Source organism: Cucurbita pepo, chromosome 3, assembly GCF_057944985.1.
Source record: "Cucurbita pepo subsp. pepo isolate OVF chromosome 3, ASM5794498v1, whole genome shotgun sequence".
In the NCBI taxonomy this organism is placed as follows: domain Eukaryota; kingdom Viridiplantae; phylum Streptophyta; class Magnoliopsida; order Cucurbitales; family Cucurbitaceae; genus Cucurbita; species Cucurbita pepo.
Genome location: NC_141800.1, coordinates 13,418,319 through 13,538,349, shown reverse-complemented (window position 1 = coordinate 13,538,349; position 120,031 = coordinate 13,418,319). Strand labels below are relative to the sequence as shown.

Here is a 120,031-nt window from a genome sequence, read left to right as displayed (position 1 = left end):
TATAAGGTTTTATCCTAAAATTAATATATAATGGGAGTAATTATTAGGAGGTAGTAGGGGCTGTATCGACAATGTACATGTAGTGAGTTGAGTTGTTAACCGCCCGCCTTCTGGAAGATGTATGGATAAGGACAAATTTGGGAATTATTTGTTTAATTAAATAGCTAATTTAAGATTCAGTTGGGAATTATTTCATTAATTAAAATACATTTGTGTAAGCTGAAAATAACACGTGGCCGGCATACAGAAATTACAAGGTCTTCACAGGCCACCACAAGGGTCGCCACGCGCCGCACGTGCGGCCCATTGGGTGAGTCGTGTTTGTTGTACACAGTCACGAGCCCCTTCGACCTCGTTGTTCTTTAGTTTTATTTGGTGGAATTTCTTATCTGTAATATTTATCAACATTTGTTTTTATATTACGTGAAGTATTTGTATGATCATATTACTAATATTTGATAATAAATTATAGTTATCATATTATATTTGATATTTTATTATAGGGCAAATATCCGCTTATAGGTATGTATTGTTGTTTCCATTTATTACTCTTTTCATGTTCGTGTAATTTATTTGATTACAAATAAAGAACTTTCACACACCATTTAGGTATGGTGGATTAAACAAACATTCTCATGGTATAGAGTCCTTTCAGTTTAACAACCTCATCTCTTATTTTCAATGGCTTATGAATCCTCTACTTATCTTCTTTTCCATCACCCCTGCTAGCTTTGACGTCGTAGGGGCAGTCTCCATGACTGCCACATGCGGAGCCGATTGATTACTCTTCGGCTCCACCCTTTTGACCTCCAAATCATCCTTCGTCATACTTTGTACATAGAACCTCATCTTTTCCAACACAATCGATTTTCCCTTAACCAACATAATCTCTTTCATTTTCTTCCCAATCTTCCTTCATCCTTCACAGAAACCCTAACTTAAACCTATCAACCTTCTGCATAGATTTACTTTCGGAATCTGGGCGCCGCACTGGCCTCTTTGCCAACCAAGTCGCCGCCGCCCTTCTCGCCAAAAATGGCCCCTTCGCCCACTGTGGCGACTCTTCCGACTTCAACATTGTCTTTGTCCCTTGCTCTAGGTTTCTTTTTCTACTTCTTGGGTTGACATATTCTCACCAGAGCCAAGGTAGCATCGTCAGTAAGCGACGATCCCTCTTCATGGGTTAGACATATTCTCACCAAAGCCAAGGCAGCATCGCCCGCTGAGCAACGATCCCTCTGCAGTTTTTGATGGCCAAGAAAGTGTTTCTCTACGCCTCCTCCAAACTAAGTTGTTGACATCTTCACGAAAAGTGTTTCTCAACCTGTCTTGGAATTTTTCAAGTCCAAGCTTCACGTCCGTTCAAATCCGACGCTCAGCTTGCGGTGGGGTATTAAAGATATTTAGTAATAAATTATAGTTTATCATATATATCATATTTGATATTTTATTATAAGGCAAATATCTATATTTGTCTTATTACTATAAGTATCTCTCCCTTTATTGTTATTTCTATTTGTTACTCTTTCCAAATTCTTGTAATTTATTTTATTACAATAGAAAACTTTCGCACACCATTTTAATGTGGTGGATAGCAAACATTCTCAACTGATTAATATTTTTGTAAACTCTAATTTTAAAATATGTAATAATATTTGCATGTCATAATAAAAATGAAAGAAAGTATATCACGAGTCTGAATGAGACTTTATTATAGATTGTCCCGATCAATTCTTTTTTGTTGCATTTCACCCCTAATCACGACTCATCCGCTGATTCTTCAACATCAGTCGGTTCAAACCTCCACTCACTCAGGTTTAGGTCCATAAACAGTGACAATTACCTCATGAAGTCTCGCTTTCACTACGGCTCCAATGGGTTCCCTTAACCAAGCCACTGCCTATGAGTTATCGACTCATTCTTCAACACGCACGCGGTCAGAGTCTTGGACTCCTCCCACTATTTGAAAACTCACCCAGATGTATTTAGCCTTGCAAGGTGGTCCTTGCTGATGGAGTCTCTTCTCCATGTCATAACCTGTTGAATTCTAAAATATAAACAGAGATAATTAACTAACATTGAAACACAATTGACTACATCAATTTCAATAGCTACCATCAATCTTAAAAATTCGATATTGCAAAACGTTGTTCTTATCCTTACAAAAGTCAATTAAATATAAGATTCTAATACCATTTTGGTCCTATATTTTAGGTTTCATTCCATTTTCGTCCATATGAAAGTCAAAATGGTATTTTAAACCAAATGAAATCATCAAATTTCCTCTAGCCATGAAGATTAATTACAACGTTGGTTTTCTATGTTTCTTCACATCACGGCGGACGGCAGGTAAAAGAACGGTAAAAAAATAAGCCAAAAAGTACCCGAGGTTGTTCCAAAGATTGTCAAACTCATATATTGTAAAGATTACTTAGCCTGTACAGTACAAACAATTACAAAATGGCAATCTGTTGGGTAATTCCACAGTGATTCACACGAGAATAAACAGTTCCTTCAAGAAATGGAGACTCCCAACAAAAATTGCTTCAAAACCACTCTAACAGTACTGCAGAAGATTATAACTGCACAGTATAACAAATATCTAGCCAAGCCAAGCCATAAAATTTCACACAGGATAATAAATTACAACTAATTACTATCTCTTTGTAAAGCATCAAAGATTAGATGATGACACTTTCGTAGTGTTATGTAAAAACAATATCAACTCTCCGAAGCACTAGAGGATACCTGGAACTGTATCATAAGGGTGTGTTGTTCCATGGATATCTCCTTTGCTGAGCAAAAATTGATTTCAGTACTGACGGAAGGTAAGATTCAAGCGACCCGGACGGAGATTTGTTGCTTCTAAAAGTGCCTTCGGAGCAGTGTTTTGATGAATTGCAGTCACCCCGTGGAAAACATGTCTTGATTTCCCACCAAATATCAAGATATCTCCCGATTCCAAAGTAACTTTCTCTGCTTGATCAATGTCACTCCCATCGCCAAATAGGAATTCTGCCGAGTCACCAATGGAGAAGGAGACAACAGGCAACCCTTTCTCAAGACTTTCGTGACTTTCATCTCGATCCTAATGGGAGGAAAAATAGACAAAGATTATGATGGAAAAAGTATGCAAACATTAGAGAAAGTTACTTATTGCAGACCTGATGAAGACCCAATCGCCCATTTTGCGAGTAAAAGTTTACAATACAAATGTTTGGTTTCATCCATGGAAGAAAACGTTCAGGATTTTTGGTATTGGAATCTTTCCCCATAATCGCATAAGCATCTTTGATTGCCTTTTCAACCAGTTTGTAAAACTCAACAGGCATGTTTGGTGGTGTTGTATTATCAAATGGACGGACATCCCCATATGTACTACTGTCAGGATCCCAATTTTTACCAAGGCACATCATTTTCAAGTGTAGTTTTCCTCCTTCACGGTAACCAGGTTGGTAAAAACCTCCAGCTCCAATGCCAAGAGCCCGACATCTTTTTACTATCTTCACCTGCGTCGACCACGAGAGAGAGAGAGAGAGAGAGAGAGAGAGAAGAATCAGTAAGGAAAGCAATGAAGATTCAGAGTTATGAAAACACTCCCGACAAACCCAGAAATAATAGTGTGGCTCCAATCAAACTACACAAAGAAAACTATCCAAAACCTATATGGTGAACCTAGAATGAAAGGAAAACACAGACCATAGAGGAAGCTACAACCTATCCTACAAAGATCCTTTTTTTTTTTTTTGGTTGATAACAAATAATCTTTCTTCAGGATTTTTGTAATTATCAGCTAAATGTTGTTCTTTTGGATTGGAGTTTCCATTTGAGCTAAGTCTTTGGACTCCTTTTGTGAGAACTTTTTTTTTTTTTTTTTTGAATTTGTCCTTGTATATTCTTTCAATGAAAGCTTGGATAGTGAACTTTCCCTCCTGGAGATATATGGAAAGATCTTTAACTCAAGAACGGATTCATTTATGTTTGAGGCTGTTTCTACGATAACAAGATTTTGATATACATCATTTATGCAGTTGATAGAGGAAACCAATGTATACCTGATCACTGAAGGAAATGCCACTCTTCAGATGAACCATTCCTGGTCTCAACACATTTCCATTGTTTCCCTCCATTGCACGCTTCATCTCATTCCTCTTTTCTCTGTTCTTAGATAATAGAGAAGGATTCAGCATAACAACTCCAGACTTTGGAGGGCATATATCAAAAATTTCGAGGTTCCCTGAAGGCTTCTTATCCTTTGAGTCCTTACAGTCGGAAACATTATTACTTTCTCTTAATTTTATGGTGCCAGTCTGATCTTGAACCATGAGTTCCTGTCCTGCAGCATCTGAACTCTTACAACTATGATAAGGAAATGAATCATCGCAACGTTCCCCTTCTGCTGTAGGTTCCCGAATCTGAATTCTTTCTACAGCAGAATGCAGACTCTTCGAAACATTTTGAGCAGAAGAAGGTGAGTGTTCGTTGCCATCAGACTTAGATGCAATAGATCCCAATAGTTGTTCAGAGGTATTGCTCATATGATTGCCATCAGAATTGGATGATATAGATCCTATTAACTGTTTAGGGGCAATATCATCAGCTGTATTATGATCCCGCTGAAGATCAACAGCACCAGGAGATGCATCTTTCCCACTATTTAAAGGCCGCCACTGCCACTGTTCAGAACCCAGGGCCTGTTTTTGTCCAAAAGTATTCCTGGAGTTCCTTGACGGGTGAGAACTTCTGTCTTTGAAAGCTCCATTTCTAGGGTTAGAAGAACCAGCAGCAGAAGGCCCCTCACCTCCAGCCTGCTTTTTTTTTTGTTAGAATGTGAAAAGATTAGAAGTAAGCATGAGAGTAAAAATCTAAACTCCATCTCCTTCAACTCGAACTGTTACAATCTATCCCTAACATAACATACACTGTATTTTCATAAATTTGCAATCAAAATTAAACTGCTACAAATTCTACAAATCAGTACTCTTTTTCTACAATTTCCACTAAATCTCTATTTGTGTAAGGAATATCATCAAATCTTCGTCATGAAGGAAAAAAAGAAAATAAATGAAGACATGATTGAAATGAACTCAATCAACAGTCAACTCGATCTTTTTATAGTCACGAAGAACAAACAAATATTAATAAACGAAGAAAACAAGAATCAAGGATAGAGGCGAGAAGCGTTAAGTTTGTAAACATTGCGGAGGTTGAAGAAACTTACATGACGGGGACGATAAGTGAAATTATCAGCGGAGCGAGGAAATCGTCCTCTGTTATTCGGATGGCCTCTTCCACCATATCTATGGCCACCATCACTCATGACCTTGAGAATAACTGGAAACAGAAGAGATTAATCGGCGGAAGTGAATGCCGAGGCGACTGATTGTTTGAAAGGCGCTCGATCAGTTTCAGTGACAAATCTAGAACATCCACAAGAACAATTAGATTCTTAACATCAACGAAAAGAAATTTCACTCCAATTTCATATTAAAACAACATTCTGTAGCTATGAGAAGGCAAGATAGAGCAGAAACAACAGGAGAGAAAAAAAAAAACATTAAATCGTGATTGCAACAATCATAAGACAACAAAATCTTGAAAGAACAAAACGCATTCAAACACGAACAAACCTGGAATCGAAGGAGCGATCGAGAGTAACCGAGAGATGTTTTGCTGCAGAGAGGGTTGGGTTTAATCTGCTTTTTGCTTGTTTCAACCTTATTCTTTTCTGAAGGGGATGGGAAAAGTCAGTCTAGTTTTAGCAATGGTTTTACGCCGTTTCGTTGCGCGTTCATGGCGTTTCAGATCATTAAAGAAATGCTATTTATTTAAACCAATATAATCAACTTCAAATGCTAATTTTTGCGGTTAAGGCATGCATATACTGACGCCTCTGGTTTAGGCAAGAAAATTGGAGACGTTAGATCATGAATAAATTAGTGTAGTAAAGAGCTAATCAAATTGAGATTTTCGATGAAGGGGCTCGGTTTTTGGTCCTAGTAGATTAAGATCACGGCCAGAGAGGAAGAAGGTGGCTAACCACGCAGCCACACAACAAGCCCGAAGGAGTTACCATTATTAGAATTAGGTAGCCTTTTAGTCACTATCGTCAAACTGACCATGATAATTGGAACTTTGTGGGAACTATTAAGGGTTCGTCTATTAATTCCTAATAGTGAACATGTCTAGAACGACAGGAATTCATTGTAATTCCCTTATAATTATGAGTTGGTAGAGATAGAGTTGAGTTCGGGAATGCATAAATTTTATTAGAACCTTACGAGAGCCTTGTGGGTACGGTTAGAGTGTCTCCAACCACTCCCTATTCGCGAACTTGTTCAAATGAGAAATTACCACATAAGCCGATGAAAGTTGGGATGCATGAGAGGCCCCCCCCTCCCCCCTATTTATGATTCTTATGCTACGGGGCCTACTACGAGATGCCAACTAAACCATACCAGCAATTCTCCAACCACTCTCTAATTGTAAACTTGTTCGAGATCAAAAACCACATTGGTAGTTGAAAATTTGGAAGCATGAGGGTCGCCCCCTCCTTTAAGATGTCTTAGAACCTAAAGATAGAACTGATGAGTTAGTAAGCTCAAAAGAGTCGAGCCCTAAGAACTAACGACCCACATAGAGTTAAGAGCAGAGGACTTAATAGCGTCCACCGTATTACCTTAAGTTGAGTTTGGGTGAACCAAGTTAGCCTAGGAGAGCCTATAACGTAGAGATGAGGTTTTTAAGTACGAATAAAACATCAATGATCAAATGAACTAAATAATAAAATATTCAAGCACGAACTAAGAACCTACAAACAAACTACTTATTAAGTATTTTTATAATCATTCATGCTATGTTCGAGAGAGAGAGTGTGCATGAGCTGCAAGGGTGTAAGGGGTCGAGATAGAGTTATTATAGCATTTGTTATGTTGTCATGTTGTTTGGTAAACTGCATTCTCGTATATTTTGTACGACTAGTTCCAATTTAAACTAATTTTGATCAAAGACAGGAACGTTTATAGGTTTTAAATTATTATATATTTTTTAATATTCTAAATTACTTAGTAACGAGTCTCTGCACAAAAAGCAGGCGGTACGAGAGAATTGAGTTGTACCAACGTACGATGTACTATTGTTGTGTCCATAGTAATTCAGAATAGTTAAGTTAGTTTGGAAGAATTTAAAACACGATCGTTAATTGTATTTAAATTTATATTAAAAATATATAAATATTTAATAGATATATATATTCAATTTATTTAACATAAAATATATTCATAGATTAATAAATAATAATTTATATTCAACTTGGTAAATTCAACGCTGAGTAAGACTAGGTTGGGCCTTTAGAACTTAGGCCCAATATATTATTTTGAATGGGCCTAATAGGCCCATTTCAAAGGCCACGGTCGACGATGAAGCCGACGCTTCTCATCTCCGATTATTTTATCGAACTCTCGTTTATTCACAGTTGCAGAGCTTAGTCCTTGAAACGACCAGATCTGCATTTGTTCTCTGCGGGTTGAGAGTTCCTCACATCAACCAAACGCATCAAACTTCTCGAGATCTAATTTCCTTCACTTATTTTCATTGTAAATCAGGTAGTTTCTTCAATTCTTGCTGTTCCCTGCAACCTAGATCTGTGAAATTTCCGAATTCTAACTCTGTTTCGCCTCGATTTTGTTCCCTTGATTTCATTTTGTTCAGATCTCAAACCGTGAGAGAAGCAGATATGGAGAAGTCGTGCACTCTGTTGGTGCACTTCGACAAGGGCACCCCAGCCATGGCAAATGAGATCAAGGAAGCTTTGGAAGGGAATGACATTGATAACAAGATTGAAGCAATGAAAAAAGCGATTATGCTGTTGCTTGACGGGGAAACCATTCCACAACTTTTCATCACAATTATACGCTATGTTTTGCCTTCTGATGACCACACCATCCAGAAGCTCCTCCTTCTATATTTGGAGATCATCGACAAGACCGATTCCCGTGGTAAAGTTCTGCCGGAGATGATTCTTATTTGCCAGAACCTACGCAACAATCTTCAGCATCCCAACGAGTATATTCGCGGCGTCACCCTGAGATTTCTCTGCCGTCTGAATGAGACCGAGATCATAGAGCCATTGATCCCGTCCATTCTCACCAATTTGGAGCATCGCCACCCATTTGTTCGGCGGAATGCGGTGCTTGCTGTCATGTCCGTTTACAAACTTCCTCAAGGGGAGCAATTACTGGACAGTGCACCTGAGATCATCGAGAAGTTCCTGACCTCCGAGCAGGACAATTCCAGTAAGAGAAATGCTTTTCTTATGCTCTTCAATTGTGCTCAAGAAAGGGCCATCAATTATCTCTTTACCAACATCGATAGGATGACCGATTGGGGTGAGCAGCTTCAGATGGTTGTCTTAGAATTAGTTAAGAAGGTTTGCCGGGCCAATAAGGCCGAGAAAGGAAAATATATTAAGATCATTATATCTTTGTTGAATTCCCCATCAACTGCCGTCATATATGAGTGTGCTGGAACTCTTGTGTCTCTTTCCTCAGCTCCCACGGCTATTAGAGCTGCTGCAAATACTTACTGCCAGCTTTTGCTCTCCCAAAGTGATAATAATGTAAAGCTTATTGTTCTTGACAGGCTTAATGAGCTTAAGACATCTCATAGGGAGATAATGGTCGAACTAGTAATGGATGTGCTTCGAGCACTTTCCAGCCCAAATCTGGATATTAGGAGGAAAACTATCGATATTGCCCTGGAATTGATTACTCCTAGGAATATTGATGAAGTTGTTATGTTGCTGAAGAAGGAGGTGGTGAAGACTCAAAGTGGAGAGCATGAGAAGAATGGGGAATATAGGCAAATGCTGGTGCAGGCTATACATACATGTGCAATTAAGTTCCCTGAGGTCGCCAGCACAGTGGTACATCTTTTGATGGATTTCTTGAGTGATACCAACATAGCTTCAGCAATGGATGTTGTTGTTTTTGTACGTGAGATCATTGAGACAAATCCCAAATTGCGAGTTTCTATCATTACACGACTGTTGGATACATTCTATCAGATTCGTGCAGCAAGGGTGTGTTCTTGTGCACTTTGGATCATTGGAGAGTACTGTCTCTCGCTCTCTGAAGTTGAGAGTGGAATCTCTACCATAAAAAATTGTCTTGGTGACCTTCCTTTCTACACAGTTTCGGAGGAAGGAGAGGCACAAGAGTCTGCAAAAAGTTCACAAGTAAGCTCAACCACAATATCCTCTAGAAGGCCTGTCATTCTTGCAGATGGAACCTATGCTACCCAAAGTGCTGCGCTTGAGACTGCAATAGCGCCACCAACCCTTGTTCAGGGATCCTTATCATCTATTGGGAATTTGAGATCCTTACTTCTTTCTGGTGACTTTTTCCTTGGGGCAGTTGTGGCTTGCACGCTTACAAAGCTTGTTTTGAGGCTAGAGGAGGTTCAGCCTTCCAAAATCGAAGTGAACAGAACCTTCACTCAAGTATTATTGATCATGGTTTCTATGTTGCAACTGGGTGAATCTTCGTTTCTTCCTCATCCAATTGATAATGATTCACGTGACAGGATTGTCCTCTGTATTAGATTGCTAAGCAATACTGGTGATGAAGTAAGGAAGATATGGTTGCAATCTTGCAGACAAAGCTTTGTAAAAATGCTGGCTGAAAAGCAGCGCCATGAAACTGAAGAGATAAAAGCCAGGGCTCAGATATCCTATGCACAGCCAGATGATCTAATTGATTTTTACCACTTAAAAAGCAGGAAGGTAATATACATTTCACCTGTTGTCTCCTGCACATTTTTAGTTTACTATTAGACTCAATTTTCTATTTTTATATGTATCATGGATCATAGAGTTTTGTATAACTAACCGAATGTGTTTGATCCCAATTTGTTTTGGATGAAGATGTCCCGTGTTGTCTCCTTAATATTCTTTTTTAACATTTATTTATGGCACTATTCTTCTATTTTTCTTGTTTTGTTCCTTGATGTGTAGAGTTTAATATACTTTCTTTCAGTATCTTTCACGTCAACCTGCTTTGGATGAAAATATCTCATGCTTCCTCTTGGGGTTTTTTAATGTGTTTATGACATTTCATTCTTCTAATTTTTTGTTGTTCTGGATTTTGTGTTGGCGTGCAATGACTTACTAATAATGTGATGGACATCAATTTGCATTGAATGTAGCAACTATGGATGCCAATAAACTATGCTTAGATTTTTTAAGCATGTATCGGGCTAATGTTTATAGGAAGTTTCTAGAAACTCATCCATAATTTCTGTTTCTTGCAAGGAAAGGAGTATGGAACTCATTACAGTATGTGAGTGGTTTACTCCTCTTAATAGGATACTAGTACCATGTCATCATTATGTTGCTTCTTTTTTCCGCCCCAACTGGTTTCTTTTCTCAGACTTGAGCTCGAATGAAATTGAATTCCAGTGTTCCTTTTTTATGCTAAAGAATTGGTATAAGATGGCAAAACCCATTTCTATACGTACATTATGGTATAATCTTGGTAGGTAGGGGCTCTGAGAATGAACATTTCGTGTTTTCTGTTGGTCTCAATTCTCAAGTCCCAATTTTCCAGAGAAAATAAGTTACTGTGATGATTAAACTGGAAGTATTCAAGTTTTCATTTTCTAAATCACTGGTTTTCTTGATTTCTTTTGTTTCATTGACTCTGTATCATTTTTCAGGGTATGAGTCAGCTAGAACTGGAAGATGAGGTCCAAGATGATCTTAAGCGTGCAACTGGAGAGTTTACAAAAGAGGGGGATGATGCAAACAAACTCAACCGCATTCTTCAACTAACTGGATTCAGTGATCCTGTTTATGCAGAAGCTTATGTTACTGTTCATCATTACGACATTGTTCTTGATGTTACAGTAATTAACAGAACTAAAGAGACTCTTCAGAATTTGTGCCTAGAGTTGGCCACTATGGGTGACCTCAAGCTTGTTGAACGCCCTCAAAACTATACCCTTGCTCCGGAGTCAAGCAGACAAATAAAGGCTAACATCAAGGTTTCTTCTACTGAAACAGGAGTCATATTTGGTAACATTGTATACGAGACTTCTTCCAATGTGCAAGAGAGAACAGTCATAGTTCTTAATGATATCCACATAGATATCATGGATTACATTTCTCCTGCATCCTGCACTGATGTGGCATTTAGAGCAATGTGGGCTGAATTTGAGTGGGAAAACAAGGTACGTACTCTATGTTCTTTTGTAACATTCATTTGAAAACTACCTCAATATAATTTTTTAATAGGGAGAAACTGTGATATTTCATTGAATAAATGAAATTAGCACCAGTGGTGGCTTACAAGAAGCATTGCCATTTATAAGTCATAGAGGAGAGACTATAATCCTTAAAAGGTTGTGAACATTTACACCAAGAAAGAGCATCAAACAAAAGTTAAGCTAGAAAGTCCTCAATAGAAGAATGAGTGTTGTTGAAGATCCTCCTATTCTTCCACACCAAAGAGACCAAAAAAGGAACGTTTAAAAGCCAGCCATGAAGTTTCTGCAATCTCCTTTAAAGGGATGTCCCACAAAAGTCAGTAATATAAGATCATTCACAATGAAATTCCTGTACTGTATAGCAAATAAGCAAGGAACAAAATGGTGGAATGAGATTCTGAGCTTGCATTGAACATAACACACCATGAAGGAGAGAGTGAAATAAGGCATTTGTCTTTGGAGGCAATCTTACGTATTAATGTCACTCTAAATTCCCATATAAAGAACTTAATTTTCCTTGGAAAAAAAGCCCTTCCAAAGCACTGAATAAAGAGGGTTAGTAACATGATCTCATGGCTTCACTAGAGGGTCGATGGTAGAACGAACTGTTAACTTGGATGGTTCAAGAGTCCAAACCCAAGAGTCAGCCATAGGCTTTAATGTAATAGATGTTAGAATGTGGGAAAGAGAAGCCGATTCATCAATTTCGTTATCTTTAAGATTCATCCTAAGCCTCAAATCCCAGTCTCTGTTTTCAGCATTCCATGAATCAGCCACAGTAGCATCCATATGATTTCGGATACAAGATAGCCAAATTAGTGTCATGCCAAAAGGAAGTGTAAAAACTATTGTCCAACGGTCTTCTAAGTTCTAATATATATTTTACCAAGCTGTTCAGTAAAGAAATCCATCTCCATGCAGCTTTGGAACATCCCAAATTGGAAGAATTCAGCCACTGTTGAAAATTTTCCATGGGATAATATTTTGCTTTAATGATTTTACACCAAAGAACATCTTCTTCAATAAGAAATCGCCCAATCCATTTAGACTAAAGGGCTTCATTCCAGGATTTAAGATTTCCAATGCTCAATCCTCCCAATTGAAGAGGAAGTTAAGTTTTTTTCCCATTCACATTATGCATTCCACCATCACTTTTAGCACCTTCCCAAAGAAAGTCCCTAAAAGACCATGGTTTTATCTTTTACTTGCCAACGATGATCAACCAGGAATGAGTGGAAGAATTTAATAGAGTTCAATGTTCAAATTATCTGAACTGGATATAGGTTTGCTTGACAATTGACGTAATCTGAGTTCTTCGTTTGGAAAGGCTAGCTCAGTCAGCCATTATTAATTATTGAATTGCACCTTGAAAAAAAAAAAGGTTTTGGAACTTCGAGTTGTTATGTCTGGGTTCATGAACATTTTGATATCTTGTCTAATGCTTGGGTTGACCAATTTTCCTAACTTTGTTTTGGATTGGCTTGTTTTAATGTCTTAAAAACGGCTTGCATTGAAGTTGCTTTCTACTTCTGGTATTATTTTCCGTTTTGATGAGAATATTGAAAGGTTTTGGGCCTTTGTGTTATCCATCAAGGATGCGTAACTTTTTTTAGTTTCTTTTGCAAATCCTTTCTTTTGATTTGAAGTATCTACTCTCATGTAAGGCTTCCATTGTGTAGTAGCTTGTCCACCCCATCTATATACACAATTTTTAATGTGAACTTTCTTTTTCCTATTTAGTGATGTTAAAGTAATTTTCATACAATAAATTTTGATTATGGTTCAATTCGACCACAGGTTGCTGTGAATACAGTAATTCAAGATGAGAAGGAATTTCTAAATCACATTATGAAGTCAACGAATATGAAGTGCCTGACACCAATGTAAGATCCTTTAGTCTAGTATTTTCTCTTTTACCTTTGGATGCTTTATGCTTATGTGGACAGGACGCCTGCACTATAGAACTGCTTAGATGTTCATACTGTAGCCTGGTACTTCTACTGCAGTCCCCTCTGATTTAAAATTTTCTGTCTGCTGGGCTTGCTCTGTTGCAACTACCTGTTTGGTATCTCAGCAGCCTCAAATTTGATTCACCTGATATTTTCCATTTCATATCCACTCCTTGCTTGTGCTACTAAACATTTTCTATGAATTATGGGAATACTGCATGGTTAAAAGATGATTAGAAAACTAAAAGTTAGAGATTTCCATATCATATTTTTAAGGGTTTTTAAAAATAGTAATTACATTTCTCTCGTTTTCGGTAAAGCCACCGAATTATTATTACAGTTTTTTTGGGGAGGTGGGTATATCATATACGTAGTTACATGTATTTAAATCTGTCTCGTTTCGTTTTTGGGCATCAGATCGGCATTAGAAGGTGAATGTGGTTTCCTTGCCGCTAACCTTTATGCGAAGAGTGTTTTTGGAGAGGATGCTTTGGTGAATGTGAGCATTGAAAAGCAAGCAGACAACAAGTTGAGCGGGTACATCAGGATACGGAGCAAGACTCAAGGTATTGCTCTCAGTCTTGGCGATAAGATTACTTTGAAACAGAAGGGAGGCTCATGAACATTCAAATTTGACGAATAATATTTGGAGTTCTTACTATTAAAATTTTGCTTCAACCTCTCTCACTGTATTGCCCTTCCTTTGCGGCCATTCGAACTCGTTGCCATTTTATTCCCTTTTACTCTTCATTTTCATTTAGACCTTGAGATATCTCCCTTTTTCTAGAAAAAGGGATCTGTTGTTATATGTTATTAGTAGTGTCCACAAACAAGTGGCAATTCTATGCTGTCTGTCTTTATTCTTTATTCCCTTGTTCGACCCTCCTTATTGTGTAGTTATTAATGTGTACTACAGAGTACCTTCTATAGTTATAAAGTTTCTTTTTGTTGATCTTTTGACATTGTTTACATGTTTGTTCATCATGTTTTGCCTCTAAATTATTCTGCAAATCTTGGTCTTAGGTGACAAACCTATACTATAATTTTACTTCGTTTCAAATTCGGCATAGAATACGTCATTGTGAATCTGCAAATCTCGGCTTCCTTCTCGTTATTGGCTCGAGTAAAACCACCCCATAACTGTAAACATCTGAAGCTTTTCTCTTGGCTGCTGAAAACGAATTCTGTCATAAGCACATAACACATCACAACACGGTCCAATCCTTCCAAACAAAAACACATTAACACGCAGAGGTAATACATAATATATGTGTAGGATGATACCTGTCGCAATGTTGCCAATTGTACCCACAAAAGGATCCCATTTGAATGGTATCTGTAAAGCAATAGAGCATGGCTTTTTCCAACCAAAAATCTTCCGAAGTGATCAAGTTTGGGTGCTTGATGTTGCCGACAGTTCGGATTTCCCTGACCATATTCTCGCTTCCCCATTTAAACAGATTATTCAAAGGCTCCAATAGACGAAGGTAGCTTTTTATAGGCCCGAAAATTCTTTCACAAAATAATCCATCGGAGCCGTTTCTTGTCCCGTCCCCCCGCCCCGGCATTGCGCTTCGCTTTCGGGTCACCTCCAACAGATTGCTTCTAAGATCTAGCAGTGAAGGACTTCCAAGTTCTGATAATACATTGGGGATGCCTCCAGTAAATCAACAATTTTCTTTCAATATCAACGTGGATAGAACTTTCCAGCTACCCAAACTACGAGGTACAGACCATTCAATAAATTTGAATCCTACGTCGAACTTATTTAGTTTGATACAATTTGAGAGAGAAGATGGAGAGAAGATGGAAAAGGTCCTTCCAAGAAGTTGTACCTGTAAGCTTGTTGCTTGAAAAATCAATTGACGTGAGATTGATGCAATTTCCCTAACTCGAGGGAGTTGTTCCATTGAGGTTATTTTCACTAGCATCCATGAATCGAAGGCCATGATTTCTTATAAATTATGGCAGAACCCTTCCTGAAGACATGTGAGTAACGGTATTCTATACAATGAGTTGGGGAACTTGACTAAATAGGTAGTTGGAAACATAATTTGAAAAGATGGAATTCACTTTTTTTCGCATAGACGAAGAGCAACTCTTTAAGTGCACATTTTAGGACTTGAATGATGGAGTCTCACCCTCTCACTCACCTATGAGGACTTAGTTCATAATTTGATTATAAACAAATCGTTCATCAGAAGATCACTAGAACTTAAGGTATAAAATGTAGTTATAGAGGTAAAACTGAATTTTGACTTTGTGTAACTATGAACAACTTGTGAATGATTGATTTGTTTATAATTGAATTTTGACCTTGGTGTAACTATGAACAACTTGTGAATGATTGATTTGTTTATAATGATTATATTCATAGACGTAAATTGTTTTACCGTGTATAAATGGGCAATTATAGATCTATAGTGGAGTAACTTATAATTAACGAATGAAAATTGATTAATTAAAAAGTTTAATTGATTAATTATGCATCATTGAGACTTATAATAAGCAGGTAGATAACACTAAGAGATGAATTTAGTTTAAAGAAAAATTTTAAGTGTTAGAAATAAATATTTAATATTTTTGATATATTAAAAGTAAAGCGGAAAAAATATATATAATTTAATTGAATATTCATTTTGTCAGCATCTAATTGCTGTCGGCGTTCATGCTGAGCTAAAATCAAACTCTCCCTAAGATTGCTGGATGCATCATTCGTGTAACAAGCAACTCCTCTTTGAACTAAGTGCTCTCGAAGGATATGATATGTCATGTTTTAGCGTTAAATACCGGAGTGTTTCACGCATTAGTTAAGCCTCTAATCTTTCTTCAATGACAGAACGTTCTTTATATCTCTACTATAGACCCACCACCGAAAGCCCAAAATATAAAAAGAAATTTTTTTACTTAATTTGAGTGTCGATATTCAAACATGATTTAAATAAAATATTAATTATTATAATAAATTTGACAAAGATTCTCTAAAGTTCCTAAGCACCCATGTTGACCCAAAGATGTAGAAATTTTTCTTTGAAAAAATTGTCACTAGCCTTAGTCTTGTGTTCGAAGTCAAAGCAAGAAAGATTTTATAAAATAAGTTGCATATCATTGAAATGCATCGAAGAAATTTCATGACCACAACTTTTACGACGTAAAGTTCATGTTCAATTTATATGCTTTATTTTAATTTTTAATAAAATCAAATTTACATCCAATGCTTTCGTGAGAAAGAGTAGTTCATTCTCTTCACACGCCACGCATTACAATCAGTAAAATTATAATTTAATCTCATCCTAATTTTCATTTAATTAATAATTAATTATTGTCAACCTAAATATAATTTAATTATTTAAAATATCATACCATCACGTGAATCAAAAAGTCAACCTCTCACTCTTTATCACAAAAATGAGTAAAATCAAAACAAGTCCTCACTTGCATTTCATTTTATTTCATCAACATACACAAAAATACAAAAAGTAGTTTAAATAATTATTAAACATGGCTAGGCTGGGCCTGGGCTTGGGCTTGGGCTTGGGCCTATACTTGGGCTTGAGCATCTGGCCGACAAGACATAAAAACTAAAAAAAAAAAAAAAAAAAAAAAAAAAAAGAAAAAGGAAGTAACCGACATGTCGGAAGTGAGCTCCATAATTATAGGTTTAGAAACACAAACTCTTCAACGGCAGCGACTTGTCCAATTTTGGCGAGAGTATCCTTAGTTGGCACTTCATCCACACCAATTGCCATAATTGCCCTTTTCTTCCTTACCGTTCTCCCAACGCTCATAAAATTCACATTCACATTATTCTCTCCCAGAATGTTTCCCACCCGTCCGATCATTCCCGGCTGATCCACTTGTCGACACAGGATTAAATTCCCTTCCAAACTCACATCCACGTCAAACCATCCTACACGTGTCAAATGCGGCACTCCATATTTCACCTTCCCTTCCATTGCCACCTCACCCGTCTCCGACACCGCACTCCCAAACTTTGACTCCACGTTGGACACCAGAATCTGAATTGACTCCACTGGAAACTCCGGCGGCGCGTCCACCAGCACTCGCTCCTCGCTTATACGGAGACCCTTCTGTTTCGCCGTGAAATCCGCGTTCACCAGGTTTATGTGGCTGTCGGAGATCGGCTCGATTATGCCTTTCGTGATCATGGCTCGTAACAGCCTCGTGTCTAAATCGTCTGGGGCTCGCCCTGATCGGTAAACCACTTTAATTGATTTTATTCCCTTACCTCCGCCGACCAGCTGCACCGCCAGCCGCCCCAGTTTCTCCGCCAGGATCACGTACGGCGCCAACTCCGTCAGGACCTGTTCATAATCCGGCTTAATTTCACCCCCAAATCCAAATTTTTTTGCATTAATTAAGCTTAGTTACCTCCGGCGCCACCATCGGAGCGTTGACGGCGGTGGCGGAAAGTTCACCGTTCAATGCACCCACCACGGCTTCGGCTATTTCAATGGCAACGCCTTCCTGTGCTTCCTTGGTGCTAGCTCCAAGATGAGGCGTGACTGTAACATTCTTATGCTGCACCAGCTTGCTGTCTTGCGGCGGTGGCTCCTCCACGAACACGTCCAGCGCCGCCTATTCCACCGGAGCTCAATAAATTATGGTGCACTCCATTCAATACAACAATTTTTTTAGAATTGAAATTACCTGAGAAACAACTCCACTATCGAGGGCTTTAATTAAGGCATCTTCATCAATAAGACCTCCTCTGCCAACGTTAATCAAACGAGCTCCTTTCTTCATCAGACCAAAAGTGTCGTCGTTGAAAAGCTTTGTCGTTGTCGGAGTGAGCGGCATATGAAGCGAAATGAAATCGGCGGTGGATATGGCTTGATTGAACGACACCAATTCAACGCCGATGGCTCTTGCTCTGTCCACCGGCGTGTAAGGGTCGTGTGCTATCACTTGCATCCCTAACCCCTTTGCTCGTCTCGCCATTTCCGATCCCACTTTCCCGAATCCCATCACCGCTAGTGTTTTTCCGACCAGTGAAACTCCGACATACTTGCTCCGTTCCCATTTTCCTGGAAAACCCATTTCAAGACATCAAATTTGGGTAACAAAACACACTTTTAACGCCCAAAAACAGAGGCGTTAAGCAGACCTAAACGTTGAAACAAAAGGGTATCCATTAATTACCGACCTGCTTTCATGGAAGCATCGGCCTGAGCGACGTTTCGGGCCATGGCAGTAAGCAAGGCAATACCATGCTCGGCGGCGGCGATGGTATTAGCAGTAGGGGCATTAACAACAAGACAACCAAACTCAGTGGCGGCCTGCAGATCCACATTATCAATACCAACACCGGCTCTTCCAACAACCTTCAAACGCCCTTTTGCAGCCTCAAAGACCTGCCGGTTCACCTTGGTGCCACTACGCACAATCAAGGCGTCGCAAGAAGAGATCTTGGCGCAAAGCTCTTCCGGTGAGAGGTCGTAAGCGCAGTCGACGTTCCCAAAGCTCCGGAGAAGCTTCAAACCGGCCTCTCCAAGTTTCTCAGCCACCAGAATGGTCGATCTGTCATTTGGGGAAGTGGGGTCGACGAGATCGGAGCTCCGAGCATCTAATTCCGACGATTCCACCGTCTTCAAAACGCTACGAACAGGAATCAAATTGGAACTCCTGAGAGAAACAGAGGAGGTGGAAATGGAGCTTTGAAGGAAGGGAAGAACAGGGGAATTGGAATTGGAATTGGATTCAGGGGATCTGTGGAAGGAGGCGAAATGGGTTGAGGAAAAGAGGGATTTTGCAGAAGAGGAAGCCATGGGAGATGAATTTGGTGCTGTGAATGATGGCGTTGAAGGGCTTTTGAAGTGGAAAGAAACAGGAAGGGAGTGTTGATGGAGGGAGGAGAAGGGGTGAGCTTAAAATAGTGGGGAATGGGTTTAAGGTGGGGAATTTTGGGGAATAATTAAAAACATAATTTACCAACCAATTAAATTCTCTTTTTGATTATCAACCATTCAAATTTGTGTTCTTCTCTTCCAAACCAATGATGGTGGGAAATTGTTCTGTTCATTCTATATATGAATTCTAATTTTTTTTAATCTCTTGGTTCTTTCTTTTTTTGAAAAAGAAAATAGATAAATAAAGTTTGGTTCATATTGCCCGAGAGCTTCTCCGACTCGAATTATGGTACCCTAATAGGTTGGGTTGGTTTTGAAAATTCAGGTTGGTTCGCATATTGTTATTTTTTAGGTTGACAACATGACCTAACGGCCACAAACTCGGACAAACTAGGGCAAAACTAGCATTGGCATTTCTAAGATGGGTTAGAGAGTGCCCCTGAAATATGGCCATCATGACCTAAACCATGGTACTCTCTGAGTTGTATAGAGATCTAGAACAGACACTATATTACCTTTTCTACCTTCCTTTTTGAAAGTAAGGCTTAGAAGCTTGTAACTCAATCCCGTGTTTGGGTAGAATTCAACCAACTTTTCAATTGACCATTTTATAGTTTAGTGTTATCACAAAGTAATAGAGTCTATGTGTTATAAATCCTAATGGCATAATTATTAATTATAAACACTTTAATTAATAAGAAAATTTCATTTCGTAAATAATTATTATAGACAAGTAGATCATTGAGAGTTGTTCGTAATTATAATTGGGTTAAATGTCTATTTTACCCTTGTAATTACATCACTTTTAAGTACCTAACGAACAATTTCTTTATTATCTAATCATAAACTAAGTCCCTTTCAGATAAATGAGAGGTTGAAACTCTATTATTCAAGCCTCGAAATCAGTACTTATGGACTACCCATCTACTTTCCTTATTTGGTTAAGTTCGTAGACATATTGAATCGGTTATAAAAGTCATTCACATTCATGCAAATCAAAGAACAATCTTTCTTGGGCAGAGTTCAAAGTAGAATTGCATATAATTATTGTGTGAAATATTAATCTTCTCAATTAACAAATTTATAGGAAGTGATTAAGGATAAGACACTAACTTTATGTACCCGTCATATCCATACTTATCTTAATATTTGAGTTCACGTCATTAGCTTCTTCGAGATCGTCTCAACCATTGGGTTCACATTATTAGCTCTCCTAAGCTCACTTCATTACCTCATTTTGAGCTTATTTCTATATTTGGGTTTAGATCGATAGTTGTTATGATCTTATATGTATATTTGAACTCACATCATTAGCTCCTCTAAGACTATCTCTATATTTTAGCTCACGTCTTTAAGACACGACCCTACAATAACTACATCATATACATTCAAGAAGTGACCTTGCAACCATTAAGGTACGATCCTACACTAATTATATCGTAACACGTGAGGAGTGATCTTACAATCATTAGAGCAAAGCGTTGCCGTAATCACATCATAAACATTTTAAGGAGCGACCTTATAATACAAAAGGACATTATAGTAATTATACCAATTAAGATTGACTTCATCTAATTTCCATTCTGGAAAAATAAGCAATTTACCATTACGAATTTGATTTTTATTACTAGTACAGCCAATTTCCGAGGCCCTAATGATTAGTAGTTAAATTACGAATTTGCCCCACATCTGAGCATGTGATGTGTCCTCTGTTAAGCCCATAAGGCGACCAATCAATAAAAAGGTTGGACTGTTGGATCTAAGACTGGGGCCCTCATGGGGGCTCTCTCCGCATTTAGAGGAACGGCTCCCATCTCTCCAATCACCGGATCGCACGTGGCGTCTATAAAAAAAATCTATTCTAATTATTTCTAATTTTTTTAATTAATTTTGAGACATATGCGACATAGTATTGGAAGTGACAGAGTAGTCTTGTTGCCACCACGATCGATTTATTTCTTTCATGTGCATGCTAAGGCCTATGGGCAAGGTGTGTGCATGGGCGCCAAATGTTGGCTCCCTTGCCCGCAATCTGCATGCTCCCAAGCGCACATTCCCCCATGCTAGTCTTGCATACAAGTGCATGGACACCCTACTTGCCCCTGCGTGTGTGTGCGTTGTGCTATGGTCATGTTTGTCCAATACGTGTTGTCTATGACCGCATGTTAGATGTCCTAGTCATACTTGTCCAGGACGTATTGTCCATGATTACATGCCTATTCCAAATCCCTTTTACATGCTTTCATCTTAGATAGACCTTTACTATTTCGCGTTTGTGTCATATGGAGGTGTATGACCGTTCACCAAAATCATGTCTCTTCCTCCTACTACTCGTTGTCTCTTCCTACCACAATGTACATAGGAGGATATGACTAGTTGTCTCTTCCTCCTACTCGGGTTATATACTATCAAAATCATTGTTGTTGTCTAATCGCTTTTAGCGTATAACGTTGCTTTCTTTCAAATTATTTTCAACATATTTTCTCGCTCACGTTTTCTAAAACATTTCTCTCAAACGTGAGTCTAAATTTCTCACAGCCGACTTATTCATAATATTAGAACAAGTGTCACGCAATCACTATTTCGTTGCTGCAAGAGTGTGATTGTAACACTTTACTAGTTTCCGAGCATTCGTGTACCCAATTCATTAAAAAAAAAAAATGATTAAAATAGTCATTATCTTTTGAAAGTTCAAACACTAAAAATACATTTTAAAAATTTATGAACGAGAAACAAAAATAAATAAATAAATAAACGGAAAAAGTTGAATTATTGTAACGATAATTAAAATGTATGGTCCCACATATGAAATGAAAGAAAAATAATTATATGAATGATGACACTGACGACAAAGAAAAGTAATAGGATAGATGAAATGAGGGGCAGATGCATGAAGTTGAATTATATATCCCACAAAATGTGAGTAGCAGAATCATTAAAAAGTGGCTTAGGTTTTGAAAAAGTGATATCAAAATGGGGCATGCCGCACCCATTTCATTGCTTTTGGAGTATCAACCAATAATGCGCCTCAACTTTGTCCCTAACATTCATTTTTTAACTGCTAATAAATTATAAGAGTAACAAAAAAGTATACATTTTTAAATTTTAAATTACATATATATATATATATAAATACTATGGTAACCCATTAGAATTTAATTCTTTATTTGGATTATTGTTTTAAATTTAGAATGCTCAAGTTTATCTATTAAAGTTTCTTTCATTTTTTCTAATTCCGTCGAGATTTTCAAAGTGAATGTCTCAATTTATTCCATTGCAACGGTTCTTTCTCAATTGAGTTTTTGAATTGCTCATACCTTGTGAGAGTCAAATTTGTAAATTCGAAAAAAATCGATCACAAATTAAGAAGGGTTCGAGTTTTTTTTGAACCTTTCATAAGAACATGCTAATTTCAGAATCATCAAACAAGAGTTAAAAACGAATATTGGGTTTTTTATTAATTTTCATGATCGAATATAGGTATTTTAATAAGTATTTCTTTATCCAATATAGGTAAGGATGTGTATGTCTGGTTAGTTTAAGTTAAAATGTTGGGTCACTACACTAAAGACCCGAACCCATTTATAGTTTCAAATCCACTAAAATCTTAAGGCACCCAATCATAAATTAGTGAATTTAATCTAACTTCTAACGAAGACGGCCCTAACCGCTCCGAAATCATTAGATAATACCTAAGAATTGGGTAACACCTAAGACTAGTGTGGAGGCTTGTGGAAATTTTATATTTCTTATAACACGTTATATCCCGAGGCAACATCATCCATGCTGTTTTGTGTATAGGCAATGTCTGGCTATGATAATATTGTTGGTGGGAAATTGAGCTTTATGGAAAAGCTATTGGTGTAAAAGTTGGTGGGGTGAAGAAGAAAAAGAAACTGTCATCATCCGCTTGTTGTTCATTTATTACTTATTTACTTTTAATTTTTTGGCTGGGATATGAGTGATTTGATAGTTACGAATCATCTATATTATGGTTGAAAGGGTGTGAAAACCTATCCCTAACAGATACGTTTTAAAATCGTGTGACTGACGGTAACACGTAACTGGCAAAAGTAGATAATATTACTTGCCGCGAGCTTGAGCAGAGAACGAAACATTCTTTAATTGTTTATATATATATTTTGTTTCTTTTTTATATTTTTTTTATTACATTATTTTTTTTTAGTTTCTTTTATATTATTTTGTTTATTTTTATATATATATATTCTAAATTTCTTTTGTAGCTATAAAATATACTTCAAACATTTTTAAACACATTATATTTATATGAATAAATTAACACACAACTATTTACTCACTTCATACTCATTTTAAATACATTACTTTATAATATGAATAAACTAACAAATAAATTATTCATTCACTTTATATTATTTATTATAAGAATAAACTAACAAACAATCATCTATAACTTAGTTTCGGTATCTTTTTATTATTTTGTTTACTTTCTTAATAAACAACTATTCATTCACTCTATACTAATTTTAAATACATTATTTTATAATATGAATAAACTAACAAACAACTATTCATTCACTTCATACTATTTTTAAATACATTGTTTATAATAGGAATAAACTAACAAATAATCATTCATAAATTCTATTTTAATTTTAAGAATATAGTTTATGATAGGTTATTGAACGTAATTTATACGTACATTTAAGTTCATTTGAAATAAAAGCATATAGTGTTTAATGTTCATAGAATATATTATTTTCATTTTACTGATTCTTAAATGAATTTTTTTAAATTGAAAATTTCTATATTTGTTGGTTGGAAAGTACTTTTTATTTCTAATCAAAAGTAAATATGAGTTTTATTCAAAATTGCTCAAAATATTTTATTTATTATTTTGTTTAGTTTCTTTAATTCTTTTATATTTTTATTATTTTATTAATTTTTTTAGTTTCTTTTATATATATATATTTAGTTTTTTTTTTTATGATATTTAGTTTCATTTTTTTAATTATTTTTTTCAGTTTCTTTTATATATATATTTATTTATTTATTTATAAATTTTGTTTACTTTCTTTTATATAATTTACTATTTACTTAAAATACTTTAATATTTAATACACATTATTTATAAATAAATAAATTAATAAACAAACTACTCATTCATTTTATACTAATTTTAAATATATTGTTTTATAATATGAATAAACTAACGAACGACTGTCCATATACTTTATATTAAAATACTATTTTAATATGAATAAACTAACCAACAACCACATTAGTTTTTATTTTAAGAATATGGTTTAGGATAGATTATTGAATATGATTTATACATACTTATTTTGAAACAATATTTTGAAACAATATAGTGTTACATATTGTTTTCATTTTACAGAATTTTAAATAATTTTTTTTTTAAATTGGAAATTTCTATATTTGTGTGGTTGTAAAGCGATTTTAGAATTATTTTTACTTTTCATATATTATTTTTCTTATCGGGCTGGGTGGAAAGTAAATGAATCTAAATACCGAGTTTTATCAAAAGTTGCTCAAAATATTTGATCGTTCTAGTGTTTACTATACCTTATAGATCAACGTTTATTATGAAACTGAGACATATAATTCTAAATTCTAACGTATTTATTGTGTCTACGTTGTAGCGTTATTCTATCATAATTTATAGTTTATTTTTATTTTTATGATAATTTAGAGTCCTCCAACTTGGTATAAGTAATTTATTATGTCTACCTTACAACGTTATTCTATCACAATTTTTATTTTATTTTTATTTTTATGATAATTTAGGGTCTTCCAACTGGGTAATTTTATTTTTTTATTTTTATGATAATTTAGGGTCTTCCGACTTGGTATAAGTAATTTATTATGTCTACGTTGCAACGTTATTCTATCACAATTTATATTTTATTTTTATTTTTATGATAATTTAGGGTCCTCCATCTTTATATAAGTAAATGTATTTGAATGTAAGTATATTTTATATTTTTGTTATGTATAGTTTATTTAAACTAATCATTTTTATTGTTTTTTAATTTTATTATTTATTCTTATATTTTCCTTACTTAGTCACCAATTCTGAAGTGGTGTGTTTAGTTGTTTTAGTTTTATGACAGTGTTGAATTATCTTAAGATGTTACAATTTATCCTTGTTGTTGTTGAATTTGTTTTTTGAATCATTATAGATTGATTTTTGTTTGTTAGTAAACTTTTAATAATTTTTATGTAAAATTTTATGGACAACTCAACGACCCAATCTGAACCCAACCTGAACCCAACCTGAACCCAACCTGAAAATAAAGAGTTGGGTTGTGAAAATTTTCGGGTTGGGTTGAGTTATCAATCCAAACAACCACAACTTTTGGATTTGATAAAAAAAATCTCTAAACTCAATTCAATCCAAATCATGTACACTCCTACTAGAAATTTATAGTCGTTGTAGATATTTTCGTATTCGAGAATCAACAAATTCACTTTCATAATTTGTTTGGAAGAATTGTATTTTAAACCATCATTTGATATTAGTACTATCATTATTATTTTTTTTTTTTTTTTTGAAGGTTGGAATACTTTAAACCTTTTATAGTAGGAATGAAGTAATTTTCGGGTGGTTTGAAATCAAAACAGCTCCAACGTGATTAATATGATTTGAATAAGATATTATATCGCAATATATTAAATATTTAAATATATTATTTGACAAAGATTATCCAAGAGTATATAAAGTTGAGCTAAATCAATCTTTATACTTTTTAAACTCTAATTTTGGAGAATTTTCATGAAACTCTCTCCTTCAATTAGCCTTGTATTCAAGTCATCCCAAAAAAGATCTCATGGGATATAAATAACTTCTCCATCGTTGGAATACTTTAACAATTCTTGCAAATGATATCTACAAAAGTAGAATTCTTGCTATCGTATATATTGTTTTTTTTATTATTCTTAATAAAATCAAAACGATTATCAATGGTTCCGCTATATGGATGAAGAGTTCATTCCTTTCCTTGTTGGCTTCTATTAATCTATTACCTTTAACAATTTGTCCATAAAGGCACGGCCAATTCCTTGACCGAACCAATTAATTTTTTTTTTGTTTAGATCGTAATTCATATTGAATTTCAACAAACGAGTCTTCCATGAAGCATTGTGAGCCTACACCTATAATTTTTAACGAACATCTCTTCAAAGTGAGCAATGGATAGGGTTCGTGCTTGGCCGACCTCAACTTCGGTTTGAGCTCGTAGTAACCGTATCGATAACATACTTAATCTGATTGTATGTACTAGTGTTAGTCAAAACCTTCTTCCACATCAGACCAATCCTCCCATGGCAGAGACCAAGGAGATTTATTGTCCCCGTGGTCCCCATTTTGTAAGAGCTAGGCCCAAATCTTCCTCTATTTAAGGCCCATTTAGGTTATAAGGTCGAATTGGGCTTAACAAAATGGGGCTGCTGGGCTTATAAAAAACGGGGTCTGGTTGGTTGTACGGAACACGCTCCAATTCTGAAATAATGGAGCTTTTTCCAGTAATTGTTCATCCTTATTGGTCCGTGTTATTCACGCTCCTTTAAGTCGCGTCACCCCGTCCTTCTCCATAATATCTATATGATTCCCTCTTTTGATTTCGACCTCTCCCTCGATCTAATATATAAATATTTATTTATTTATTTATTTATTTGTACCAACAAAAAAAGAAAAAAAAAAAAAAGAGAAAAAGAAAAAGAAAAAAAAGCGTCCATCACCGATCACCATTCACCATTCACGAAGACGGATACATAAGCGTTTCCTTCCTTCTCTCTCCTGAAATCCTGGTTTCATTTTTTGTTGCAAAGCCTTTTTCGACAAAAAAGTATTCTGGTCTCCCTCTTTTCCCTCTTCCAAGAACTGTAATCTCTCCTTCTTCTTCTTCTTCTTCTTCTTCTTCTTGATTCTCTCCATTTTCTCAATCTTGTTCTTGTTGTTGTTCTTCAATTTTGTTCTTCTGTTTTGATTAGATTTGGATTGGATTCTTCTTCTTCTTCTTCATCATCGTCATCAGCGCAGATGAGACCGCTCCAGCCGCCACAGGGTGTGAATCCGACCACCGATCGTCCTCGTCGCCGTCCCAATCTAACTCTTCCTCTTCCGCAGCGGGACAATACGTCTTTGGCGGTTCCTCTCCCTTTGCCTCCTACCTCCTCCAACGCTGCGCCTCCTTCCACCAGTCAACTTCACAACGGCAACCGCCCGCCGGATCCTCTTCCTCAGCAGCATCAGCCTTTTAGCCTTGCGGACTTCGAGAGAGTGAGCCGAATCGGAAGTGGATGTGGAGGTACCGTCTACAAAGTGATTCACCGACCTTCTGGCCGCGTCTATGCTCTCAAGGTTATTTATGGTAACCATGAGGATGCGGTTAGGCTCCAGATGGGCCGAGAGGTCAAGATCCTTCGCGACGTTGACAATCCCTATGTGGTCAAGTGCCATGATATGTTCGATCATAACGGGGAAATCCAGGTTCTCCTTGAGTACATGGATCGGGGCTCTTTGGAAGGAACGCATATCCCTCAGGAGCACCATCTCTCTGATTTGGCTCGCCAGATTCTTAGTGGCCTCGCCTATCTCCATAGCCGCCGCATCGTCCATCGCGACATCAAGCCCTCGAATCTCCTCATCAATTCCCGAAGGCAGGTTAAGATCGCTGATTTCGGCGTCGGTCGAATCTTGGAACAGACTATGGATCCTTGCAATTCCTCGGTTGGAACTATTGCGTACATGAGCCCTGAGAGAATCAATTCCGATCTAAATCAGGGCCAGTACAATGGCTATGCTGGAGACATTTGGAGCTTTGGGGTTAGCATATTGGAATTCTATCTCGGACGGTTTCCTCTCGCTGTCGAGAGGCCTGGGGATTGGGCGAGCTTGATGTGCGCTATATGTATGGCTCAGCCACCGGAGGCGCCGCCAACTGCTTCGTCGGAGTTTCGCCATTTCATTGCCTGTTGTTTGCAGAGAGAGGCTCGGAGAAGATGGACTGCAGCTGCATTACTGGAACATCCGTTCATAACGACGAAAAATGGAGCGAATCAATACCAGAATCAGCCGGCTCATCACCAGAATCTTCGTCAACTGTTACCTCCTCCGCCCCTTCATCCTTCCAGCCTTTCCTGAGAAAGACAGCCTTTAATATTTTGTTACTCCTTTTTTTCTTGAATTACTCTGTCTTCCTGAGAAGCATGGCGCCATTATTGTCCTGTAATTTGCCTGGAATAGCCGAAAGGGATGGTAAATTATTTGCTGTTTAGATCAGTAAATCATATGTTTTTCACAACATTTTTCAGAACAATGCAAAAATTCTGTAATCTTTTGCCGGTGGCTGAAATATTAAGCTAAGTCAAATTCGTTTAAGCTTTCCTTAACTCAATGCTCTTTAGATTAGATTGTGGTCTTCTTTTGGATATATATGACTGTTCTTATTCGCTTTTCTTGCCTTTCCTCAGTTGGGTATTATAGAAAGAAAGAATCCCCTCTTTGTGCCTTCTTCAATCATCTGTATTTGTTTGTGTAAGCAAACCCTCTTCGTGTTTCCTTCAATCATTTGTATTTGTTTGTTGAATGATTGGCGTTGGTCTGTTCCAATCTATTCTCTCCTTTGCCCTGTAACTCTGGCCTCTGCAATGCCTCTTTTTGGCATTCATTTCAAACCTGGTGAATGGCAGAAGAGGAGCTGCTATATGGAGTGTGATATAATCATATCAGCGTTGTTCAAAGGAGGGGCTGAATCAGCCCACCATGAAAAGGATTTTGACTTGAAATTGACCTTTTATGATGACACAGATCTCACGTTACAGAACTTGGCCCTTAATGTTGAAAAACTCCCTTGAGTTTACACGTTTTAAAGCCAGTTCAACTTGACCAAATCAAGCACATTGAATGGGGCAGACAAGGAGAATTAGCTTTGGAGGTGAGGGTCTAGACTTTTTGTTTGCATTTTCCACAAACCCCTTTTCTTCCACACATGGATACCGTGCTTTTGGGTCAATCCATTTTTACGAGCAAAATGCTCCAGAGTTGAAAGCTTTTCCCCCTCTGCTAAGTACCCTCCAAAAAACACAGCAGTTATTCCTTCCAAATCTAATAAAAGGTCAAATTTCTAACTGTAAAGAAGATTAGAAACTGAATCCAACCCGGTCCAATAGGAAGTAGATTACGGCTAATTAATCTGTTTTTATTACTACTTTTTTAAAGTACATACTTTGTGGAATGTGATAAATAAGCAGCAAGTCAAAGTTAAATGGGGAAAAACGCTAGAGGACGATATTTCGCAGAAGTTTCCTAGCTGCGCTGCTCTGAAGCTTCGCTATATTGGCCTTCCCTTCCCATCACCCACCCAACTCATCTTCTTCGTCGCTTGATCTATAATTTTGGTCAAGTCCCAGAATCTTATTTCGGAGAAACTTCCTTCTGGCTGGCCTTTGCCGGCTGTGCTGGCCAGAGTTTTTATTCTTAAGCAACTGAATCACCTATACGATCCAAACTAGTGGGACCCGTTGGTTCTTGTCTTATTTTCGCTCCTTCTTGCTTTTGAAGGTTGGTATCTCAGCTCGATTTGGGGAGTTCTTGATCATTCTGCAGCTGGGATTCGACCTGGATATCCTCGTCGCGTCAGTGCAAGTTCATCTCCAATCTGGTAAATACTCCCTTCCTCTTACTGTTGATGGGGTAACTAAATCTCGTTTTAATCTTGATTCGATCTGATTTCTTCGTCCTGTAAGTTAAGAATGCTTTGGATTTGACTTGTGGAAGATGAAGTACCTGATGAGTAGCATATGTAAATCAATCCAGATTTAACTGATCGACATAACTATGCTTGCAGATGGGATCAACAGAGGAGAAAACAAATTACCTATCAGATGAAGGAACACCGTTGAAGTCCTCACCGGTCGCGAAAAGCGTATCGCATAGCTTCGATTGCGAGACGGGTCCTGTTCGTTCTTCCCCAGATGTTACAAGATGGTGGAAGACTAACAACATTCGTATTAGACCTCTTAGAAGTGCTTATATAGTGTTAGTTAGAGCAAAGATCAACGTGTTACTACCTTTTGGTCCTTTGGCTATTCTGCTACATTACTTGACCGGAAAGCATGTAAGAAGTACTCCTCTTCATGTTCAAACATTCATCTGTTCATAAAATCTTGGATATTCAAACATTCTACTTTTGAGATCTTTCTGCTGGTTAATACCGTGGCTTGTATGATTTATCTTATGGTTCATAATTCCTTGATAGTCAGCTTTATATGTCAGGGATGGGTCTTCTTTTTCACTCTACTTGGAATTGCACCCTTGGCAGAGCGTCTCGGTTATGCAACCGAGTAAGATTTGGCTTCCTATACTCTACGTTTATGATTTTATATCATTTCCATTTGTGCTACACTTATGTTTAAAACAATATTTGTGATGCAGGCAGCTTGCCTTCTACACTGGACCAACAGGTATGAGTGCTACCACGACCAGGCATTGCTTGTTTTGGTCGTTTAATTGGGGATGTTCAGTTAGTTCCTTAATAACTCGAGTGTTTAATGGACTTTGCAGTTGGCGGTCTTTTGAATGCAACATTTGGAAATGCTACCGAAATGATTATATCAATTTATGCGTTAAAGAGTGGGATGATTAGGGTGGTTCAACAGTCATTACTGGGTTCAATCTTGTCAAATATGCTCCTTGTTCTTGGTTGTGCGTTCTTTACTGGTGGGATTGTTCATCATAAGGTGCAGGTTTTCAATAAGGTACAACGTTTTGATCTCTTGAAAACTATGCTTTGCCTTTACTTTTGTGATATTTGTCTCCTATTATAGTGGCTTACATTAAAATCTGGTTATTTGGCTGCAGGGTTCTGCTGTTGTTAATTCAGGATTGTTGTTGATGGCTGTTATGGGAACAACTTTTCCGGCTGTTCTTCATTTCACCCACACAGAACTTCATTCTGGAGAGTCAGCACTATCTCTTTCAAGATTTAGCAGTTGTATCATGTTAATTGCATATGCAAGCTACCTTTTCTTTCAACTTAAAAGTCAGCAGGACCTCTATGGTCCTCTTGATGAGGTGAGTCTCTTTGGCAAGATTGGATATTTAGAGGTACCTTTTAGTTGTTAGCATTCCCCGCGCTATCTTTTCCACGCAGAAACTCTATTTTCAAGCAGAGATGATTTTAATTCTAAGGGTTTTTGTCCTTTTGAAATCTTTTTAGGTAGTTGAAGATGAAGTTGAGGATGATTCTGAGATTTATGCTTGGGAAGCAATTGGATGGCTTGCTATCTTGACTGTATGGGTATCTATTTTATCTGGATATCTTGTTGATGCTATCCAGGTAAATTTTATTCTGATTGTTATTACCTCAGTTGATTCACCATACATATGTTCTTTATACAATCTTCAATTTCTGCGCTTAGCCAGTAGCAATTATTTTGATCCACTGTCTGTCTCTCTCAGGGAGCATCTGAATCATTGAATTTGCCAGTAGCTTTTATTAGTGTAATTTTGTTGCCAATTGTTGGAAATGCTGCTGAACATGCAAGTGCAATCATGTTTGCCATGAAGGATAAGCTTGTGAGTAATTTCTGGATTTTGTTTTTCATTTTCTTCGAATCATTTCATTTCTTTGGGTTGATTGACCTAAGAGTGAGTTACTGTAGGACATCACCCTTGGAGTTGCTATTGGGTCGTCGACACAAATATCCATGTTTGTGGTAAGTATGATCCATAATTTCCATTAGTTTGACTTTTGTTGGCTTGGAACTGTAAAAATTTTGGATTGGTAATTGTACTGTGTGCCATTAATGATTGTAGATCCCGTTTTGCGTGGTTGTTGGATGGTGCATGGGGGAACCAATGGACTTGAACTTTAAACTCTTTGAGACAGCAACTTTGTTCATCACTGTTCTAGTGGTGGCCTTTATGTTGCAGGTGCGTTATCTTCCATCCATCCTCTTAAATTCCTTTGCAATTTAATAGCTATTCTGTATAACATGTAATATCCTACATTGGTTAGAGAGAGGAACGAAGCATTCTTTATAAGGGTGTTAAAAATCTCTCTCTAACATACGCGTTTTAAAACCGTGGGCTGACGGCGATACGTAATGGACCAAAGCGGACAATATCTACTAGTGGTGAGCTTGAGCTGTTACAAATGGTATAAGAGCTAGATACTGGGTGGTGTGCCAACGAGGACGTTGGGCTCCAAAGGGGGTGGATTGTGAGATTCCACATTCGTTGGAGAGGGGAAAGAAGTATTTCTTATAAGAGTGTTGAAACCTCTCCCTAGTAGACACATTTTAAAACTATGAGGTTGATGGCGATACGTGACGAGTTAAACCGAACAATATCTGCTAGTAGTGGGCTTGAGTTGTTACAAAACAACTCTGCCCAGTGGGACTATTCTTTTGAATCTTCTAGTCCTTTTCCATTAAAGAGTTCTCATTCATATGCCAAAAGTCATTCGATCAAAACATGAATTTAGTATAAATGACTTCATTTTGTATGCTCTGTGTGTCAAGTCAGTGTTCTCATCTTCTTGGCATTTATCATATCTGTAATATTTGCAGGAGGGGACATCCAATTATTTCAAAGGTCTAATGCTTATTCTATGCTACCTCATAGTGGCAGCCAGCTTTTTTGTACACATTGACCCTACTAATGGTGAGTAGTTACTCCTTGAATCCACCACACTTACAAAATCTGTTTATCCCTACGCATTACTGCCAATGAATTTAACTAAAGATTCTGAGCACATAATAATTTATGGATTACTACTCAGATAATGACTAACCCTCGAAGCAAGTATGTCCCTGGGAATTTACTGCAACCTGAACCTTTGCATTGCATTGGTTCTCAAACCACCATTGCTTCAGTTCGATGGAACCTGCAAACATTGGAGGACTCACACAAATGGGTTGGTCTTTAAATGGAGTTTGGTTTCATTTGTTGAACTGTACTGTAATCTTTTTGTGGCTTGACAGTTCATCTTTTTTCTCATTATCATCTTCTTCTTTAACATGTTTATCATAAACTTGAGAGCTGTAATCTTTCTATATTCATTGATTGTAAGCTCTTCCTTTGAATGTTCCTCTTGTTTTCTCTAACCAACCGATCAAACTACATATCACCACATGATATGCAGCACCAGGATTGTTTCTGGAATTTTGGTAAAATGATTCACCATAAGTTGACAAAGGGTTATCTCTATCGACTGAAAATTATAGGCATTAACAAGCAATGGTGAGTCCTAATGTAGCAAAAAGAAAATCAGTGCATGGGAATGAGATGAGAGAGTAGCAGGGCTAAGGCTTTTAAAGGGGAGAGATTGAGCTGAACAATCCATTGGAAGTATGTATTTAACCAAGCAGCCTCAAGAGCAGGTCTAGTTCAACCATGGGGTGAGCATTTCTAGAAAATTGGAATGCAAAAGATGGAGGAAGATGCTTCAGTAACAGTCTAAGCCCACCGCTAATAGATATTATCCCATTTGGCCTGGTACGTATCACCATCAGCCTCATGATTCTAAAAAACGTCTATTAAGGAGAGGTTTCCACATCCTTATAAGGAATGTTTTCGTCCCCCTCTCCAATTGATGTGGGATCTCACAATCCACCCCTCTTGGGGGCCCAGTGTTCTCGCTGGCCCAGTACCCAGTGTCTTTAACTCCAATACCGTTTGTAACAACCCAAGCTTACCGCTAGTAGATATTGTCTACTTTAGCCCATTACGTATCGTCGTCAGCCTCATGGTTTTAAAATGCGTCTATTAAGGAGAAGTTTCTACACCCTTATAAAGAATGTTTTGTTCTCCTCTACAACCGATGTGGAATCTCGATCTTAACATCTACAACTTTTTGACTTAGCTAAATAGAATATATTCTAATGAAACAATCACAATCAGCTAAAGCAAGGTGCCAACAATATGTATAGTTATATAAGCTGAAATCTTATCAAATCCAATCCCACTTAGCAATTAATCATAAAGAAAGTTAAGTTTTTTATTCCTCTTCTGATGAGAAAAGCCTGTAGTAAACATTGTTCCCCAGTATATGTCGACAAACAATTATCCTACTCATAAAACGTATCTGGGTCAGAACTGCTAACCTTAAAATTTCTCCAAGTGGATTTGCTGTTGTTGTCTTGCCAAGTGAGCAATAATTGGAATCATCAAAGAGAGTTCTTCTTCTTACCAAGCCTCACAGAGTCGATATAATTTGTGAGGCAATGAGCAGAAATGCCAGGAAGTGCCAGTCCTATTACCCTTAGCAATAAGCAAAACCATCCCTCCCTGTACTCAGCTCCATATGTGTAGCCCATCAGCAAGCTTCTGATCAGCTCCCATAAAGCATTGAGATATTCCGGTATCAGGTATCTAATCCCAAAGAAGTTCTTGTTCGATTCCTCATCAACTTCCTTCAAATATGCAGATTGCAAAAACAAATTCACACAATAAGAACCACAAATTGGGGCGACTAATAGTGTAAGAGTCTAAGCCCATTATTAGCAGATATTGTCCTTTTAGGTTTTTCCTTTTGGGTTTTTCCTCAAGGTTTTTAAATCGCGTCTATTATGAAGAGGTTTCCACACCCTTGTAAGAAATGCTTTCATCCCCTCTCCACTCGATGTGGGACCTCATAATCCATCCCTCTTGGGAGCCCAGCATCCTTGCTGGCACACCACTCGATGTCTAACTCTAATACCATTTGTAACAACCCAAGCCACCGCTAGCAAATATTGTCCTCTTTGGACTTTTCCTTTTAGGCTTCCCCTCAAAGTTTTTAAAACGTGTCTACTAGGGAGAGGTTTCTACACCCTTAAAAAGAATGCTTCGTTCTCCTCTCCAATTGATGTGGGACCTCACAAGTAGCAACAGCATACCAGCACATTTTATTCTTAATATGATTCAGGTTCATTATTACAAATTCTAGCTTAGTAAACTACACGAAACAGGAGGCAGAAAATGTACTTACATTCTCAGTGAATAGGCTGTCGTAGTATAGACAAACCCCAAAATGCTTATAGAAAAAAGCTTTATCGTCGTAAGGCAGCCTAGGTACAAGGTCATTGCAGTAGACAACCCTGAAGTACCTTGGAATAGGCTTCATCAAATGAGCCTCCATGAACTGCGCCAGTTGCTTGTCGCCGATCCTAGGCTGCCCAAATGTATATACACCTAATAGCCTGTCCATTATTTCCATTTCCTTATGCAGCACCAGAACTGTAGGGAACAGAACTGCAAGCGCCCCGCCTAAACTATGACCAGTGACCACAAACTTCGCATTTTTATGCTCCATAAGCAATCTCCTGAGCTTAAGTTTCACTGCATAGTATGCAGACAACTGCACCATTTCGGGCGTAACCGCGTCGAACTGTTCAGAGTCCAAAGATGGATGTAATCTATCCTGTTCAATGTTGGAAAGGTCTGAAGAAATAGAGCTTAACTTATGGTGACCTTTGAAGCTGTTGGCATCATTTCTGTTGCCCAAACCAAGAGCTTCTAAGAAGCCTATGTGAATCTTCCCAACTTCCGGGATCTCATACCAAGAGTAGTCAAAATCAGTGCACCAGTCATCTGCATCAAAAGGTTCTGTGCCCCTGAAGCTGATCAATATCAGATTGGCGTTTTTAGGCTTATCACACAGTATGAACACCTGCGTAGAGCTGTCCTTTAGGAAATCTACCAAATTTTGTGGTGGTCAAGAGACAAACAGAACCAGGTTATTCAATTAGTTGGCTTAAGTAATGAAACTAAAGACAGTATTTTCCACTAGATGATCATGCAAGTTTTGTTCTTACCATTCCAGCAATTGTAGAATCCCACGAAATGCATCTGCTTCATTATTAACGATCAAAGTTAGTCTGAAATGACACATAAATTGTAACCGCTCAAGCCCACCGCTAACAGATATTGTTCTCTCTGGGATGCCTCTCAAAGTTTTTAAAACGCGTATGCTAGGACACTCCTCAAGGTTTTTAAAACGTCTATGCTAGGAAGAGGTTTCCACACACTTATAAAGGGTGTTTCGTTCTCCTCTCCAACCGATGTGGGATCTCACAATCCACCCCCTTCGAGGCCTGGCGTCCTCGCTAGCACTCGTTACTTTCTCCAATCGATGTGGGACCCCCACCAAGTCCACCCCCTCTGTGGGCCAACATCCTTGTTGGCACATTGCCACATGTCTACCCCCTTCGGGGCTCAGCCTCCTCGTTGACACATCGCTCGGTGTCTGGCTTTGATACCATTTTTAACGGTCCAAGCCCACCGCTAGAAGATATTGTCTTCTTTGAGATTTCCCTTTCGGGCTTCTCCTCAAGGTTTCTAAAACGCATCTGTTAGTGAGAGGTTTCCACACCCTTATAAAAGGTGTTTTGTTCACCTCCTCAATCGATGTGGGATCTCACGTAATTACAACATGAGAAGCAATGAAATAACCTGCCTTCCAGCGGCGAAGAACAACATTCTGAATGACCTTTTCATTCTCGTAGGATAGTTTTGAAGCCATGATGCAAAGGTCCATTAGAGTCCGATTGCCCATTTCAAGTCTGAAGCCTCTTTCTTCATAAACAGAATCAGTAGCTCCTTCAAGAATTTGTTCTTCATTTAATAGATTCATTCGCCCATCTAACAGCCCAATGGTGCTGATAAATGTGTCTGTGCCCCTCTGTGGCACTAGCACTTCACCTGCGCATCCAAAAATAGCAGAGATTTCAATGCCTATTCTGTAAAATCTAGACATGTGATGTTCCAAATTGGTAGAGATTCAAAAGCATGTGGACCCGTACCGCGCACGATGTTGCAGAACAATCCCGAGATATTGCCATTCATAGACAGAAGATTGAGACTGAATTCCACCACATTGCCAGTCCATTCCATTGGTTTCGCCAGAGCGGCTATCACTTTTCGAATCAAAATCGACACCACTATGACCCACCTGCGTCCCAAAACCATCGCACCAAAAACACCCACCTCGGAGCCCTCGAAGAATCTCCGTCCACCATCGCCATCCGGCCAAACCCAACACCGGAAAACGTCTCTGATTCCACCCTTCTCCGGCCGCACAACAAGGTATCTAAAGTCATCGCCGTCGTTACCAGCATTGTTACGGGTAGTAGCCATGTTTAGGAAACCCCTTTTAGTATGAATCTAAAGAAGACGCCTCCAGAAGAACAGCCAGCAATTCGTATATATCAAGAAAAGTAAAAGGGATGCGGTTATATCGGTACCTTAGCCCATTCTGCGTCCCCAACTGAACTTATCATCTAATACGCGTATATCGGATGTATCCTCAAATGTAAAGAAGACGCAAATCGGCATTAAACCCACTGTTTGAGTGTGAAAAGCTTCGTTAATTTCAACCTTCCCGCATATGGGTAACCTTCTAAGATCAGATTCAATTGCTGAACAGTTGGAAAACATGAGCTATATTCCATTACCCAAATGAAAGTTATCTTCTAGAGAATGCGTGGAAGTTTGAAAAAAATGGGGAAAAGTAGCCTTGATAGAGAATAAGGAATATGGCGATGGTGTTGGGGTGGGTGGTGCCGTGGCGTATAATGTACAAAACAGAAACTCGAGCCGCCATACGGTTTGTTGTGTAATATGCATCATCGCACTCTCAGGTGTATAGAAAGATATGCTTGTCTAAGGTCGGTTGTCCATGTCTAGGTGTCCGTTCCAAACTCCTTTATGTTGTGTCAATACGGTTGTACGATCGGTCATCAAAATTATGTCTTCACTCGTCATAGTTAAAATACCCCAAAATGTAGTACAGAAAATATGTCTAGTTGTCACTTCTTTCTATTTGGGTTATATGCTATTAAAGTCGTTGTTACCTAATCGCTTTTGGCTTATAACATTACTTTCTTTTAAATTGTTTTTAACTGATTTCTCGCTCGTGTTTTCGAAAATATTTCTCTCAAACGCGATTCGAAGCCTGAGTATACACCGACGTTGTTTGCAAAATCTGAATTTCTCATGGTTGACTTGTTTGCTAGGTTATAACAAGTGTTGTACAATTGCTATCCCGCTGCCGTAAGAGTTTGAGTGTGATACCTTACACGGCCACCAAATCTTCATTGGAACCATCGTTTGAAGGAAATAATGGTAAGTTTTGCAAGACTATTATTTTAGGTTCGATAACATACCACTAGTGCGTCAATTATGAATTTGTGGCACAATAGCAAGGCATGAAAGTTGGAGGTTTGACATGTTCTCTAATAATAATAATTATATATATATATATATATTTCTTTTTAGGTGAATTAGGATAAATCCAACCTTTTTAGGTGAAAGTTGGAGGTATGTTCTCGATAATTATGGTCACTCGAGTAATTACACACGATTTTATAGCAAACATTACACATGTTTTTCCAGGTAATTAGCCATCAATAGTCACTCGAGTGATTGTAGACGATTTTGCGGCAAAAATACACGTCGTGTACTTCAGGTAATTAGCCATCGATGATTACTTTACCAACAACATGCACTTTCCTTTTTCATGACTCAATCATAGAAAGTCTAAAGTTCGTATTTTCATTAGAGCAATTTGATGTCAGTGACCACTTTGAGATTTTTTTGAAAAACACGTGAGTTAGAATAAAATATGTTAAAAAGACCTAATTGGTCTGACGGGATAATCTTCACTCTTAGAAATATCTTTAAGACAAGTAGATAATATAGTCGTATAAAGTTTTTATACAATTTATCATGATTGGCAGGAGGCTGGCGTCGAAGGGGTGGTATATCCATTTATATATATAAGCAAATTCCTTTATATGAAGCAGAGAATTGAGAAGAAATCTCCCCTCACCCATTTTCTCTATTTATGGTGAATGATCTCTAAAGGAGACTTCATTTAACGGGTCTCACAGGACATGTGTTTGGATGCATGAGGAGAAAATTACAAAAGTTGGGATACGAATCAATGGAATATGGATCCATGGGAGTCATTCGACCACCGACGGGAAGAAGTAGGGGCCGCAAAACACGTAGGCGTGGGCTCCTTCCAATTTCCCAGCTTTGTGATTTCTGCCCCGGAACTGTTTGTGAAAATGCCGCAGAGGCAGACCCCACTCCAAACTCGTTGTGGAGCGCAACTTTTGCGAGCTCGTGATTACCCACCACACAACCTATGCTTAGCCCCATCATCTATTCACCACTATCTGTTTTCTTTTTCTCTCTTATTGCCCCTTTCCTTTTCCAATTTTTTTCTTGGGTTTTGCTCACTATCACCGACACTTCACAATTTTTAGCAACTGAGTATTGTAAAGTAGAACACTTTCAATGTTGCAAAAGAAAAAAGTAGTCTTCAAAAAAGATCCTTCAATTCGTTGTATCTTTGATGAAAATCTGATAATGATTTGAAAGAAATGGGCTCATTATTACTTCCACATCTTGTCACTCCCCAAGATCCTCTAATTTTACTGTATTGGCTTCTACTACTTGTAATTTATCCAAACCCCTTGTTGAAAGCAGCAGTGAAGTAAAATGAAAGCAAGCACAAATGCTGACATTGCTGTTCTGCTGCCTCTTAAGACAAGAGTCCCACCATTCGTCCGGATTTCAGCCCTTTTGTTGGGCTTTGCCTTTGTCACTGACCCTTTAAGATATTCCAGTCTGTTTTCTAGAGCTTGGTGCTGGCTGTATTTGGTTTATGCGTCTCAAATGAACTAGTTTTTAGTTCAGCTGCCTGTTTTTTGATTTTTTACTCTAGAATGATAGTTTGGTTGTTCAGAAATAAAGGGTTTTCCATTAATGGTTTGGACCCACTTAGGAAGTATATTTGAAAGCTTTACTTAAAACTTGGGTGTTCATTACTTGTAAAACTTGTCTAATTGCATACATCTTTGTTTATCTTTTAGTTGTATCGTAGTTGTAGAAACTGGACCAGGCAACCCTCCTCGAGTGACTGCGTCTTGTGATTGTTTATTTCCAATATCCACTCCATCAGAATCGATGGTATTAAATATTCTACTAACCATGACTGTATTCGCTTTTTCTATTTACGAAAAAGTGGAACACAGCAAAAATCAAATTACCCAGGAGAGAGAGAGAGACAAAATAAGTGGCAACAGTAGCAAAGGAGGGAGCTTTCCAAGGCGTTGGATACTATCTGACAAGTCCTGTCTGCCAGAGCTATAAAGAACCATTTTTCCCATTCGTAAAGAAGGGCAAGAAGTAGAATTAAAAGAGGGAAGAAAAGAAGAGGAGGCCGATTTGTTTTCTGCCTTTTCAGGCAGAGGGGGAGAGGGCTAGTGACTGAGAGAAATGGAGAAGAAGTGGAGCTGGGGAGAGCTGTTGCTGCTAATCAGTATCTGCATTTTGGGATGGAGGGTCAGTTTTATCAATGGAGATACGGATCCAGGAGATGGTAAGTACCTTACTTTTTTCTATCTTGTTTTACTCTGTTTGTTTTCCTCCCCCTCGGTTCCTCAATGTCCTGCACTGCATATACTGTAAATCATATACTTTAGCTTCTACATTAGAAGACCTCCTTTAAGAAGAAAAATGATTTTAACGACTTATCACACTAACAGGTTTCTAGTTTAGAATGTTGCTTCTATTACTATTAGAGCCCGTCATATGAAGAACTTTCTTCCCCCTTTGCTATGAGCTTCTTTATGAACAATGGTTTTTGTAGAGTAAGCGTAATGACTACTTGCCATGGCACAATTTTCAGCCTATAAAAATGTGCTACTACTTAAAGATGTCTCATTTTGGACTTTGATGAGAATACAATCTCAGTAGACCTTGTTACAGAAGAAAAACACTGAATATATGGATAAAGAAACTGAACGAGAACTCCTCGTACCATTGTTGTAGGGTAAAGAAATCACCTTAAATAACCGCAAGTGTACTTTATCCGGCGCCGGAACCTCCAGAACTTTTGTTAAAACATAAGGATGAAGAAACATTGACCCCCAACCTGTTGAGGATTCATCGGCTAATTAAGGGGTTATTCATGGGTTGTATTAGAGTCATACCTTAACTTAGTCATGTCAACAGAATCCTCAAATGTCAAACAAAAAAGTTGTGAGCTTCGAAGTTGTAGTCAAAAGTGAATCAAGTGTCAAACAAAGAGTGTACGTTGTTCGAGGACTCTAGAGGAGGAGTCAAGCCTCGATTAAGGGGAGGCTATTCAAGGGCTCCATAGGCCTCAGGGGAGGCTCTACAGTGTACTTTGTTCGAGGGGAGGATTGTTGAGGATTGTTGAGAGGGAGTCCCGTATTGGCTAATTTAGGGATTGATCATGGGTTTACAAGTAAGGAATACATCTCCATTGGTATGAGGCCTTTTGGAGAAACAAAAAATAAGGTCATGTGAGCTTATGCTCAAAGTGGATAATATCATACCATTATGGAGATCCGTAGTTCATAACATACCCTCTGCAAAAGAAGACTAATACCTCGTATCTGTAACTTAATCAATGTTACTTGTCTAATAGAAGTTAAGGAGTTCATTATGCACTGTTACTTCAAAAGTGATATTTTGACATCTTTATATTTTAACAAGTGGGTTGAACCTAAAACAGGGAATATACGAATTCATATCATCTCAAATCATTTTATAAACTGTTCTGCAACCTATCCTTTACTCGCAGATGATATGTCAGTTGGAAAGTTATTGTAAGCATTATTTGAACGCACTCAGTTACTAAGACACATGCATATCTTACTACTAGCATTATTCATGCAGTCGCTGCTCTAAATGCCATGTATAGTAGTTTAAACTCGCCTCCAATTCTAACACTATGGAGTTCAAGTGGTGGCGATCCATGTGGACAAATTTGGAAAGGCATTACTTGTGCAGGCTCAAGGGTCACAGAAATGTATCTCCCTCTTGCCCTCTTATGTAACATTTTATGCAATTTAACATTTCTGTGATGCACTTATCGATATAGTTTTTTTTAGTTCATTGACTGGTTTAGGACTTTCTGGATCATTGGGATACCAGCTCTCAAGTTTGGCATCTCTAATTAATCTGTAAGGTTTATGCTCTTGTTTGTCAAGTGATATAAATTATCTTTTATGTTGTATTTATAACATGTTTATAAATGAAATTTGCAGAGATGTGAGTTCCAACAATCTTGGACCTGACATACCTTATCAACTCCCTCAGAACTTGCAAAAACTGTATGCTTCTATTGTTGTTCATTCTGATGAAGTTATGTTTCCATTTCGATTTATAAAATTAGTGTATTTCTGCAGAAATCTTGGATGGAATAACTTCAGTGGAAGCATCCCGTATTCTCTTTTTCAAATGAGTTTGCTTATTTCCTTGTAAATTCCAGGGTCTTTTTTCCTCTTCCTTTTATGCATTCTACCTGGATGCTAAAGCTACTCCATGTTCTTCTGTTCTTCCCCCTCACCTCCTTGGAACTGTAGGAACATCAGCCACAATCAGCTTGGGAATCAAGTGAATGATATGTTTTGGAAGCTTTCTTCCTTGGCCATGTTGTGAGTTCTCATTGATTTTGATCGCTTTCCCTTTTGTTGTGCCTTTTCTGTTGGTCCTTTTAGCATTACTGAACTCTTCTGAAGTATTTTGTATTAACAAATACCTATAAAGAATTAGATTTTCTTTCATAGTTTCTTCTCCCACATGGTTATGTCGAGGATTGTTGGGAGGGAGTCCCACGTTGGCTAATTTAGGGAATGATCATGAGTTTACAAGTAAGGAATACATTTTCATTGGTATGAGGCCTTTTGGGGAAGCCCAAAGCAAAGCCATAGAGCTTATGCTCAAAGTGGACAATATCATACCATTGTAGAGAGTCGTGATTCTTAACATAGTATCAGAGTCATGCCCTTAACTTTGCCACATCAGTAGAATCCTCAAATGTTGAATAAAGAAGTTGTGAGTCTCAAAGGTGTAGTCAAAAGTGACTCAAGTGTCGAACAAAGGGTGTACTTTGTTCAAGGACTCCAGAGAAAGAGTCGAGCCTCCGAGGCTGTTCAAGGGCTCCATAGACCTCAGGAGAGGCTCTATAGTGTAATTTGTTCAAGGGGCCTTTCATATTGGCTAATTTAGGGAATGATCATGCCTTTATAAGTAAGGAATACATATGCATTGGTAGACGCATTGGTACGAGGCCTTTTGGGGAAGCCCAAAGCCAAGCCATGAGAACTTATGTTCAAAGTGAACAATATCATACCATTGTAGAGAGCCGTTATTCCTAACATGTTAAATTATCACATGCTTCTAATTCATTTTCAATGCAATCATCTCATAGTTTACCATAGTTTCTTTTTTAAAGTTTCCTCGAAAACACTTTCCAACACCGCATTAACTTCAGCTAAACATTTGCACTAACAATTATCTAGATTGAAAAGATATTGTTGCAGGTTCTCTTAAAATTCAAAGTGTCAATAACTTGCTTTCCCTTCTTCAGGGATGTCTCTTTCAATTCTCTGTCAGGTGCCCTTCCCCAGAGTTTTAGCAACCTTACCAGTATGAATGCAATGTGAGTACTGAATCATTAATTAAAGTGGAAAACATATGTAGTTAAGACTGATTCTCCATGTTTTCTAAATCTCTGTAGGTTTCTGCAAAACAACCAATTCAGTGGCACTATTGATGTTCTTGCAAATCTTCCACTACAAAATTTGTGTGTATCCTTAAATGCTTACTATTTAGTAGGAACTTAGCTTGTACAAACACCTTATATATCGCATTCTCCTCAGGAATGTCGAGAACAATCATTTTACAGGATGGGTTCCTGAACGATTGAAGAACATAAATATTCAGTGAGTACCTGACCATCATTATTATCTTCTCTAAGATATTGTCTGACTAAATGTTCCAGTCCAATTGAACTTGAGCAACTTTGTGACAGGGAGGGTGGCAATTCTTGGAGCTTTGGGCTGGCACCCCCACCTCCCCCTGGTACACCTCCAGCCAACCAAGATTACAGATATCACAAGCCGGGAAATGTTTACAGCCCACTGAGTAGTCATGCTGCTGGTGGAGATAGCAGATCAGGGATCAGTGGTGGTGCCATTGCTGGAATTGTTATATCTGTGTTAGTGGTGGGAGCAGTAATAGCATACATGCTTGTAAAGAGAAGATCCAAAAGGTCTTCCTCAGGCATAGACAAGCAAAAGCTTGGGAACTTGCCTATCGTATCTCCTGCTTCAAATGGAGTGCAAGGTAACCATGTTCAACTGATTTGTTATTTACTGGGAAGCATGAAGCTTATAGTTACTTGATCAATAGTTATCTTTTCTAGTTCAATGCTGTGGAAATAAGGAGGTTTAAAAAGTTGATGTTATTGGCCTGCCTTTCAACTTATTATATTCTGACAGAACAAATTCTCTTGAAAGATCCATTGGCAGAGATGAAGCTTGTTCATACTTCATCCTCATTTGATGCAAAATCATTGGATTCTCCTGCTTCAATCAATCTTAAGCCCCCACCTACTGATTCTCATAAATCATTTGATGACAATGATACATCAAAGATACCTGTAGTGAAGAAGACCATTGCCACCCCTCCGATCAGTGTGAGGTCATATTCAATAGCAGATCTTCAAATGGCTACGGGCAGTTTCGATGTAGAAAACCTTCTCGGTGAGGGATCGCTTGGACGTGTTTATCGGGCTCAGTTCGATGATGGGAAGGTACTAATAGCCTATTCTTTTGCATCTAATGAGTTCGTTTAGTGTCCATCTATGATCTATCTGATGTGAACGGCTACTAGCAAGAAAGAACAAAGCCCAACTTGATCAATTGTTTACCTCTTGGCAATGATTTAGGTTCTTGCCGTGAAGAAAATAGATTCAGCTGCCTTCCCTAGAGGATTGTTGGAAGATTTCACAGAGATAGTTGCTAATGTATCTCAGTTGCATCATCCCAATGTAACCGAGCTAATGGGTTATTGCTCAGAGCATGGCCTGCATTTGCTAATATATGAGTTCCATAAGAATGGCTCGCTACATGACTTTTTGCACATATCAGATGAATATAGCAAGCCACTGACCTGGAACTCCCGTGTCAAAATTGCTTTGGGGACGGCTCGTGCATTAGAGTAAGCTCATTTCCTGAACTTTGCCTTGCATGTTTGTTTATTTATGGTAATGTTATGAGGTGATTTTTAGCTCTATCCTAAACTTTGACGTGCTAACAACTCCCAAGATGCATATGTATGTATGTTTCTAAAAGTAAAACTGGAAGCTTAACAATGCAAAGCTTTAAGATCAACCATACCTTACAATTTTGAGGCTCTCAGTTGATCAAAGCTTTGTTAGACATAAATTTTTTGTCTTTGTGTTATTCAACCACCTGATGTTGCAGAAAACTTTTGTAGGTACCTGCATGAAGTTTGTGCACCGTCAGTTGTTCACAGAAATATTAAGTCAGCCAATATCTTACTAGATGCTGAAATTAATCCTCATCTCTCTGATTGTGGCCTGGCTAGCTTTATAACCAATCTTGATCAGGTGAGCTTTATAACCAATCTGCATGTATGATGAATTCTGTTGGACAGGCATTGAATAGGTCAATTTATATGGATTTTCATCAAATGTTCAGGCATTAGATCACCAGGTAGGATCTGGGTACAATGCCCCTGAGGTTACCATGTCTGGTCAATATACATTAAAGAGCGATGTATACAGCTTTGGAGTGGTGATGTTGGAACTTCTAAGCGGGCGTAAGCCATTTGATAGGTAAACTAGGCAACTTTAAATCCTGAAATGGAAGAGTCATTGGTTTGCTTAGTCAAAATTTTCTGATATTTGGTTGCAGTTCAAGGCCAAGAGATGAGCAATCCTTGGTTCGATGGGCTACACCTCAGCTCCATGACATTGATGCCTTGACGAAAATGGTTGATCCTGCTCTTAAAGGGCTCTACCCAGTCAAGTCTCTCTCAAGATTTGCAGACGTTGTGGCTCTTTGCGTCCAGGTACTGAGCCTTTTTACTGATAAACTTTACTTCAAACAGCTCATTCAGCCTTAACCAATCAGCTAAATGAACTGTTTTCCATGGCAGCCGGAGCCTGAATTTAGACCACCTATGTCAGAGGTGGTGGAATCCTTGGTTCGGCTTGTGCAGAGGTCCAACATGAGCAGAAGAACGTTTGGAAGTGATCATGGATCATCTTTTAGAACCGATGATCCTGATGCACGTGAGACATCTTAACTGGCTTCTTCTCACTAAAAACACAGTTCTCCAAATTTATATATAGAAAAAGAAAAAATCTTATCTGGCTTCTTGAGCAATCTACAAGGAAGGGACGCCTAGTAGTTTGAATCGATGTCACGATGATATTAGCACTTCATGCAGATCCCCCTTCATAGACAAGCATGACATTGTTGTGTTTTGACGTTCATAGTATGTGAACCTAGTGGTGAATCAATGATACCTTAGCAGTTATTTCAAAACCAACTTTGCTTAATAGAAGCATTTACCTGCAAAGACCTTATTTACCCAATCACAGGCCTTTCACTACTGGAATTATTGTGGATTATAAAGTTCAGTGTTGACAGGTACATTGCAAGGATGGCTGATCCAGTTCTTACTGGCCATCTCCATTGTATTTCTCTATATACACACTGATTACAGCCGTGAGTATTTTGTTATGAGATTAGACTTACTATATGCAAGGAATTCGTGCAAACTTCGTGAAGTATCATATCATATTGTGGACTCAATTCCAGATCAAGGCTATACACACACCATTGAATCTCTACACATCATTCTGATCTGAAATGAAATTTGGTTCCTCACCCTGGCAGAGATACTGATCACACAGAGACGCAGAGCCCCAGTCCTGCCGTAGCCGCAAAATGTCCTCTGTGAATGTAGACCCAGATGCACTGATAAATGTGCTCGACATAGCACAGATTGTCTTGTCCAGCATCGCTTCAACCTACACAATGAAAATTAGCTCATTGGAGTCGAGCTCAGGATGCTAAACCAACTCAAGATTGCATAACTTCACATAGAATCCTCAACTCGAATGACCAAAACAAACAAGTCGAATGTTTGATTTTATTGGATTAGAATGAATCTATCACACTGCATGTCATATATGTGCATGTAGGACTGGACATAACATCGGACATAAAACCCGGTGTTGAGGAATATTGGCAGGGAGTCCCACATTGGTTAATTTAGGAAATGATCATGGGTTTATAAGTAAATAATACATCTCCATTGGTATGAGGCCTTTTGGAGAAGCTTAAAGCAAAGCCATGAGAGCTTATGCTAAAAAAGGATAAATATCATACCATTGTGGATGACTGTGATTCCTAACACGGTGTCAGAGCCATCCTCTTAACTTAGTCATGTCAATAGAATCCTCAAATGTCCAAAAAAGGGTGTACTTTGTTCGAGGACTCCAAAGAAGGAGTTGGACATCGATTAAGGGGAGGCTGTTTGAGAGATCCATACGCTGGGGAGAGGCTCTATAGTGTACTTTGTTCGAGTGAAGGATTGTTGAGGATTGTTGGTAAAGAATACAAAACTTATGCTCAAAGTGGACAATATCATACTTGTGTATAACCATAATCGTTGCAGTGTAAGAAAAGTTGGATTCTTAGGCTGACCTGAGAGTCTCCCTCAATCCCATGCCTGTATAACAAGGCGTCCCATTTTTCAGCTGAATTACGAGGAGGCCTTCTAACAAGTGGTATGGACTTCCCATTCAACACAAGAAGTGATTGCAGCAATCCATATTCACTCGCTGCTGCATCTGTTGAAAGATAAATGACTGCCACATTCGCCCTCTCAACTACTCGAATTATGCAGTCTGCTGCTTGGGGAATGGGGTAAAAGCAGCTTGGCTGCTTTGCATTACTGCAAAACAGAAAATTTCATTAACCAGAAAATTTCATTAAAGAAAACAGTAATGTAGATGTATTACCAGAACTTCAAAAAACCATGTCGTCGGAAATGGAATGCCATATAATTCTTTCCTAAGAACGTTTGAATGAATCGCTGGGCTGTCAGCTTGATCAGGCGGCTTGGTTCTATCAAAGTCTGGCATTTGTGAGCGATGGGGCCGCCTGGTTGATTCACCCACTCTTTCTCTACATTAGCAAAGAAAATATCTCCTACAGCTACAACATCGTCGTTGGAAGAGAATTTGGATTCAATGTCTGAAACCGTCTTTCCAGTGGGCTTCTTAGCATCTTCATTCCAAGCAGATTCAAGCTTGCCCATTGAGATCCCCAAGTTCTTCAACTTTTTAATGTGTTCATCATCCACATAACAAGGATCTGGTTTTGAGAAGTAACAGATGAACCGATCAATGTGCAAGTGGTGCTTCCTAATCTCAGAAAACTCTTCAAAAGAGATGACAACCTTTCTTCCCAAGCACGTATTGATATTTTCAATGTCAATTACCCTACTGAACTGATAATCAACTTTGTGACTAGGAATGACTAAAATTCTGTTGAGGATAGCAGCGAAGAACATATGCTTCTGCAAACAGATCAAATGGTTAGACATTTGCCCCGAAGTGCATATAGCGAACAAAAACTTGTCCGATTTGGGCTTCCACTCAATTGTTCGTTTGCCGGACAATTTCTGGTCAATCTTTCCACATCTATCAATGGTGAATGTCCCCATCGTCTGAGCATCATCAACTACCTCAGATAAATTCCCCGACCGATGGGGGGACAGAAGAACGTTTTGGATCTCTTTGTTCAAACTAATTTGCTTCAATATAGCAGATTTGAGATCTACTATGAATGCGTCTCCTGAGGCTGAATTTGAACTCAAATTATTAGTAGCGGTCGAGTTGAAAGTTGAGTTAGAATGATTCCAAATATCGAAAAAAGCCAGTTGTTGTTGCCTCAACAAATACAAAGCTCTCAACTCCGATTCCCTCATTCGGTCACTGAGGGAATCGGAACTTCCGAGTGTGGAAGAGATATTCACAGATGAGAAGAGACTTCGAATATCGACAGAGAAAAATATAGCGATAATGCAGAGAGGGAGGGCGGCCGCTAATAGGTAGTAGTACCTCTTGTGAAATGCAAATTTGGGAATGGAGAAACGGAATCTGTGAATGGGAGGCCGAAAATGGCGATCGTCGTCAATGTCGAAGGTTGTGGAGCGAGTGCGAGGAGAAGGGAGGCGTTCGGTTCCATTCTGTTCGATAAGGTTTTGGCGATCGTCTGATTCGTCGGAGGACGAATCAGATCTATCCATTACTCCTCCAGTTCTTCCACTTGGATCTTGTGTTCTTCTTCTTCTTCTTCAGCAGAGTTTTTTGGTGGACGATTTTCACTCCAAGTCCATACAGTCTTCTCTTGGACTCTCTCCACAAACAGGATGACTTAGCGAGGAAGAGTCTAATTAACACTAAACTATATATAAGAATAGTTAATACTTTATTTAAAAAATATATATATTTTTTTTTTCATTATCATCAGATAACGATGTTGAAAATTGTTGGAAGTGAGTCCTACATTAATCCATTAAGAGGATAATTATAGGTTTATAAGTAAGAAATATATTTTTATTGGGATGAGACCTCTATTAAAAACTAAAAGTAAAATCACTAAAGCTTAGGCTCAAAATAGACCCATAATACTTGAAGTTTGATTTTCTAAAATTTGAACGTAGGATTAGTTCTAAGACAAACTAGACCAAGACCAACAAATTCTGTTATAGCTAAAGGAAGTCTCGAGTTTAGGGACTTTTTTTTTTTTATTGAAACTCAAATGTTTTGTTTTTCTGAAACGAATGAATATATTTGCTCGTTTATTAGTATGTTATGATTATAAATGTTTTGAGCTTAATGTGCATGATGTGATTTGTGTAACCCATCAAATAAATAGTTTATAATACTAACCCAAGGACTTTTTTTTTTTTTTTTTTTTTTTTTTTTTTTTTTTTTTTTTAAAGATGAGTATTAAAATATAATATTATTATTTTTAAAAAATAATCATATAAAACAAATTTTGTTAACTACACTTAGTTTTTATTTTTTCATAAATATATTATCAAACTCATTTTTTAATGGCTTTTAAACAAAAATCAACATGAACATAGTTCAACCATCGTGCTCGTGCTCGTGGTGTGGGAAGGTATGAAGTGGGGCAAGTGAACTATGATAGCCTACATTGTTGGGATTGTTTACATAAGAAATGGAGCCAGACAAAGGATGCTGCTCTAATGTCAATACTACTACGGCTAAGATGATGCTCTATAAACTCAACAGAATCAGCTAGTTTGTTGTACACATATGTTGATCAATAAAATGCTAATCGCTAGGTGTTGCTTCAGAGGCCTGACATACTTCGGCTACTTCAACCAGCCTACCACGAACCCATTTCTTCTTGACTGCAATCACTTGGGTATCCGATTTCTCTTCCAACTGGTGAAGGTTGGTCCCATTCAAGCAAGGCTTATGGTCATCAGGTGCCTTATTCCCATTCCCATTAGGCTGGTTTCCCAGACTTGACAAACGTGGTGGATAAGATGCGCCATATCCATTGCTGCTTGCTGCAACTTCAAGATCCTGCACACTAAACTTACCAAAATCAAAAGCCACATCTTCTGTGCTACAAGGCAACAACAACTGGGTCCCCTTTGCCATTGTTTGAGCTGCTCTTCTTTGGTCTTCTTTTCCAGCCAGTGAGTCCTCCTCATCGTTCGGGGTACCCACTTCGTGGATGTAGGAGGCTGCTGCATTCTGTTCTTCAGTCTGTTGGGATGCCATCTGCTCAATATCTATGCATTCAATTGATTGTAGTGCTTCAGCTATAAGCTTTCTTGTTTCTAATAGGGAAGCTCGAGCAATGGGGCTTCTTGTAGCGGCAACCTCAAGGGCCTTGGCGGCCTTCTCTGCTTCAGCAATCATGAGTCTGAAAAGGAAAAACTGGAACGTCATCAACTGTTCAATGTAAATTGAGCTGTCTTGCATTCTTGATTAGAAACTGGAGCTGGAAAGGTCGTACTCGTGAGTAACGAATACTGTTTAGTAAAGGTTTTCAGTCACAAGAAAGGGAACCTGAATATAGCTATGGTTGTCAAAACGCTACCAATGCAGTCAGTGGTTCAATTTCCCTCAGGAATCATGCTAGAATAAAATGTCCTAACGAGTTTTCGACTTCAAACAACGTAGTAGCATACATGCTTAACACCACATCAAAGAGGTTGATTCTCTCTCGGAAGTAGAAAATGGCCTCTTTACAGTTAGAAAGATGAGTAAGTTGAGAATTATTGAAAGGAGTAGTCCCACATTAGCTAAATAAGAAGAAGATCATGGGTTTACAAGTAAGGAACACTATCTTCTAGGCCTTTTGGGAAGACCAAAAGCAAAGCCATGAGAACTTATGCTCAAAGTGGATAATATCATACCATTGTGGAGAGTCGTGGTTACTAACATAGTATCAGAGTCGTGCCTTAACTTAGTCATGTCAATAGAATACTCAAATGGCAAACAAAGGGTGTACTTTGTTCAAGTGCTCCAAAGAAAGGAGCCGAATCTCAATTAAGGGGATACTATTCGAGGGCTCCATATGCCTCAAGGGAGGCTCTATGGTGTACTTTGTTCGAAGGGAGGATTGTTGAGGATTATTGAAAGGAGTAGTCCCACATAGGCTAATTAAGAGGAAGATCATGGGTTTATAAGTAAGGAACACTATCTCCATTGGTACGAGGCCTTTTGGGTAGACCAAAAGCAAAACCATGAGAGTTTATGCTCAAAATGGACAATATCATATTATCGTGGAGAGTCGTAGTTCCTAACAGATGAGTCTATAGACCGGCCAAATTTATTTAAGAAACTGCAAGTAAAAGAGAAGAACGGACCTAGCTTGCTCAATGGCTTCCATTTTTTTAGTTTCTGCAATTGCTCTCTGTGCCCTGATACTCTTTATCATGTCCAGCTTGAAGCTTGCTGAAGGGTCTTTAAACCGTGGCGCTTTACTTTTCCTGATTCTCGGTTGTCGATTTTCGATTCTAGACCCATCTGCAAACGAAGAGTAAACATTACTCTTTTCTTTCCTCTGGCTGGTTCTTGTGGTCTCCATACTTTCACTGTGCTTTCTCCTTGGCCTTCTTCTGTCGACTCCAATAGGCGTGCCATGATATTTAGCTATAGCAGAGCAAACTCGATCACGATATTCCTGACATAAAATAAACAAGCAGAATGCAGAGGTAGCTGCTGTTAAGAATATTTGGTCGTGATTAAGCTCATGTCATAGGGATGCAAATATTGTAATGGTAGTCTAAAGATTAGTTACAGGCTAACAGTTAGTATGTCATTTTGCAAATGATGATCCGGGTCTATCCGACAATCTAGAATTAAATCCAAACATTTCTCGACAACCAGTGGTTCGGTTCCATGGGAAGTTTTTATCTTCGGATTTCGAAAACCATCCAGAGAGCATGGAGCATTTAATGAGAAAAAAAGTTTCTATTTAGTGCAGCTAATGGAGGATATATAACAAAAACATACAGGATCATCCCATTTTGCAGAGATGGATTCTGATATCTTCTTCCTCTGCTCAGCTGACTTTGGTGCTCTCTTGCTTCCAACCGACCTCGGCTTTCTTTTCCGTTGCTCGACACTCTCCAGCCACTCCTTTTTAAATCTTTCATTCAGGATTTGGTAGGAGTCCCACTGCAGTTCTTCCTCACCCTTATATCCTCGTCTTGAAGCTTCAGCAATTAAATGTTTCCACTCTATGTAGCATTTTTCTTGTAATACCAGCTTCTCACGACGTCTTTGCCACCCCATTCGCACACCAACCCCAATTTTCATCCTTGTCTCTTCGCTGTGGCATCACAAAGGAGGGGCACTTCAAATTAGTGCCTCAGAGATCACATATTTAGATAGTAATACTGCAAAATCACGGATCATAAACCATCCAAACAAACAGAATAAGATGACATCTACCTCTGAGCATGGCCGCCAGCCTTAGCCAACTTATTTTTTACCTGCACAGAAAATAGTATAAATTATGAAGTGAACATGCTGTTCGGAATCACGAACCTCCACAATGGTATGATATTGTCCACTTCGAGCATAAGCTCTCATGGCTTTGCTTTGGGCTTCTCCAAAAAGCCTCATACTCATACCAATGGAGACATATTCCTTACTTATAAACTCATGCTCATTCCCTAAATTAGCCAACGTGGGACTCCCTCCCAACAATCCTCCACACATGGTAGCTAACAAGTGGTGAGATATCAAGTATTCCTAGATAAATGTTCTATTCATGGCCGATGATTGAATCCTAGGCCGTGTAACACTATTCATATTCAAAATCATGGCCACCATAAAAGCAGAGGGTAACACGATGGATTAATCGAACATTTCTTATACATAAAACCATTCTTACATGACTTCACCTTAGGATCCTGCATTGCAAGCCATGTTCGCTCCTTGATTCGTCTAAGCGTCTCTGCAAATGAATTGCTTATTAAGAAAGAGTAAACGATAAATCCTCAAAGTGTATTAACGCTGAGTGAAATAGCGGGTGTTTTACCAGCACTGTGCTTTCTCCCTTTGTTCCACGGCGTTTGTCCTTTATTTGCTTGGGAAATCCTCTCTCGCCTCACCCGTTCTCTCTCATCTAATTCTTCCGAATCTTCACTGGATGATGCAAGCTGAGCTTCTGAAGTAAACAGGGCAGAACCTAACTGAGAATTCTTAAATTCCGTCCGTTTTTCCATATAAACGTCCCCGTTCCCATCATGAACCACACGCTTGGATTCAAGAGTAGCAACTGCTCTAATCAATAATCCGCGCCTGGAAACCTCAAGCTGGGCACTGAAGTTCATACGTTTCGGTACAATCAAGGACTTCCAACAAGAAGATAATTCCTTCTCATTCCCAAAAGTAAGCGAAACCATTGAATTATTCACAAGAAAACATGAACGGAAACAGTGGAAGGCAGGCTGAGCAGTAAAAATCTCAGCTACAAACGCGAGAAAAAGCAACATATAAAGCGTCAGTGTGAAATGAAACGCGCAATATGAAGAAAAAAGATGAACACAACAAGAAGAGAAGACGCCATTGAAAACCAAGAGAAGAGAAGCTTACCCAACAAAGGCATGGAAGCTCATTCAACCAAAATCAACCACCGCAATTCAGTTGAGAAAACAATGGCAGCAAATCTCTCGAGGAAGTGGCATTACAGTCGTCTAGCCAAAGTTTAGTGTCAGTCAGTTGCTGGAGAATGGACAACGTTCTTCGAAGGGATTAGGCGAGCAGAGACGAAGGTACACCAGGAAGGATCCACCCCCCCCCCCCCCCCCCCCCCCCCCCCCCCCCCCGGGGTTCAATTGAAGCCCACTAAAGCAGCCCATTCTGCTAGACTGAAGCCCACAAAGCCCATTAAAGTAGCCCATTCTTCTAGACTGAAGCCCATTAAGCCCACTAAAGCAGCCCATTCTTCGGAACTGAAGCCCACAAGTGCCACCCATGTTTTGGACCACAAAGCCCATTAAAGTAGCGCATTCTGCTAGCCACAAGCCCACAAGCCCATTAAGCCCACTAGGCTTAATATCAATATTTAAGGTTGTCCTTAAGTCGTGTGCATTGATATGATCATTACAAGCAAGTCGATTCTTTGTACCAAGAATTTTTGGTCAGCATTGAATCATTATGTATTGATTCGTTTAGGTATTGTGTCTTCTCAATCTGAATATTCGTGTGAGGTGGCGAGTTTGAGACTAAGTGATAAGGGAGAAGTGTGGTCTTCTTTCTCAAAGGGTACAACGCCCTATGGAAAGTTACGGTCGAGTGTGATTGCAAAAGTGTAATTTGGATTCTCAATCTCGAGAATCGAAAGATTTTTCGATTTGATGATTGAGTAGCATTCGATAGCTTTTTAGAGATGCTCACAAGACACGAATAGGAGATAGAGAAGTCTTCTCTATTTCCATTCCCATCATCTATTTTAATAGCATCCATGAAATTTTTTTTGTCCTCCTGGTAATTTTTCTCTATCTTTTACATATTTTTCCAATAAACTTTTTAATAATTTTCATTTTTTAAATATTTGTACCTTAATTTTGATATATATAACAAGTAGAACAGAGACATGAAATATAATACTTATCCTTAAACCGTGAGAAATCTCTCTTTACTCTCCACTTTTTTTGCTTAAGATTTTCCGTCCCAGGGATTAACCAGACATCTCTACTAGCTTTTACGTGCTTTCAAATGTGTCGTGCGTATGTTACGAGGGGATTAAAGAGCGATAATGTTGAGGGGTAGAATAGTCATTTAGCAATAGAGAGAGATAAATTAAGTGTGAAAGTAGATTGGAAAATAGGACAAAAGTAGTGGGTGATCCGCAACTTTCAAACTTTGGTGTGACAAAATATCTGTCCAAGATTTATAATTCAAGCAATTAAAATCATATATTATATTTGATTAATTTAAATTTATAAGCTTTTTAATGATTTGTAAAAAACATATAATATGAAATTAATTTACAAACTAGGTTTAGCCTTTAATTATAGATTCAAATTTGAAATCCTTAATTTTTGTACGACAATAGTTTGAATTTTTGTGGCCCAAAGTAAAATTAATCATTCTCTCTCTCTCTCCTCCCTCTCTCTCTCCACTTATGCTCTAACAAACTCACCATTTGTATTAACCTTTAATTAATGAATTAAATAAATCCCTAAATTATCTCTCTTAGTATGAACACCATCTATATTCAAATTTTGAATGATTTTAAATGAAGCAACTATTCAAATTATGGTGAGTGATTTATAATTTATCGTGTTTTAGAAAAATAGATGTAACAGTTTATCGTGTGGCCTAACCAAAAAAGAGACGTCGTCTTAGGCCCTTGTCTAAGCATACTAAGGTTGCCTTGACTTTGAATCAGACTTCCAAGAAGTCGATATGTATGGCAGAATGAATATGACACGTACTCCACTCTAAAAGTAGAGAGAAATCTTTGACAAAGGTACAAAATTTTCTATTTTCTAGTCTCGAGACCACTTTATATAAAGTCCTAACTTTGAGATTCGGAGTGCAGGTAGCTGTCTAAAGCGTGTTGTTCATAGTCGTATGTCCGTCCCAAACTCTTTTTACTTGCTTCCATGTATTATTAGATTCTTACTATTCATGTCATGTCATATATAGGGATGTATGACCGTTCACCAAAATCATGGTTAGACCCAAAATGCCTCGAAATAATATATTACAGGGGATGGATGTAACTAATTGTCAATTCTTTCCACACAGGTTATAATATCTGCTTTTAGCGTATAACATTGCTTTCTTTCAAACTATTTCCTATATATTTCCTCGTTCACATTTTATAAAACATTTTCTATCAAATGTGACTCGATACTCGATCATATGTCAAAATTGTCCATAAAGTTCGATTTTCACAAGGCCCACTTATTCGTCGAGTTAAAACGAATACCGCACAATCGTTGTCCTACTGCAACAGTGCGATTCTGACACCAAGCACCACACTGATATGAGATTCTATACAAGTGTAAAGACGTTCCGTTGACTAAGATCTACCTTAGACACTACGTTAGCAACATTGTCCCCGAGAATTTAAATTAATTCACTTATAAGAACTTTATATGATGTTAGTTATTGGCATAGAAGTATTGGATGGAGTGGTTTTTATCTCCTTGACTAAAAAAATATTTTTAAGAAACCCCACTTTTTACGTGTGAAAAAAAAGCGCCGCATGATTGCTGCACCACAAACTTTAGGCCTCACAAGTCATGAGTATTACTTCACCGAAATTAAAGTTAGTTTTGAAGTTGTTGTTTTGTTACTCGAGTCGATCCATTCGCTTCGTTATGCAATCAATTCCAAATTTTAAACCCAGATTCGCTTTCCTCTTCTTCTTCTTCTTCTTCCTTGCCCCCAAATTCCAGTCTCTGCAATCTCGTCGCCAGCCATGGAAGACGATTACAAGCTGAGTCAACATTCCGGCGATTCGGTCACTATCGAGCTACCTGGAATGGTGATTGTGACGGCCATTTTAGTGTTCTTGTTGGTGCTTGTATTTGTTCTTCTTCTCCAACTCTACGCTAGATGGTTATGGTCTCGCATTGAGGATCCTTCCCCTCTTCCGGTGGAAACTCGCCGTCGTCGTCGTCGCCGATTTGAATTCTCCGCCATACACGATCCCAATTCCGGAAGAGGGTTGGACCCCAAAATCCTTCGGTCACTTCCTGTACTGATATTCCACCCTGATGATTTCAAAGATGGCCTCGAATGTGCCGTTTGCCTCTCTGACCTTGTTGAAGGTGAGAAAGCCAAGCTGCTTCATGATTGCTTCCATGGCTTCCATAGTGATTGCATCGATATGTGGTTTCAATCTCATTCCACTTGCCCTCTTTGTCGGAACCCCGTCACCGCCGCCGCAGACTCCGGCGAGTTACAGGATGAGGATTCTGCAACTGGGTTGTCCTCAGAATCTCCAACTTTCCCAACAAATGTACTGATTTGGGGAAATCAAGAGCAGGTCACCTCTGCCGGAGCTTGTCTGGAAGTGGAAGAGAGTTCTTCTCAAAACCCGTTTCCGGCGACATCTTCATCAGCATCATCGAGTAACCCAGCTGCAGAATTGGTAATTGATGTTCAAAATGATCTTCAATTTCCGCCACTAGCACCTAATGAAGATGGAAAGCTACCTGTTGTCACCAGATTAAGGTCATTGAAAAGGCTTTTGAGTAGGCAAAGAAGAGTGAATCCTTGTGATCCAAATTCAGCTAACGTTGAAATGGAACAATTGGCCTGATATAGATTTGCTACAAACAAGTTAAGTTTTCAAAACTTGTACAAATTTCTTTGCATTCTAGTAATGAGAGGGAAAGCGTTGTTGTTGAGAGCATCTCTGAAATGAATGTTCTTCAACCAACCGCTTTCATTTTGTTAGAACATGGTTATTTACAGAAATTTTCAATCCTTTGAATCCATTTTGATCTGTTTAGTATGCGATGGAATGGGCTTGACTTGTTTGTGGCAATAACCATAACATTAAACAGCTTATCAAAACCATTACACATACAAAAGATTTCAAAGATGGGCTGGCCCTGGCTCCAGACAAGATGAACTGAGAAATGTATGTCTATGTAACAAGATAAATTGGACCATAATTGTGGTTTGTATTGGGGCTAGTAAGCTGGTGAAGACACATATAAGGGATCTCCATCTCTGAACTCAAACTGGGACTGAAGAGACTAGCAATCGGTCCAGACGTCGAACGGCCGCCTCGAGATCTGCCGTCTATGGCCGTAGCTCTGGTGTAAATTGGACCAGAAACATAAACACGCCTTGTATTGGGTATGTGAGGATTTGTACCTGGTTTGGGCAGAGGCTTGGTCCTTTTATCACTTTTTAACCAGGAGAAGAGTGTGTTTTTCCAAGATTTCTTGCTTTTTTTCTGTGGTGGCAACCATTTGGCTCCTGTTTCTTGTTCTGTGGCATGATGTTTTGCTTCTTCCAAGAACTGGAAAATTCATAACCACATTTACATAAAGATATCAGATGAATCTAAAAGATGAAGAATTGAACAAAAGAACATTACTGAATCACCTTGGAAAAGTTGAGGCGAGGATCAAAATCATCAAAAACAGGATCGTTCATCTCACAATCAGAAGAAACAGAGTTCTTCATTGAACAAAACACATCCAAAAATCGTAGCTTCAAAAGAGGTAAATAGAAGAACAGAAGCTGTTATGCATCTAAATGAAAAGGGGGAAGGAAACTCCAACTACCGCCATTGAAGAAGAACCCCATTTGGGATCCAATAGCGCCTTGTTATGTTTCCAAAAGTGGCATTCAATAGACAGCTTCTAAGAAATCAAGGACTGATGTTCAAGGAAATGGGAAAGTAATAAATTTGTTATCACTCAACGTCTATCTCATGCTTTCATTACAGTAAACAGAGCCTGTCGCTTCGCTGGGTATTAACACACATAATTTGATATTAATTCACATAAACATGGGTAACCCTTTTTCTATTCTGCTCTTAATTACTGCAATTAACACAAGTTGATATAAAGTGTAATGATTTACACGATATCTCTGTTTTCGTAGCACTATAATTGAGAGATCGAGCATTTTAATGCCTTCAACCATAAGCGATATCAAATATTAAACTAATTCAAAATAATAAAAGACGAGTTAAAATTTAACCATTTCAACATCACTCTCAAACATGTTCTCGAACAGAAGCTTGAGAGAAAAGTAATATAGAAAAATGGATTATGGCCCATGGGGATTGAAAAAGCAGAGGAGCGCAAAACACGGCGAAACTCTGGGTACTCCGAGGAGCTCTCTTCAATCTAAAAAGTGAAAAAGGTAAAATTTTAAATATATATATATAAATAAATGACAATAAATAAAAATAATAACAATTTCTGCAGTGGAGACCTGACCAGTGTTCTGCCTCAGCTAATAGTATTTAACAACATGATATAGACAAACAAAGAGGTTTAGTTTTCAAGCAACTGTTCTTCCATACATAACAGACTCTGGGCAAAATGAAAGCAGCCACACAAAGACACCAGACCATCTATACAGACACTATGTTGTTAAGTACATGCAAAAATATGAGAGCATCATCCTTGACTTGCACAAGCTAGACTGTCTACCATTACCTATGTATGCAACCTTCCATTTTATGGTTTCATGGTTGAAGGAGAGGCAATGCCATTAAGACGCCGAAGATCGAAAAGAGTAATAACATCATCCATGTAGGGAACGACTGCTTTCGATTTCTTTTCATGTCCTCTCTATCTGCTGCTGCTTTGTTAATGTTCTCCTCTTCCCTGGACTTGATCTTCTCCATTATGTGCCTAGCTTTGCCTTCCTCTGATGGCTTTGATGAAGCCTGTTCTGCAACAAGCTGCTCTGATTGGTGCTGCTCGTTGTATTTCTCCACGTACTCGGGAAACAGTTTTCTAAATGTTGGGCTGTTAAATAAAACTAAATCATTGAAGTATTACAATTAAAAAAGAAAATGAATAAAAGTGGTTTCGCAAATGACATGGCAAGAAAGCAAGTGTAAACTCTAAATTCAAGAAAAAGAACTTGCAATTTACACACTCAAGGGCGCCCAAGTTTTACGGCCAAAAGTGGTTTAATCATTGTAATTAACTCTACTGCCACAAGCAATATGAGATCATGATTTTTTTAAAGATAGAGATGAGTCATCAACATTTCCAGTAATTAAGATGGGCTAGGGGATTAACTTCACCAAGCCTACATAATAAAGGAATGTGGATGACAGATGGAAACCTCAGCGGAAGAGAAACTACGTTCAAGGACACAAAGTCCTGCACATGAGCTTACTTTTTACAATTGAATGCAAGAGAAGCCTTTGCCAAGCGTTCCTTCTCAGCAGCAGTAGTATTCACGCTTCCAGTGGTAGGACTGTTGTCCATCTACATAAGAAAGTAGATCATTACTCAAAATTAATAGGTAATAATAACAGATAAAGCTACAAAGGCAGCCATCTTCGATTAAAGCAAAATGAGCCAAGAGCTAAAACGTACTCACCATGAATGAAAGAAGCCCGGTTAGTATGCTGCAATTGTTGGAAAGCAAAGGATGAAAAGCACGTGAGAAAAGTTAGTCACACACAAAGCAACCATTTATTAACTCAAGCAAAAGTTTAGCGGAAGAAGAAAACATCGGTACTACAAAGTAACTGTAACACCTCATGTTGAAAAATGAAAAGGATTATGTCTCACCTAGACACGGACCACATAGGATTCCAACTTTCTGGGTGAACTGCAGACAGATCAAGTCAATTAGAATCATTTCTACAGACAAGCAGGCATGATCATCTTTAAAATCCACAAAACTTACAGTCACTCATGGATAAGCAAATTTTCTTCTGTGTCATGAACCGACCATTTGGGGTGATCATGCTAGAAAGAATCGTAGTAGTATTAGAATCACAGTAAAAACAAGTTGATAAGAAAGCTAAGAAATGTTCTATAAAAATCTCTTCTCAAATATTTTCCAGATTACTAAACACATCCAAGATGCTTATACCTGATTCCCGGAGGCTTGTATGGATATTCTGGAGGAAATTTAATTTTTCCATGGTAGAACCCTCCTAACAAAGATTTTCAATGACTTCCATTAAAAAAAAAAAATTATACGACGAAGGAAAAAAAAGTTGATACCCCAGTGGAAATCAAAGAGCAAAATTAAAGAGATCTTCATCTAAAAATCCACGAAAGGAAACCAAGAATTGAATTGAGAAGAGAAGTGTCTCTTGTGTACTACAAGGGGCAAAGTAAAACAAACTCACCTGCAAAAGGAGTTCCCTCACTTCCCTCCAGAACATAATCTGAAACAGAATAACATTTAATATGCAAACTATGGTAACTAAATGATAAGCAGAAAGCTTATATTTCATGAAAAGAAAGAGAGAAAATCAAAACAGAAGTTTGAACTTGAGTGAAAAAAAAGGAGATGCAATACATTTCTAAAAAAATAAGAATTTAACTATGGCATAGAACGGGCAAGCAATGCTTCTCAAACTCCCAGTCCCAACATATTACTAACGTTACATGCAGTACTCAGTGATGAATAGATTGCAGACCTCTATTTTTCTTTTCAACCAAGAATTCTAACAATCTAACCATTATTCAACATCACAACGATCTAGCAGTTATGTCTATATCTTTCCACACACAAAATGATAATACTTGTCATTTTACAGTCTGCATCCATTAAAAACTAGACTGAAGTCGCTTATAGATAAATAAAACAATATAATAAAAAGGACTGAAGCCAACTTCAAAAATCCATAGTTGTATCCTAATTCCTACATGCACACAAGAATGAGAAGCTCCACGACTACTAACACCAACAAAATATCAAAAGGAACAAACTTACGCCACTCAAGAATGTCGCTGGGAGAAGGACGAGCAACAATGTGGGAAACAGGCTCCTGAAAGTTTACAAATAGCAGAATCAGCACCAATTGGGGGACAATTACAAAAATGTGTTAGCATTTCAACAAGAAAAATGCAAAGCATTCGTTGAATTCTTCAGTTTCTCATTAAAGAAAAATAATGATAAAATAAACTTTTACTTGCGAAATCAGCCATAAGATAAACACATGGTCAAACATTATTATGTCAAGATTGGCAAATATCCGGTTAGTCCATGCATTGTAACACTAGAATTTCAAAAAAAAAAAACAAAACCAGAGGCACATACTTTACAAAGAGCTCTATATTCCTTCTGAAGCCTCTTGATACACGATTTATCTGCCATTCCACAAAGCTAACAACAAAAAAATTCAACTGCTATTCCTCTTTCTTCAACCTCAGATACAATGCCTGGCAAGGTGACATAAACAGAGAGGAAAAGACTATAATTATGGCAAAGAACTGATGAACACCGGAAATTATTATTTTCCCAAGTACCCAAGCAGTCATAGATTTTAAAACTCAGAGATTATATATTTCTATAATAGAAAGCATGCAATGCGAGAAATTTTTAGTTGAAGAAAGTGATAGATACAGAAAATATACAGAATATAACTCTTAGATACATATAAAATGAGAAACTATACTTTCAATGAGATGCACAAAGCAGGCTGTCTAAGAACTCTAGGAACAAGCAATGCATGGTTAGAACCAGATTCAATTGCTAGCAATTCTTTGTTATTCAAGTTACCTTTCACTGTGGTAGTTGGCAAGAACCTCAGCTGTTAATCCTTCATATTTAATACAACATTTGTTTTTCCATTTAATATTTCATACAGGACAGCAGAGCAATAATTGAACCAATACATGACTCCGTTTTAAGAGTAATTGACCGAGTACAAAAAGAAAGAAATAAATAAAATTTCAGGAACTAAAAACGAAACAAAATAGTAAACGATTCCAAGATAATCTAAAAACTGTTAAAAGTTAAAATAGAACAAGAGCAGCAGAATTCTCCTGAGCTGATTCAAAATTTCAACAAGAAATCATCGCGATAGAAAAGTATCATATAATCATCCATCCCAAAATAATAATAATAACAATAATGATGAAACCAATAATGCAATTAAAAGCAAGTACGGCAATTTTGTCGTAATTGAGAAACAGCAAACCCTCGACGAAATAAAATTCTCACAGATTTCTATCGTTCGTTCTTCAGATTTGAATCCATGATCAATCGCTAATCCGGCATGTTAAAACAGAACACAGTCCCCGCATGTTCAGATCAGAATCGCCCATAAACAATAATTGGAGGACATAAAATGGGAGAACGAAAGTGAAGACAATAAAGAAACCTGGCGGCAGAATCGGGGTGGGAAATCTAACAGAAATCAACCCCCCACCCCCCATTTGGAGACAAACAAAAAGGTAAGGGGAAAACTGGGAAGGAATCAGAGAGTGGAATGAAGTTGGAAATACCTGAAATGAAATCGACTAGGGTTTTCGCTGGATTGAGATGGGATAATTTGTCCGGTGGGCGTGGATCAGGCGAGAAAATTAACAGTCGTCCAACCAAAAAATGAACAGAGGGTGGCGCTGCGTTTCGCGGCAGAATCGATTAAATTGCAAGATGGTGAATTTGGAGGATACACAGCCGCACCTCGAGTTTGTTTGACTCCCTCGCCAACCCATCCGCCCCCCCCCCCAATTCGTTGTCTTCGTGGGCATTTTCGTAAAACCACCCCCAGGTTTTCTCTTTAATAATTGATTATTAAATTAGAATCTAAATTAATAAAAATAAATAAATATTTATTTATTACTTTATTTTTAAAATACCCTTTTAACTTTCTTAAAAAGTCGAAAGATACTAGTGTTTAAATTATATATATTTTAAAAATAGCATTATGTCATTTACCCTTATAAAAAAACGTTTGAATTTTTTTTATCATATATGGACGAAAACTATCTATTAACATTTCATAAATTATTTTGAAAGTTAAAATTATTGACTAGTTTAAGGTCGCACTAAATATATTTTTGAATTAAAAAAATTTAAAAAGTGTTTTTTTTGAATATTTTAAAAAAGTTTGAAGTTATTAATTAAAATTTAAGGGAATTTTTTAAAACTCTTTTTCTATTTTTTTTAAGTTGAAATGGTTTTTTTTATTTATTTTAAAAAAATTTAAAAAGTGTTTTTTTGAATATTTTAAAAAAGTTTGAAGTTATTAATTAAAATTTAAGGGAATTTTTTAAAACTCTTTTTCTATTTTTTTTTAAGTTAAAATGGTTTTTTTTATTTATTTATTTAAAGTTTTTCTTTTCCCTTCATGTTTTGAGTTGTAAGAGAAGGTAAAATATGAAATATTCTGTTGATTGAATATTTCGAGACAATAACATTTGTTTGAGATTCAAACCACTCTACGAGTAAGATTGATCATGTTAAGCTTAAATAATTCGAAACATGAAACTTAAACTATATAGAATTGCAAATAAACTTAGTCATTGACTAAAAAAACACTAAATGTTCTTTTTACTAAATTTTACAAATCTCAAGGATGAAATAACATGACTTTATATAGCCTCAAAATGAAACTTTTTTATCTTCACAGGACATCTCAAAAGCGATAACTTTCACACTTTAAGACTATAATTAGTCACTATGTAAATGTAACATTAAAATAAATAAAAAAAATCTTGAAATACATTAATAAAACACCATAACTCTAGTTCAGTGTCAAATGGTTTTGGTGAGGAAGGCAACAATCTAACTTCTGGGTGAAGATCAGAGATGTCGAGCTTTAGCCCTCAAATCTCAATCGAAAATAGAAACGGATATTCTCACATTACTTGCTGGGATTGTATCAATATGCTCCTTACTTATCTTTCTACGGACGAAATTCATATTACATAATTGAGATATCTTGGTTCATATCAACAGGTCTTGATCTTGTATTCAAGTCAAAAGGATTTTGAAGAGATCGAAACTCAACCTCGTTAAAGTTGGAGAACACAAGAATTAAAGATCCACCGTAAATATCTCCATGTTACTCATCGACCAACAAGAGTTAGTTTTAATTTAAATAAAAATTTGAAACGTCATAACTAATATTTTTAATTGGTAAATTTGATATATTAAATATCAATGTTTTTTTTTTTTTTTTTTTTTTTTTTTTTTGCGATAAATGAAAATTTGTTGAAAACCAGACCAATTATAAGTCAAGAATACAGGTCTGACACATTCTTAAAACCTATATTTATGGTAAATAATAAATAGAGATAATAGTGAAATAATTCATCCTGCTGCTACAATAATATTAAAATTTCCTATCCACATTTATTTTTTATAAATAAATAAAAAACATTTTCAAATTCAAATCTCAACTATGGGTTGCCGTGAGCTCGTTAATAATGCACTAGCTGTTGGGGGTGTACGTCCAACCCGAATTATAGGGGTTGGGTTGGGTTGAATTAGTCTTTTGAGTTGGGTTTGTTTTTTTGAACCCGAAGTGATTCGGTTCGGTTTCTAGTTCATAGGATAAAAAACTCGAGTTGACTCGAAACCGAATAAAACTTATAAATAACATTGAGAATTCTGTCGTACGTAAAGGTCTGTCAGAGTGGCAATCCGGATTTACTATAATACTGAGTAAAGGTCTGTGTAGCCGTTACCGCCAATTTATTTATTTATTTATTTCTTTGAAATCCAATAAAAATGGGAAAGATTAATTTATATATATTTTTATAATCTTTTATTTAATAATAATAATATTATTATTATATATCGAATCTCATTTGTATTCTATATTTGTAAATATAACAACAATTTTGTGGGTTTTGAAAACATGACAAAATACTTCAAACCTAGGGTTTTTAATTTTAATTGTTTTTAGTCATGACAAAAACATGCCACGCCATCACATAGCCACGTGTCACATAATTACTTCGGGCAGCCACATCATCACAAAAATCTGAGGTGTCATATCTGTTTTGCTATTAGTTCGGTATACCACGTATTACGTGGCAATGAATTAGAAGACGATTAATTCAGATTTTGCCAGTTTTATAAAATTGAAAAATGGTTACTACTTTTATAAATGCCTCTTAATTTTTGTCCACTTCCACAAGTGCCTCCGTATACGGACACGTGTCATTCCATCTAAATTAAAAAAAAAAATCAATTGAATTAAAATTAAGATAACTAACAATTACAAATTAAAATTAAAAATGTACTTTTATTAAAATTAATAAATATAGATAAAATTATTATTAGTTAATTTTAATAAAAGTTTACAACTCAACCGGGTGTCGGGATGTATTTTATTTAATATAATTATTTTTTAAAATCTTACTTATCCAGAATATATGTTACACAAATTACTAAAAAATCTCAAGGATACAACACATCTGATTAACATTACTTACAAACGTCTAATATTTTTAATATTACAGTAATCGAGTAGAGTATGGTTAGATTGTAACCCGGGGGTTTAGGTTGACCCGACAAAGAAAATATTAATCCTTGAACCGACCTTAATTTTCGATTTTTCCAAAATTCAACACAAACCACAAAAAAAAAAAAAAAAATTATATATATATTGAATTGAATGGTTCGAGTTAATCGATGAATCATATGAACACTCATAAACTTTTAACATCTCTCCGACATACATGAAATTATAGGTGAAAATAACGTTTTTAAATTTAATTTAAAAATAAAGACACCCTAAATTCCCCCATTAAAAATAACCTCTTTTTCTAAACTTTCTCTATCAGTTTGAAGTTTAAGACGCCCTCTCCCCTTCGCAATTTCATTGTTTTCCACGCTGGACATCATTTTTCGTAAATAAAGAATAATAACCAATCAGGTACATTAATTGTATTTATAATGTTTTAATTTCATAATTCTCTATCAATTTTAAATTTTATTTCTCCATTAAATATAAATATCTTTTTCATATTTATTCAACTATAAAAATAAAATTCCATCTCATTTTAATATTTTAAATTTATTTAAATTCATACACTTTTTAAATATAATTACAAGAGATCCCACGCCTTTAATACATAATTATTATAGCCACTCTCATTATTAAAATTGTTAATAATTTACTTAAAATATTTTCAAATGGGTATTTTTTTTATAATTTAATCTAAAATAAAATTAAAGTTTTAGAAAAATAAAATTTAAACACATATCTAAATTTCAAATATTTTGAAATTTTTGTCATTGTTGTTTGCCGACCAAATTGTCAGACGACTCGAGAAAATAGTACGCGGAGAGCCACGAAATTAATTCCATTATTTAATTATTTTATTGAAATTGTGTAAGTGGGCCCGACAAACCCGACCCGATCCGAGTACCAATTTTTTTTTAATTTATATTTTTATGCCCTTATAACCCACCAAAATCCCTCCACCACAACACATCCTCAATCTCCCCCCAACCAATGGCACAAACCGACGACTCCACCGTCGCCGGAGCACCCATCACCGGCAGCCCCACTTCCATCTCCAACAAAAAACACAATCTCTTCATTTTTGCCCTCTCAGCTGCGGTTCTCCTCGCCGGCGTCTCGTCGGACGACCACGTGACCGCCGTGAGAAGCACGTGCGCGGTTACTCTGTATCCCGAGCTATGCCAGTCGACAATATCCACCGCCGTGGAAACCAGCTCGAAGAAGGTGTCGAGTTCAAAAGACATAATCGAAGCGTCGGTAAACATCACGATTTCTGCAGTGAAACAAAACTATAAAAGCATCAAGAAATTGCTTGAAACGACGAAGAATCTGACAAAGCGAGAGAAAATTGCGCTCCATGACTGTCTGGAAACAGGGGAGGAGACGCTAAGAGAGCTGTATGAGGTAGTGGAAGATCTCAATGCGTATCCCAAAAAGAAATCTCTGCCACAATACGCCGATGACCTCAAAACCTTACTCAGTTCCGCCATTACTAATCAGGAGACATGCGTGGACGGATTTTCACACGACATTGCCGACAAGAAGATACGAGAATCATTGCTAGCAGGACAAATTCATGTCGAGAAATTGTGCAGTGTTGCCTTAGCCTTGATTAAGAATCTCACCGACACCGACATTGCCAATCATTACAACATCCGAGGAAGGTCCATGGCCATGTCGGAATTTAATTGGCCGGATTGGATGTCGCCCGGTGACCGGAAGCTTTTGCAAGCGTCGTCTACGGCGACTCCGGACGTAGTAGTGGCAGCTGATGGAAGTGGCGATTTCCAGACGGTGTCGGCGGCTGTGGCGGCGGCGCCGAGTAGGAGTAGCCGGAGATATATAATAAGAATTAAAGCGGGGGTTTATAGGGAAAATGTGAATGTGCCGAGTAGTAAGACGAATATAATGTTCTGGGGAGATGGAAGAACCACCACCATAATCACCGGGAACAGGAATGTCGTCGACGGCAGCACCACCTTCAACTCCGCCACCGTTGGTATCACATCTTACTTTTCTAAATTCTCAATCTTTTATTATTTAATGCTGTCTTTATTTTTTGACCTAAAAATAGTTTTCAGAACATTTAAAAAATAAAAAGAAAAAATATTAAAATTTATTTTATTTTTTATATAATTTATATGGTACGAAATTTAATTTGTGGATATATATATATATATATTTTTTGGTATGAAAAATCACCTAAATCTTATTTTTGTCCATAACTCGAAATTAATGTCAAGCTTTGACATTTACGCACAAAACAAAAAATATATATATATTTGAAATTGGAAGTGAAACCTATGTGGCATAGGATCCGGCAAGTTGCTTCCATTGTTGCCTCATATATATATATATATATATATATATTATAATTTATCCTACATTTTCCTCCGCAAATAAAAAAAATACAAAAGAAATTAATTATAAATTATAAATACGACATATTTTTTAAATCACTAAATAGCGGATGATAATTCTTATTTTCTAGATCTTAAGTTGGAGTCCACCCTGAGGACTCGAATTGAGTGGAGAATCTCTCTTTTAATGGGAATGGAGTAGATAATGGAAAGTGATTTGTTTCGGTAGGATAAATAGAAACTGAGATAGAGATTATATTTTCATCTTCTGTCCCATTCCCGAACATGCCCCACTCTTCCCTATTTTTTTTTAGATATAAAATAAATAAATATATATATTCTATTACAAATTATAATAAATCTTTTATTATTATTATTATTATTTTTGGTACTATTACATCTTCATTATTTTCTACCAAATAAGTTATGATATTATTTAGGCAAATTATATTTTATTTTAACTAATAAAGGTAAATTTTTGGTCAAAACAATGAATTTTGGAAATTTTTATAAATATTATTATTTATATATTCTCGAATTTTTTAGATTTTGATTGGAATATTTAAGTTAAAATTATAATGAGTTTTTTTTAATAAAAATTATGTTGTAATATTAAATTTAATTTTTTAAAAAAAATACGTTGATAAAACATTATATTATATTTTTTATTTGTGAACCTTATATTAATTTTTTTTTGCATCTAATTTGTTAGATATCTTTAACTAATTCTAAATTATTGAAAATTAATTAAATTTGAATTTAATTTTTATATCTGTAAATTTTAATAAATTTGAAATATCAACCACTCTATAATTTTAAACATTAATTAAAATAAAGAGTAAAGAGTAAATTAGAAATTAATAACATCTCCGAAAGTTAATTTCCGATGATTTGGTTGTTTCTCTGTTGCAGCGGCGGTGGGAGGAAGGTTCTTGGCGAGAGATATTACGTTCCAGAACACCGCCGGTCCATCGAAGCACCAAGCGGTGGCTCTCCGCGTCGGCTCCGACCTCTCAGCCTTTTACCGCTGCGACATGCTCGCTTATCAAGACACGCTTTACGTCCACTCCAACCGTCAATTCTACGTCAGCTGCATCATCGTCGGCACCGTTGACTTCATCTTCGGCAATGCGGCCGCCGTCATTCAAAACTCCGACATCCACGCCCGTCGCCCCAATCCCGGCCAGAAGAACATGGTCACTGCACAGGGAAGAACCGACCCAAATCAGAACACCGGGATTGTCATCCAGAAATGCCGAATCGGAACCACCTCCGATTTGCAGCCGGTGATCAGAAATTTCCCCACGTTTCTGGGGCGGCCGTGGCAGAGATACTCGAGGACGGTGGTTATGCAGACGAGTATTAGCAATGTGATTGATCCGGCGGGATGGCACATTTGGGATGGGAATTTTGCGCTTGATACTCTGTTTTATGCAGAGTATCAGAATAGTGGGGCCGGTGCTGATACCTCCAGAAGAGTGACGTGGAAGGGGTACAGGGTTATTAGCAGTGCGGCGGAAGCTGAGAGCTTCACGGCTGGGAAGTTCATAAGCGGCGGCACGTGGCTGAGCTCCACCGGATTCCCATTTTCACTTGGTCTGTAGAATTAATAAGCTTCGGACTTTGTGTGTAATGACTAGTGGCTGTATTGTTGGTGTTCTGTTGCATCATCATTAATAAAATGTCAGTATTAGGATATAAATGGTTTCTTATTTGATTGCCTGCAGCACGAGGGCCTAGATGAGTGTCATGATGCGACGGTGCATCATCTAACACACTATATAGAGTGGGTATTGAAGAAGTCGAGACATAAGTAAGATAGAGACATCGAATAGACAAGAGTGGCAAAGACAGGCTTGTTGAAGGGTCGAGTAGGTCCCTTACCTTAACCTCGAAAGTCGGTGTTTCAGAAGGAATTCGGGCTGCGGTTCTGGAGCTAAGTCTGTCGGTATGAAATATGAATGCTCACAAAATTTGGTGTCAATCGGACACGAGACGGATGCTCTATGTGATCTCCAAATCTTTCGAGAAATCAAGAAACTCAATATCAACAACTATAACACGTGGACAACATGCATGTCTATCATCGTGGACAAGACATTTGAGAGGTTGTTGGCGGAAACGAAATTACGCCTCACGAGAAAGTTGCTAATGACACCTTGAGCAAATGGAATCAAAGCAAGTAAAGTAATGATTGCCTTGAAGACTTGCCAAATAAGAGATGTTGGAGCACATTGGGGATGACAAAATATTGAAAGAAGCATGAGACACGTTCGTGATGCTTTTTTCAAAGAAGAACAATACGAGGTCGTAATTTCTAGAAAATAAGTTGTTAGCAATCTCAGAACTCGACATGACGATTGTTCAGTACTTCCACATGATCAAGTTGATCTAACAGGAGATTACTGAACTAGATCTAAAGTCTATCATCATCCATGGGTTGTGACAAGTAAAAGTCGAAATAACAATAAGTCGCCCACCATAGGCTGATACAAAAATGTTGACAAAGGAAAAGGTTACCAAAGAACCACACAACCCTCGAGAGCTCATAAGAACCATAACAATATCATGATGCTTTTTTAGATGAAAGAACTAGAAGAGGTTAAACAGTTTTTCGGCCTAGAAGTTGGTCACACAAATGAAGAATTGTTTCTCTACCAATAAAAAGTACACGTGAAATATGCTTCAAAAGTTTGGCATGCTGGAGGACAAACAAGTCTCGACACCCGTGGACCCAATTGCCAAGATTTGAGCACATGAAAGCAAAGAGTGGAACGATGGAACAATATACCAACAACTAGTAGGTACTCTTATCTACCTAACTTTAACTCGGTCTAACATTTCTTATGTAGTTGGATTCATGAGTCGGTACATGCAAAACCCAAATAATCATCATTTAGATGCGTCTCAACGGATCTTGAGGTTTGTGAAAGGTACAATCGACTATGATCTTTAGTACAAAAGAAGCGAAGATAGCAAGTTAGTTGGATATTGTAATGCTGACTATGCAGAATACCACGATACCTGAAGTTTAACTATTGGGTATGTGTTTAACCTCGAGAAAGTAAATGGTTGTATCAATCCGCTTTTTGAAAAATGTGCATCATATCAATTCGACGTCCAGATCCACCGCTAGTAGATATTGTCCTCTTTGGGCTCTCTTTCGGGCTTCCCCTCAAGACTTTAAAACGGGTCTACTAGGGGAAGGTTTTCACACCCTTATAAATGGTGGTTTGTTCTCCTCCCTAACCAATGTGGGACATCACAATCCACCTCCCGAATCCCAGCGTCCTCGCTGGCACTTTTTCCTTCCTTCAATCGATGTGGGACGACCCCCAAATCCACCTCCTTTGGGGCCCAGTGTTCTTACTGGCACACCGCCTCGTGTCTAACCCCCTTCGGGGAACAACGAGAAAGCTGACACATTGTGTAGTTAGGGAGGAAATCTTCCCTTAGCAGACGCGTTTTAAAGTCTTAAGGAGAAGTCCAAAAAGGACAATATCTACTAGTGGTGGAGCTGGGTCGTTACATCGAATCAACTCAATTCATACTCAAATTTCTTTTGATGGAATAAGTTTAAGAAAATCCATAGATTTCGAGTAGTCGTGTAGACACCATGACATAGGGAGGAAACATGAGATGGATATGAAGTAGGAGACAAAGGGCCCACAGAAACTATGAACACAAGCCAATTGAATAAGAAACTCAAAGAAACATCAATGAAGTCGGCTACGCGCACCTTTAGGCACCGCATTCAGCGCCTTCAAACAGGCATATGTCGCATTGAAATAAATAGAATAGATAGTAATAGGGTTCGAGAAACCAATGGTATTTAGCTCAAAAGAAGCGTTCAAATATGAATATAAAACAGGGAAATGTTTGGGAAGCAGCCGTATGTATGATTTATTTAAAGCAAAACGAGTATAAGATGGGTTACAACTAACCATCTCACCGAATCAAATCTAATACGCGTAACTATTCACCAATTAATTTAATTCTATTCCTTCTCGTTTACACAAATGTTTCAAAATTGTTATTAGATTGAGAAGGATACAGCAGTGAACTGAAGTGGAGGTTGGTCATGACATAGTTCTATATATGCGTATTCTAATTTTTATTTAAAATTATAATTCAAATTTTAAAATATATAAAAGATAAATTAATATTAAATTTTCGTTTGGGTGCTTTCAATTTTTTATGGTTAAATTAATAAAAATATTTATAAGCCATATACGAACTTTAAAAGTTTAATTAGTACCTCAAATTTTAGAAAAAAAAGTTAAAAAAATATCCTTAAGACTTTCAGACAAAGTTTAAAAAAATATTTTTACGGTATGTTTTCAATATATGGCTAATATTTTGTTTAAAAAATATCTTCTTTGAAAATGGTTTAAAAAATATTGTTTTAAGTTTTAAACTACCAAGAGTTTAATTAATTCTTTTAATTTTTTTTAATTTTAAATATATTTTTACCTATTTAAAAAATACCTATGAATTTTCATTAATATCATTAAAATTTTAATTTAAAAAATTAAAAAGCATGAAAATGTGTAGATAAAATTTAATATCCTAAAAATAAAAAATAATTTTTTTAAAAAAAAGTGTAAATAAATAGTTTCCATCCATATGTTAATTGTAAAAAAATTAATATTTTTAAAAAAAATTAAGGATGTTAATTTTATTTTTAGAATTCTATTTAAAGTTTTTTTTTTTTAAAAAAAAGTTTAATGATGTTATTAAAAATAAATAAATTTAAATGCTTTTTTAGACTAAATATAAAATTGAAAGATAATTTTATTAAATTAGCATTTTTTTTAACTACCAAAAAAAGAAAAAAAGAAAAAAAGGAAAAAAAGAAAAAAACAAGATCCATCCAAGAAGGAGAAGTTCACATCTGTGCTACTCGATTCTGTTCCTTTTTATAAAGGCAATTCCCTGAGCTACCTTCATTTCTCGATCGCTACGCATTTCCTTTTCAGTTTCCAAATTCCAAACCCTAAACCTCCTTCTCTCTTCCTCTCTTTTCCCTCCATTCCTCCATGGATTCCGTCAAGTCCTTCAAGGGCTACGGCAAGGTCGACGAGCTCGAACACCAAGCTTTCCGCCAGAAAACTCGCCGCCGACTCATTATACTACTTCTCTCTGTTGTTCTTCTTATTGCTTTGGTCATCGGCGCCGTCGTCGGAATCGTCATTCATAAACGGAACTCTTCGTCTTCTTCGACCACGAGTTCGACTCCTCCCACTGAGCTCCCTCCGGCTGCTTCACTCAAAACTCTCTGTAGCGTCACTCAGTATCCGAGTTCCTGTCAATCCTCTCTCGAAAACTCCAACACCACCGATCCGATATTTCTCTTCAAGCTTTCTCTCCGAGTCGCCACCGATTCGATCTCAAAACTCTCTGATTATGCCTCTAACCTAAATTCCAGTACTAGTGATGTGAAGGTTAAAGCTGCGATTGGAATCTGCTCGTCTGTTTTCAAAGATGCCATTGACACACTAAACGACACCGTTTCATCCATGGAAGTGGATCGCCATGGCGAGAAGTTCTTGTCGCCGTCGAGGATTGAAGATCTGAAAACCTGGCTGAGCACCACAATCACAGACCAAGAAACCTGCCTCGATGCCATTCGAGATCTAAACCAGACTGCGGTTCTCGAAAATTTGCAAGTGGTAATGGCGAACTCGACCGAGTTCACTAGCAATAGTTTAGCGATTGTGACCAAAATCCTGGGGCTGTTGGCGGATTTCAACATCCCTATCCACCGGAAACTGATGGCGTTCCCGGAGTGGTTAAGCCCCGGCGATCGGAGGCTTTTGCAGGAGAACAATGTGACGGCGCATGCGACGGTGTCGAAGGATGGGACAGGGGATTTCACGACGATCAAAGAGGCCGTAGCAGCGGTGCCAAAGAAGAGTAAAGAAAGATTCATCATCTATGTAAAAGAAGGATTATACGAAGAGAATGTGATTCTGGACAAGAGCAAGTGGAATGTTATGATGTACGGAGATGGCAAAACCAGAACCATTGTTTCAGGCCGCCTTAACTTCATCGACGGCACTCCCACCTACGCCACCGCCACTTTTGGTAATCCATTGAATGATTTTCATTGTTCTGAATTGCTTCATTTAATCTATCAGCAATTTGATGTGTTCATAGACTTCAATTAATTTTAGTTTAAAATAGGAACCTAAAAGTTTTTTCCGATAATCAGCGTATTGATTGGGTACATAGGCCACTACCCTTGTCGTCAGAAACCCACATGGTCGAGTTGTCAGCCATGTGAGGGCAACTTTCCACCACTTTCCACCACTTTCCCTTTTGACCTGTCGTTTCTTCTTCCCTGTTCTGTGAATTGGCTGTTGTGTTTGATTAATTTTGTTTGGTTCTGCAGCTGTTCAAGGCAAAGGATTCATCGGGAAGGATATGGGGTTCATCAACACAGCCGGGCCGGCCAAACACCAGGCCGTCGCCTTCCGGTCAGGCTCCGACCTATCTGTGATGTACGGATGTTCATTTGATGGCTATCAAGACACTCTTTACGCCCATTCAAACCGTCAATTCTACAGAAACTGCGACATCACCGGCACAATCGACTTCATCTTCGGCAACGCCGCCGTGGTATTCCAAAACTGCAACATCCGGCCAAGGCAGCCACTTCCCAACCAGTTCAACACCATCACAGCCCAAGGCAAAAAAGACATAAACCAAAACTCCGGCATTTCCATTCAGAAATGCACTTTTTCGGCCTACAACGACAGTCTCACTGCCCCCACTTACTTGGGGCGGCCATGGAAGGAATTTTCCACCACCGTGATTATGCAGTCGGAGATTGGGGCCTTCCTGCAGCCCATCGGGTGGAAGGAATGGGTGAGCGGGCAGGACCCACCCAGCAGCATATTTTACGGGGAGTATCAGAATAGTGGGCCTGGATCCAACGTGGAGAAGAGGGTCAAATGGACCGGTTACAGGCCCAGTCTTACAGACGCCGAGGCCGCAAAGTTCACCGTCCGGACGTTCCTCAACGGCGAGGAATGGTTGCCGGCCACCAGTGTAAAATTTGATACATCCTTGTGATAAACACATAGAAGAAGAAAACTCACACGTTGAGCAGTTTAAATTAATTTATAATTTTTTTTCCTCTTTTTCTGGTTGGGTTTTGAATAAAATTGTGTTTGGAGTGCAAGTTTTAATAAGCTAAGAATGGAGTATAGATTTTAAAATAATATTTAATCCATGATTATATTTAGATTAGATTAAATTTGTTGTACTAAGTACTTAATTTAATTATTTTAATATAGTTAGGTATAAAATAAAATATTTTTTCTTATTAAAATGGTGATGTTTTTATTTATTTATTTTAAATTGACCCACTTACGTAGGTGAAAAATGACTAATTTAAATAGATTTTAAAATAACAAAAAATAATCTATATTTGATTTTTGAGTGACTAATTTAAACATTAAATGCATTTTAAATACGAACTAATCTAAAATTAAATATAGTTTATTTTACTAATTTACCAAATATATATATAGATAATATTAAAAATACTAAGCGGGAAGCTCCTCTATTAGGGTCAAATATTTAGACCATCATGTGGCTAATCAAACGAAATTTGATGGACTTTAGTGGTTAATTACTTGAGACAATCAACGTGTAATCTTCCCACTAAAACTATTTTCACCAATCACTTCTTAAGGTGATTGTTAGTGGTTAGTTACCCAATTCGCACCGTGTGTAGCCCTTAACACATAAAAATCAATATATACTCTTACACCTTAAAATGATTATCAATGGCTGATTACTTGATTCACGTAGCATACACCGTGATCTTGATAATCATTATCTGTGATCACTATGCATAGAGACCATTATTGGCTAGTTACCCTAATTGCCCCGTTCACACAACATATAACCTTGACCTTGATAACTACTATCTGCAATCACTCTACAAACGATCATTAGTGGTTAGTTACCCGATTCACACAGTGTGTAACCCTTACGATAATCTCCTCAATCATCAAACATAACATGAATGCATATGTCCTAAAGTATTTATTTTCACGATCAAACCTATATCATATCATACAATACACAACAATATAATAACAAACTTATTCAACCATTTTAAAAAAAAAATAAAACATTTAAATTTTAATAGAAAAGTCGTTACCTTATCCGTGCTCTTACATATAAAGCATGTTTCAATTACACAAATCTCAATATTAATAACAAAAATGATAGAGTTAAATACTTACCTAATAATCTAATTACAACTAAAGGGTTTAGAGATTTACCCAAATTATCACTTAAAAATTAAGTACTCGATCCCACTAAATAGTAAATTTTAATTCCCTTCCACATGTACGATAATCTAAAAACTATATCGTGAATGCCATCGTTCATGCCTTTTTTAAGGGTATTTTCGACTTTTCAATCTCACCAAAAAGTAATAAAATAACAAAAATACATACATCTTTTGTTGAGGATTATAGGGAGTGAGTCCCACATGGGTTAATTTAGTGGAAGATGATGGGTTAATAAGCGATGAATACTATCTCCATTGGTATGAGTGGTTTTGGTGAAGTCCAAACCAAAACACCTATTTTTAAAATTATTTTAAAGATTAATAATTTTGGAAATAATAATAATAATTAATAATAATAATAATGTAGCGTTAGGAAAGTATCCAATTTCTGGGTGGCGTGGACAGAGGGTTGGGGAAAATTGAGGGAACCGAGGATGAGAGAGATGTTCATAAATGAATTGTTAACTAATTTTCGCTGACAATTGTGTTGTTTATATAACACACGGATTCAACCAAAGTCAAGTCTGTGTGCGCCAAATCCATCCGAATCAAATCGCAATAAGTATTCACCGTTCCTACAAATTTGCTTTTTCCTTCCCAGTTCTCAAGATTTCTGCTTCTCGCCCCCGATTTTATATATTTTCCTCAATCCAGCCATGAGGAAATACGCTCGCGTTTCCGCCACAATTGCCGATCTTCTTCGCAAGCGCTCCCTTCAATTTCCCCGCCTTTTGTCCTCTTCACCCATTCTCGATCACCCCGCTTCTTCTTCTTCTTCTTCTTCATCCATGTCTTCTTCTTCCACTCATCCCGTTTCACTCGGCACCATTAACGAAAAGGTATTGTTCCTTGATTGGTTTTTATGTTTTCTGTTGATCCGTTTGATTGGTTTGGTTATTAACAAGTCAATGTTTAGAGTTTGTGGATGTTCTTTTGCTCATACTGTTCGGGTTCATCCCTGGAATCATGACTCTGCTTTGATTATATTAACTTTTGAAAGCCCCTTTCTGTTTGAGGGGATTTCTATTTAGCTTTGAAAGGAGCCCTTTCAGATTCAGTCCGTAATGCTTGCTATATAATTGGTGTTGAATTTCTTTATTAATATAATCCCCCTTTTCTATGGATACTCCATTGAATTGTTATTGAGTTTCAATCTGTTTAGGTTATCTGTGGAAACGTTTGTCTTTTTCGTCTTTATACGTAGTGATCATTCAACATGTTCTTTTCCAGGTGCTTAAATGTGAGTATGCTGTCAGAGGTGAAATCGTTACCCTTGCCCAGGTAAGTTGACTGGCTTTTTGTGTAAGACTACACGCTTAAGACAGATAGAAACCTAATGGGAGATTGAAAATTTTAAAAGCTAATTTTGTCTTTTGTTTTGATGTAAGAATAATCAATCTCCCTTTATGGTTGGTTAAGAACTTCGTTTCTTGAATTTCATTAGCAAGGTGTTGTATTTTTTTTCTTTATCTTATTGTTCTTTTTATGCATTTCTTCTGTAGAGATTACAAGAGGAGTTATTGGCTAAGCCTGGTTCGCATCCTTTTGATGAGGTATGGAAAATGATATCAACTGTTAATCAGAATACGGATTTGTAGTCTTCTAGTTTGCTTTTTAGTTGGATGGCCTTTAGTCATTCTATGATGTTGTATACTCGGTTAGTAATTGATGAAGAATGTGAAAATATCTCCTTATACGTGTGTAACTGTGAGATCCCACATCGGTTGGAGAGGAGAACGAAACATTTCTTATAAGGGTGTGGAAACCTCTCCCTAGCATACGTGTTTTAAAAACCGTGAGACTGACGGCGATATGTAACGGACCAAAGTGAACCATATTTGTTAGTAGTGGGTTTGGTCTGTTATAGTACCCACTTTCTAATAGAAACTGTGCAAATTTGATTTAAATAGGCAAGCGATACTTTCTTTTATTATGATGCATACAACCTCTAATTAATGAAATTTTATTGACTTTTGGTAATGGGTCTTTTGGCTGCAGCCATCTTATGGCACTGAACTATATGGTTATAACATCATTGAGTTAACGTTCTTCATCGATTTGTTGTCTTTATTTCATATAGATACTCTACTGCAATATTGGAAATCCCCAGTCCCTTGGTCAGCAGCCAATTACTTTCTTCCGTGAGGTTTGTTAACTCTTTTTCACAGAATTTGGCATTTCTTATAATGGATGGAAAAATTACTATGTTTCCGAATCTCAGGTTCTTGCATTGTGCGATCATCCTGCTATTTTGGACAGAAGTGAAACACAGGGTTTGTTCAGGTATCATAACTTTTATATATATTTTTGTTTCTTCCTTGTAAGAACATGTCATTTGTATAATTAGTAGCCTTGCACAAAGCTTGAAGCTGAGTTTTCTTCTCCCTAAACTGAATTTTCCAAACTTATTGCAGTACTGATGCCATCAAGAGAGCTTGGGAAATTCTAGATCAAATACCAGGAAGAGCAACTGGCGCATATAGTCACAGCCAGGTCATTGAGAATGTCCATAAGAGAAGATAATGAAGTTTATGCTAAAATATTGCAATGATGATGATTCTAAGTTAGGTTTCACTTTTGACATCAGGGTATCAAGGGTTTGCGTGATACAATTGCTGCTGGAATTGAAGCTCGGGATGGATATCCTGCCGATCCAAATGATATTTTCTTAACAGATGGTGCAAGCCCAGCGGTGACCTCCATTTTTCTATCTAGCACAAAGATAATATTTTTCCATATTAAGCTTATTAATTATCCCGGTGTTCTTTCCCTGTCCAGGTTCATATAATGATGCAATTGCTTATAAGATCAGAAGGGGATGGAATTCTTTGTCCAATCCCTCAATACCCTTTGTACTCTGCTTCAATAGCTCTCAATGGTGGCACTCTGGTATTTGAGTCTTTTATTCAGAATTTCAAGCTAATAAAATCGGTGGTTGTTTTAATGTGCTAACTTCTAGCGGACCTAAAAAATTATGTTTTAGCTTCTAGAGCAATTGGCGGTCGTATATTTTCTTTAGCACGAGTTTGTTCAACTTGTCTTGAGCACTGTAGAATTTAGAGTTTTATCTGTATCAGTGTAATGTGATGGATCATCTGGTGTTATGCAGGTTCCATACTATCTTGACGAATCCGCAGGGTGGGGACTGGAAACTTCTGAGCTTAAGAAGCAACTGGAGGCTGCCAAGTCCAAGGGTATAAATGTTAGGGCACTGGTGGTAATAAATCCCGGGAATCCCACAGGACAGGTGCGTCTTGCTGCCACGCCGTATTTTCTGGTTAAAGAAATGTGTCCCTTGTTAAAAGTTTGATGTAAAACCCTGTAGGTTCTTGCTGAGGATAATCAGCGGCAGATTGTGGAATTCTGCAAACAAGAGGGTCTTGTTCTTCTTGCGGATGAGGTTGGTAGATCTGCAATTAGATGAATATAAGTGATGTTATGATACATTTTAAACCAACGAATGAAATAATTGATTCTCCTGAAGTTAATTTATGTATCTTTGTTACTTTCTCCAGGTATATCAGGAAAACATTTACGTTCCTGATAAGAAGTTCCACTCTTTTAAGAAGATTTCTCGGTCTATGGGCTATGGCAATGAGGATATCACATTGATATCATTTCAGTCTGTCTCGAAAGGTGATATTTCATTTTCTTTTCATCTGATTTACTGATGAAACATGGGTTAGGAGAAAATCTTATCGAATCGATCAATTTCAAATGTAAGGAGCAGTTGTATATTTATACATGATGTAGGTTACTATGGCGAGTGTGGAAAAAGAGGTGGTTACATGGAGGTTACTGGTTTCAGTTCTGAGATAAGGGAACAGATATACAAAGTGGCATCAGTGAATCTGTGTTCTAATATTTCTGGCCAGATTCTAGCAAGCCTTGTAATGAGTCCCCCAAAGGTTACTTTCTTCTCTCTAAACTATGGGTCAATTGAATAATGTTTATTGATTTCTCCGCTTCAAGACACTGCATGTTGTGGGTCAATTGTATATTTAGACACTGCATGCTCTTGCTGCTTCATATTAAGAAAGTTCTATATATGCAGGTTGGAGATGAATCTTTTGACTCATATAGTGCAGAGAAGGATGGAATCCTCTCTTCTCTGGCAAGGCGTGCAAAGGTTAGTAAATTAACAGAGACGATTAATAAGAAGTTTTTACTATTGTTTAGATTTACTCATGCAAAACCTGAGATGCTTTCATGGCCTAAACTGTTGGGGGTCTAAACGTGTGCTGGGCGTCATTCAGTAGTTAACTTATGTTTCAGATCCACAGTGTTCTTGGGTTGCTGTTTAGGTTTGCTGACATTTCTTTTTGTTTTTTAATTACTATATATATTCCCATTTAAACGGAATATGAGTTGCCGATCCACACTTGACAAAGTAGTTAAGGAGCATTTACAGAAAATGTTACAGCAGATTTGCTTCCTCTCCTGCTACCTCCCCTTATTTTACTTTCACTCCTACTGTAGGCACTGGAAGATGCCTTAAACAATTTAGAAGGTGTGGAGTGCAATAAAACAGAAGGAGCTATGTATCTCTTTCCTCGTATTTACCTGCCCGTGAAGGCAGTCAAAGCAGCTGAAGCTGCCAATACATCTCCTGATACATTCTATTGTCGTCGCCTCCTTAATGCTACTGGCATCGTCGTTGTTCCAGGTTCTGGTTTTGGTCAGGTTAGTTTCATTTCTTCTAATCATGCTTGGGCCATGTCGCTGCGAACCTCGAAACATAAAAGAGGCCTTTGGTTCTTTCTTCTAGGGTCTAGCAAATGGTATTAAGACTGTCGTTTGTTTTCTTGAAGGTTCCCGGTACCTGGCATTTTAGATGCACCATACTACCACAGGAGGACAAGATTCCAGACATTGTTTCACGCTTGACTGAGTTCCATAAACAATTCATGGAAGAGTTTCGTGACTGAATCTCTGCTGCAGAACCAATAGTAATGTTGAACCCGTTCCCTTAAATGATGAGCTCTGTGGTTAGCATGCTCACTTTTCCATTATGAATTTGACCTCCCACTTCCTAATTTAGGAATAGTGATAGACCGGTGTTTATTTTATTTACTTCCTCAAAACTATATTGAAGGGAATGAAGCCCAATCTAATATTTTGTTCAAAACTCAAAGAAAGTGACTTCCTCTTCCTTCTGATCTTGTTCTTCTTTCAAGGAACAACAATAATAAAATTGAAAAAGAGAAGAGTTGCTACAAGTAGTATTTGTTTTCATTATTCTATTTTAGTGAGTGTTATGGCTAGGAAAGCAACTGCAAGAAGTGATGTTGTGGCCAAAAGAATAAGATTGTCTCCAATTTAGCTTCTTGGCTTGTTCTGTGGCTTTCTGAATCTGCCCTGAGTGCTGTTGCCTGGCTGCTTCTCTCCATTCCTCAGCTTTTCTATGGACTATTGCCAATCTCTTCATCAGCTTCTCCTCTAAATTTGATCTCATCCTTTCTATTTTCACCTGCATTTTCATTTCATCTGTTCTTTACAGTAACCATTAAGGGTGGGGTATTTAAGATCATTAAAGACTAACAGGAACTTGAGCCCTGATTTTCAGGCATGCCAGAGACCAATTGACATAAACAAATTCTCCTTTTTCTTCGCTTTCGTTTGCCAAATGGAGATTGCTGTCATAAAGTTATTAGGAAGATGACTTGTAGCTTTCAATTCTTATTTTAATGGAAGCATATGCAGATATGAGGGTTACTGAAAATCAGGTGAGCACAGAAACAGAGGTGGGGCTAGTCAAGAAGCCAGCAGAGAGAACCATGATGGCGGACGGCTCGAGGAAGGAAAACGACGAAACCCAGAACATAAAAAACCAGAAAACTTGAATAAAAATGAAGTTTTGGATAATGGGTCACCTCAAGTTCCTTTGATTGAGCTTCTGCTTTTGCATTTTGAAGGTTCACCCAAGCCTGTATCTTGGCTTCTTCTCTCTGATATCTGGAAAAAAGTTGTAGGAATCAAACTCTGTCTTGGCCAAAGGTGAAATTCATAAGAAGTAAAAGATAAATGCTTACCTATTACAGCATTTAGTCTTCTTCTCTTCTTCCCAAGCTGCAGCTCTTGAATCTGGTATACTTTTTCGGCATTCATTGCCAGTTTCAGAGTGTCTCAAGCTTTTGGAAATTTCTTCCTCTTCCTCTTCTCTTGAGCTCCAATGTGATGCAATAGAATCATATTGAGATGGAAGCTGTAGCTTAGCCAAATGGCATTCCTGCAATTGGGAAATGTTGATGATGGCGCTGTCGCCGCCCTTGGTGTCCAGACCGAGCAGCCCGGATCTGCTAGATGGCGTGTTATAGCGAGCTGGGGAAGTGCTTTTAAATGGCGTTGCACACCTTGAGGTGGTGGAACTGCCAAGAGGACTCATCTCTGTTCCAATGTCTCTGTGCTGAACCTCAATAATGGCGCCTGCAACTTTCATCTTGTCAATGGGGGAGCTCTTGAACACAAAGCCTTGGTTCGTGGACAAAGTTGCCTCTAAATTGTCCATAAACTTATCTGTAGTTTTTAAACAAGCTACAGGAAAACGTTGAAAAAGTAGCAATAATTTAGGGGCTCTGAGTAAAGCTGAAAAGTTTTAAGTAGAACAGGAAAGTTGTTACCTTTTATGTGTAGATCAGAAACTCCATTAACAGTTCTTGAAGCTGCTGCTTTGGAGATCCTTTCCTCTGTAACTCGAGACTTCTCAGCAAAGACCTCACATTGCTTTAACATCCTTGTGGGCTCGGATGGCTTCAATGTGTGGGCAGGGGAGTCATTGCAAGGGCTACAAACGAGCCATTTCTCTGCTTCATCCCATTTTGAAGGGACATTGTTTCTTAAAAGGTTTCCAACACTGAACCCAAAAACAGGTCTTCCAGGAGTTGAAGGAGACTCCATAACTCGTCTTTGAGTCACTGAGTTAAGACCCTCTGTCCTCCTCTGAGTTGAAACAGAGCAGCTGACATTGTTCGCCATTGGTAAGGACTTAACAAACTCTGAAGTTTCTTTAAGGTTGAGCTTGCAAAGAGGGTCATGGAAGGTGTCTACAAAAGGGTCGCCCTTGGTTTTACCATAGAAGCTTCTCCTGCCCTCCAATGGCGGTTCCTGAATCAGAAAAACAAACACACAAGCCATAATCAAGAAGCTTTAGAAGAAGATAACCACTAAAAGCCTCAAAACAACATTTACCCCATCATTTGATTCAAACATGGGAGTGGGAAGATCCATTGCTTTCAAGCTTGTTGAAGATGATCAAAAGGGTTCACTCCTTTTTCTTCTTTATCTCTATCTCTATCTCTATCTCTATCTTCATGATTTAGATATAAAGCAGTGTGGCAGAGTCCTCACTGTCCCAACCCAAATGCAGCTACTAACATGGGATAGCCTGCAAAAGCCAAGCTTAGCCAAGCCATGCTTATCTCTATACATATATATATATATATATATATATATATATATATGTATGCATATATTCAAAGGCTAAGATGTAGGGCGAGAATGAAGCCCGCCTGAGATGAAGAAGGGGACGAAACAGTACTGTCTCTCAAAAGGAGAAGGGCAGGGGAAAGGCTATCTCGTGAATCATGAATTTTGAAACTTGAAGAAAAGGTAATATCAATGGCTTCTTCTTCTTCTCTCTCTCTCTCTCTCTCTCTCTGATATTTTGTATTCTTTTTAGGAAGCTTCTTATGAGTTATAGATGGGATTTGTTTAAGCTTTTTTTAAGGGAAGGGGATGTCTGGTTTGTAGGCAAAAGCTGGTTTTGCTCTGTTTTTCTTTGCACAATAGTCTTTAAGCTTAGCCCTTTGCTTTTGTGTTTTTTTTTTTCTCTCTGTTCCCAAAGATGCTTAGCTCCACCCGACAAGATTTGTTGTCATAAAAATTATTTTAACACACAATTTCGTTCTTAGACCATTGTTCTCATTAACCTAACAAAATAATCCTCTGGGGCCGAATCGAATCGAATCGAGCCAATCAACTCGACCCAATACTCAGTTTAGAGATGTTTCATTCATGACGTACGTTATTTGAATAGATATCAAATAGAGTGAATCAGACCAAGTTTTATTTATCGTTCTAAGTCAAAATAACAAAACTCTCTTAAAATTATAAGTGTTTTTTTTATTTATTTATTAAAAGTTGTATTCTTGAATCAACCCTATCTGATACACGAATCAATCAGATATTTAAAGACACAAAGACCTTAGGAGAGATCAAATCGTTAACCATTAAGATACAATTGATATTTGTACTAAGCTACGACTCTAATTATTGACGATTGGCCGATAATTATTGCTATGATATATTCTCACTTTATAGGGTTACATAAAAAGGAATAGTGACAGCGCATTATTGCATATAGGGTGAGGGGATGGCTTTAATATTTCCTTACTCAAAATAAGCTTCTATTACTTAAATATAAAATAAAGCATTTCAAGTGAAATATATATATATATATATATATATATATATATATTTAATGAACACTCTTAACAAAATTTATTTAATTAATTAAGATTTTTTTTTTTTTTACCATCTTTATAATTTGAAACCAATTTTGATTCTCAATAAACTGAAATGTATTTTTAATTAATTAAGAGCCCTTTTAAATTTTACCATCAATTTACCTTTTAAGAAATAGACACATTTATTCGTTCATATTTTATAAAATCCTTAAACGTTTTAAATATATATACATATATGCATGAGGGTTATTTTCGAAATTTAACATAAGTTAATTAAAAAAGAAAAAGAAAAAAGGTAGCAGCTTTGTCAGTGAGTCTTCCAATCGAACTTTAGAGGCCAATTCCTCGTGTTTTAACCAAATTCTTGCTGTCAAATGAAGTTGAAGGTGGAAGGAGTTCTTTGCTGTAATGGTCCAAAACTGAGGGAAAATTGATCTAATAGTGCAATACGTACACTATGTGTGTACGATTAGGGTCTCCAACTCTTTCCTAATCGTGATCTTGTGTTGTGAAAGTAAAGTAAGGGACCACATAGAGTCTGCTATACAAGGGTTGATTCCTTTTTATGTCACATTTGCATTATGAGATTATTATGGATATGTCAACTACCCTAATAGATTATCTATGTGAGGGATAGACATGATGACAGACTAAAGATAGAATTATGACAAGATTATCCATTTTCCTAGGAACATCTCACCAAGGTAACGGGGCTATGAGAGATTAGTAAGTTAGTAGGAGCCCTGTTAAGGCTAAATTTTGAAAGGCTAGGAGTTTCATATTAGTATAACTTATTTGTCCGGACAAGCTTTAGATTTATAACACTAGAGTATGAGTATGAGCTCAATCGGGCTGGGCTAAAGTTGGTTAAGAGCTTTTAGAATTTGAATTCTTAATTAAGTTTAAGTGGTATAACGGGCTTAAGTGTTCATAGTAGGAAAGTCTGTGACCTACTTATATAACATTTCGATATCAACAAAACCTTTAAATAAATAGTGACATAAGAATCCAACAGTAGACTTTGGGGAGTTGAACTAGGAGAACGAATAGAATAGCTTAGGTGGTTGTACGAATTAGTAGAGTGACAATTATGTTATTTAAGGTCCCGAGTAGTCCTCAAGGGCAGACAAGAGATTAATAAGAAATAAAAAGACGTGTTTGAACTCAAGTGAGTTAAGAGAGCGCTTAGGTAGTTGTACGAATTAGTAGGGTGACAATTATATTCTTCAAGGTCCCGAGTAGTCCTCAAAGGCAGACAAGAGATTAATAAGAAATAAAAAGACTCTCAGTTTCAGTATAGTAGATAAGGAGAGTGAACCTTGTAAACAACCTATAATTTATCTTTTTCGATGGATTTATTATTATTATTTTTTTTTTTGATGATGTATAAGAAGAATATTTATATACTCATTCGTGCATCTCTTTCTTTTTTGTAAATTGAGTTAGAAAAGCGGGTTACGGATAATAGCGTGATGGAGTAAAAGGCTAGGAGATGACTTCTGTAGTTAGCTCTACAATTTCTATAAATTGAGTCTTATGATATGAAATGATTTTTTCAAAGAGATTTTCATGCGTATTGTATCTGTGATCTTTCAATTTTGAATAAAAGAAATTCACCTCTACCTTATCTTTCAATATTTGTTTATAATTTTCATTCAACACTATTTTTCACTTCTTTTTAAGTAATAATCTTTCATCTACTTTACGAAATTAGGTTGTTACAAAATCGATCCATAGAAAAATAAAAAATAAATAAACCAAGAACGTCGTCATCTATATTGATCAAACATATATATACTCTTTTGTGTGAGATGTGGTTTGAGCTAGGAGAATGCGTGTGTATGTGCATGTTCGATTTTGGTTGAGCTGAACTACTAACTTGACATTTGAATAAACCAAATGGTTATCAATGCATGAAAAGAGTTTTCGTTTTGTCCCTTTGCAAAATGGTTGGTTCCGTCTTTTTAGGGTAAATGTGACACACTCATAAAGTAACAATGAATCACACAAAACCTAATATACAGGTATAGTGGAGATGCCGATAATGTCCCGAAGATTGATATGACATGGACATACAAAGGACTACTACCAAATGATAAAAGACAAAGAAAAGAACTACATGATAAAAATTGATTGACTTACGTGGTTATCCATCCTCCAATAATTTGACGTAGTTTATATTTGCAAGCAACGTCTGGACAATGACTTTTTTTCCTGATAATCGTAAAAAAAAATGTTAGAAGAGATTCAAACTTTTGATATTTTGATCGAGAACATTCACTTTATAATGCTTAATCTATATCTGTTCTACGAATATAGAAAATGAAAATCGGTAAGATTTGATTGGAAGATCCACTAGAATTGAACTCACCAGCAGATTATGGAAATGACGCAATGGCCAATTTGACAATAAATTAATGCTCAAATGCACAAAGGGAGTGCTCGAGATGAAGCAAATTGGGTCCCAAAATTTCATGAATTGCAAGGTTTTCAACGCTTGTATTGTTTAATATGAAATCCATTGAAGGACGGTTTGGTTTCAGTAAGCATCCTTTTAAAGCTCGAAGACCAAACTCTGTCAAGACCTCCAATGGCAATGGCGATGATCGGCACAAATTGCAGATCTCCTCCTTTTGCCCTAAATTCTGTTACATCTCTTCAAACTAAACCTCTGAGTGAAGTTTTTATGCTCAAACCTGCAAAATTTTTACTGAACAGAACTTTCACTCTCCAAATTACATGTTCTTTAAAGAACAACGTGGTTAGTCTCTCTCCCTGTGATCTAAACTTCTTAGATCAGATCATTGTTCTTACAGTCTAGTTGATTTTGGCAGGTTTTCGAGGATCGTTCTAATGGCGTGATTTGCTACAGAGACGACGATGGAGAGATTATTTGCGAAGGATATGATGACGAAGAGCCTCGTATTGAGGAAGAGATTGAGAAATTACCTTGCGAAAAGTCTCGTCGAAGGTAGAAACCAGATCTCGATAATTTCTCGAATGAATCTAGAGGCCTCATCGTAATATATGCTTTTCTTTGTTCTGAATTCTGATTCCTGTTCTGTGTTTCCGCGGATTCTCAGATCTGATGGCGAATTGAAGATCGATCGTCTTCTCCTGCAGCAAAATTGGGAGAAGAGCTTAGAAACCATTAATGGCGGTGCTGGAAGTGGAAGAGGAGAGCTTCGAATTCGAGCGAATGGCTGCAGTTTGTAGTAATTGCTTAGCTCAAGAACTGGAAATTGCAGGTGAAATGAAAGGGGAAATTGTGGTTTCCTTGTTTAGAATTTGTATAATTTTACCTCTATCATAAGTTCATGGCTTCGCTTAGATTGTAAACATAGCATACAATAAATTGTAAAAAAAATCCTAAAAACTCCTTTGTTTGTAATAATGTAAATTATTTGTAGCCATGAGACGATCAAGAAATGTTTGTAAGATCCCAAGCCTATCGCTAACGGATATCGTCCATTTTTGTCCATTTGTATTAACGTCAGCCTTACAGTTTTAAACTTAAGCTCATTACTAGCCGATATCGTCCGTCCTTACAATTTTAAACTCAAGTCCATTACTAGCCGATGTTGTCCGTCCGTCCTTACAGTTTTAAACTCAAGCCCATTACTAGCCGATATCTGTTAAGAAAAATTTGGTCCTACTGTACTATTGTTTTGGAGTTTTCACTATCTATCTAAAGTGGAGCTCTTTTAAACTCAAGCCCATTGCTAGCTGATATCTGTTAAGAAAAATTTGGTCCTACTGTACTATTGTTTTGGAGTTTTTACTATCTATCTAAAGTGGAGCTCTCAGGTTTACGAGCTTGAATCAAAGTATTTTGGAGTTTTTACTATCTATCTAAAGTGGAGCTCTCAGGTTTACGAGCTTGAATCAAAGTAATTACTATGGGTTAAAAGGTTAATTTGATCCACCGCTAGCAAATATTGTTCTCTTTGGGCTTTCACTTTTGGACTTCCCCTTAAGGCTTTAAAACTCATCTGCTGGTGGAAAGTTTCCACACCTTTATAACCTTTATAAGTGGTGGTTTGTTCTTCTCCCCAACCAATGTGGGACATCACAATCCACCCCCATTCGGGACCTAGCATCCTCGCTGGCACTCTTTTCTTCCTCCAATCGATGTGGGACCGCCCCCCAAATCCACTCCTTTTGAGGTCCAGTGTCCTTACTGGCACACCGCCCCGTATTTACTCCCTTGAGGGGAAGCCCACAAAGGAAAGCCCAAAGAAGACAATATCTACTAGGTGGATCTGGGTCATTACAATTATAAATTATTTTAATGGTAAAAACCCACAAAGGAAAGCCCAAAGAAGACAATATCTACTAGGTGGATCTGGGTCATTACAATTATAAATTATTTTAATGGTAAAAACCGATTATAATAAGATTTAAATTATTTTTGCTCAAATCCCTCTAAAATATACTTTATTTCTGATTTTTTTTTATATCTTTATTCCCCATTTTTTATATCATATTGGTTATTTATCTCGGTTAATATTTGAGTTTATGATATTTATATTTATTTATTCGTTAAGTTATAAATAATTTGAAATTGAGCACATTTTACTTTTTTTTTTTTTTTTTTTTTTTTTTAATTTAGTAAAAAATTTAATGATTATACATATTATAAAATAAATGGGTTACTTTTCAAAAATTTAAATATATAATAATTTATTAAATGTTAATATAATAATTAGAAGAAGTAATTGTTTTATGTTTAAAAATTTAAAATTATTTTTTGAATTCCAAGTTAATTAAACAGAGCGACAATAGCTGTGGAACTTCGCTACCTCCTGGCTATGCTTTCGCCTGCGTGCGCTGATGCGGCCCGTATGAGCAGAAAAGAACAAGCTTCCCCTTCGCTTTGTGCTGCTCAACTAACTTGACCAAACTAGAACGATCTGTTCATCAATCTAATCCACGGCAGAGAAAAAGAAGCCCAAATTACGAACAAGACAAGGCCTGATGTCTTTTACCATTTTCGTTAAATCCGTGCTTTTAGGCACCCAATTAACGCAAAATTTTTTCTGGGTTTTGAAGTCTCGTGATCTGATTTTTCTTACAAATTTCTTGGAGGACGAACAACACGTGCCCATTTGTTGTTGTATTTGTAATAGAAATTTGTAAGGCCATGTCGTTTGTTGATTGGATTGGAATCGCAGTTCGTGAGAAGGGGTTGTGTTATAAACCTTTCCCTTTTCTGGTTGGGTTTGATGTGTTTTGAATCTTGTTTTGATATGTTTTGACTTCCGGCTCCGAGATGTGGGAATGTTTTTATCTGACACCCACTTATTTAACAGAAAGGAACTAATAATTTGATTTAATTTTGGCGACTGTGAGCTTTTGATTTTCGTGTTTATTGCGTGGAATGTGGATAGGGAGAAAGGTAAGAATATTTCTTATTTCTATTTTCTTTCAGCGATTTTTTAATGATGTGAATTTTAAGGGGCCTAGGGTTCGCTTTTCGGCCTTCACTCTTCTATCATTCCCCAAATTTCTTCCTCTTTCGTATGAATTTTTCGTCGATTTTTCTTCATCTCATTGCGGTAGATGCTCAAATTCCCTTCATCCTTCCCATTCGCTTTCTGGGTTTTCCGGTTTCTGTCGTCTGAGGCGCTGAATTCCCTCTCGCTTCTTCTGCTGGTGACTGGTTCGTTTAATTTTAAGGTTTTCTCTTATGGGTTTTGCTTTGGAGCTTCGGTTTTGATGTTTTTGTTTTTGTTTTTGTTTTTGTTTTTTTTAATGAATCCTTGACAGCAGCTGGATATATGCTTTGTTCTTGCTGTTCATAAGGTTTGAGTTCTAGATAAGTCCTGCATTCAGTTTTGCTGAAATTATATGCTGAAGTGAGTGATTTCTTAGGGTTTAATTGTTGGTCCGGTGAGAATTAAACGTTCCAGACGTCTTTGATTTTGATCTTAAAGCCGTCCTTGAGAGGCTTTAAGATGATGGCATTGTTTCAACCTCAAAATGAAAATTCAGGTTCTGTAATTCTATGTCATGGCCTATTGGTATTGGTCTCTGAGATTGTTAGCTGATGACAGAGCGTTGGGGCTCTGTTTTGGCGAATGGTTGTGTTCTAACCGTTCCACAAGCAAGTTGAAAGATCTCATTGCTTGAGGAAGTTTGCTTAATGCAATTATCTCCCGGTTCTTCTTGTAAACGATGCTTCATTCCGTAATAGCTGCTAGACAAACTTGTAGCCTACTTGCTGTCACTTGCGGAAGTGTTCTTAAAGCGAAATGCGAGGAGGATGTCGATGAGGATAAGTTGAAATATCCGTTTCCGGGATTAGTTTCTTCTGGACGATTGGAGGTGCTAATCTGCATTAGTTTTCATTTATATGCAATTTTCCTATACTTAAGATGGTTCTTGTCAAAATATTCAACTGCTTGAATGTGCAGGTTCGAGCTTTGACAAATCCAAGCACGGATGAATTTAGTAGAATTGTGGAATCGTGTCTACCGAGCTTTGTCTACTTGCAAGGGGAACAACTAGGAAATGATGAAATTGGGTCTTTGGTTTGGAATGGTGTTGATTTGTTTCTTGAAGATTTATGTGGGCTGTTCAATACTGCATTACCAACTGTTGTATGCTCTGTCTCCCTTCTATAATTGATGAATTAGTTCTTTACATAAACATCTCGTTTTATCTTCTGCCCGTTTACTCCTTCGTGATGGGGTTGGAGGAATGGATTCGGGTTTTGATTAATTTAGTTCATCTGTTTGCTCAGGTGTATTTAGAAATCCCAAATGGAGGCAGAATAGCGGAGGCGCTTCATTCTAAGGTGACTTATATGAGGTTCTTAGACCACCACTTCAATTAAACTATGGTGTTAATAGCGGAGGCGCTTCATTCTTGTATGATATCTTTTTTTGTCGAAGAATGTTTATTGAAATAGATTCATTATTGTGCAGGGAATTCCTTATGTCATGTATTGGAACAGCACATTTTCGTGTTATGCTGCAGCTCATTTTCGTAATGCATTGTTTTCAGTGTTGCAGAGGTACATTGCGTATTTGAAGGCTTTACACTACTTGCTATCAGGCATACTAGAATTGTGTGGTTTTAGGTGTCTATTTGCCTGTCTTCATGGATTCAAGTAAATACTTATCTTCACATTTAGGTTAGAATAAAAGTTATCTTGTGATTGTTTGTAACCGCCCAAGCCCATTGCTATCAAATATTGTCCTCTTTGGGCTTTCCCTTTCAGGCTTCCGCTCAAGGTTTTTAAAACGCGCCTGCTTGGGAGAAGTTTCCACACCCTTATAAAGAATGTTTTGTTCCTCTTTCCAATTGATGTCGGATCTCACAATTCATCCCTCTTCGAGGCCCAGCGTCCTCGCTGGCACACTGTTCGGTGTCTGGCTTTGATACCATTTGTAATAGCCCAAGTCCACCGCTAGCAGATACTTTCCTCTTTGGTTTTTTCCTTCCAGGCTTCCCCTCAAGGTTTTTAAAACGTGTCTGCTAGGAAGAGGTTTCCACACCCTTATAAAGAATGCTTCATTCTCCTCTCTAATCGATGTGGGATCTCACATTTTCATATTATATATACTTTGTGCTTCTTGTATGAGCTCACCCTACTATGGAACGTATTGATAGTAGCGGTTTTAAAAGTGTGATGCAAATTAAAGAGCAATAGCTTTTAAAAGTGTGATGCAAATTTAAGAGCAATAGCTCTTTTTTAGGGTTTAAGTGCAAGGACAAAACAAGGGTGAAGCCTTTAATGAATTGCATGATATATAATGAATATAATCTTAAAAATCAACATGAAAAAAGAATTCTCATGTAAAATAAGTCGAGTTTCTCAAGGAGAATTCTCACGGAAAACAAACTACAGTCATCATTTGACATGCATTCGATTTCTAGCTATCCACGTGTCATTCTTATGCAAAACACAAGCCATCTAACTTGTTAGTGACACTGGTAGGCCCTCTCTACTTGTTGAGGACACTTATGTTTTGCATATGTTGTATCTGTTTTACTTTTCTCTTTGAACCTTTGTACTTGTGTGTCTGTGGAGGGTGACAAATATTTGATTTCTACGTTTTATTTTACTTGTGTGCTGCAGTTCATCTACTCATACATGGGATGCTTTTCAGCTTGCACGTGCTGCTTTTAGGCTTCATTGCATGGGGAGCAATCATGCTCTGCCTGGGATTGTTGACAGTATTACGAGTGATTTAGAGCCACAGGTTATTGGGGAACCCCTAAAGATTAATGTAGAACCCCCCAAGGTCGACGTAGGTGAAGGTGAAGATGAAGATGGTTCATTAGAAACTCTCACTGCCATAAGTATTCACGATAATAATGTGACCGTGCGATTTCTTATCTGTGGAGTGGCTTGCACGCCGGTAATCAGTTTCGAGGCGTTTTTCATATATTCATGTGTCATTGGGTACACCTGCCTATAGGTGTGCAAGAATATGAGTACCTTTTCAATTCTAAGCTATTTTACTTGCTTTCTAGGATGCATGCTTATTGAGATCATTGGAGGATGGCCTTAATGCTCTTTTGAACATTGAAGTAAGTATCCTTTGGAACTTTTTTTGTTTTATGGCTTGTAAGAGTTGGTCAATGACATTGTTTGATATTATTCATTAATATTTTCTGAATGAAATAACGGAAACGATCTCTATGAACTGTTGTAACTTTTGAGTTTTTCGTTTTTATGGGCGATACAGATACGTGGGTGTAAACTTCAGGGAAAGTTCAGGTAAGCTTCTCCTTGGAAAGAACTTATAATGAAATACACTTGGAATATTTTCGGTTCAAACACTTCGACCACTTAGCACATTTGGTACACCAATTCTATTTGTTAACTCTCAGTGTCATATAGGAATTAAATCTTCGGTTGAGTGAATGTCAATTGTTTATGGTATTAATGCCTTGAAAAATATGGTTCAGTGCTCCTCCGCCACCTCTTCAGGCGGGATCCTTTGCTCGTGGAGTTGTGACGATGCGGTGTGATATGGTGACTTGTAGCTCAGCCCACATCTCAATATTGGTGTCTGGTAGCCCTCATACTTGTTTTGATGATCAGGTTTGTTTCTAATTTGAACTATTTGACCTGTTTCTTTTTGTTAATTTTTTGAAATAGGAGTCTAATACCTGGTTGCTACTTATTTTTTCAGCTCTTAGAGAAACATATCAAACACGAGATTATTGAAAATAGCCAGTTAGTTCATCCCATGTATGATTGTGAGGACAACAAACATCACATGCACGAGCCTCGAAAATCTGCTTCAGTTGCCTGTGGGGCAACAGTATTTGAGGTTTCCATGAAGGTTCCCGCTTGGGCATCACAGGTCCGCCGACATGCTTGCTTTCCCCCTTCCCCACTCTAGAGGAAACTGTACATTGATTTATTCTTTATTCAAAGGAATGAACTTGGCTCTCTGGTTGGGGTTCAATTTATCAAAAGATTTGAACTTGGTTGAATAATCCGGAGCTGCTCCATCTTTAATGTATCGATATCAATTTGTTTTCCATGGATGCTGTTTCAGGTCTTGAGGCAGCTAGCACCTGATATGTCGTATCGGAGTTTAGTTGCACTCGGCGTTGGGGGAGTTCAGGGTTTGCCTGTTGCTTCTTTCGAGAAAGAGGATGCTGAGCGATTGCTCTTCTTTTGTTCAAAAGATGTGAATGATAAACATTCAGATCAGTTGCTTGTAAGCGTATTACCCAGCTGGTTTAAGCCACCACCTCCTAGTAGAAAGAGAGTAGAACCAAGCCAAGGAATACGGAGCACCCTTTCACACGATCGTCTTGCATATGCAATCATCCCTTCCATTAGAAGAGTAGGTAGAGAGGAGCCTGCACCAATGAATGGGTTCAAGACACCTTTACTCCCATCAAGGAAAAGATTAAAAGTAGCCTCCATGAGGCCTATTCCACGCGTGCATAGGAATAAAATGACGCCGTTCTCTGGTTTGACCGAAGCAGATGGGAACAATGGAGGACAACCCAAGGCTTGTTTTCCTGTTGTTACCCCATCAAAGCATTTAACTGTAGGATCAACTTCTGCAACACAAAGAAAATCCTTTTCGAGCTCATCTCAGTCTAAGCAGATTATTTCCTTAAACCCGCTGCCTCTAAAGAAGCATGGTTGTGGAAGAAACCCAATTCAAGATTGCTCAGAGGTAAGATACCATGTTCTTTAATGTTTAAACTTAAAAGGTCGATAGGGTTATTGGTAGTATATTTTCGAACTGAAATATTTCTCTGAAATGCTTTTCTTAGGAGGAAGAGATCTCAACTTTATGTTATATGTTCATGTACAATTATTTCAGAAGTTTTTCCGTCTGAATTGATATGGATTTCGTTATGCTGTTAGTAACGTTTCTTTTCCGCTCTTATTTCAGGAGGAGTTCTTGAAGGATGTTATGGAGTTTCTACTACTTAGAGGACATTCACGACTTATACCTCAAGGTGGACTTGAGGAGTTCCCAGACGCCATACTCAACGGAAAGCGTCTTGACCTCTTTAACTTGTATAAGGAGGTACGGTCTTGAATCATTGATTCCTCTTTTGGTATCTTACCTGAAAAGATCCATATTGAACGTGCTGCTCTGCTTCATAGGTGGTCACTCGAGGAGGCTTTCATGTCGGTAATGGTATCAACTGGAAAGGGCAGATCTTCTCTAAGATGCATAACTACACAATGTCCAACAGAATGACTGTATGTTCAGCAAGCCTTTTGTCATAGATTTGTGACCCTTATGCTATTTTCTTCTCAGCCTAAGCTACAGAAATCTGTTGGTAGATGAAAACTGTTTCGATTTTACTAATCTCATATGTTGGAAGAAGTTGATCCTGTATGTTCTCACAGGGTGTCGGAAATACACTGAAACGACATTACGAGACGTACCTTCTCGAATATGAATTGGCTCATGATGATGTAGATGGAGAATGCTGCCTTTTGTGCCACAGGTTTGTCAATTTGTTCTACTGATGATTCTGCTCACACTCTCATGGTTTTGATAATCATTGTAAGATCACTTCCTCACCATGGTATTTGCAACTGTACAACAGTAGTGCAGCAGGGGATTGGGTGAACTGTGGTATTTGTGGTGAATGGGCTCATTTCGGGTGCGATCGAAGGCAGGGTCTCGGTGCATTTAAGGTACAATTTCCGACCATCACGAGATACATTCTAGGAGAATCCTCGAGTTTGTGAAACTTGAAACTGAAAGGGTGTTGTGCAATCTGGTTAATACTTTGTTTCTTTACTTCCAGGATTATGCCAAAACAGATGGGCTAGAGTATGTTTGTCCACATTGTAGCATTACAACTTACAACAAGAAGAAACCACACAGAGTAGCAAACGGGTCTCCGCAAGGACTAACGAATCCACCACAGATACCTTGATTCAGTTTTGGCCTTCGTCTCGAGGTTTCGGCTGTGCTATTTTTCCTTTTTGCCTATTCTTATATCGTACATGAGAAATTATTCATTCCATGAGCTCCTAGGCGAGTTTTGATTTGAGATGGTGTGCTGCTGAAGAGTAAAAGATTAGAGCACACATGAGAACAGACTTCATGATATAGGTAGCTGTTTAGGAGTTAGGAGTAAAGTTAGCATTAGGGTGCTGTAATATAACTTCTATTCTTGTAGCTAAGCCATGACTGATGTATTTTAATGAACATAGATATCTAATTTACCATTTTTCATTGTATAAAAATACATGATGATCCAGCAAAACTACTTCATATGCATTCCAAAACAGAGGAAAAACAGAGGAAAACAGAGGAAAATACGAATCATTGAATCAATCCGACTATTTAGAATTGTATTAAATATAAATTTGAACGTATAATCATTAATCGTCTGAGTATTGGTTGAAAACGAAGGGGAAGAATCGAACAGTCACCTTGGACTCTGTTTAATCTGCATTGGAAATCGTCTGAATATTTTGTTGAATTCTCCCTTTAAATCGTTTTCAATTTCACTTCCCACTCCAAAAGGCACCTCTAATGGCAGCCGAGTCATCATCAAACCACGGCTCTTCCCTCTCCGTCGACGATATATACTTCTCTGCCCTTCACGAACACCAATCCGTCTTCCCAATCTCCGACGAAATCTTCGCCGAAGAGTTACAGCTTCAGGAATCAATCGCTTCCTCCTTATTCACTTCAACAATAATGTCCAATAAACCATCACCCAACCCCGAATCTTCTGGTTCTAAAACCCTATGCACAATCTGCACCGGCACCAAATCCGCCTCCGAAATGTTCACATCCACCGGCTGTTCCCATACATTCTGCGCCGATTGCATCTCTAAACACATAGCCGCAAGGCTCGAGGATTCCATGGCGGTGAAATGCCCAGAGCCAAAATGCGCGGCGGTGCTGGAACCGGAAATGTGCGATTCGTTCGTTCCGAAAGAGGTGTTGGAGAGATGGGGAGATGCTCTGTTGAAGGCAATGCTTCTGAAGTGGAAGATGGTGTACTGTCCATTCAAAGACTGCTCGGCAGGGATGGTGGACGAGGAAGATAGTGAGGCGGTCGAATGCCCTAAATGTTGGAGAATGTTCTGCGCAAAGTGTGGAGTGGGATGGCATGGGGACATGAACTGCACGGAGTTTCAGAGATTGCTTAAGAACGGAGGAGTAGACAGAGAGGAGGTGATGACAATGAAACTAGCGGATGAACGCAAATGGAAGCGATGCCCTCATTGCAAGATATTAGTCGAGAAGATCGAAGGTTGCCTCCATATTACCTGCAGGTTACCGTCCTCCGCCGCCGCCTCCTCCTCCTCCTCCTCCTCCTCCTCCTCCTTGTTCTTCCTGTTCTTGCAAACAGATAAATTAATTTAGTAATTTGATATGAAATTTGTAGGTGCGGATCGGAATTTTGCTACAGCTGTGGAGCTAAGTGGAATGGCCACCATGCATGTCCGCCCCCAGCTTATGAACGTACGGTCTATCGACGTTGACTTGCACCCGCCGGTCCTCCTTAATTAATACAAACCCCTTATGTTTGGTCCCCCTATTTAAGAAAATTATAATTTAGTTATCCCATTAAATAGTTATGAACGATAGTGTTAATATTTGACGTTTTAAAAGAGATTTAAGAATGTTGTTATGGTTAGGATTAAATAGAACAGAGAGTTCTATGTAATAGACGGTTTTTGTTTTGATATAAATGATTATAACTAAAAAAAAAAATTCGAGAACCTTCTTTTCCTCCACCGAGCATTAAGATATATGTTAATTAGAATGGTAGGTTGCCCAAAAATAAAAATAAACTTAATATAGTATAAAGCCTTAATTAAAAAAATTTGTTCTTAATAAAGCCTTTCAAATCACCTAAGGAGGATATTCTAGCAAATGAGGAGGTAGTAGATAACATTTTTTATCTGCTAGATAAATAAGGTCAGAAAAGAATTATATATATATTTTTTTGTCTTTTTGTCCAATTCTTCACTCAGCTTAAATTAGTTAATTTTGAGATTCTAATTAATTATGATATTTAAACTAAGAAGTACGTGGTAGATTTTTTTTTAATAGTTAAAAAATAATATTGTATTATTAAATTTAAATATTTTAAAAATTAGGTTAATAGAACATTTTATATTTATATATATTTGTCTATAAAATATATTATAATTTTTTTTAATATAGATTAATGGAAAAATGAAAATTTTAAAATAACTATTTTTTTTAAGGTCTGCCAGCTCATTCCAAATAATAATAATAATAATAATAATAATAATAATAATAATAATAATAATGGAGAAAAAAAAAAAAAAAAAAAAAAAAAAAGGTGACATAGAAGGCTTCCCATCCGCCTCGTGTGCACATCTTTACTTTGAAACCCAATGAATGAAGGGAGTTGAAATAAAGGGAATAAAGTAATATAATATATTTTAAAAAAAGTATTTAATATATTTAAAAAAAGTATTTAATATATTTAAAAAAGGTATTTACAGCCATTTCCTTTGATCTTTTCTCCCACCCTTTCGGCATGCATTCTGGGAGAGCCACACCTCTCCTTATTTGCTTCCATATATTATTATTATTAATTAAAATTTAAATATTAAAAAATTAAATTTATAAAGAAAATAGACAGAGAGATATATATATATATATATAGATATTAAATTATAAACTTTGAATTTTATGAAATTATATGTATATGTGTTGAAATTATATAAAAGGGAAATTGCATCCGTGTTCCTCCATGTTAAGAGAAGCTTTTGGAGCGGTTGTTAAGAAAAAGGTGCAATCTTCCAAAATATTGGTAAACTACAAAAAAGCCTCGCAAGTTCCAAATTCAGACGTAATGATTTCAGGAGTAGCTCTGTAATTCATGGCGTGCTGTGGGGGCACTTCTGTTTGTTCTCCTTGAACTTCTTCTTCTTCTTCTTCTTCTTCTTCTTCTTCAACTTTTAAACCCATTACTTTTCCTTTTTTCTATCTGGAGGGAGCATTCGTTTTCTGGTTTTCCAGCGAAGAGAAATCCCCAAATTTTTTGGTTTTTTTTTTTCTTCTTTTTTTGTGTTCAATCTGAGGAAAAACGATGTGTGGAGGTGCTATCATTTCTGATTTTATACCGCCGACTCGGTCTGATCGGGTCACAGCCGATCACCTATGGCCGGATTTGAAGAAACCTAAATCAGGGAAACATTCGTCAGTAAAAAAGTCCCTCAGGTCGCAGATCTTCGATGTTGATGATTTTGAGGCTGATTTCCAGGACTTCAAGGACGATTCTGACGCTGATTTTGACGAAGATCACTTCTCGGATGTTAAACCGTTCCTTTTCTCTGCTCCTAATTCCGCCTGCTCTTCCACTCGCGGTAATGGCATGTTTACGGTTTCTTTTTAATAATTTCCCTAGTGGTCGTTCTTGTCTTTGAAGTTTGGGGACAATCCTTTTGAATGTTTAGTAAATTTCATGAATATATGGGTCGATTCTCTCGCTTACTTATTTTTTTGATGCGGTAGAGATTTTTTTTTTTAATGATTCTTCACTGCATGAGAATAAATCATCACCTACCACGAATTTTTGTAATCTTCGGGTGATTATTGTGTTTTCCTTTTCGATTTTCTGCAATAATTGAACTGTTTTCTGCTTTGCATGAACATTCTAAATGTTTGATCGTTTCCTTCATGCAACCGGGAGACTTGAGTGATCTGATTGTAAAAATTAAGAACATTTTTCAAGTGCGAAGAAGTTTAAGTTTTCTTATCTGTAGCAATCACCTTTAAATCAATTTCGAAGCATGTTCTGCAATTGCCTTTCCTTCTTGATCGAACTATTTAGACTTCTGCTTGGTATTGATTTCATTGTTATCTAACTATTGAAGGATCAAGCGCCACAAAACTTGTGGAGTTCAATGGACAAACTGACAAGTCTGCAAGTACTAAGAGGAAGAATAAATTTAGGGGAATAAGGCAACGCCCATGGGGTAAGTGGGCTGCTGAGATCCGAGACCCAACGAAAGGTTCCCGTGTATGGCTTGGTACTTTCAACACTGCAGAAGAAGCTGCAAGAGCATATGATGCGGAGGCACTGAGAATTCGAGGCAAGAAAGCCAAGTTGAATTTCCCTGATGAACCTTTGCATAATACCCAGAAGCGGAAAAACTCGCAGAATGTGAAACATCTCAATATGAACTTGAAAGCAAACCAGGCCAGCGCAAACCAACACCTTAAGTTTTCTAATCATCCAGATCAGAACTACTACAGAACCACTGGTTTTCTGGAAGCAAAACCTCCTACTGACCAACTTGGATACATGGACTCATTCCCTGCTGGTATGGATAGTACTCCATCTGACGAAATGCTCCTGTATTTTAACTCCGATGAGGGAAGCAACTCGATTGGCGGTTCTGATTTTGGATGGAGAGATCAAGGTGTCAAGACTCCAGAAATCTCTTCCGTCTTCTCAGCTACTTTTGAAAGTATCGACTCTCAGTTTACAGAGGACATGAATCCAAGGAAGAAACTGAGGTGTAGTTCAGGGGATGCCATAACTGCTGAAGAAGTAGGTGCTAAGACACTGTCAGAGGAGCTTTCTTCCTTCGAGTCCCAGATGAAGTGTTTTCAGATGCCGTATCTGGAAGGGGAATGGGATGATTCAATAGATGCCTTCCTTGGAGGGGTTGCGACTCAAGATGGTGGAAACCCAGTGGACCTTTGGAGTTTTAATGACCTCCCTTCTGTGGTTGGAGGAATCTTTTAAGCAAAGTTTTCCTTTGCCGGCTGGTTCATTTAAATAAAGCTACATGTTAGTCATTTCGATTCTTCAATCATATCTAAGTCAGTTTCATGGCCCTCTCTACTGGATCTTCTATAATCCCTTCCCAGTTCACTTATATTGTCTAAAATTTGTTGGTGTGATGTTGTTGCTTTGTGCAGGAAGTGGATGTCATCGATGATTGGGACGAAGTTCAAATGGTCAATTGTGTTCGAGGCAATTAGGTCATGTTTATGCTGTAGCTAATGGACTAGGATTATCTAGTTTATTCAGGTAGCAACACCTGAAAACCTTGAACTGGCGATAGCCTGTCGAGTTAAGTCTGTATGAACAATATCTATCGAGTTAAGTCTGTATGAACAATATGTTTATCTGTATTTATGTAGCATAAAACATGGTAGATGTCTTTGCCATTGAGGAGTCTTACATCATGGAATGTCTAGATTCTGATTTGTATGAATTAAAGTCGTCACTAATTTCTCTCTTTTCCAAGCCGATCTTTTTAGGAAGAACATGAACATAGTTTGAGTTTTTTTTTGACTATTTTTGTTGCACTAATATTGAAAATGTGCCGTGTCCATCAATAAATTTAATTGACTTCGGCGGCGGGGTTGGAGTTTTGGTCAATACTCCATAACATATAAAATAAGATAGCCTAAGCATAGGCCATTTATGATGTTCCTGTAGGCTCCTGCCCACATGCAATGGATTTAGTGCTAAAAGCATTGAGCTGAAACTACTGTCTGTAGTAATTTTGTAGTCTCTAATCTTGTAGCCTTTAGCCCATCACTGTCTTATATTATTTTGAAGCTTAGTTTATTATAACCTTGCATGGGATCCAACCGCATTCAATTATGAACTCAAAGGTCGGGTTTCGCTGTGTGGAAAGATCAAATTGGGGAATAGTTGATGATCTTAGTTGAAGTGTGATTGCTTGTTGGTAAAGTTGAGATGTCATATTCAACTTTTAGAAGTATCGAGTTTTTTTTTTTTTTTTTTTTTTTTTGGTACAGTTGTTTCTATCGGAACGATTTTGATCTTTTCATGTTGTTACTCGAAGGAACTAAAGTGACAACATTAGTATCTGAATCACGACCTTTACTGTACTGAGTTCTCTCTAGGAAAGTCTTTATTGAAATCATTAAAGGGAGTTTAGAATGAATCCTGGCCAAACCCAATGTGAATCATGAAAATAGGAACCCCCACCCAACCACACATATACGAGGGAGAATCATGATTCAAATTGACCTTAGCCTTTTGGACTCGCTAACAAAGCAAAAAGATGTTCCCCACAGAGAGAATTGGAGTAAAATAGTGGGGAGAGAGAGGATACACAGAATGAAGCTGTGACTCAAACTCTTCCCAAAAGGCTAGGCAAGGAGGTCGTATTGGCAGAGCAGGCAGAATAGGACTAAGGGACGTAATGCTTATATGGTGGAGAATGACAGGACAATGAATACAAAGTTGAAAATGGACAAATGCTTACTGCACACTACCATGAATCATAAGATAGTAGCTAAAAAACAGAGAAATGAGAAGAGCTGGGCACTGGTGAATGCCCACTACCCACCCCCCCCTACCCAACCACAGTTGACTATGGCCAAACCCACCCACTTAAATGTCCAGAAACACATTTTTGCTCCTCCAGAGCCATGTGGGGCTCTTGTCGCCCTATAATCTCTATAGGGTAGCGATTTGTCAAAGTTCATTGTCTCTTCTTAGGAAAAATTAAACATGTAAAAGGTGAATTTATGTGAAGGTCAAAGTGGTTTCCCTGAAACAAGGATTACAAGCTATGAGCTTTTAGACGTTAAAGTAGCAGAATAACTCAACGTGTTTCTTTTGCAGTCTTTTTTTAACATAATGCCCTTTTCTCAACTTTCACACTTTTTGTTTGTTCACACCTTACTGAACAATATGATTATTAATGCTAAGTGTTGTTTAGGAATGGGGTGTATAAGTTGGCCTCTTTAGATAGTTAAAAATTCAAGTTGTTTTCAAGAGAAAACTCAATGGTTCTTGAAAACAACATACAAATAACTTTCAGTTTCTTCCTCCAGCAAGAATTCATTTAGATCAATTAAAGAATTACAAACTAAGCTGATTCAAAAACACAGATTTCTACACGTCTTCAGCTTGACTTGGAGCACTACTTGATGATTAAGATCTTGTTAAGTTTTTAAGTTGAAAAGACTTGGATCTTGGGACCTTGTAGGAGAAGAAGGGTAATTAAACATCTCAACCTCTTTCCTGAATGGTAATAAGTTAGAAAGTTAGCTTCCTGAATGGCCAATTGATTGGAGATTTGTTTTACCTTGACGAACGTGAATAATTCAACCAGATACATCAAAATTATTGAGGCTTTACCTTCCAAGTTCCAATCATTTCTTTATTCAAACCCAACCGCAGCGACTCGGCTTTTTCTTGGATACGTTCAGTTTGACGTACGCCCCCTGTTCCCTCCCTTTGTTTTTTTTTTTATCAAAACATCACATCAGAACTCTCCAATGGAACTCACTAGTCCCACTTTGGCATTTGCATTGGTTCAAAGAGATATCCATCGTTTTCTTGGTTAAAAAAAAAAAGAAAAAACTTTTAGTGACAGAGAGGAACTGAGCAGTAACAGAGAGCCTTCTGCTGCTACCCATACTTCATATATGATTGTGTGATCGACAGCTTAAGCTTCGTTAGTCTTCAGGGATAGAGGCCATTAATGGATACTCAAAGCACTTCCCATGAGCAGCTAGTTGTGTTGTTTGTGATCTTCTTCTTCACCTTCAGTTCCACATGGTGCTTCATTGAAGTTGAATCCCATCCTCTGCCTGAAAATCATGCTGCTTTCTTCATCTTTGGGGACTCTTTCTTGGATGCTGGCAACAATAATTACATTAACACCACAACTCTCGACCAAGCTAACTTCTGGCCCTACGGCCAAACCCACTTCCGATACCCCACTGGAAGATTTTCCGACGGTCGTTTGGTGTCTGACTTTATAGGTAAGATTTCCCATATATTTGGTTTTAAACCCATCTCTGTTTTATTGTCTTTTGTTTACTGTCTTGGTTTCGATGAATATTTCTCTTTTTCTCTCTATACATTTGGGCCAGGCTCAACTTTTCATGACTTTTGTTCCTCTATCTTCCAGCTGAATTTGCCAAGCTGCCATTGATCCCACCTTTTCTTCAACCGGGGTTTCATCAATATCATAATGGAGTGAACTTTGCTTCGGCTGGAGCAGGTGCTTTATCCGAGACTTTTCATGGGTCGGTAAGAATAACGTACCCCACTTACTCCTCACCGCATCTTTTCCATATTACATAAGCAAGGGAAATTGTCATTAACTCTGCTTTGAGTAATGTTCGAACATAAAACTGACTCATGATTAAACGAAAGTAAACTCAGTTTAATTCATGCTTGAAAATTGAACACATCCAGGGAAATATGGGAGGTTTTAGATTGAAGTTAACAAGGTGAATTTGAAGTGAAGAAGGTTGTTTAACGTTTTTCAGGTGATCGAGCTCAAAGCACAGATTAAGTACTTTAAGGAGGTAGAGACTTGGCTAAAACGGAAGTTGTGGAAAGCAGAAGGTGGGCTGATACTGTCAAAAGCTGTGTATTTGTTCGGTATCGGTACCAACGATTACATGAGCCTCTTCTTAACCAATTCCCCTTTCCTCAAATCCCATTCCATATCTGAATATGTTGAGTTGGTGATTGGTAACTTGACAACTTCCATCAAAGTAAGCTTTTTTGCCATCTTCAAATTTTCTTTCGAACATAGTATTGTCTTGTGATAAGAAATGGTGTTTTTTGTTGGTTCTGACAGCAAGTATACGATAGTGGGGGCAGGAAATTCGGGTTCATGAACTTGCCACCGATGGGCTGCAGTCCAGGGCTGAGAGTAGCCGGAGGAGATGCAGATGGGAGGTGTTTGGAAGAGTTTGGGGCGTATGCAAACGAACACAACCAGAGATTAGTGAAGCTTCTTCAAGACTTGGAGAAGCAGCTCAAGGGGTTCAAATATTCCCTCTACGACTTCAGCAGCAGCCTGAGGCAGAGAATGGAGAATCCATTGAAATATGGTAAAAGTGATAGATAGATAAATAGACTGTTGCTGCATGTTACGCTTTGTTGTGTATAATATGAAGCACCATTGATGCAGGGTTGAAGGAAGGGAGAGAGGCATGCTGCGGGACAGGGAGATTTCGAGGAGTGTTCAGCTGCGGAGGAAGAAGAAGAGTGAAGGAGTTTGAAGCGTGTAGGAACCCAAATGAGTATGTCTTTTGGGATTCTTACCATCTCACTGAAAGCCTCCACAAAGAGCTTGCTCATGAAATGTGGAGTGGTTCTTTCAGTTCCCATTTTTCTCTCAAGGATCTCTTTCAAACCACTTGACAACGCTGTAAGGATTAATCATATCGAATCATTTTTCATGCTTTTTCTTCTCAATTTGCCATTTTCTGATGAAATGAGTAAGTTTCAATCCTTAGATTTGTTAATGGAATATTGGGTTATTGATCCGCTTGGATTGATTGATTGATCTTTGAACTTGTTGATTGGTTTTTGGGAGTCTTATCTTCAAATTCTCTAAGCTCAATCTGATTTTGAGTTTATCATCACAGAGTGTGTTATGATATGACCAATTTATGACATCAAATAGTACACACGACCCAATTTGATTGGTTTAGTTTGTGTCGCCTAATGCACATGGTATAATCTAATTGAACTGATTTATGTTGTTGGATACACATAATGTAATGTAATGTGATTTGATTTGATTTGATTTGCTTCAATCTGGCTTGTTTATGACATAAATGTTAAGTATTGACTGAGAGAAAATATAAGAGGGAAGTGATGTGGTGCACATAAATGATTTTCGTTATTATACTAAATTTATACGTTAGATTTTTTTTTTTTTTTTTTTTTTTTTTTTTTTTTTTTTTTTTTTTAAGTTTAAGGGTATTAATATATTTTCTTTCGGTATTTTTTAATTTTTTTTTATTTAAAGTTTTAGGATATTAATGAAATTTTAAAAGTTTCGATATTTTCTACCCCATAATACTTGATAAGGTGAAGCTTCAACCAAGATATTAAAGGATTGAATCTATCACTCTGTATGTTGTTGAACTAAAAGATCACGAGAACCAATATTTAATGTATGTGTTCATAAGTATCTACTCTAATGAATAAGTTAGTACTGAACCAAAGTGGCATCAAATTGAGCATGACGTAGTAGTGTACTTTTTAATGCAGATATATTCCGTCTATTTATATTAATCCCATATGACTATCTTGGAGTCCATACGAGGACTTCATCGTGTCAATGTGGGGATATCGAAGTAGGTGCCACCACTTGGTTGCTTTCTCGAGGTTCCTTTACTCTTTTGGGTAATACGTTGGGTCCTTGGCTTGACTTTACGAATCCCCAAGACCTCATTTTTCGTTTTTCGAACACGCTTATAACCATTAGACTATTAACCCCATAACAAATGTCCAAATCTCATTTCACAAATTTTATTTTCTCCCTCCTACCTAGAAGGAAAGGAAATAAACTCTATTAGATGATATTTTATCGGGTTTTCTTGACATTCAAATATTCAAAAAATAAAAGAAGGGTGAATTGAAATCTAATATATAATTATAAAAATAAAAGTCTAATTTTGAATTATCACATAGAGTTTTTTAAAATATTTTTAGCAACCTGAGTTATTCAGCAAACATTTATAACTTAATTAAATATTTATTAGTCAAACCGGCATGGAAATTTGCTAACCACCACACTTTCAAAGTTTGTATCTACTTTTGAAAATCTTTATTAATTTTATATTAAATTGTTTATGACAAATTCAATTTTTTTTTTTTAAAATTAATTAGTTTATTAGATATATATTTCTGCAGAAATTCCAAACTTTAATTTTTTATTTAGTAGATTTATGAATAAAAAAAATTAGGACTAAATTTATAATTAGGGAAACTTAAATATTTATTATCTAAAAATATTATAAATCTTTTGTGAAGTTGAATTTTAGACAATGATGTCATAAATATTTTATTCATTAGTCATTGTTGCTAAAAATATTATAATGATTTGTATAAAATGAGTTTTAGTCAAAATGGTTTTACAATACAAAATTAAATTATATATTAGTATTTAACATGTCATTACAAGCCTTCATATTTTACCGTTCATTATTCTAACGTCAATTTATTTTTTTACGAGATCTTTCTTAAAATAATAACAATATAAAATAGAGAGTTTTCTTAGTACAAAAGTGTTCGTCCCATCGAACTTGTCCACTCCATATTCGATTTTTGAGGATAGAAGACTTAGTCCTATCTCAATGTCGTTGCTTGAGGTTGACAAAAGCGAACTTAGACACTACAGGTTTTCTAGTACACAATGACAGGTAATGATACGACGATATTAAAGATTAATAGATATATTATAATCGATTATAAATTTATGGGTTGGGTTTGAATAAGTAATCAAGATGGCAAGTTCATGTTTTCCTTCATCATCTTTCTTAGTCTACTTCATACTCAGTCTTCTCTCTATACACAATTGCAAAGGTCATCCAAACAATGCAGCCTTGTTCATCTTTGGGGATTCCTTGTTTGATGCTGGAAACAACAACTACATCAACACCTCTTTCAAAGCTAATTTCTTGCCATATGGACAATCCTTCTTCAAATTCCCGACCGGGCGGTTTTCGGATGGCCGCCTGATTCCTGATTTCATTGGTATATTACGTCTCCTTTGATAACGATTTCGTTTTTGTGTTATTTTTGTTGACGGTCGAAGTTGGTTTAATTTGCAGCTAAATATGCTAATTTGCCATTAATTCTTCCATATCTTCATCCCATGAACAAAATTTACGTTCATGGAGTGAACTTTGCATCAGCTGGAGCTGGTGCTTTAGCTGACACCCATCAAGGACTTGTAAGTAAAATCTGGTCTTTCTTGTTTCTTAATTACACACTATTTGAAGGAGAGCTCAGCTATATTGTGTGTGTGTGTGTGTTGTTTACAGGTAATTGACCTGAAAACCCAGCTGAGTTACTTCAACAAAGTAACAAAGGTTGTTGAAGGGATAGGCCATCCTGCAGAAGCTAAGGCTTTACTATCCAAAGCTGTCTACTTCTTCAGCATTGGAAGCAACGATTATATTGCTCCTTTTACTACAAATTCCACTCTCTTCCAATCTCATTCTCCACAACAATATGTTGAGTTGGTCATTGGAAACTTAACCACCGTCATCAAAGTAAGTAGTTCAAGCTCACCGCTAGTAGATATTGTCCTCTTTAATCTTACCCCTCCTGAGCTTCCTCTCAAAGTTTTTAAAACGTGTCTGATAGGGAGATGTTTCCATACTCTTTTAAAAAAATTGTTTTGTTCTCTTCCCTAACCGATGTTGGATCTCATAATCCACCCCCTTCGAAGCCCAACATCCTTGCTGGCACACCACTCGTGTCCACTCCCTTCGAGGCTCAACCTCCTCGCAGCACATCTCCCGGTGTCGGCTCTAATACCATTTGTAACAGTTCAAAGGCAACTACTAGCCTATATTGTTCTTTTTGGACTTTCTCTTCTGTGCTTCCTCTCAAAATTTTTAAAACGCATCTATTAGGTAGAGGTTTCCGCACCTTTATAAAAAATGCTTCGTTCTCCTCTGTTTCTCTTCTGTGCTTCCTCTCAAAATTTTTAAAACGCATCTATTAGGTAGAGGTTTCCGCACCCTTATAAAAAATGCTTCGTTCTCCTCTGTAACTGACATGGGATCTCACAATCCACCCATTTTTAGGGCTCAGCGTCTTCATCGACAGTCGTTCCCTTCTCCAATCGATGTGAGATCTCACAATCCACCCCTCTTTAGGGCCCAGCGTCCTCGTTGGCACTCGTTCCCTTCTCAAATTGATGTAGGACTCCCCAATCCACCCCTTCATGGCCCAACATCCTTGCTGGCACACCACTTAGTGTCCTCCCCCTTCGAAGCTCAGCCTCCTCCAATGTTTGACTTTAATACCATTTGTGGGCTCACAGATATTATTCTCTTTAGGTTTTCCCTTTCAAACTTTCCGCCTCAACTAACGTATGTGATCACATGAAACACCTCTAATTCAATCATATATATCAAAAAGAAAAGGATATTTTCTGATATGAATGATTTGTTTGCAGGGAATCCACAAGAACGGAGGAAGAAAGTTTGCATTTTTAGGCGTTGGAGATATCGGGTGTTTGCCCCTAGTGAAGGCAGTATTATTACAAGGCAAAGATGAATGCTTTGAAAACATTACACAACTTGTAACAATGCATAACAAACACCTTTACGAAACCCTCCAACATCTTGAAAAGGAGCTTGAAGGATTTGTTTACTCCTATGCCGATTTATACACTTCAGCCAACCAAATATCAAACAACCCATCTAAATATGGTAAGTACAATCATGCATCTCAGCGTGAATACATTGTCTAGTGTTTCAATGAACTTACTGAAAGTTCATCTGTTTGGCAAGGTTTCAAGGAGGGGAAAGCGGCATGTTGTGGAAGTGGACCATTCAGAGGGTTCTTTAGCTGTGGGGGAAGGGATGGTGAAGAGTATGAGTTGTGTAGTAACCCCAATGAGTATCTATTCTATGATTCTGCCCATCTCACTCAAAAGGCGAGCCAATTAGTTGCTGAGTGGGTATGGAATGGGAGCTCCGACAGCATCAAGCCTCACAATCTTAAAGCTTTGTTTAATGTTTAAGTTGGTGGTGATCCATTGAGGGTGTTCCTAACACATGTTTGGTAATGCAATAAGTGGGCACCAATGGTAGTGTGCTTAATTTTACCAAAATAAGGATTTTAAGTTGTGTCTTCCTTTGAAGAACGTAAGGTTCATCATGTACATGTGGTGAAATATTTATGAATTTTGATACTCAAAAGCCATAAAACTGAATAAAGGTTTATACGTTTTGTTTCTTATATTCAAAAGCCATATAATTTAGTTTTATATTCAAAAGCATATAATTGAATATGATTGGAAAGAGGAGTTGAGCCATTCATCAAGAAATTGTAAGTAATGTGTTTGGGCTAATTTTGGATTTAATTATATATTCTTTTTAAATGTAGATTGAAACTCTACGGCTTTGATGAATGAACCAAATTGATTAGAGTTTTGTATGAAAAGTGATGAAGATGTAAAGAAATTAGAAAGAATTTCAAAATATGATCAAATTCTGGAAAATTGCGTCGGGCAGGTGCAGGAGTCAAACAGGAAAGGACACACGTTAAGCAGCGAGAGGTGAAGTGTGAGTAGCTCAGCGTATGATATGTGTCACACAATGGGTGGAGTAATGCGTCTACGTACTATGGTGACATGCATCACCTTACCCGATTCGTCCCAAAACTGCAACCTGCACTTGATGTTTTCAACCTGAAATCACGACTTGAATAGCCTATCTCTTATCTAACTCAATATGAACGCACTTATTCATGAGCTTTTCATCCTCATAGTGGAAGCATAGGGAACCACTTTAATTTTTATTAAGAATTTAAATAAAACAATCAAATATGATAGCAAGAAAAATGATATGTGCCACAATCTTTGCTCGTGATGCCGCCGTCATTCGTACATGTGCGCTTTGTCTCCACCTGAAAAATGATATGGCACACAGCTTTAGTATTTCAAAGAATACTCAGTAAGTAACCTCACTACAAGGGGTCACGTAAATACAAACACATGCAAAATTAAGATGAAGTCGCATATGATCTGTCACGGCCCAAAATTTGAATCTCAAAATCAAGGGCTGGACCAACAGACTATGCAACGAAATCATGTAAAATCAAATAGACAAGACGAAATTACAAAAAAAAAAAAAAAAAAAAAACTTTAGCAATTATGTAGAAAGTTTGAAATCCAAAACAAGGTGTTCAATTAGTTTATGAGTTCTATGAAAAGTATGTAAATGGTTTACAAAACAATGCATGACAGATCTAAACAAAAATATGCATAGACTCCAAGACGCCTCAGGACACTCCTCTGTGGCATTAAGATTCAGCACGCATTCCCACCTCGAACCATGACATCACTCACCTGAAAAAAAAAAAAGAAAGTAGAAAGGAATGAGTATAAAAATACTCGGTAAGCAACCTACTTGTCGGCTCTTTTCGCATCCTTATCTTGGTAGGTATCCACGGTCTTTCTCGGGTTTCTAAGGAGAGTGATCTAAGCTGCAACTCTCTTTTCTATATCTTAGGAGGCTTGCCCATCTTATGCAGTGAAATGATCAGTGTCCTGAGGTGAGACACGACCTCATAAGTAAATCTGAGGGGGTCGTATGGCTGGATCTGAATACGTGACTCTCTCTGAACATCATACGTGGAGGTTAGCTGACGACCCTCACACGAGACCATACATCCGCTAAATTCGGGGTGCGACCCCCTATGTGCCGGTCAGCTACTGAGTCGTCCTACGTGGCTCCACGTCCCCCGGTCAGGGACGGGTTTCTACGGCCAGGAGTCCTGTTCAGAAGACCCCTTAGCTATCACCACTAGGTCTGGGCACCTGTCACACTTTCCTATCCGGATCTGCCAAGCTCAACGATCTCCGTACCGGAGCTCTGTCTCGACGGTACGGTATCGGAGCAGAGAGGGGAAGTGGAGGTTCTGATGACACTATCCACACTGCTCAACTCTAGTGGGCTACCTACAGTTACCATGCTGACCTACTATTCTTTCTAGAGCGGAACTTGGTGGCTTAGACTTGGATTCATGCATCTCTAGGATTCTCATGCCTGGTCTCACAAACCTATCGGGTTTGGAATTCTGGGCTCTGGACCTGTCAGTAATCATTTCGCGGGTCTATATGCATGGTGTTCTAGAGGTCTCCCATTCTAGGATCTCGTCTAGCTTACTTAGTCACAAGCACCCTAATCCACGCTCATAATTCCTTCCTATTCAACAAGAAAGATAACACAAGCAATCATCATGCATAAGAGTTCACACGCAACAGTTCATGCAATATTAACAAACATGCTCAATGGGAAGATAACGTCCATCCTTACCCAGAGCGCAGATTTCACAAGTTTCCCATCCTCCTCATGCATACATACTTTATGAGAATCTCAATCAAAACAGATTTATTAAACATTTCAGATCTACCTTTCCTTAATCATTTCATTTTTGCAGTTTCCATTCAAATATGCTAGGTCCGGCTAGCTAAGTTTATGGGTGGTAGCATGCATGCTCGTTCCTAGCGGTTCCTATAAGTACTGCTCATGGGAATCCAAATGGCTACTTACATGGTTGACGCATGCCCTTCCCGAGTTTGAGTTTTCTTGACGGAAAAGATTCCAAAAATTCTAGAATTTTCTAGACAGGTCCTAATTCACATAATAATAGGGTCAGTATCAAAATCGGGTCGGAAAACAAGCAAACAGAGACCGAACGGAAAGAAAAACAGTGACTCACGCGCCTACACACGCCCTAGAGGTTTCTACGCGCTGATCCTACGCGCGCGTGCCCACACGCGGCTTCCCGAGCAGTCGCAGGTCAGAGGCGCCAAGTCGGGGCAATTTAAGGACGGAGCAGTTCGCGTGCGATGCCGGGTCGGGCCGGCCCAGATCCACTTGCCTGACACGTGTCCACTGCCGGGTGAGGACGCGCCTCACCAATCGGTGATCGCCATGTGTCGATCACTGGTTCTGCCACGCTCCTTCGTACGCTGGCCGACGTGTGGCGTCTCCTCCCTCTCTCCTGAATGTTTTCAATTTTTCCAATGTTAGCCTCTTTTACGTTTCGATCTATTTTCTTCAGATTTTTTTATCTTCCAATCCGTAATTCGATTCAAGAAATTTTCTTCACGAACCTTGTAGATCTCCTATTCTACTCCTTCAAAACAATTTTCTTATATTTTTCTGATAATCACAGATCTTAACATTTGAGTTTGAATGGGGAAAACACGAGTTCTTACCGAAAATCACGTTTTCTTGAAACTCCGATTCGAACGCCAATCTTGGCCACCTTCACTCCAGAACTTAACCAAATAACGCTGTTGAGGGTAAGAATCCAAGGATCAACACAAAACATCGCTAACACACGAAAACCTTGATGACTTCTCGATCTAGACATTCGTGGACTAACCTGAAGTTCTTGGACGTTTTGACGAAATAGGAAGGTGCAATTCGTGAGAGCACCTCACCTCGAACTGTTGATGGTTTAGATTGGGGACTTGGATCTCTGGCGTCGGTTCTGATCCAATCTCCTCCTCCCACCTCAAAAACCCTAATCTTCTTTCCCTCTTCTTTTTCCTCTTTCTCTCCCCTCTTCTTTCCCTTTTCAGATTATGACCCAATCAAATCAGACCCCTCAAGTAATAATAGAGCAAAATGACTAGTTTGCCTCTATTTTGACCTTGAATTTTTTTTTATAAAAAAACTCGGGCGCTACAATCCTCCCCCACCTTAGGAACTTTTGTCCTCGAAAGTTGATCTTCCCCAGAAGAGTTCGGGGTAAGATCTCCTCATGTCATCCTCACATTCCCACGTGGCCTCGTTGTCTCGATGGTTTTTCCATAAAACCTTGACTAAGGGAATCTCCCTTCTTCGTAGTCTCCTCACATCGCGTGCCATTATCCCTATGGGTTTCTCCTCATATGATAGGTCCTTCCGGATGGGAAGCGTTCTGTGATCAATGATGTGAGTGGGATCTAGATTGTATTTTCTTAGCACCGATACATGGAATACGCTGTGCACTGCGGCGAGTGTGGGTGGCAATGCTAGTCTATAGGCCACGGGCCCTATCCTTTCTAGGATTTCAAAGGGTCCCATGAATCTCGGGCTCAGCTTGCCCTTCTTCCCAAACCTCAACACTCCTCTCATGGGGGTCACTTTCAGGAAGACATGATCACCCACTACAAACTCGAGGACTTTTCTATGAGAATCTGCATAACTCTTTTGCCAACTTTGTGCAAAGGGTATCCTCTGTTTGATTTTCTGTACCGCTGCGTTGGTAGTCTATACCAACTCCAGTCCCAACAACTGTTTCTTGCCTACCTCCTCCCAAAATATAGGGGTTCTGCACCTCCGCCCATATAGAGCTTCGAATGGTGCCATCTGAATGGTTGCCTAGTAACTATTGCTATAGGCAAACTCCATAAGGGCCAGATGCTCATCCCAGCAACCTGCAAAGTCTATCACACATGCCCTCAACATATCCTCTAGGGTCTGATTAAGCCTCTCGGTTTGCCCATCGGTTTGAGAATGGAAAGCTGTATTGAACTTGAGTTGGGTTCCCAACGCCTTCTGTAACCCTTTCCAGAAGTTAGAAGTAAACTTAGCATCCTTATCAGACATAATGGTCTCTAGCACGCCATGTAGGCGGACTATCTCCTTGACATACAACTGAGCCCAGTGGTCCACTCGGTAAGTAGCTCTGTCGGGTATAAAGTAGGCTGCCTTAGTCAATCTGTCCACAATGACCCAGATGACATTAGAGCCTCGTCGAGTTTTTGGTAGGCCCGCGTTGAAATCCATGCTTATTTCCTCCCATTTCCAATGTGGGATATTCAACAGTTGCAACAGCCCTGCTGGTTGCTGTCTCGGGGCCTTTACCTGCTGACAGGTCAAACACCGACTCACATACTCAACTACATCCTTCTTCATTCCCGGCCACCAATAACTACACTTCAAATCCTGATACATCTTAGTACTACCAGGGTGGAACGCGTAGGACGTGTTGTGTTCCTCAGTCATGATTTCTTGTAGGATCTTCTCATCTCGAGGTACGCATAATCGATCCTGCCACATCAAACCCTCTTCAGAAGAAACTGAATATCCCTCTGGTCTCTTAGTTTCTTGCTGACCCCAAATCCTACTGTGGTGCGTATCAATTCTCTGAGCTTCAATGATACGTCTCTTGAGGGTGGGTTGGACTGAAAGTTGCGCTAGTTGAGCAGTGATGCCTCTAACCAAGACTTCTATTCCAGCCCTCTATATCTCATCTTGTAGATACTTCTGCCTCATGATCAGGGCAGATGTGTGGGCTGTCTTTCTGCTCAAGGTATCTGCCACTACATTAGCTTTTCTTGGGTGATAAAGTATTTCAATGTCATGGTCCTTAACTAGGTCTAACCACCTCCGCTATCTCATGTTGAGTTCTTTTTGTGTAAACAAATGCTTGAGGCTCTTATGGTCCGTGTACACTTGAACTCTCTCTCCATACAGGTAGTGACACCAGGTTTTCAATGCATATACCACGGCTGCTAGTTCTAGATCGTGGGTGGGGTAGTTGCACTCATACTTTTTCAGCTGTCTAGAGCCGTAGGCTATCACCTTGCTCTTTTGCATGAGTACACAACCTAGCCCTTTTCCTGAAGCGTCGCTGTAAACCACAAGTCCACTTGATCCATCGGGCACTGTAAGTACAGGCACAGTGACCAACCTCTTTCTCAGTTCTAGAAAACTCTGTTCACACTCTTGTGTCCAGATAAAAGGTCTCCCATTCTTGGTTAACTGTGTCAAAGCTGCAGATATTTTAGAGAAATCTTGTACAAACCTTCTATAATAGCCTGCTAAACCCAGAAAACTCCTTACTTCAGCGACCATGGTTGGTCTAGGCCATTTCAAGACTGCTTCGATCTTAGCAGGATCCATAGTACCCCCTGACTGGATACCATGTGTCCAAGAAAAGCCACTTCCTGAAGCCAAAATTCGCACTTCGAAAATTTGGCATACAACTGATGGGTTCTCAGTAGAGTTAAGACTCTCCTCAGGTGTTCCTCGTGCTCCATTTCAGACTTAGAATACACCAAGATGTCGTCAATGAACACAATCACGAGGTGTCTAAGAATTCCTTAAACACTCGGTTCATCAACTCCATAAACACTGCAGGAGCGTTGGTTAATCCAAAAGACATGACTATGAACTCATAATGTCCATAGTGGCTTCTAAAAGCTTTTTTAGGTATGTCTTCCTCTCTGATTCTCATCTGGTGATATCCTGATCGCAGATTGATCTTAGAGAACACCGTTGCACCCTACAATTGGTCAAAAAGGTCGTCTATCCTTGGGAGAGGGTATTTATTCTTGATTGTGACCTTGTTTAACTCTCTATAATCTATATATAATCGCATAGTTCTATCTTTCTTCTTAAAAAATAGCACAGGGGCTCCCTAAGGTGAGACGCTAGGCCGTATGAATCCCTTGTCCAGAAGTTCTTGTAACTATACCTTTAGCTCCTTGAGCTCAGCAGGTGCCATTCTATATGGCGCTTTGGATATCGGTGTTGTCCCTGGCTCGAGGTCAATAACAAAATCTACCTCTGAATAGGGGCAGCCCTGGGAGCTCTTCTGGAAAAACATCCTCAAATTCTCCAACCACAGGAACAGAGGATACCTTTAGACTAGACTCACTGACTTTCGTTACACTAGCCAGAATTGCCTAGGCTCCCTGATTCAACATCTTTCTAACCTTCAACATTGTGATGACCCTAGGGGTACTTCTAGATATATTCCCTTAGAATTCAAAGTTTTCTCCCATCAGGGGCCTAAAGGTTACCTTTCTTGCTTCGCAATCGATGAGGGCACGATTCTCGCCCAACCAATCCATCCCTAAGAACACATCGAAGTCTTGCATACACAGAACAATCAGGGATGCTACAAGTTTTCGCCCTGCAACTATCACCTCTAACCCTATGGGTAGGAGTCAGGTATTTATTTGCTTTATTTGTTGGTGTAGAAACAGTAAGGGGAAACTCTAGGAGTTCTAGTTCTAAGTTTGCAGATTTCACAAACCCCTTAGAAATAAAAGAGTGGGTAGCACCAAAATCAATTAATGTAAATGCTAGGTGATCAAAGATAGGCAGTGTACCTATCACCACTATGTCAGTCTCTTATGCCTTCCTAGTCATGATAGCGTGGGCCACAGCTCGGGTATGCTGTGTGGCTCCCCGGCCTATCTGATTCTGTCCCATTAATCTGTTTCCCTCATGGTTTCTCTTATGAGGACAGTTTGCTATGCGATGGTCTGGCTTGTCACAACCAAAGTATCCTATTGTTCCAGCAAAAAACTCTCCCTCGTGATATCTCTTACAGTTAGGGCATTCAGGTCTGTTATGCTTTGGGGCTCTACCCCGACGTTCAGATCGCCCTCGAGGCTGTCTGTCATATCTAAAGGAATTTCTGTTAGGCCTTCTTTGTTGGCCAAAGGTATCCTGAGTGGTCACTATTGGCACATTTTGCTTTGCCATCTGCCGTGGCATATCCATCAGTGTTGTCACTCTCAAGGCTACAGCATAATCTGATGATGCTTGTACCATAACTGGACCCTGAAGCTCTATCCGGAGACCAGCGATAAAACGATCAATTTTCATCTTCTCATTACTGACATACTCAGGGCAGAACCTTGCCAGTTTATTAAACTCAAAATCATAATCCTAAACAGTTTTGTCCCCCTGTTTCAGTTCTAGGAATGCTGTCTGACACTTGTGTCGGGCAACTACTGGTAATATTTATACAAGTAGGCTGCCTTGAACTGATTCCAAGGAATATAACCGCCCTCTGGTGTAATAGTCCTCTGTGCACCTTTCCACCAAAAATGGGCTTCACCCTTCAACATGTAAGTCCCACAATCAACTTGATATTCTGGTGGACATTTCATGGACATAAAGGCTGTCTCTACAGCCTCCAACCAGACCTCAGCTGCAACTGGGTCCATCTTACCCCCGTCAAAAGTGGGCGGTTTATACCTCCGAAAGTCGTTCAAATAACGGGACTCCATAGAAGTACCCGAATCTCTCGTCCCTTGCATAGTGGCCTGATTGGTCACTAGTGTCTGCATTAACTGAGCCATCTGTGCCTGAGTTTCCATGGTGGACCTCATGAAAGTCTGAAACTCATCCCTTGCAACGGTCGTCATTGACTGAGCAGGCACCACAGGAATCGGTGCTGGTGCTGGTGGAGCTTCTTCAGGTACCTGATTCTGAGGAGCGATCTCTAGAATAACTCGAGGCTCGACCTTCCTTCGGCCTCTCCTCGGCACGGGTGCCGGTGGCGGCGTCTGTTCCTCATCCGAGGTCAGTTCTGGGTCCTCCTACAGAGGTGGGTGCTGCTCCACCAAAAGAAAATTTGGGTCCTCTTTGACCCTTCTCCTGCCCCTCCTAGGGCTAGGCCCAAGATAATCTCCTCTTCTCTTAGGCGTCATTATCTGTCAACGGACGGGGAGTGAGAGTCAATACTGCGTTCTCATTGTGCCTAATTCAAAAGAAGCACATCCTTATTATTTTTAATCCTCATTTTAGATCTCATAACATATAACTCAAGTCTTCCTACTTCCCAATTATCAGAGAAATTACCAGGTCACGACAGAGCATGTCGAAACATAAGCCACAGAGATACTAGACTCTACAACCTAATGTCTACAGGACCTAAAACAATGCTCTGATACCAAACTATCACAACCCAAAATTTGAATCTCGAAATCAAGGGCTGGACCAACAGACTATGCAACAAAATCATGTAAAAACAAATAGACAAGACGAAATTACAAAAAAAAAAAAAAAAAAAAAAAAAAAAAAAAAAAAAAAAAAAAAAAACTTTAGCAATTATGTAGAAAGTTTGAAATCCAAAACAAGGTGTTCAAGTAGTTTATGAGTTCTATGAAAAGTATGTAAATGGTTTACAAAACAATGCATGACAGATCTAAACAAAAATATGCACAGACTCCTAGACGCCCTGGGACACTCTTCTGTGGCATTGAGATTCATCACGCATTCCCGCCTCGAACCACGGCATCACTCACCTGAAGAAAAAAAAAAGTAGAAAGGAATGAGTATAAAAATACTCAGTAAGCAGCCTACTTGTCGGCTCTTTTCGCATTCTTATCTTGGTAGGTATCCACGGTCTTTCTCGGGTTTCTAAGGAGAGTGATCTAAGCTGCAACTCTCTTTTCTGTATCTTAGGAGGCTTGCCCATCTTATGCAGTGAAATTATTAGTGTCTTGAGGTGAGGCGCGACCTCATAAGTAAATCTGAGGGGGTCGTATGGCTGGATCTGAATACGTGACATTCTCTGAACATCATCCGTGGAGGTTAGCTAACAACCCTCACATGAGACCATACATCCACTAAATTCGAGGTGCGACCCCCTGTGTGCCGGTCAGCTACTGAGTCGTCCTATGTGGCTCCACGTCTCCCGCTCAGGGACGGGTTTCTACGGCCAGGAGTCCTGTTCAGAAGACCCCTCAGCTATCACCACTAGGTCTGGGCACCTGTCACACTTCCCTATCCGGATCTATCAAGCTCAACGA

General features: G+C 38.0%; 21 protein-coding genes and 1 pseudogene across 39 annotated transcripts; 14 read left to right on the top strand and 8 right to left on the bottom strand.

Moving 5' to 3' along the window:
- Positions 1–2,390: 2,390 nt before the first annotated feature.
- Positions 2,391–5,781, bottom strand: LOC111791104 (2-oxoglutarate-dependent dioxygenase family protein). 2 transcript variants are annotated; one of them, XM_023672308.2, is made up of 5 exons: positions 5,631–5,781; positions 5,222–5,420; positions 4,056–4,811; positions 3,165–3,509; positions 2,391–3,088 (listed from the first exon to the last, which is right to left on the bottom strand). In XM_023672308.2, the coding sequence occupies exons 2-5, from the start codon at positions 5,318–5,320 to the stop codon at positions 2,813–2,815; spliced, it is 1,476 nt and encodes a 491-aa protein (XP_023528076.2). In that variant the 5' UTR covers positions 5,321–5,420; positions 5,631–5,781; the 3' UTR covers positions 2,391–2,812. The 2 variants fall into 2 exon arrangements, with proteins under 2 accessions (XP_023528076.2, XP_023528078.2); XM_023672310.2 differs by having other exon boundaries at positions 4,056–4,808; positions 5,631–5,780.
- A 1,662-nt stretch (positions 5,782–7,443) lies between these two features.
- On the top strand, positions 7,444–14,165 carry LOC111791102 (coatomer subunit beta-1). The gene is made up of 5 exons (XM_023672306.2): positions 7,444–7,604; positions 7,711–9,781; positions 10,714–11,226; positions 13,060–13,145; positions 13,629–14,165. The coding sequence occupies exons 2-5, from the start codon at positions 7,736–7,738 to the stop codon at positions 13,831–13,833; spliced, it is 2,850 nt and encodes a 949-aa protein (XP_023528074.2). The 5' UTR covers positions 7,444–7,604; positions 7,711–7,735; the 3' UTR covers positions 13,834–14,165.
- A 2,459-nt stretch (positions 14,166–16,624) lies between these two features.
- Positions 16,625–19,114, bottom strand: LOC111791103 (D-3-phosphoglycerate dehydrogenase 1, chloroplastic). The gene is made up of 4 exons (XM_023672307.2): positions 18,379–19,114; positions 17,883–18,259; positions 17,604–17,810; positions 16,625–17,536 (listed from the first exon to the last, which is right to left on the bottom strand). The coding sequence occupies exons 1-4, from the start codon at positions 18,998–19,000 to the stop codon at positions 16,865–16,867; spliced, it is 1,878 nt and encodes a 625-aa protein (XP_023528075.2). The 5' UTR covers positions 19,001–19,114; the 3' UTR covers positions 16,625–16,864.
- Positions 19,115–26,807: 7,693 nt separating this feature from the next.
- On the top strand, positions 26,808–28,463 carry LOC111790209 (mitogen-activated protein kinase kinase 5 pseudogene; annotated as a pseudogene). The gene is made up of 2 exons (XR_015420275.1): positions 26,808–26,965; positions 27,074–28,463. The product of XR_015420275.1 is annotated as a mitogen-activated protein kinase kinase 5 pseudogene (transcript).
- An 885-nt stretch (positions 28,464–29,348) lies between these two features.
- On the top strand, positions 29,349–33,172 carry LOC111790208 (vacuolar cation/proton exchanger 3). 3 transcript variants are annotated; one of them, XM_087122133.1, is made up of 12 exons: positions 29,349–29,745; positions 29,932–30,201; positions 30,360–30,427; positions 30,519–30,547; positions 30,648–30,841; positions 30,945–31,190; positions 31,303–31,422; positions 31,545–31,661; positions 31,748–31,801; positions 31,902–32,018; positions 32,657–32,750; positions 32,869–33,172. In XM_087122133.1, the coding sequence occupies exons 2-12, from the start codon at positions 29,932–29,934 to the stop codon at positions 32,877–32,879; spliced, it is 1,320 nt and encodes a 439-aa protein (XP_086978259.1). In that variant the 5' UTR covers positions 29,349–29,745; the 3' UTR covers positions 32,880–33,172. The 3 variants fall into 3 exon arrangements, with proteins under 3 accessions (XP_086978259.1, XP_086978260.1, XP_023526825.2); XM_023671057.2 differs by having other exon boundaries at positions 29,351–29,745; positions 30,945–31,157; XM_087122134.1 differs by lacking the exon at positions 32,869–33,172 and having other exon boundaries at positions 29,350–29,745; positions 30,945–31,157; positions 32,657–32,758.
- LOC111790207 (alpha/beta-Hydrolases superfamily protein) lies at positions 30,114–37,690 on the bottom strand. 2 transcript variants are annotated; one of them, XR_015420274.1, is made up of 7 exons: positions 37,313–37,690; positions 36,872–37,232; positions 36,526–36,770; positions 35,885–35,918; positions 35,059–35,765; positions 34,193–34,501; positions 30,114–30,236 (listed from the first exon to the last, which is right to left on the bottom strand). XR_015420274.1 is itself a non-coding variant. In XM_087122132.1 (6 exons), the coding sequence occupies exons 1-6, from the start codon at positions 37,346–37,348 to the stop codon at positions 34,256–34,258; spliced, it is 1,629 nt and encodes a 542-aa protein (XP_086978258.1). In that variant the 5' UTR covers positions 37,349–37,690; the 3' UTR covers positions 34,069–34,255. The 2 variants fall into 2 exon arrangements, 1 of the variants encoding a protein (XP_086978258.1); XM_087122132.1 differs by lacking the exon at positions 30,114–30,236 and having other exon boundaries at positions 34,069–34,501.
- A 2,448-nt stretch (positions 37,691–40,138) lies between these two features.
- Positions 40,139–46,472, top strand: LOC111790172 (protein STRUBBELIG-RECEPTOR FAMILY 6). 4 transcript variants are annotated; one of them, XM_087122261.1, is made up of 16 exons: positions 40,139–40,458; positions 41,784–41,916; positions 41,999–42,070; positions 42,155–42,220; positions 42,296–42,367; positions 42,473–42,544; positions 43,480–43,551; positions 43,630–43,695; positions 43,772–43,834; positions 43,924–44,237; positions 44,423–44,706; positions 44,842–45,113; positions 45,393–45,525; positions 45,617–45,753; positions 45,833–45,989; positions 46,077–46,472. In XM_087122261.1, the coding sequence occupies exons 1-16, from the start codon at positions 40,356–40,358 to the stop codon at positions 46,224–46,226; spliced, it is 2,166 nt and encodes a 721-aa protein (XP_086978387.1). In that variant the 5' UTR covers positions 40,139–40,355; the 3' UTR covers positions 46,227–46,472. The 4 variants fall into 4 exon arrangements, with proteins under 4 accessions (XP_086978387.1, XP_023526776.2, XP_023526777.2 ...); XM_023671008.2 differs by having other exon boundaries at positions 44,393–44,706; XM_023671009.2 differs by having other exon boundaries at positions 40,140–40,458; positions 44,411–44,706.
- A 213-nt stretch (positions 46,473–46,685) lies between these two features.
- Positions 46,686–49,381, bottom strand: LOC111790173 (O-fucosyltransferase 36). 2 transcript variants are annotated; one of them, XM_023671012.2, is made up of 4 exons: positions 49,057–49,278; positions 47,953–48,796; positions 47,636–47,885; positions 46,686–46,956 (listed from the first exon to the last, which is right to left on the bottom strand). In XM_023671012.2, the coding sequence occupies exons 1-4, from the start codon at positions 49,181–49,183 to the stop codon at positions 46,774–46,776; spliced, it is 1,404 nt and encodes a 467-aa protein (XP_023526780.2). In that variant the 5' UTR covers positions 49,184–49,278; the 3' UTR covers positions 46,686–46,773. The 2 variants fall into 2 exon arrangements, with proteins under 2 accessions (XP_023526780.2, XP_023526779.2); XM_023671011.2 differs by having other exon boundaries at positions 47,953–49,381.
- Positions 49,382–50,133: 752 nt separating this feature from the next.
- On the bottom strand, positions 50,134–54,252 carry LOC111791634 (uncharacterized). Its single transcript, XM_023673040.2, has 7 exons — positions 54,094–54,252; positions 53,537–53,968; positions 53,400–53,452; positions 52,945–52,985; positions 52,504–52,822; positions 51,855–52,171; positions 50,134–50,905 (listed from the first exon to the last, which is right to left on the bottom strand). The coding sequence occupies exons 1-7, from the start codon at positions 54,104–54,106 to the stop codon at positions 50,302–50,304; spliced, it is 1,779 nt and encodes a 592-aa protein (XP_023528808.2). The 5' UTR covers positions 54,107–54,252; the 3' UTR covers positions 50,134–50,301.
- A 2,481-nt stretch (positions 54,253–56,733) lies between these two features.
- Positions 56,734–57,979, top strand: LOC111790966 (RING-H2 finger protein ATL60-like). The gene has a single exon (XM_023672112.2). It carries the CDS (start codon positions 56,936–56,938, stop codon positions 57,779–57,781), a length of 846 nt encoding a protein of 281 aa, XP_023527880.1. The 5' UTR covers positions 56,734–56,935; the 3' UTR covers positions 57,782–57,979.
- Positions 57,980–58,055: 76 nt separating this feature from the next.
- Positions 58,056–58,888, bottom strand: LOC111790969 (uncharacterized). Its single transcript, XM_023672115.2, has 2 exons — positions 58,579–58,888; positions 58,056–58,492 (listed from the first exon to the last, which is right to left on the bottom strand). Exons 1-2 carry the CDS (start codon positions 58,657–58,659, stop codon positions 58,112–58,114), a joined length of 462 nt encoding a protein of 153 aa, XP_023527883.2. The 5' UTR covers positions 58,660–58,888; the 3' UTR covers positions 58,056–58,111.
- Positions 58,889–59,123: 235 nt separating this feature from the next.
- LOC111790968 (ubiquitin-conjugating enzyme E2 34-like) lies at positions 59,124–63,651 on the bottom strand. 2 transcript variants are annotated; one of them, XM_023672113.2, is made up of 11 exons: positions 63,417–63,651; positions 62,227–62,348; positions 61,900–61,954; positions 61,310–61,348; positions 61,048–61,111; positions 60,859–60,920; positions 60,741–60,780; positions 60,547–60,574; positions 60,340–60,431; positions 59,646–59,960; positions 59,124–59,330 (listed from the first exon to the last, which is right to left on the bottom strand). In XM_023672113.2, exons 2-10 carry the CDS (start codon positions 62,281–62,283, stop codon positions 59,675–59,677), a joined length of 723 nt encoding a protein of 240 aa, XP_023527881.1. In that variant the 5' UTR covers positions 62,284–62,348; positions 63,417–63,651; the 3' UTR covers positions 59,124–59,330; positions 59,646–59,674. The 2 variants fall into 2 exon arrangements, with proteins under 2 accessions (XP_023527881.1, XP_023527882.1); XM_023672114.2 differs by lacking the exon at positions 59,124–59,330 and adding an exon at positions 63,133–63,177 and having other exon boundaries at positions 59,464–59,960.
- A 3,685-nt stretch (positions 63,652–67,336) lies between these two features.
- On the top strand, positions 67,337–70,456 carry LOC111790044 (pectinesterase). The gene is made up of 2 exons (XM_023670821.2): positions 67,337–68,393; positions 69,667–70,456. The coding sequence occupies exons 1-2, from the start codon at positions 67,385–67,387 to the stop codon at positions 70,356–70,358; spliced, it is 1,701 nt and encodes a 566-aa protein (XP_023526589.2). The 5' UTR covers positions 67,337–67,384; the 3' UTR covers positions 70,359–70,456.
- Positions 70,457–73,700: 3,244 nt separating this feature from the next.
- On the top strand, positions 73,701–75,980 carry LOC111791300 (pectinesterase 3). The gene is made up of 2 exons (XM_023672588.2): positions 73,701–74,841; positions 75,149–75,980. The coding sequence occupies exons 1-2, from the start codon at positions 73,794–73,796 to the stop codon at positions 75,829–75,831; spliced, it is 1,731 nt and encodes a 576-aa protein (XP_023528356.2). The 5' UTR covers positions 73,701–73,793; the 3' UTR covers positions 75,832–75,980.
- A 1,478-nt stretch (positions 75,981–77,458) lies between these two features.
- On the top strand, positions 77,459–82,284 carry LOC111790958 (alanine aminotransferase 2). Its single transcript, XM_023672101.2, has 15 exons — positions 77,459–77,904; positions 78,296–78,346; positions 78,568–78,618; positions 79,146–79,211; positions 79,287–79,348; positions 79,480–79,558; positions 79,653–79,757; positions 79,844–79,954; positions 80,175–80,312; positions 80,391–80,465; positions 80,581–80,701; positions 80,819–80,973; positions 81,120–81,194; positions 81,545–81,748; positions 81,877–82,284. The coding sequence occupies exons 1-15, from the start codon at positions 77,722–77,724 to the stop codon at positions 81,991–81,993; spliced, it is 1,593 nt and encodes a 530-aa protein (XP_023527869.2). The 5' UTR covers positions 77,459–77,721; the 3' UTR covers positions 81,994–82,284.
- On the bottom strand, positions 82,155–88,615 carry LOC111790959 (uncharacterized). 3 transcript variants are annotated; one of them, XM_023672102.2, is made up of 7 exons: positions 88,480–88,615; positions 87,673–87,744; positions 84,254–84,449; positions 83,686–84,169; positions 83,098–83,599; positions 82,939–83,020; positions 82,155–82,535 (listed from the first exon to the last, which is right to left on the bottom strand). In XM_023672102.2, exons 3-7 carry the CDS (start codon positions 84,290–84,292, stop codon positions 82,311–82,313), a joined length of 1,332 nt encoding a protein of 443 aa, XP_023527870.2. In that variant the 5' UTR covers positions 84,293–84,449; positions 87,673–87,744; positions 88,480–88,615; the 3' UTR covers positions 82,155–82,310. The 3 variants fall into 3 exon arrangements, with proteins under 3 accessions (XP_023527870.2, XP_086978397.1, XP_086978396.1); XM_087122271.1 differs by having other exon boundaries at positions 83,098–83,491; XM_087122270.1 differs by lacking the exon at positions 88,480–88,615 and adding an exon at positions 87,902–88,035.
- LOC111789773 (uncharacterized) lies at positions 88,057–88,970 on the top strand. The gene is made up of 3 exons (XM_023670454.2): positions 88,057–88,291; positions 88,365–88,501; positions 88,614–88,970. The coding sequence occupies exons 1-3, from the start codon at positions 88,121–88,123 to the stop codon at positions 88,744–88,746; spliced, it is 441 nt and encodes a 146-aa protein (XP_023526222.2). The 5' UTR covers positions 88,057–88,120; the 3' UTR covers positions 88,747–88,970.
- Positions 88,971–90,317: 1,347 nt separating this feature from the next.
- Positions 90,318–97,210, top strand: LOC111790678 (AT-rich interactive domain-containing protein 4). Of its 5 annotated transcripts, none has more exons than XM_023671685.2 (17): positions 90,318–91,192; positions 91,303–91,335; positions 91,405–91,857; positions 91,947–92,132; positions 92,276–92,329; positions 92,460–92,548; positions 93,617–93,899; positions 94,015–94,071; positions 94,230–94,261; positions 94,453–94,588; positions 94,680–94,853; positions 95,052–95,687; positions 95,910–96,047; positions 96,128–96,226; positions 96,377–96,477; positions 96,580–96,670; positions 96,784–97,210. In XM_023671685.2, exons 3-17 carry the CDS (start codon positions 91,708–91,710, stop codon positions 96,913–96,915), a joined length of 2,358 nt encoding a protein of 785 aa, XP_023527453.2. In that variant the 5' UTR covers positions 90,318–91,192; positions 91,303–91,335; positions 91,405–91,707; the 3' UTR covers positions 96,916–97,210. The 5 variants fall into 5 exon arrangements, with proteins under 5 accessions (XP_023527453.2, XP_023527452.2, XP_086978586.1 ...); XM_023671684.2 differs by having other exon boundaries at positions 91,300–91,335; XM_087122460.1 differs by having other exon boundaries at positions 91,303–91,857.
- A 310-nt stretch (positions 97,211–97,520) lies between these two features.
- LOC111790679 (RING/U-box superfamily protein) lies at positions 97,521–98,559 on the top strand. The gene is made up of 2 exons (XM_023671688.2): positions 97,521–98,272; positions 98,386–98,559. The coding sequence occupies exons 1-2, from the start codon at positions 97,521–97,523 to the stop codon at positions 98,480–98,482; spliced, it is 849 nt and encodes a 282-aa protein (XP_023527456.2). The 3' UTR covers positions 98,483–98,559.
- A 1,158-nt stretch (positions 98,560–99,717) lies between these two features.
- Positions 99,718–102,233, top strand: LOC111790826 (ethylene-responsive transcription factor RAP2-12). Of its 2 annotated transcripts, none has more exons than XR_002814569.2 (3): positions 99,718–100,345; positions 100,856–101,810; positions 101,910–102,233. XR_002814569.2 is itself a non-coding variant. In XM_023671911.2 (3 exons), the coding sequence occupies exons 1-2, from the start codon at positions 100,069–100,071 to the stop codon at positions 101,731–101,733; spliced, it is 1,155 nt and encodes a 384-aa protein (XP_023527679.2). In that variant the 5' UTR covers positions 99,718–100,068; the 3' UTR covers positions 101,734–101,778; positions 101,910–102,233. The 2 variants fall into 2 exon arrangements, 1 of the variants encoding a protein (XP_023527679.2); XM_023671911.2 differs by having other exon boundaries at positions 100,856–101,778.
- A 1,973-nt stretch (positions 102,234–104,206) lies between these two features.
- LOC111790827 (GDSL esterase/lipase 5) lies at positions 104,207–106,288 on the top strand. Of its 2 annotated transcripts, none has more exons than XM_087122490.1 (5): positions 104,207–104,744; positions 104,894–105,015; positions 105,258–105,488; positions 105,589–105,830; positions 105,911–106,197. In XM_087122490.1, exons 1-5 carry the CDS (start codon positions 104,462–104,464, stop codon positions 105,999–106,001), a joined length of 969 nt encoding a protein of 322 aa, XP_086978616.1. In that variant the 5' UTR covers positions 104,207–104,461; the 3' UTR covers positions 106,002–106,197. The 2 variants fall into 2 exon arrangements, with proteins under 2 accessions (XP_086978616.1, XP_023527680.2); XM_023671912.2 differs by having other exon boundaries at positions 104,248–104,744; positions 105,575–105,830; positions 105,911–106,288.
- A 1,951-nt stretch (positions 106,289–108,239) lies between these two features.
- On the top strand, positions 108,240–110,693 carry LOC111791821 (GDSL esterase/lipase 2-like). Its single transcript, XM_023673303.2, has 5 exons — positions 108,240–108,489; positions 108,567–108,688; positions 108,780–109,010; positions 109,925–110,180; positions 110,262–110,693. Exons 1-5 carry the CDS (start codon positions 108,240–108,242, stop codon positions 110,492–110,494), a joined length of 1,092 nt encoding a protein of 363 aa, XP_023529071.2. The 3' UTR covers positions 110,495–110,693.
- The last annotated feature ends 9,338 nt before the right edge of the window (positions 110,694–120,031 follow it).

Excerpts from the sequence above, each read along its gene's own strand:
- LOC111791104 (XM_023672308.2), bottom strand. The coding sequence starts at position 5,320 with ATGAGTGATGGTGGCCATAGATATGGTGGAAGAGGCCATCCGAATAAC. Across the intron at positions 4,812-5,221 it reads TCACTTATCGTCCCCGTCAT|CAGGCTGGAGGTGAGGGGCC; the intron begins GTAAGTTTCTTC and ends CAAAAAAAAAAG. Across the intron at positions 3,089-3,164 it reads GGCGATTGGGTCTTCATCAG|GATCGAGATGAAAGTCACGA; the intron begins GTCTGCAATAAG and ends TCCTCCCATTAG.
- LOC111791102 (XM_023672306.2), top strand. The coding sequence starts at position 7,736 with ATGGAGAAGTCGTGCACTCTGTTGGTGCACTTCGACAAGGGCACCCCA. Across the intron at positions 9,782-10,713 it reads ACCACTTAAAAAGCAGGAAG|GGTATGAGTCAGCTAGAACT; the intron begins GTAATATACATT and ends ATCATTTTTCAG. Across the intron at positions 11,227-13,059 it reads AATTTGAGTGGGAAAACAAG|GTTGCTGTGAATACAGTAAT; the intron begins GTACGTACTCTA and ends ATTCGACCACAG.
- LOC111791103 (XM_023672307.2), bottom strand. The coding sequence starts at position 19,000 with ATGGCTTCCTCTTCTGCAAAATCCCTCTTTTCCTCAACCCATTTCGCC. Across the intron at positions 18,260-18,378 it reads CGATGCTTCCATGAAAGCAG|GAAAATGGGAACGGAGCAAG; the intron begins GTCGGTAATTAA and ends TGGGTTTTCCAG. Across the intron at positions 17,537-17,603 it reads CTCCGATGGTGGCGCCGGAG|GTCCTGACGGAGTTGGCGCC; the intron begins GTAACTAAGCTT and ends GATTATGAACAG.
- LOC111790208 (XM_087122133.1), top strand. The coding sequence starts at position 29,932 with ATGGGATCAACAGAGGAGAAAACAAATTACCTATCAGATGAAGGAACA. Across the intron at positions 30,842-30,944 it reads AGGTGCAGGTTTTCAATAAG|GGTTCTGCTGTTGTTAATTC; the intron begins GTACAACGTTTT and ends ATTTGGCTGCAG. Across the intron at positions 31,423-31,544 it reads ATCTTGTTGATGCTATCCAG|GGAGCATCTGAATCATTGAA; the intron begins GTAAATTTTATT and ends TGTCTCTCTCAG.
- LOC111790207 (XM_087122132.1), bottom strand. The coding sequence starts at position 37,348 with ATGATAAGTTCAGTTGGGGACGCAGAATGGGCTAAG. Across the intron at positions 36,771-36,871 it reads GTTCTGCAACATCGTGCGCG|GTGAAGTGCTAGTGCCACAG; the intron begins GTACGGGTCCAC and ends TTGGATGCGCAG. Across the intron at positions 35,919-36,525 it reads TTGTTCTTCGCCGCTGGAAG|ATGCATTTCGTGGGATTCTA; the intron begins GCAGGTTATTTC and ends ATAATGAAGCAG.
- LOC111790172 (XM_023671008.2), top strand. The coding sequence starts at position 40,356 with ATGGAGAAGAAGTGGAGCTGGGGAGAGCTGTTGCTGCTAATCAGTATC. Across the intron at positions 40,459-41,783 it reads AGATACGGATCCAGGAGATG|TCGCTGCTCTAAATGCCATG; the intron begins GTAAGTACCTTA and ends TTATTCATGCAG. Across the intron at positions 43,696-43,771 it reads AATCTTCCACTACAAAATTT|GAATGTCGAGAACAATCATT; the intron begins GTGTGTATCCTT and ends CATTCTCCTCAG.
- LOC111790173 (XM_023671011.2), bottom strand. The coding sequence starts at position 49,244 with ATGGATAGATCTGATTCGTCCTCCGACGAATCAGACGATCGCCAAAAC. Across the intron at positions 47,886-47,952 it reads CATGGTTTTTTGAAGTTCTG|TAATGCAAAGCAGCCAAGCT; the intron begins GTAATACATCTA and ends TCTGTTTTGCAG. Across the intron at positions 46,957-47,635 it reads GGATTGAGGGAGACTCTCAG|GTTGAAGCGATGCTGGACAA; the intron begins GTCAGCCTAAGA and ends TTCATTGTGTAG.
- LOC111791634 (XM_023673040.2), bottom strand. Across the intron at positions 52,823-52,944 it reads GCTGGCGGCCATGCTCAGAG|CGAAGAGACAAGGATGAAAA; the intron begins GTAGATGTCATC and ends GTGATGCCACAG. Across the intron at positions 52,172-52,503 it reads CTGCAAAATGGGATGATCCT|GAATATCGTGATCGAGTTTG; the intron begins GTATGTTTTTGT and ends ATTTTATGTCAG.
- LOC111790966 (XM_023672112.2), top strand. The coding sequence starts at position 56,936 with ATGGAAGACGATTACAAGCTGAGTCAACATTCCGGCGATTCGGTCACT.
- LOC111790969 (XM_023672115.2), bottom strand. The coding sequence starts at position 58,659 with ATGAAGAACTCTGTTTCTTCTGATTGTGAGATGAACGATCCTGTTTTT. Across the intron at positions 58,493-58,578 it reads CTCGCCTCAACTTTTCCAAG|TTCTTGGAAGAAGCAAAACA; the intron begins GTGATTCAGTAA and ends TGAATTTTCCAG.
- LOC111790968 (XM_023672113.2), bottom strand. The coding sequence starts at position 62,283 with ATGGCAGATAAATCGTGTATCAAGAGGCTTCAGAAGGAATATAGAGCT. Across the intron at positions 61,112-61,309 it reads TGAGGGAACTCCTTTTGCAG|GAGGGTTCTACCATGGAAAA; the intron begins GTGAGTTTGTTT and ends AATCTTTGTTAG. Across the intron at positions 59,961-60,339 it reads CTTGCATTCAATTGTAAAAA|CCCAACATTTAGAAAACTGT; the intron begins GTAAGCTCATGT and ends TTTATTTAACAG.
- LOC111790044 (XM_023670821.2), top strand. The coding sequence starts at position 67,385 with ATGGCACAAACCGACGACTCCACCGTCGCCGGAGCACCCATCACCGGC. Across the intron at positions 68,394-69,666 it reads CTTCAACTCCGCCACCGTTG|CGGCGGTGGGAGGAAGGTTC; the intron begins GTATCACATCTT and ends TCTCTGTTGCAG.
- LOC111791300 (XM_023672588.2), top strand. The coding sequence starts at position 73,794 with ATGGATTCCGTCAAGTCCTTCAAGGGCTACGGCAAGGTCGACGAGCTC. Across the intron at positions 74,842-75,148 it reads CTACGCCACCGCCACTTTTG|CTGTTCAAGGCAAAGGATTC; the intron begins GTAATCCATTGA and ends TTGGTTCTGCAG.
- LOC111790958 (XM_023672101.2), top strand. The coding sequence starts at position 77,722 with ATGAGGAAATACGCTCGCGTTTCCGCCACAATTGCCGATCTTCTTCGC. Across the intron at positions 77,905-78,295 it reads TCGGCACCATTAACGAAAAG|GTGCTTAAATGTGAGTATGC; the intron begins GTATTGTTCCTT and ends GTTCTTTTCCAG. Across the intron at positions 79,349-79,479 it reads GAAACACAGGGTTTGTTCAG|TACTGATGCCATCAAGAGAG; the intron begins GTATCATAACTT and ends AACTTATTGCAG.
- LOC111790959 (XM_023672102.2), bottom strand. The coding sequence starts at position 84,292 with ATGGATCTTCCCACTCCCATGTTTGAATCAAATGATGGG. Across the intron at positions 84,170-84,253 it reads TGTTTGAATCAAATGATGGG|GAACCGCCATTGGAGGGCAG; the intron begins GTAAATGTTGTT and ends TTTCTGATTCAG. Across the intron at positions 83,021-83,097 it reads AAGACTAAATGCTGTAATAG|ATATCAGAGAGAAGAAGCCA; the intron begins GTAAGCATTTAT and ends ACTTTTTTCCAG.
- LOC111789773 (XM_023670454.2), top strand. The coding sequence starts at position 88,121 with ATGGCAATGGCGATGATCGGCACAAATTGCAGATCTCCTCCTTTTGCC. Across the intron at positions 88,292-88,364 it reads GTTCTTTAAAGAACAACGTG|GTTTTCGAGGATCGTTCTAA; the intron begins GTTAGTCTCTCT and ends TGATTTTGGCAG. Across the intron at positions 88,502-88,613 it reads TGCGAAAAGTCTCGTCGAAG|ATCTGATGGCGAATTGAAGA; the intron begins GTAGAAACCAGA and ends GCGGATTCTCAG.
- LOC111790678 (XM_023671685.2), top strand. The coding sequence starts at position 91,708 with ATGCTTCATTCCGTAATAGCTGCTAGACAAACTTGTAGCCTACTTGCT. Across the intron at positions 92,330-92,459 it reads CGGAGGCGCTTCATTCTAAG|GGAATTCCTTATGTCATGTA; the intron begins GTGACTTATATG and ends ATTATTGTGCAG. Across the intron at positions 94,854-95,051 it reads TTCCCGCTTGGGCATCACAG|GTCTTGAGGCAGCTAGCACC; the intron begins GTCCGCCGACAT and ends ATGCTGTTTCAG.
- LOC111790679 (XM_023671688.2), top strand. The coding sequence starts at position 97,521 with ATGGCAGCCGAGTCATCATCAAACCACGGCTCTTCCCTCTCCGTCGAC. Across the intron at positions 98,273-98,385 it reads TGCCTCCATATTACCTGCAG|GTGCGGATCGGAATTTTGCT; the intron begins GTTACCGTCCTC and ends TGAAATTTGTAG.
- LOC111790826 (XM_023671911.2), top strand. The coding sequence starts at position 100,069 with ATGTGTGGAGGTGCTATCATTTCTGATTTTATACCGCCGACTCGGTCT. Across the intron at positions 100,346-100,855 it reads CGCCTGCTCTTCCACTCGCG|GATCAAGCGCCACAAAACTT; the intron begins GTAATGGCATGT and ends TAACTATTGAAG.
- LOC111790827 (XM_023671912.2), top strand. The coding sequence starts at position 104,462 with ATGGATACTCAAAGCACTTCCCATGAGCAGCTAGTTGTGTTGTTTGTG. Across the intron at positions 104,745-104,893 it reads TTTGGTGTCTGACTTTATAG|CTGAATTTGCCAAGCTGCCA; the intron begins GTAAGATTTCCC and ends TCTATCTTCCAG. Across the intron at positions 105,489-105,574 it reads ACTTGACAACTTCCATCAAA|CAAGTATACGATAGTGGGGG; the intron begins GTAAGCTTTTTT and ends TGGTTCTGACAG.
- LOC111791821 (XM_023673303.2), top strand. The coding sequence starts at position 108,240 with ATGGCAAGTTCATGTTTTCCTTCATCATCTTTCTTAGTCTACTTCATA. Across the intron at positions 109,011-109,924 it reads ACTTAACCACCGTCATCAAA|GGAATCCACAAGAACGGAGG; the intron begins GTAAGTAGTTCA and ends ATTTGTTTGCAG. Across the intron at positions 110,181-110,261 it reads AAACAACCCATCTAAATATG|GTTTCAAGGAGGGGAAAGCG; the intron begins GTAAGTACAATC and ends CTGTTTGGCAAG.